Genomic DNA, 144,179 nt, shown 5'->3' with positions numbered 1-144,179 from the left:
TCCTCCTCACCAACTCAAATATCAAAATACTCACCCACATTCTGCATATGCTCCTCAAGTGACTCTTGCTTGATCACAACATCCTACATCTGCACATACTAGGAGTGTCTGAACCTGCTGGCTTACTACCTCACCCTCTGGTGCAGCAGTTGAAGAGCAGTGAATCTCTGCATGTTCACCAATGGCACCCCCCTCTAATAAAAGGACATGTTACTTACGGTTCTATGGATTCAATGTATGAAACACAATTGGGAAAGACAAAGGGATTGTCTCCAGATTCACATAATCTGATAGTATTCTCATAACACACAAACAGTTGGGAAGGTGACTGAGCATAGCATAGGAATGCTTTACACAAAAATGATTCTCTAAAAACACATGAAAGTAATACAGCCTCATTACATGGACGGCGGTAAGGGTTAATGGTCACCGTTAATGGCAACGGTGACCGTTAACCCTTACCGCCGTACTACGAGGTCCCTTTGCGGGTTGGAGGAATTAACGCCTGCTTCTTGCAGGCGTTAAAAACCAACCCGCTAAGGGACCTCGGAGCTAATTACGGCACCGCAAAATTGCGGTGCCGTAATTAGCGCCTTCCCCATTCCCATAGAGCCCTATGGGGCAGAAATGGGAATGGGGAAGGGCAATGGCGGAAGGGGGATTTACCGCCCCTCCAACCTTGGAATGGGGCGGTAAATCCCCTTTCCGCCAAGGCGGTACCGGTAATTTACCGGCATGGTCCAGGGTGCTAATAGCACCCTGGATTACCGCCTTCCGTGTAATGAGGCCCATAGTGTTTGCAAACTTGATTTGTTTGTAACATTTGGTTTGACAAATAAGGGACAGGGCGTTATTTAACAAAATATAATGAAGAATAAGGGTATCTCATAAAGCTTACAGGGAGTGCCTGAAGCCACACACACAAACAGACCAAAGGGCAAAATACAGTGATAAAAAAAAAACATGAACAACTAACACACATCTTCAAAGTACTCCACAACTCTTGGAAACTTTCATAAAACATTGAAATGTCTTACCTGAAAACAAGCTTCTTTGGAGTTGCAAAGATGGCTCCTGCTATTTTAGGGATGAATGTGCCCATCCTCTTCACCAGAACCCCAGCTGACTGACGGTGATATCAGCTTTGTGGGTGACAGCGAAATGTGAGGCGTGAGGTTTGGGTATTTTGTCTCTGGGATGTACCTTTCTGGAATGTTGGTATGTTGTTTTATGGTTACTGACATCTGGGGGCAAAATGGAGACGAATGTAACTTGCACAGCTTGAAGGGCCCTTGGCTACCCTCTTCTGAGTTCCCTCCATCTGCTGCTCTTAGTACATGCATTCTTCAGAGGATGGCCAAGGGAGCGTTGATCACATCAACTTCTGCCCTGACTAGCAATGACTGGAGCTATCCCTGGCAAGTGATTGTAGTAGTTAACCTTCACTCCACAAACCGCTGAATGAGGCACTGTACACAGGGGTTGAGCTTCAATCCTGGTTTCTTCTTGCTTGGGTTGAGTGTTCTCTAAAATGTCTTAAAAGCTACTATGTTCATAAAATGAGTCTATAATAGTTTCTCTGTTCTCTCCTCTTTATAGCTGAAAGGCAGAACTGTTTCTGGAACAAACTAATGCATCCGCTAGGAAAGTGTAAAACTAGGGTGGTGAGCATGATTTTGTACTCAAGTCCCAAAACTTTCCTCCTCTTGTAGTCATCTGTTTCTTTCCACAGCATGTGTGATGATTAGCCTCTGGAGCCACAGGAGAATATTTGTAGTTTTCTTGTGAACGGCTAAATCCTGTTTTTTAACAATCTAGTGTTCTTGACCAAGTGAGCTACTAAAATTTCTTTAATTCTCCTAAATGTACTCAGGAACGGTGAGGGGTGAAGAAGGAGAGTCATCCAGGTAAGCATCCAGGAATGTTTGACATGCGCTGCTAGCATGGGCTCACAGTTGAAATTGCTCAAAATAACAAAACCTTGCAATATTTCAATGAAATCTCATTGCAGGGTGGAACCTGCTCCTCTGGTCTTTCCTGTGTTAGCTTCTTCTTGGAATTGACTGAAAACCTTTTGTTGAGCCAATTGTGGACCCTGTCCTGAATGGGCTATTTGTGAGAGGTTGGTCCTAAGTTGAGGATTGTTCCTTTCGGGTCGGCCATAACAAGCATCTGCCACAACCAGAGATTTGTGAGCCTGCCTAATTCACACCTAACTGAACAACCAAACAAAACCCAGAAACGAAAGCAGGAAGCTAACAGGGAATTTTGAAGGTCCTCAGACCTGCTTTGGAATGGTTTGTGGCTTTTGATTGGTTGCCAAAATCCCATCTCTAGTTTCAGAACTTGCAATGGCACAGTAGGCCTCACATTGAGTCTTGATACCTGAAACAGGGATCGACCCTTGGGGAATTCTACAGGAATTCCATGAAGTGGGCCGAATATGTCTAGAAAAGCTCATTTTTCATGCATGGCACATTTTGGGACGTGCAAGCACCCCATATGCCATACAAGCACTTTGCCTAATTATGTGTATATATATATTCAAGGACAACATTTTAGTTGCAGGGACGTTAACGTGAGAGCTTAATGCAACAAAACCCCCTGAAATTCAGCTAAAGCCACCTTAACTTCACACCCATGTTGCACAGCCTACGACCACACTGATGAAATCACTAATTACATGGTGTATGAGAACACATGACATTACAAATCACATCACAGATGCCATCACTGGTGACAACACTAATTACATTGAATATAACTGATTACATCAATAATGGAATTAGACATAACATCATGTGCAAGTTAGCTCCTGAAATGTTTGATTATCTGAATAACATAGTAGCCCATGGACATGGCCGTGACAAAGGCTGGGGTCACTGGCCAGTACCAAAGATCATAGCTAGATGTCAGTTATTGTTCAAAGATACCAATGTGCATGGTGAAAAGCCATGCCTGGTCCATCACTGTTTTAAAATATACTGTGGGCAATGTTGAAAGCTGTAATCAGTGGCCATGGCTAAAGGCCATAGCTAGTACCCATCAATATGCTATAATATATAGTCGGTACAGCCAAAGGCAGTGGCCTCTGGCTAGTTTTGTGTTATATAGACCATGACTAGTGGCTGGCTAGTGCATATAATACACAGTGGGCATGGCCGAAGGCCATCACTTATTTCATTTCAATGTATTGTTCACCTTAGCATCACTGCAACTAAAGTTTTTCCTTGAATTTCAAGGGTTTTGTTATCCCATAGATTTTTATAATGCTTCCAGACCACTGACATGGTCTGTGGACATTGTCAGTGGGCATGTCCTTTGCCTGTGCCCACTGTCCATTTTAAGACGTTAACAGACCACTAGTCATGGCCTTCAGATTGCAGGCTTTGAGAACTCAAAATGTTTTAGGCAATGCGGAGTGAGACTAAATTATTTGTCATGGACCACACACTTTGGTTAATCAGCTTGCTCCAAACGGTACACACCTTTTCAGCGGCTTCATTTTGCGGATGCCTATTTGGCATGTCCAATCTACTGCAGCACCCATTTCGGTGCACCCTTTTTGATGAGAAAGCCATTCCAACACTGTTTATTTGGACCAAGGGATTTTTGGACATGGCTGATAATATCACAGGACTGCACTGCAACACACCTTGTCACATCCCAGTTGTGTTGCTTTTCTTTTAATTAAATTAAATTATTTAAGTAAAAAAATAGGATACATACAGCCTTGAGCCTTGGTCTGCCAGAGATCAAGGCCCCATATGTAACCACTAGGCAACAATGGTTTACTGATTTATGACATGTCGAGTTTGCGTTTTCAGTGTCAGTGTGTGTGTGTGTGTGTTTCTGTGTGCATGTCTCTATGTAATTCGGAAGATGCCAATCCAGTTCATGTTTTTTTTTGTTGCATTTTGTGACTTGTGCTTTTGTTTTGTCATGTACTACAAGTCCCAAAATACAAAGTAAAAAGGAAATCTGAATGGTCATCTCCCAAATAACAAGGGACATGTGGCATGTAACAATATATACAAGATATGTTACTTGGCTAGGCTGCAAGAATAACATATGCCCAGGTAATTTCTGCACCCATAGCGAAAATCAAAAGCTGGCTCACATGCATATATGAACAATATGGCTTAGCTTCAAAGTGAGTAAGTGGCCGGCATCCACAGGCCAATTTGCTCTAAGTGGTCTTCTAACTTTCCATCACTTATCTGGCACCATGTCATTATGGCATGAGGGGGCTGGCCATTTCCTCACTTTGAATGTAACCAGGGTCAGTCCTGGATACTGCATGGTTGGGAGCCCGGGTATCAACCCCAATGTCACTATAGCTGTAAAAATATCTATATTTTCATTATGTATAAACAATTGCAGGCTTTGAGAACTCCCAATGTTTTTAGTTAATGCCCTGTGCAATTAAATTATTTGCTGTGGATCACACACTTTGGTTATGGAGCTTGCTACAAGCCCCTTTATGGTTGGTCGATTGGTAACTGTTGTGATACATTGCACAACCCCAACTATCTGCATTTAAGCAGCACGTAAAAGGGAAGAAAATAACCAGCTGCAAGAATAACATATGCCCAGCTTTAAAGCAAGGAAGGATCCTGGCCCATAGGTCCATACTGCTCTAAGTGGTCTAAGTTGTCTGGTAAGGGGGGCTCATTTATTAGGCAACATGTCTTGAGGGGCTGGCCCCTTTCTCATTTTTAGCTAAGCAGGGTTGGTCCCAGTTACTGCATGGATAGCGAGCCTCCTGTAGCTGTAAACATGTCTATTTGTTGTATTATGAACAAAAGATTGCAGGCTTTGAGAACTCACAATGTTTTGAGTCAATGCACAGTGAGATTACATTATTTGCAGAGGATCACATACTTTGGTTAAGTAGCGTCCTACATGCCTCTTGTTTTAAGGCTGCTCCCTTGGTGACAGTTGTGATACATTGCACAAGCCCAACGAACCGCATTTAAGCTTCACGTAAAAGTGTCAAAAATGATCCGCTGCAAGAATAACATATGCCCAGCTTCAAAGCGAAGAAACTTCCAGCCTCATCAGGCCATCCTGCTCCAAGTGTCCTTGTAAGGTGGGCTTATTTATAAGGCAACATGGCCTCAGGGGCAGGCTCTTTCCTCTCTTTTAAAGTAAGCAGCGTCAGTCCTGGTGACTGCATGGATGAGAAACCCACTCTAGCTGTAATTATATCTATTTTTTCTTATGATGTAGAAAGGATGGCAGGCTTTGAGAACTCACAAAGTTTTAGTCAATGTGCAGTGATATTACATTATTTTCTGAGGATCACACAATTTGGTTAGGCAATGTGCTACAAGGCCCTTTTTAATGCTGGTTTCTTGGTGACTATTGTGATACATTGCACAATCCCAATTTACTACATTTAAGCAGCACCGAAGAGGGCAAAAATGATCAGCTGCAAGATTAACATATGCCGGGTACTTTTTCCCTCCAAGCGAAAATCAAAAGCTGGCATCCATGAATATATGCACAGTAACTGCTTATATATATTATAGTGACATATACAAATGTAGTTCAATTGACCTTCTCCTTACAAGAAAGTATGGAAGAAAAATTAGCATTGGACTTTTAAAAAAAGTAGTGAACACCAGAAAAATAACCTTAGAGAGGAAATATTCCAATGAAAATGCTGGCGAAGTATAAAAGCTGCTCACCTTTTAAATCCAGAAATATTTAGTGACATATTTATTGGAAAACAAAATCCCAATATGAAATAAGTGCTTGTGGTCTTGTGGGTAAGTGTCTGCACTGGGAACATGACAACCTGAGTACAATTCTGGTATCCAAATACTTGTGCAAGCTTGCCAACCTATTTGGCGTGTTACAGCACAGAGTACAGCACTACTGCACAGGTAGCAATTTTTTTTTGATGCAGCACCAAATGCCTATGGTGCATTGCTATATGTGTTACCAGATTAACAAGAAAAGACAGGCTATTCAGTCAAAAACGATTTTAACATATAAGATGCAAATCTATTTTTACAGTTAAAAGCACATGTGCACATTCAAAAATGCACACTATTTTTCACCTGAAATGCCTATGGTGCGAGAGACACATTTGAAAATAATAACTAACATTACTTATAACTAACCTGACTAATGAAACATAATCCACTAATAAAAATGTGTCTCCACTGCAGAATTAGGCCTATTCCGAAAGTGAACTTTTAAACGCACATCCATTTTTTTTTTCTTCTCTGCTGCCCTGTCCACATAATTACAGGAAGCAAAAGAGCTTGAAAGAACAGGAAATCAGTTGGTTACAAAGTATTACTATAAAAATGAGCCATTGTGTAGAGAGGGAGGAGATGGCATGATTGATTCTGATTGGAGCAGCGTCATAGCAAGTATCATGCTAGAGGGAGTGATCAGAGTTTTGCTGGGGGGAGTTGGAGGAGAGAGAAGGGCAGTCAAGATTTGGCAGAGCTGGGATAAAGACCTTTTCCTGGTTGGAGCCTTCCTATCTGCAAAAGCTGAGAATTCCAGGCAATGACCCCGGTTTGAGAAGGCAGGCGTTCCTTTTTACTGGGGTTAATCTTCAAGGGAGCCACATTCATAAAGAGAACAGCCAAAGAAAACTCTGAACAGATAAGGTAATTACATAAGTGTGGGAGATGAGTGTGTACGAGACGATAATGTTCAGTCAGAGTAGGAAAGGAGATTCCGGTGCCTTAATCACACGTTAATGTTGCAAATGGTGTTCTGTTCTCCGCCAAGTTTTTTTTTCAGAGTATTACAGACAATGCTGTTAATGTGCTGTTTTATTTATTTCTGTAAAGAGTGAGATCGTGTTTAAATGCAACTTTTATAATACAGAAAAATACTTGAAAGCAGACAGGTGGTGTGTCCTCTATTTACCAATACAGTGCTGATGATGAGTGAGAGATTTTTAAACAATACAATTGTCATTTTAAGACAGATGTGTGCATGACATATTCAGTATGGAGAGTTGAGAGTGATTGTTTGTAGCATAGCTCGTTTGAGGTACATGAGCCAATGGGAAGAGAAACTCTCTGAACATAGTTCCCTACCGTATATAAGGTAGTGGAAATTACCACAAAATTACCACATATAGCTCTCTGTCGTAAATAAGTCAGTGAGATCGCCCATGGTGGCACACTAACACTAACACTGAAAATGTGGTATTCCTAAAATGTATGTCTGAGGTCTCTCTAGTGATTACACGAAAAATCTAAGCAAAGATAAGGGATTCTGGACATTGGGGCCACAAATAAAACAAGAGAATTATGCTCACCAAAATACCACCAACCACGTATACCAAATAATGCATGTCTGAGTGCTGAAATAATGCATGTCCACTGTATTATTGTTGCACATGGCCAAATCTGAATACAAATAGTGATTATTGCTAAGTTACTTTTCGGCGATAATAAAATACCGTCAGGCCCCAAATCTCCACAAAATACCCTACATATTTATGGTGCGTTGCAGGCCGGGAAAGTGATCATAGACTACCTACTGGGCGTGGCAAGCGTGTCTCACACTGCCATTTGCACATTAAAGGGAACCCATTTTATAATAGCAGTGTGCCACTAAAAACGAATTTCAGAATGTCACAAAGGGAAACCACATTCTCAGATCTAGTGTAATATTTAGAGGCAAAGTTGGTTGCTTATGGGAATTGGTCATCGAATAGCACGTTGGAATGGAGTAACCGCATTCAGGGTGAGGTGCAGAAAGAAAAATTAGACAATATTTTTGCAGAAGGCAGCATAATTCAGGTCTGCCTTACAAGATTATTGAATGCAGCCGATAAAAGTGCAGAGAAAGACTGTTTAATACGGCTATGCGGCAAAATATGGTTTATTTTAAACAAGTCCCTGCGAATGCAAGAGAATGATACTCAGCTAATTAACAGGTTAAAGACTGAATTAGAGGGGGCAAGTAAAAATCAGGAAATGTTGAGAGCAGAATTGGATGTATGCCAAAAAGTCATGCAATTAAAATGCAGAGACTTTGATACTCAGTTATCCAAAAGCAAGAAACAATTTGAAGATAGTGAGCAAGAATTGGCACACTTAAAAGCCTTAGTGGATCACATTAGGCAGGATAAAGATGAGGTTGTTTCAGAAATGCAGATTTTACAAAAAGAACATTGTGAAAAAGAAGGTGATCTCCAGAGTGCAGAACAAGAAATGATTAAAATGATTCAAGAAAGAGACAAGAGAAATAAAGAGTTCAATGAATGCCAAATGCAAATGTGCGACATGCAGGAGGTGATTAATAAGATGAGTGATGAAAATAATTATTTGCAAAATGAAGCAACCAGACTCCTTAAAAAGTGTAAGGACTTAGAACAGCAAACGTGCATTCCCAGGTCCCAGGAGAGGCGGCAGGGTACCACATTCAATGGAGTGGAGGTGAAATCTAGCTCTGCCCAAAGAGCTAGTGCTCCAGTGACTGGGCCGGTGACTGAACTTGGTTGCAGCGCCCTTGGGGGATTTGATACTCCCATTGGGGGCAGCCACCAATCTCTTACACCTGAAAACAGGATTGAATCACAAAATAGTGCAATTCCATGCATTGCAACAAGTAGCCCCATAAAAATAATGAAATCCATTAAAGCCCTGATCAAACCATTTAAAAAGGGAGGTGAATGCTGCATTGAGGATTACTTAGAAGCGGTACATGACATTTTTAAAGCACTCCAGATACCTAAGGAACAGTACAGACAATGTTTTCATTTAACTTTAGATGCCCCGACGGCCAGCATCATAAGGGGATTAAATGAACAGCAGAATATGACCTGGTTGGAGTTTGAAAAAGAAATTAGGCGTCATTTTTCTCCTTTTCAATCATTGCAGGAGGCAAAGAAAGTCGCATACACAATTACTGCTGGACCTAATATATCCCCTCGCCAATTTTTACAAGACTTAAAAAGAGCATTTTCTCGCTTTGATGTATCTTTTGACTCAAATTCCAATGAGTTTAAAACTGCATACTTCTATGGGATACAGAAAGACATCATATCCCAATTGGTCCGTGAATTTGACCGTGACAAGTCCCTTGAATGGATTGTACATCAAAGCACAAAACTATATGAGGTACTCTATTGTCAGGGTAGAGAAAGTGATAAAATGAAAGATACTAGACCTAAATCTAAAGAACCCTCAGCCACAGTAATGGAAATCAGGTCAGCCAAAATGTCCCTTGAGTCTGCTGAAAGCCAAGGTAAAAATAATGTGACACCTGAACAAAGGGGTAATCAACAAAGATCGCCATTTCCTGTACCAATGTTCCAATCACATGATCCTAGTAATAGAGAGAGCTACATCAGCCCTAGGTATTTAGGGGACAGACCCCGGGTAGGATATCGGCCTGATATGGCAGGTATGAACAATAACCAGAGACAATATCAAGATCAAAGAAATGATGGTCCCTACCAGTCATTGCGGACACAGAGCAGATTTGATCCCAGCACCATGATATATGGTAATCAGGATAGGCCCCGATATGTGGATCGATTTACTGATAATGGAAATCAACATAGGGGCCAGTACCCACAATCTGAGAGACAGGACTTGAGGCAAAACGTGAACTACAGTCCACGCCAGTACAATGATTCCCCACCAGGGGACTATAATCAAAGGATGGGTGCAACCCGCTCCCCTCCACAAATGAATCAAGAGTTCAGAAACCATCCCAACCGACATCAATCACCTGAGAGGTATCAGAATAGATCCAATCAGGGGGAAAACAACCAATATCGACCTAGGCCACAGAAAGAGGATCCTAGAGAGATGGAAAGGTTCCAGTGCCTTGAGGCCCAAGTGAAAATGTTAGCTGAGCAAATAGGAAAGCTCTATACAGCGCAAAAACAACCTTCCAAAGAGGAGGCTGATGGCCATAGCAATGACCGGGGGGCTTCCGAAAAGTGACTAAGTACTCATGATAACTGCAGTCTCTGAGATGCCTAATGGATTAAAAATGAAAGTACCAGTAAATGAAATTGTGACAGAAAGTGCAAATACTTCTAAAAAAGAGGTACGGTTTAACTTAGATCTAAATAAAACAGTAAAGATTTGCACAAATGAAAAAGAAACATTAGGAATTCCAAAAGAACAAAGGAACAGATTTAAGAAAAATGACTCATGCATGGGGAACACCAGTGAACAGGGAGTAAGTGGGGATGCTATAGCTCCTTCCCTGTGCAAGCAAAACAATGACCAAACACAGACAGAAAAAGGAAATACTCACAAGGAGGGTACAAGTCAATCACCTGAAGAATTCTTTGAGCCACATATTTTTGAAGAGGCTGAAAGGGCTGGTATTACACTAAATGATCACAAATGCACAGAATTAAAAAATGACAAATTGCTGAATGATGTTGTTACACATGTTCAGTTGGAGGATTGTAATGTGGTCTCTGATGTTACCCAGATGGATGGGCGAACAGTGGCCACACTCCAAAAAACCTCTGAACATGGAGAAATGAATAAAATCTCTCGCACAGAAATGGGTAAAAAGGAGGGAAAAATGTCTTTTCATTTACCAATGTGCTTAGCCAAAAGTGAAAAAGACCTGAGAAAGGTGAGCCCTGAAATCAGTAAGAATTCACATTTCTTATGTGTATTAGAGGAAGTTGAGGACAGATATTATGCACCCATCACTGTAGAAGAAAAATGCCACACCTTTGCTATGATTGACACTGGCGCACAGGCCACAATTATGTCCAAGGAGCTGGTACAGAGTATCAATGAAGGGAGGCCTCCACAGAGTCAGATCACAGTGAAGGAAAATCAAGGCCCAGTGCATGACTTTAATGGGGAGGAGGTGCCCATCATAGGTGTAACTGAGGTTGACATAAAAATAGGAAAGCACAGAATGAAACAAGAGGTATTGATCACATCTATTTGTGAAATTCCATTTCTGATGGGGACAGATTGCCTGAAAAGATTGTCTCCTCTCATAGATGGGGTGAATGGAGTGCTGTGGTCCTTAACCAAAAAACCATTGAGGCCTAAGAAACTAAAATCACAAAACAGCAATATAAATGAATGTCACACCGTTGCCAAAACAAATGATGCTGTGGAGGTATATCTCCAGAATAGCTGCATACCTAGTGTCACTGTCATATTAATGTGTCAAGACAAAATACAGAGCGACAATGAAAAACTACCTGTACAAATATACTTGGACCCAAGGAAAGATTGGCAGACTGCCATAGATGAGCACACATTATGTTTTTATCTAAAAGAGAAAACGTGCAAACAGAATATTGCTCCTAAAACAGATTCAGAAAAACACATTACCACTCTGGCAGAAATACACATGGAAGATGAGCAACCATGGGTTCATGTTGGTATAAATGATTATCTTAAAACAATAAAAGCCACTTTAGCGCTTGAACATGAAAGGAGTTTCATTAATGAGAAATTGTTGCAAAAAATTATGGAGAGGGAAGAAATCCCGAAATTTAGGATTAAAAACCAATATGTTTCTGGGTTGGACAGTCCAGACTTTGAAAACCGAATTGCAGGCAGATGCATGCTTAAAATTAGCATTGGGCAGAAAACAATTTACCATAATGTATGGATAGTGAGTGGAGCACAAAATGAATTTTACATGGGAAATGACATCATGCACAGAATGTGTATGGTGTTAGATTTCCTTAATCAAAAAATATGGTCACGCCTAGGTGGTCCGGCACCTGAGTTTGAAGACAAAAGAAGGGCTTATCATTGTGCACAACTGGTTCCTTATGCAATCGAATTACAAATGAGGAAAAATACTATTATTCCTGCATTTACAAAACAGTTTGCAATAACACTGAAATGCAAAAATGGACAGCAGATGAAAGGCTCTGATGCATTTGTATGCCTGAATGAATCCATAAAACAGCAAGGCCTGGATTATGAATACATTCCATTGGTAGACATTGGTGAGGGATCTGTAAAAATCATGGTAAATAATAAAGATTGTCAGGATATTCATTTAGAGGAAAACTCCCCATTAGGAATGGCCATACAAAAATCACATTATACGGCAGATTTAAATAACATGATGATTGGGAATATTCCTGAAAAATATGTAGATGCCAAGGGCGAGTTGCCAGAACACCTGGACTCTCATCCCAAAGGAATATTTAAAATTCATTCTGTGTATCCTTATGATTCAAATGAGACGGTGTGCTGCCATCAAGAGGATTGCATAATATTTAATTTAAATGAAAATGAAACAGAAAATCAGCCCATTGAAGTGGAAGCTGATATGCCAAAATATTTAAAAGTGGCAGCTTTACAAAAAGACACAGCCACACAGTTAGAAGAAAGCGCCGAGATTCCCTTACCAGAAGATTTTCCAGAATTTTCCAAAATGGTAGAAGAGCAGATCTCCTTAGCGGATGCATATGAAAGCAATGAAGAGAGGGACAATCTGAGGGAGATATTTATGGAGTTTAAGGATGTATTTGCAAAAGATGCTTATGATTGTGGTTTAACTGATTTACATGTGGCCACACTACCAGAAGGGTGTAGCAGAAACCCAGTGTGTGTACGCCAGTATAGACTACCACTGGCATGTTTAGAATCATTGGCAGAGATTATTAAAAATTTGGAATCACGGGGAATCATCAGGCCCATTCATAGCACATCCAATACACCTATTTTAGGTGTATTGAAGCCAAATGGTCAATGGCGGCTATGTGCAGACTTGAGAGAGTTAAATAAAAGAGTACCAATATCTAGATGGCCACTGCCATTCATTGATCAGGGCCTAGCTCAGGTACATGGTTCAAATGTATTTACCACATTAGATCTCACCTCTGGATATTGGTGCGTGCCATTGGCAGAGGAGATACAGAATTTATTTTCCTTTACATTTGACAGGACTCAATACGCCTGGCTTAGAGCTCCGTTCGGGTACATCAATAGTGGGAGTGAATTTGGCATATTTTTGAGAAAGGCCATGCCGGATGCAGCGGAAAGAGGAACAATAGTTTATGTGGACGATTTCCTGATAAAAAATGAAAGTTTGAAAAGCCATTTTGATGAAATAAGACATGTACTTGGCCAATTGCAGAAAGCAGGCGCCAAAGTATCTTTGCAAAAAGCACAATGGTGCAAGAAAAAAGTGAACTTTCTAGGGCATGAACTGACTGAACATGGGCTAAATCCACAAAAGAAGAAAATAGAGGCCATACAAAGATTAAAAGATCCTAAAAATGTGAAAGGAGTAAAAAGTTTATTAGGGATGACAGGCTATAACAGAAAGTTCATTGAAAATTATGCAGAAATCACTCAACCATTGACTAAACTGCTTAAACTGAATACTCCCTGGAAATGGGAAAAAAGGCAGTCTGATGCAGTGGCTAAATTAAAGGAATGTCTTGTAAAGGCACCATGTTTAGCATACCCCATAAAGGACAGGGATTTCTTTATAGAAATAGGTTTTTCTGAACATTGTATGTCAACAGTGTTATCACAAAAACACGATTTGAATCACAAAACCATTGCATATGCAAGTAAGGCATTTTCCCAAGTTGAAATGAAATTTAATGAATGTGAAAAGGCCCTATTAACCACTGTGTGGGCGCTACAACATTTCCGCCCCATTGTTCAGGGAGAAAAGGTGATTATTGAAACAAATCATCAACCTTTGCAATTTTTAGAGAGTAAAAGAATTAGATCAGGCAATCTAGCACAATCCAGAATCACTTCATGGACGCTGGCATTACAAGGTTTTCCCGTAGAAGTGAGATATGGACAAAATAAAAAGAGCCCAATTGCTCAAGGGTTAGCTGACTTACATGACTGTGCAGCTGAACAAATACCAAATGAAATGGAAGTGGAAACTAGTTTGCAGGAATTTGAACAATCACCACACAAAGCTTTTGATGAAAAAACATGCAAGGATTTGCCAACTGTATATGTGGATGGTTGTGCTTTTCACATTGAAAATGACAGTAATAAGAAATTAGTGGCAGGAATAGGAAATGTCTGGTTGAAATGTGAAGGCGTTCCCAGTATAGGGATGAGGATTGGAGATAGGAGCAGTCAGGTGGCGGAATTGGCAGCCATTTATAAAGCAATTGCTACTGCAGTTGATAAAAAGTTCAGTGAAATTGTCCTGGTGACTGATTCTGACTATGCACGGAATAGCTTTGTGGCGTATTTGCCTGGTTGGAAAGCAAGAGGCATGGTTACATACAACAAAAAGCCACTTAAACATGGAAAAATGATACAAGCCATAGACAAATTGGTGTCAGAAAATAATTTAACAATATACTGGAGAAAAATTTGTGGGCATTTAAAAACACCAGGAGAGGATAAGGAGGGAAATGATAAGGCAGACCACCTGGCTAAGATTGGGGCTGTGATGGGAGAATTGCTACCTATTGATTATTTAATGGGTGAAATACAAATTGATGCAGTCACACGTTCTAAAGCACCAAAGGAGGTAGATCAACCGGTGGTGCAGTGGAGTCATGACACGCCAGACCAAGATTTGATTGAGGCACAAAAGAATGATCACATTTTGGGAATCTATTATAATCATTTGATAGACCCCGAACAAAATCCTTTAACAGAAAATGATTGTATGGGAAAAGAAGAGTTGAGGGTGTTATTAAAGAACAAAACACGAATTAGATTACAGGATGGACTCATGATTAGAGAGTCCATAACAGGGCAAATACAGTGGATAGTACCCCTTTCATTCAGAGGACTAATGCTACACCATGCACATGATGCCATAACTGCAGGCCATAGAGGTTCACAAAAAACATTAGAACTACTAAAAGATTATGCTTGCTGGCCACATATGTCCCAAGATGTGGAATTATATACTAGAGCATGTCTAGTATGCGCCCAATTTAAACCTGCTTCACCAATGCATAAAGCACCATTGATGAAAAGAGGCCTAACTCTCCCATGGTCAGCTTTGCAAATAGACTATGTAGGTCCTTTAAAAAGGTCGAGCAGGGGACACCGTTATATTTTGAGTGTGGTATGTTTGATGTCGAAGTGGATTGAATGCATTCCTGCACCAGATTGTAGTGCGCAAACAGCAGCCACATTGCTGGTGAACCATGTGTTCTCAAGGTTTGGGTTGCCACAAAGAATTGAGTCAGACAGAGGAAGTCATTTCACAAGTACTCTAATGAGTAAGGTATGGCAAATACTAGGTGTGAAAAGGAAACTACATATCGCATATCGGGCGGCGTCTTCAGGTACAGTTGAAAGAAGCAATAGGTCTGTTGTGGATATTTTAAAGAAATTTGTGGCAGAAGCAGGTTCGAGCTGGGAGATACGTTTACCGTTGGTTTTGATGGCAATCAGGTCGACTCCTGCCAAAGCAACAGGTGTTAGCCCCCATGAGGTCTTAACAGGTAGGAAAATGGTGTTACCACAACACCTACTATACAGAACACATGAGCAAACCCTTGTGAGTGCATCCACAGTTCATGAATATATTGATGAACTGAGGAGGCATTTGCAACATGCATTTGCTTTTGTGCAGAGAAATCTGGAAAGAGCTGCTGACAGTGCAAAATCGTATTATGATAAAAAAGACATCAATAAAGGAATACAGTGTAGGGGATCAGGTATACAAGTTTCATTTTGGAAAAAGTAAACAGAAAAATTCTAAATTTCTAGCAGCCTGGCAGGGGCCAATTCGAATTATAGATAAGGTCTCTCATGTAGTGTATAAAATTTTGAAAAATGAAGGTGAAACAGCAATAGAGCAGTTTGTCCATGTAAATCAAATCAAACCATGCCATCCCAGACATGAGATCAGGCAGCTTGAGCATGTAGAAACAGATAAAGTCCCTTGAACACAAAAAGAGAAAATAAATGGGTGTAATCAGGAGGCAGTGACAAAGAAGTTAAAAAAGTTGATTGTTATGATGGTACATCAACACTGTAATATATGTAAAAATATATAATATAAGTAAATAAATAAATAAATAAATGCACATGTAATGGAAGCTCATGGTTGGTGTGCAGAGAGAAAATGTGTTAAATATTGAATGCTGTTTTATATCTGCTTGTTTTCTTTTAACTTGTGTTTAATTTCAGAAAAAAAAAAAAAATGAAATATTTTTACCAAGCATGTTTTATTTTTGGCAAAAGGATGAAGTTAGTATTACGCTATGTACTTAATTTGTTTATTTTCTATATTGATTTAGACAATTAACATTATTTGGTCGGAGGTTCCGGTATCAGAGCCCACGGGAGAGAATATGGAGTCCTGGAGCCCACGAGGACGGATTCCGGGAAAGCCCCAAAGAGGGGTGAAGACCAAGGCTGCAAAGCGATTAGCATTGAAGATGATACCGATGATATGGTTAATGATGATGATATTTGGAGGGATCTTCGAGAATTCAGAAGCACAGGTTGTCATTGAACCTGGACCAGCATCTGGTATCGCGGTGGAAGAGGCACCAGGATTCATCATGAGGGATAGAAGGATGATTTTCCAAAATATATACATACCATTAAATCCTGAGATTTTGATTGAAAAACACTTGAACAATACCGGAATTAAGATTGAACAGACTAAAGAGTGCCTGGAAATAAGAAAAGAGGACGCTAAGCAGTCAATAAGAGATATATTAATGCAATTGGAAAAAACATTCGTGAATTCAGCAGACATTAAGAAGAAGAGAGGAAAGAGAGGTGCGGTGATGCTCGCAATATCAATGGTAATGTCTATAGTTGGAGCGATAATAGGTACCACAATATCAACAGCCAATTCTATTTCGGTAGGAACACTGAGTACTAAAGCACAACAACTGAGTATTGATCTAGAAATAATACAAAAAACATTAGATGGAATTAGAGGGGGACTGGATGAACAAGTGAGATTCATAAATGAAACTGCAATCATTCTAAATGAACAAGCGGATGTAATGCAACGGGCGACTAAAATAATACTTAAGCATGACAGAACTTTAAATGAAATATTGAACATAATGAGTCCTGTTGATAGACTATTAACGAATTATATGAGAGAAGTTCAAACTGCAGTTTCACAATTGATTCAAGGACATATTCCCTTGTATTTTGTTTCGCAGGATATCATTCGTCAAATGATAGAAAGATTGACCAGGAGGGAAATTGACATAATACAGGTAAAAATTGCATTCGAAATGGGGAATGCAATGCCGTTATATGTGGACTTGGAAAGACTAGAGATCGGATTTTTGCTATGCATCCCATATGTAGCCCCTGAACTTATTTATCAAACGAAGTGGGTACACAACGTGGGATTTTGGCAAGAGGACACATTCATTAAGATTAAGACTCCAGAAGTGGTGGCATTTCAGTCATGGGAACCTGAAGTTTATTTAATACCAAACCTGGAAACATGTGTAACATTTAAAGAACAAAATTATATGTGTCCAGGTAAACCGTTTGTTCCTGATGCCACAGATGCTATTTGTGGTTTGAAATCTGACCCAAGTATATCAGAGGGATGTGAAGTGATTATTAGTAATATGGGGAGTGAAGAAATGGCACAGGCTAAGATGGTCAGAGGTAAATGGTTGGTCAGCACCTGTTTAAAGAACATGACGGTAGTACATTTAAACGATGGAACATACGTGGTTAAACAGGTGAAATATAATGTTTTTTATTTACAGGTTCCAAAGGATGCAATTGTGTCAATTGGGGGATTAACATTGTTTCATGTAACAAATGATGTTTGGGAAAGCCAAGTGGAAAATATCGATTTTTTTCAAAGGGATACTTTTCCAATAGAACCGGATGTGGAATATTTATTGAATCACAAAGAAAGACATGTTATAAAAATAAATTTGAGAAAAAAACAATATTACAATTAGTAATCTGGGCATAATAGAAGTGGAAAGATTTAATTGGGGAACCTGGGGGGAACGCTCAATAGTGGGTTTGGCTATCCTGGTGCTAATCATGGGCGGATGGTTGATTGTGCTATCAGTAAAAATGAAGATGTTATTGATTTTACTAACTACGTCAGGAAGAGAAAGATATCCCAATACACATGCATTTTAAAAAAAAAAAAGAAAGAACAATTTGTTTTTAGGAATTGGCTTGGATCGTAGCCAAATTCTAAAAACAAAAGGAGGGTATGTAAGGATATTTGGCGTGTTACAGCACAGAGTACAGCACTACTGCACAGGTAGCAATTTTTTTTGATGCAGCACCAAATGCCTATGGTGCATTGCTATATGTGTTACCAGATTAACAAGAAAAGACAGGCTATTCAGTCAAAAACGATTTTAACATATAAGATGCAAATCTATTTTTACAGTTAAAAGCACACGTGCACATTCAAAAATGCACACTATTTTTCACCTGAAATGCCTATGGTGCGAGAGACACATTTGAAAATAATAACTAACATTACTTATAACTAACCTGACTAATGAAACATAATCCACTAATAAAAATGTGTCTCCACTGCAGAATTAGGCCTATTCCGAAAGTGAACTTTTAAACGCACATCCATTTTTTTTTTTCTTCTCTGCTGCCCTGTCCACATAATTACAGGAAGCAAAAGAGCTCGAAAGAACAGGAAATCAGTTGGTTACAAAGTATTACTATAGAAATGAGCCATTGTGTAGAGAGGGAGGAGATGGCATGATTGATTCTGATTGGAGCAGCGTCATAGCAAGTATCATGCTAGAGGGAGTGATCAGAGTTTTGCTGGGGGGAGTTGGAGGAGAGAGAAGGGCAGTCAAGATTTGGCAGAGCTGGGAGAAAGACCTTTTCCTGGTTGGAGCATTCCTATCTGCAAAAGCTGAGAATTCCAGGCAATGACCCCGGTTTGAGAAGGCAGGCGTTCCTTTTTAGTGGGGTTAATCTTCAAGGGAGCCACATTCAGAAAGAGAACAGCCAAAGAAAACTCTGAACAGATAAGGTAATTACATAAGTGTGGGAGATGAGTGTGTACGAGACGATAATGTTCAGTCAGAGTAGGAAAGGAGATTCCGGTGCCTTAATCACACGTTAATGTTGCAAATGGTGTTCTGTTCTCCGCCAAGTTTTTTTTTCAGAGTATTACAGACAATGCTGTTAATGTGCTGTTTTATTTATTTCTGTAAAGAGTGAGATCGTGTTTAAATGCAACTTTTATAATACAGAAAAATACTTGAAAGCAGACAGGTGGTGTGTCTTCTATTTACCAATACAGTGCTGATGATGAGGGGAGATTTTTAAACAATACAATTGTCATTTTAAGACAGATGTGTGCATGACATATTCAGTATGGAGAGTTGAGAGTGATTGTTTGTAGCATAGCTCGTTGGAGGTACATGAGCCAATGGGAAGAGAGACTCTCTGAACATAGTCCCCTACCGTATATAAGGTAGTGGAAATTACCACAAAATTACCACATATAGCTCTCTGTCGTAAATAAGTCAGTGAGATCGCCCATGGTGGCACACTAACACTAACACTGAAAATGTGGTATTCCTAAAATGTAGGTCTGAGCTCTCTCTAGAAAACACGAAAAATCTAAGCAAAGATAAGGGATTCTGGACATTGGGGCCACAAATAAAACAAGGGAATTATGCTCACCAAAATATCACCAACCACGTATACCAAATATGCATGTCTGGGTGCTGAAATAATGCATGTCCACTGTATTATTGTTGCACATGGCCAAATCTGAATACAAAGAGTGATTATTGCTAAGTTACTTTTCGGCGATAATAAAATACCGTCAGGCCCCAAATCTCCACAAAATACCCTACAGAACATGACAACCTGAGTACAATTCTGCTATCCAAATACTTGTGCAAGCTTGCCAACCTAAAAAAAAAACAAGGGGCTGAGTCCGCCCTCTGAGAAAAAACTACGCTGTCCACCCACATGTGCTCTTTACTGGTACCTTGAAAAATTCCAAACTCTCTTGCCACATTGTGGGCAAATACTCATGACATACTTGCCCTCTTATCATTTCCCTCCCCACCCTCATGTCTGGCTTTCAACAATACTCTGCTTTATAAAGCTAACTAGAAAAGTACAGATGCCATTGTGTCACCCAAATATATAAATCCTTATAGAACTATGTTAGGCAAAATTGTACAATTGTGGTAGCATTTCCCCCATCTTGACATGGAGATTTCAAATACAACAATGCAATTAAGCAACAGGAAACACAAGGACTGAGAGTAGCACAGTTTAAAATAAAATAATGCAGATGCTGTGTGTTATGAGATATTTAAAACTAAGAAAATGCAGAGCATTCAGGACTGTGGACTGCTTGCCATCCATGCAGTGACCGTGATGACCCTGGTTTGTTTCAAAGTGAGGAAATATCCAGCCCCCTTAGGCCATGTTTCTCTAAGTGTTCCTATAAGGTAGGCTCATATATTAGGCAACATGACCACACAGGGCTGAACGCTTTCTCGCGTTGAAGCTAAGCAGGGTTTGTCCCAGTTACTGTAGGGATGGGAAACCCACTGTTGCTGTAAATATATCTTTTCTGTGTATAATTATTGACTGGGAGACTACAAATACCAGAATGCAATTCAGCAAAAGGCAAAACATGGTCACTGACTGCAAAAATGTCAAGGACTGACATTAGCAGTTAAAAAAAAAGAGTAATGCAGATGCCCATTCAGTCACCCATCCATGCAGTAACTGGGATTGACCCCGCCTAGCCTCAATGCAGGGCTGATCCTGCTTAGCTTCAAAGCAAGGAAAGGGCCAGCCCATTCCTCTAAGTAGTTTTGTAAGTTTGGCTCATTTATTGGTCGACATGTCATGAGGAGTCTGGCCCCTTCCTCACTTTGAAGCTAAGCATGGTATTTCCTGGTTACTGCATGGGTGGGAGACATGGATGGCAATTGAGTCACTGGCCATGGCCATGGTCAGTGGTGTTTCACCCCCGACATCACTATAGCTGTAAGAAAAAAAAAACATGGGTACCATACTACACATACCCTTGCCCATTCGTAGTCCTTTGTAAATACAAATGTCAGCGAAATGGCTAAAAATAAATCAATCTTTCCTGCCCCCTAAGACTCTCATCTGTGCCAACTCCCACCTCTCCCCAAATGGCCTCACAACCTCCACTCTCCCTTTTCCCCCACAACGCATGTTGTTTCTAATATGCAGTTTGCTTGCAGATGTCACCTATATTTGAGGATACAGGAAGCTTTGTGTTGCAAACTCAGTCCCTAGACGTCTCCAACTCCCACATTTCACTTGGTGCCCTCTAGCCACCGCCCCCACATCTAGCCTTATAGCAATTGCATATTTTTTGACCTGCAAATAACTTTTTTCCGGTCAGATGCCAAAGGTTGGTCTCACATCACATACCTAGATTTTTGCTCAAGTGGTTCTACTTTACCAAAAATTATCAATCGTTCTTGATGTATGTATTGTGTTTGTTTCCATAGACAGGCATGTTATTTTGATCATAAATAACATAGATAGGAAGTGATAGAGATAAAAGAGGCAGTCCTTGGGCATACTCGCTGATAGCAGGCTTGGTGTAAACAGGGAGATAACACGTAGTGTGGAGGGAAATGGAACTGGGGCACGAATAAATAGAATAAAGCAAAGGGGCTTAGTGCCATTACAGGTTTCTGCCTACACCCGCATTCTGTTCTCCTTGATCCTATGATTTGTGGCATGTGGGTAATGTACACCTTATTTCTTCTACCCTCCATGTGCTCAGGGGCTGCCATATGGTATAATTCAGCACTATGTCAAATTTATAATAATTAAATGGATAAGTACATGGTATTTGCCAAGATTAACCGACATATATGTGATAGACATGCTGCATATTTATGAACAAAATGTAACTTAAAGCTATGCAGATCAGAAGTTGCCGCTTTCAGTAAATTAGGAAAAAATGTATTCAGTGGCGCTCTCCGCATGTTAGCAAATGAAACATTAGGTTTTCTATAACATGTTTTATCCATATGCAAGGTTTAAATGCGCCCCACAAGGATATTAAATTATTTAATTTCAATCTGAGTAGTTTTATTTCTCACGCAAAGGGATGTCACCATCTGGCTGCTCATTCCTGAGTAGTTCTAAAACAACGAATCTAATACACTGTGATGAGGGAGACAGTTATGCCTCATTGAGATTCCAGTTTCCATCTCTTTTCACGAGATGTCCCTTATGCATTGCTATATAACCAAGGCAACACACGTTTTTTGCCAGATGACTGGCATCTCTTAACACGAGGGACATCCACAACCCTCTTGAAGATTTTTGTTTAAAATACACCAAGCAGTCACATTTTGAATATTCCCTAAAAGGTAATGGTTACATATGTATGAACAGCGCCACACGATTTTATATTATTGTTTTTTATTTTTACTTAACATAACTAATTATTTAGATTCATGATAATAATACACACTGAAGAAAATGGTAATGGTATGTTTAAGAATTTGGAAGTGAATTTGAAACTGTGTTATATTCTGATCATAAAATAGATGTGACATGGAAAGTTACAAGCACGACTAACATACAAGAAATTCAGATGATTTGTTAACACGCTTAGCATAGCTGCATCCTATTGCTTTGCAATACATTTTTTCAATGACACATAGAAAGGAAATAGGGCCATGCAATCTATGACAAGAGTCTGTACACTAGTAGAAAACAGTGTTATATAAATGTAGGTTCTAAAAACAAGAACCGTATAAGATTGTTTGCTTGATGCGCAGGCATGTACCACCACAACTTAATTTGAAATGGGCAGGTTTAGTGATGCCATTATAAAAATGGTCTAATGTATGTGACAGAGTCAGGGTGTATTCCAGTGCTTGTCTTTCGCCAGTGTTGGGGTGAGCGAGTTGGGAGGACCCTACTCTCTGATACCCCCATCTGTGCCTGTTTGCAAGAAGAAAATACCACCTTTTATCATCCCATGTCTGCCATAGAACATGCTGGCCAGTGTTCCCTCTGCTTATTTCAGATTTCCTCTACTGCAATACTTTAGCAATAAGAACCACAAGATAAATGCTATGAGAACTCCAGGAATTCTGGCAGTAAACCAAAGAAACTTCAACCTACCTGATGGAGAAATGAGAATAGAAAAGGATGTGCCCCACTAGGACAGCATTTTGTCATGGCCTGGCTCGGACAGTGAGACCAGCAACTCTTACACCGGGCCAACAGGATAGAATATCAGCAGCTCCACATACGAAAAGGAGGTGGGGCAGGGAGGACATTTTAAGCCAAAGAAATGGCAGTCGTTGGTTAATTCGAAAACGGAAGGTCATAGTGGTTGGCAATGGAGGGAGGATGAAGGGGCTAAAGCAGGAAGGAAGTACTATAAAATGAGACGTTGGAAAGAGTGCATGAGCATGTAAGAGGCCGTGTGGGTGGACTCTGCAGAATCGAGAAGATTCCCCATAAGTGAGGCTGAGTGAGAAAGGTGATTGAGAGAGTGAAAGGCGAGAGGGTGTCTCTGAGAGAAGGAGGGGTAGAGTCTAGAATAATGGGGGTGGAGAGTAGGGGGAGTGCAGAGTATTGGGAGTGGGGAGTAGAGGGAAGGGGAGAGAAGAGTAGTAAAGAGGAGAGATAGAGAGAGAAGGCGTAGTCATGGTATGGAATACCATTATAAGAACATAGAGAGAGTAAGAGAAAAGAGAGACTGGTTTGAAGAGAAAGAAGGAGAGTTTAAAGGTAGAAAAAAGAAAGGAACATTAGGGTGATGATTATGGGGCTAAAGAAGAAAAGGTTGAGAGAGAGCTGGTCCATTGGAAGGCACCACTTCCTGTTATCATTCTTTTTGTGGAACACCACATTAGGATCAACCTAGAAGAACCCAGAGAAAGTAAGAAATATAGAGCAGTAGCCTTAGGGGTTGCACCCCTTGTCATGCAGTGGTGCTCAAAAGACAATAAGATCTTCAAAAATATGTAAATGATAAACCAGATGTGCCAGAGCATCACCGGGTCAGGTAATGCTCTGGGGCCGAGTTACTTAACGTTAGCCCTGGAGAATTACTGGACCTAGTAATGTCCCTGCCCAGATGTGTTTATTGCTGTTAGCCCAGGATCTCCGACCAGTAGATTGTCAGCCACTGGTGGTTCACCAGAGGCTTCCCAGTAGCTCCTGGCATCAGGCATGAAAGTAAACAGTGTGTGTTTATTTTGGTGTTTGAAGTCCATGGGCCTTTCCCCCTGCCCCCTCTCTCTTCTCTTCCTGCAAAGCAAACAGTCAAAAGCATTGTGGCCAGTGAGAGGAGGTACTGCACCTGGGCATAAAGGGCTCGGGGCAGTGTCCCAACAAGGGGTTAACTATATTTAACAAAGGTAAATGTGAAATGTGTGTTCTGACCATTGTCACCAAGTGGTGCAAAATATGGCTGATTAGAAAGGGAAGGGGGGCATTCATATGCAAACCTTGTGCAACAAAGCTAGGGCTTTGATCCTTTCAGTTTCACCGTGTTTATTCAGATATATTTCAGTTAGCATTATTTTGCATGCTGATAATTGTAGGCTTTCAATCAGAATGAAGGAAATACAATTACAACTCTAATTGTTTTTTTCTCAGCATGTTTATGTAGAAAAAGAGTCTGTCTGAGAGAATCCCAACTTGCAAGAAAAAAGGTTCATTGGGTGGTTCATGTTTTTTATGGTAAAGCTGTGAATTTACTTAAGTAAATGTGAAAAACGACTAGCTGCAATGAATTCTGGTTCACTTACCTGTATAATAAATAGAGACATAAAATGAGCTGCTGTAAATGTCAGGACTTAAAGTTGTAATGTATCTTGAGTGCGTAATAGTTAATGCTTTCATGGAATGATACTGAGTTCAGTGTTCCTTGGGCTCAGAGCATTCTTGTTTATCTTTGGACATTCGGAAAAGTGTCAGTTGAACTTGTTGTGGCTGTCAAGGCACTCTGGTCTTCCGCTGGGGGTCTTATTATCATATAACTCAATAAACCTATAAAATAAACTTTCCAGAGTGACATCCATCCTTTACAATATTATTGGCGACGAGGATGGGATGTTGAAAGCAGACCCCCAGCAGCAAGTTGGATCAATGCCACTCCACTGTGTGTGTGTGCAGAAGTGGCCATCGCGGGATACGTGCCCCAGAGTCTCCCTGATTTGAAGTAAGTGCTCCTGGTGCATCCGCGGCTCCTCTGTAACCCTGCGCATCGCTCGCACAGCCCAGATTTCGTTGACTGTCATCTGTGTGTGCGGCCCAACCCCGGGCTTTACCACGCGTGTCTGAATAGAGGTGCACTTTCAAAAGCCTTTGCTCGCTCTCCTGCGCCAAAGCGTGTCGTCTGTTTGGAGGCTGTCAGTATATTATGTGAAGGATGGAGGAGTGATGCTGGAGCAAACAGCAGGCGCCGCCCACAGAAGTCAGTTTCCGGGCCGCCATAGATAACTGTGATGCCAGGAGCAGACACATTGACACTCTGAAAGCGTTTTAAAGTCGCACTTGAGAATAATTGAATAAACTACGTGATATTGGCTGCACCTACTGGTCACGTCGTACATTGAAGAAGTCAAATTCGTACTGCCCGGTCATCTTGTAGAGCTAAAGTGGCAGTTTTGCCAGCATTGTGAATTACCAAAAGCGAGTGTAATTTTGGCGAATGTAGCGCAGTCCCAATGAATAAATATGCATGTGAAGACTTACAAATAAGCAGTGAGGAAGTTGTACAAGAGTGGCAGGTCAAACCTGATTTATTACCAGTCAATTGATGCTTCAATATATCCAAACTCAACTTATGTGAACATCAGTAGTGTTATATATTGAAAGAGTTCATTTCTCCAAGAAAGTCTCGCCAAGTGACAACCAGGGTCTCATGTGAAAGGTCACAGCAGTCAAGATCTGCAATTAAGATTTCTAGTCAGTTGGATTAGTAATAGGCATTTACTGGGAACTTTATGAAACAGTAGTGAATATTCATTTTACTGGCCTTGATATCAGAAGACGTGTAGATCAACCTGGCTTTACCTGGCATAGCTGGTCCTCCGATATGTATGCCCACACCGGGACCTGTGAAAATCTTGTGGGCCCAATGGCACAAGGGTTTCATGCATTACCTCAAAGCTGCAGGTGGGAATTCATATTCAAATGATAGAAAGCTTGCACTGTTGTTGCACTTCTTGGGTTATAAGGGGCAAAGGATCTATGAGACACTGCCCCAGCCTTCATCAGATGGGAGTGGTGATGCAGTAAACGAATTTGAAAATGCCTTGCTCAAGCTAGATTTGCATTTCAATCCAAAAACAAGCACAGTTTTGGAAAGAGTCAATTTTCGCACCCGAGTACAAGAGCAAGGAGAATCTGTGGAGGAGTATGTAACTGCTTTATGACATTTGACTGTCATGCAAGTTTCAAGAATCATTTGATGAGCCCATTCGAGAACAGTTTATGACTCACTGCAAGGCCAATAAAATTCGTGAAGAGCTATGGCTGAGGGATGAGCCCAGCCTTGATGAGGTGTTGGACATAGCTAGACCCGTAGAGCATTCTCTAGCTTCTGTGGCAAAGTTATCCAAAGCTGACTCTAATGAACTGAAGGAGAGTAAAGCAGAGATTTTAAATGTAGTGAAAACAAAGAGCAAAACAAGAGGAAAGGACAAGCAGATGATTAGAGGAGCTCTAGAGGACAAAAGAAGAATGAACAATCCTCAAAAGGGCAAAAGGGAGAGAAGAAAGATGAAAGGTTATGTTTTCGTTGTGCTAGTAATTCACATTTTGCTTCTTCAATGATGTGTCCTGGAAGAAGAACCATATGTGCAAAGTGCAAGAGAAAAGGGCATTTCGCCAATTGTTGTAAGAATTACCAGCCTGGACAGTTAAAAAAAAAAGGGTTTTGTATGTCAATGAGGAAAATGAAGCAAGGTCATCGGAGGAAAAAATTACACTTCTGTCACCTAATATTATTGTGAACACTGTGAATATTGTATCCAATGGAGAGAATGAAGATGAATGTGAACGCCCAATTGCTACTGTGTGTGTCAATGGACACATGATACGCATTATGGCTGATTCCGGATTGAAAGTTACCCTAGTTTTGAGATATGGGAAAATTCGATTTCAAAGGTTGCTCTTGTAACGGAAAGATATATGTTACGAAAAAAGGCCAAACTTTGTTGGGTTCGAGAGAGCAAAAGAACTTAAAGATTAAACTGGATCCCAACAAGGTCGGGCAGGTCCTACAGGTGTCATGTGCACCTATCTCGAGTCATGCCAAGGTTTTTAGAAAAAACATTGGGAAAAATAAGAGGAGTGCAGCACCAGATATTATTAAAAAAGGGAAGCACGCCTGTTGTTGCCAAGTTGAGGCCAGTTCCTCTAGCTTTGCGGGATGGAGTCAAAAAGGAATTACAGAAATTGTTAAAGATGGGTGTAATAGAGAAGGCCAGAGGTGTGGAATGGGTATCGCCTGCAGTTGTTGTTAAGAAAGGGTCTGGTGATTTGAGGCTGTGTATTGATATGTGTGAATTAAACAAATGTGTGTTGGTGGACAGACACCCGCTGCTAAACATGTGAGAGATGCTGACAAGTGTTGGGGGTCAAAAAGTGTTCTCCAAACTCGACATGGCTTCAGCCTATCATAAGATTGAACTAGAGGAGAGCAGTAGAAAGCTTACAGCTTTTATCACCCACGAGGGAGTTTTTCAGTTTAAGAGAATGCCGTTCGGGCTGGCATCAGCTTCGTCAGTCTTCCAAAAGGTGATGGACCGTGTGATGAGAGGTGTGAGAGGTGTTTTCTGTTTCCAGGATGACGTGTTTACATGTAGTGAGTCTGTGGAGGAACATGATAACATTACTGACTCTGTGCTAAAAATCTTTGAGGAAAAGGGAATCAAATTGAGGGAAGAGAAATGCAAATTCACAATGTCCAAAGTGGAATATTTGGGACATGAAGTGTCTGGTGAGGGTGTGAGACCAAAGGAGAGTCTTATTAATTCGATAAAGGAAGTAAAGAGGCCAGTGAATAAGGTTGAATTGAGATCTTTTCGCGGCATGACCAAATTTTATCAAATATTTCTTGAGAATTATTTAATGAAAGCAGAGAATATGAGAGAATTGTTGAGGACAGGCACAGAATTTGTGTGAAAGCGGGTTTGTAAAATGGAATTTCAAAGAATAAAGGAGGAAATAGACTTGGCTCGCCCATTGAGTTGCTTTGATACCAAGAAAACAAGTATAATTACTGTGGATGCTAGTGAGAGCGGATTAGGTGCTGTAGTTTCGCAGAAAGGTGACAATGGGATGGAGCTCGTAATTGCTCATGTGTCATGTGGTTTGAAAGGGGCAGAGTTCCGTTATTCTGTTTTAGAGAAGGAAGCATAAGATTGCTATTGGGCGGTGGAACGCTTCAAGAGTTTTGTATGGAGAACTAACTTTGTCATTAGGATGGACCACAAACCTTTGAAAGTGATATTTGAAAGTAAGGGCTTAGATAAAGTTAATCAGAGGGTGGCTTGATGCGTCACCAGACTGCAATGCCACAGATTTGAGATGCAAGTGATCCCAGGTAAGGAGAATATTTTGGCGGACAGTTTATCAAGAGTGAAAGTGGACAATTGTGACTCATTGGAGAGTGTCGAGATGGAGATGGTGTTTGTAAACTCTGATGGTATTGTGTCTAAGGAGGAGTGGCAGGAAGAATTGAGGAGAGACAATGGCCCTCATTACAACCTTGGCGGAGGACCATGGTGCTATTAGCACCATGATTCATGCCGCTAAGGTTGCAATTCCGCCATGGTGGATGGCTGAAAGGAGCTGTGCGAGTTATGGGCGGCCAAGTTTGGAATAAGGACAGAATTGCGGTGGTAAAAAGGAAAGGGCTGTGATGGAATGTTCATGTGATCTTATTTGTTGCATTATGTAAAAAAGGGGAAGATGTGTTGTACTGTATCTTGAGTGCATAATAGTTAATGCTTTCATGGAATGATACTGAGCTCAGTGTTCCTTGGGCTCAGAGCATTCTTGTTTATCTTTGGGCATTCTGAAAAGTGTCAGTTGAACTTGTTGTGGCTGTACAAGACACTCTGGTCTTCCGCTGGGGATCTTATTATCATATAACTCAATAAAGCTATAAAATAAGCTTACCAGAGTGACATCCATCCTTTACAATACTTAAAAAACATGGTTTGATAGTTCTGTTTCATCCCATGTTTTATGAATCAAGAGTACAAATGAATTAGGTGAGAAAAGTGACCAGTGGTTTGTATGTATATATTTTGATATGTATAGGATTATTATAGCTTAAAGCTAGTTGCAAGTTAACAGAACACTAAACAGAGTAGGGTGGTGCATATAGGGAGATAACATTGAAGAGAACTATCAGAGAACAATTAATAGGTTTGGCTATGTGCACATACTGGGAGACCTCCATAGATCTATAGGGAACCTGAATGTATATGTTGAAATTCTGAGAGGGGATGTTCTGCCTTTCAATATTGGGTAGAAATGGAGTAATTCATAAGCACCATAGTATTTACAATTCTCTAACACATGGAAAATTCCAAAAAATGCCTGGCCACCAACAGTACGGGAGACATGCTGGCACTGTGCCAACACTGCCACTATAATACACATGTTGATGCCATCGCAAACACTATCTCATAATTGTCATTTTAAAAGGTTTTTGTGATGCTGGAGCACTCAATATTTCTGAGAGAGCGGTATGTGTATTTAGGCCAGGCCCCTTTGGATATGCAGCAAAATGACCCACATGATTCCTGCTGGAGGAAGAAGTAATCATGTGAGCTATTCTCTGTGATACTGCCTCCTTCAGAATGGTTAGATAGGGGCAGGTTGCCACCCATTATGAATAAGTTGCTTCTCGCTACAACCATACTCTACTTGCTAAAATGTGTTAATATAACAAATAATATATTGTTTGGTTAGATTGTTATATGATTTGTGCACATTTCAAGTCATTGCAATAAAACTGAGCTAATTTGTTTTGTGTCAATTATTTTGACATTTACGGGGTAATTCATGGACTAATTGTGTGCTGAAATTTGTGGCGCAAGCTGGCGCAAGTGTGAAAAAGCTAACGCACGTGTGCGATTCATGGAAGTCCCTGCACGTGTTTTTCCTGGGATGTGCACCAAATCCGTGCTTACGGTACACGTCACTGTGACTTTCCAAACGCGTGCATGACAGGAACAGGGAAAGCGCACAACTTCTTGTGCACACACCTAAAAAGGGGGCGGAACACGAGGAATGGGAACAATGAGTGAAAATGTAGGCGTAACGTGGGAAGTACCTCTGGGAAACACACGCAACGCCCACACGCTAGGGAACAACATGTCAAAACACATGCACACGCACAAATACATCCGCCACACGAAAGCAGGCAGAGGCGCCCCAGAGCAGCATAAAAGTGCACGCAAACAACAAACAAGCATATACAGCTATGATGAATGTCCCATTCCTCGCAGCAGTGATCGTGGGACACCGCAGGAGGAGGAGAATAGTCAGGCCCTTTTTTTTTGCCCAGGACTAGCCTTTTTGGGATGCCTAATGACAAAGTCTATGGCAGATATAGGTTTCCACCTCATATCATCCTAGAACCTGTCACTGAGTGGGAGGATGACCTCACATCACCCACCCTGTGCTCCCAAACATTGAGCCCCTTGGAGAAGGTGCTCAATGTACTGCATTTTTAGGCCACTAGGTCATTTCAGCGGACAACTGCCATAGTGGGGGGCGTCTCCAGCCCATGCAGTCATGTTGCCTACACCAGGTGTTGGCAAACAACACTGCGCTCCCCTCAGTCTACAGGCACATGTACATGCCTAGAACACCCCCAGAAAGGCAGGCTTCTACAGGGTGCCACACTTCCCCAAAGTGCTTGGTGCCATAGATTGCGCCCATGTGACCCTACATCCACCTAGGGCCACTGAAAACATCTACCACAACTGCAAGCACTGGCATTCCAACAAGATACAGGTTGTATGCGATGCCAAGGGAATCATCACATCTGTCTATGAAAATTATCCAGGGTCCACCCATGACAGTTTCATATACAGAATGTCCCCACTGGGCCGGGCCCTGCAAGCTGGTAAGCATGGCGACACATGGCTCATAGGTGAGTACAAATGCCTGTGCACATGCATGCATGTCACACACAGACAAATACACAAGCCCAACTCATGACAACCATTATCACCTTACCAGGGGACAGTGCCTACCCTCTGAGCACCCACATGATGGTGCAATTACGGAACCCCACCACACCACCCCAGATAAGATATAACGCAGCCCATATTGCAACCAGGGCCATAGTGGAGCACACATTCAGAGTGCTCAAGTCACGCTTCCGCTCCCTTGACCGCTCTTGTGGACAGCTACTATATGCACCCCCAGTAGTGTGCAGGATCATTGTGGCAGCATGTGTCCTGCACAATGTTGCAACATGGCAGGGCGTAAAGGTGGACCTGGTGGTGCCCCCACATCCCCAACCACATGCACGGCTGCTGCGCATGGGAGGGGAAAGGGCACGTGGCGAGGCAGCCCATACCCAGCTTGTGGCCACATTTTTCATCTAAACTCCAACCCCTGCGGAGTGTACACAGCCTTGGCACATACCAGGTCACAATCGATGATGAGAAGGGGACATTTAACTGTCACAACCTTGCCACCTTATGAATGTGTCCATGGAAGTACCACATTGTGTGCATCCCTAGCTACTTACACACACCCAAAACCCTCCCAACCCCCATGACCCCCGTCTGTCACACCATGCCATGGCATGCAATGGCAAAACATCAAACCAAATGCACTACACATGACACAATTGTCATGAAGTGCCACGTGACGAGTGCAAATAGGCACCAGACAATTACATCTGACATGGAATCTGAAGAAATGACTGACCAAAATCTCACACCCTGAAAACTGGCACAAATGCATGCCACCAGTGGGGCAAGCAACACAATTCAGACTACCTGTTACCATGCACATTGGACAAAAGGAAATTTGCATTACAAACAGAGTGTGCTGTGTGTGTGCTCCCACACCTCTCGCCAGATAGCACAGTGAGTGTGCATTGCGTTGGGGAAACCCCTTGAGCATCATGAAAAATAAGTACAATCAACCAAATAGTACCCTGTCATGCATGTACACGATCAATGAATTGGAACTGAACATGGATTGTAGGGACACAGCATTCCTGAGAAGGCAATCTGCGTGCACGCATGTGCATGGTGTCGCTGTAGTTGGTTTGAGGGTGTGTTGGCTAAGTGTTTGTCGAATATATGCATGTGAAATGAAGTGAGCCTCAGTGTCCTGTACACAGCAGATGGGAACATTGCACTCAAGGACCCCCCTGTGTGTTGAACCACACCAATCCCCTGACACCTCAAAATCAAACCCAACATAGGATCAGCCATTGACCAGCAGAACATATCATGTACAGAGTACACCACATGGACAATGGCAGACAGTGAGTTATCACTTATTCGTAGAAAATCTGTATAGGGCCTACACACAAAGTGCATCAAAGTGCCTCAAGGAGGGAGGGAACAAAGGACAATAACAGTCCTTCCTACAAGTCCTTCAAACAGTCCAGAATGTTAAAAATAACAATTAAATTAAAGTAGAAAGTACAAGTACTTGTAACAATAAGAGAGAGTCTAGGGAGGGAATGTGAGAAAACAAAACTAGCATCAACATTGCTATACCTGACGGCAATAGTTGCAAACAATAGAAGGTCGATGAATAATCAAGATAGTGCTGGGGAAGGGGAGAAGAAACACAGAAGGGAAAGGGGGAACAGGCAAGCAGTAATCAGTGGTCGAGGGACTGATGATAAAAGTAAGTGCCAAAATAACACTCAAAAAGGTGAAGGTGGTGGGTGGATGGTCAGAGTATCTGCAAAGAACAAGTGGCTACATATCACCTTGCCAGATGGCAATTTGGGTAGTGCCGGAAAAAGAAAGACAGAGGACAAGGAGGAGGGGAAAGGGTGGTGGAGAGGAAGAGGGAGGAAAGAAGGGAGCAGGGGACCAAGGTATAAAGGCAGGAAGGGGGAGAAGGGGAAGAAAGCACACACAGGGGGCAGAGGGAAAGAAGAGCGTGCAGAAGGGGAGGGGGTGTGATGGTGAAAGGGGGAGACAGAGGGTGACTGGCAGGGGCAGGTGGAGACTGGCGGGGGCATGGTAGACACGGGGGGAATGGCAGGGGGCATGTTGAGACTGACGGGGGCATGGGAGACAGGGGAAGATTGGTAGGGGGCAGGTGGAGACTAGCGGGGGCAAGGAAGACAGGAGGAGACTGGCAGGGGGCCGTTGGAGACTGGTGGGGGGTAAGGGAGGCAGGGGGAGACTGGCAGGGGGCAGGTAGAGACTGGCGGGGGCCAGGGAGACAGGGGGACAATCAAGGGAGCCAGAAGTCTGGTGGACATGGGTGGACAGGGGTAGACAGGGCCTCCATAGTGGGCCTTTGGTAGTGGTGGCTGGCTCCAGCCTCCTGGTTGCCTGGATTGTCACAAGGGTCAAGTGCACCCAACGGATGGGGAAAGCAGGGCCAGACCACAAACAGGACAGTCATGTCAAAAGCAATGCAGCCATATTTCAAATGGCACAAGAAAACACCAGGCAGGGCTGCAAGATGGGCAAAGCAGGGGAAGCAAGGAATTGGGGATAGATGAAACACGTGGTCACAAGGATAACTCAGCGTGCAGCGGTCATGTGGCATATCAAAATCACTGTAGGCCAAGTGTCCCAATGCAACATTGTCAGAACACTGACCCTTCCCACCATCAGTGTGTGTTACACAGCGAAAGGTTGCATGGTACCATGCAGCAGGAAGTGCATGAACATAGACAGTCAAGCCATAAAAGAATCATAAGCAACATGATGAAATGCACAGTCAACAGAATACTCACCAAAATGAAGTGCACACATGCATTGGAGAAGTCCTCCGGAATACCCACTAGGGGTGTACACACAAGTAGGACTGCAGACTGGCCACAGATATGACAGAAGCCCAATTCCCCTGTGTAAGATGCTGTCACACTGAGCCATCCTTGCAAGCCCATGGAAAGGGGAAGCAGGAGTAGCATATGTCTCAGGTCCCCAAGGAAAAGACATACATGAGATAAGCCTGAATGGGGCCTGCTGGAACATACAGTGGATGCCTTCAAATGACACAAAATACCACACTGTCACATGAATGCACAATAGACAAAAATAAAATATTATTTGCAGGAAAAAAACAAAAAAAAATCCAAAATGCGCACATACGACCTGGCGGATCAGGGGGGAACCGAGGAGGGGGAAGTACAGGGTGCACCTCAACACAAAAAAAACCCTCAATGGGCTCAGCGCCTGGACAGCCCGACTTATGTTAGGTTGTCGGCGTTGCCCTCTGGATGGAAATCCGAAGGTGGACATGGCACAGTTGCCTGACCACGCCTATCCGCAGCTTGTCCCTCAGAGGCAGCAAGCATGTGGGTCTGGTAAGCCAGGTCATGTATGGCAATGACACGTAGGTCAGCATGCATTACCTCACGTGTCACACGTGCTTCCTACTGCAAGGGTTGACGTGTAAAACGGTGTTCTGCCTGCATGGCCTCACATGACAAATGGAACACCTCACGGCTTGCATGGAGCTCAGCTGAGATGGTTCTTTCAAGCCACTCCATCCTGTCTTCTGCCCGCCTACTCTCGCCCATCATGAGCGCACACAGAGTTGATCGGAGGGATTGCTGTTCCTCCCTCCTGGCCTCACGGTGTGCCTCTGCCTGAGCAGCAAGTGCTTGGTGCAGAGCCACCATTTCAGCCCGATGTGCCCTGTCAGAGGCTGCCATGCCCTGCCTGAGTGAGTGGCACGTGGACCGCATAGCCTGCTGCTGGAGCTCTACCTGCCTTTCAGGGGTGAGGATGGAACGGGCCACACTTTCCATACCTTGAGCCTTCATCTCAACTGCTCCACCTGTTGCAGTGCGATGGAATACATGGCATGCTCCCACTCAGTTGACCCCGGTGGCACACGGCCACTGCGTTGCCGGACACTCCACCTGCCGGCCGATGGAGCTGTGGTACTTGCTGGATTGGTGCCGCCCACGGCTGCAGGATTGCATCCCTCCATCAACCTAATGCCCCAGGAATATGGCCAACTGGTGTGGAGTGTGACCCTGCACCCGTAACCACCACAGGCAGACATTCCAACCCTGCCTGACCCCCTACTGCAGGTGTCTTGGACAGAAGAAGATCCAACACAGGATCACTTACCGGAGACGACATGTCATGATGCAGATCCGGCTTAACATAATGGTCAGAGGATCCATCAGAGCCTGACTCAGAGTCCGCTCTGGACACAATGGCCTGGAGCACCAGTGGGTTCTCATGGGTTGCCACCCCACAACCACCACTGGTGCCTGGTTGTTGATGTGAACTGACCACCGTGTCTGGGATGACATATTCATTCTCTGCCTCCAGTGCATCATCACCTGCAACATAAACAAAAGAAACATGAACATGCATGTCAGTGGCACTTACCACACACATAAAGATCACAACATTGACAGCCAACACATGAAGCAGACATGTCACACACAACTCAAACCCCAACATGCATACAGTGGCATTGCAATGCAAGGGTATCCCGAAAGCAGAAAAGGATTTGTGAAAAATGTGAAGCCAACATTGTATTGCATGTTGCCCATAACCTGCATCACACACAACCTCTAGCAGGCACATATCCAAGGCAGAAATGAGAGATGGCAACAAAGAGATGGCACATAGCATAAGCATGTGGAAACAAACAAATAGCCACAGCTGGCAATCACACCAAACACACCATGGCACATGTAACATGCATGTTCACGTGCAACACTCCATAAACATTGACTATGCAGAGTACATGTGTCACAGGATGCACCTACGCCGGAGCATTTCTATACAGTGAAAGGCGGGACATGGGTACATACATTTCAGGTAACTATCAAACAGCAGCATTGTGTGGCAAGTTGAAGGGCTGAACTTGGCATAGGAGTGGGTGTGTCCAGTGCAGTGCATGTGTACCCCCTCAACTTCCAACATCAACATGTAAGTAGTGATGTCAATCTACAAACATTATGGCAGGGTAAGGGCAATTGCAGCCATCGTGTGCAAATGGCATGCACTATGTAGCATGGATACCATGAAACACCCACCCTCTGGGCAATAGCAGGGAGGCACTGCATGGCAATGAAAGGTTCACCAAAGAACTGTGCATTGGCAGACAGCACGGGCATGTGTCTATTGCATGTCGCCAGTCAAATGTCACTACAGCCAATGAGAGGTGGACATGATGCAGGACAGATGAGGAAGCATCAGTAGTACACCCATGCATGCAGAAGACACACACCAGTTGAACAGAGGCAGGGGGCCTGTAACATGAGGGAGCCATGTGCACGACACAGATGTTGATACCCTAAAGTTGTGCGTGATGACACACAGACCCACAGTGAGCAGGAAATGGCTGTCCAAATAACATGAAACTTGGATCTTCCTAGTGATATATTACAATGATCAGGCGGTCAAGGGCACCTAGGGGCATACATGGAATGCACATGGAGCATGATTGTGCACACATGTGCACAGGGAGCCACTGCCATCAGCACAGTCAGAGTGAGACACACTGCACCAAGGACAAAGGATGTATATGACATGATATGACTTCTCATCAAGATTGTCCTCGTACACAAGTGGCTCAGAGCGCAACCAAGCAAAAGGAGGGGAACAAGAGTGAAAATAAAATGAAAACAACTATCTTACTGGGCACAATGACATTGAGAAGACGCATGTGCACGGAGAAGGGAAAAAGGGGTAAAGTCCCTGGAAGGGGGAGAAGTGGAAAGTGCCAAACAGAGGAAACCAAAGAATGAAAATGAAGTCCAATGATAGAATAAGCATTCAAAGGTGGTAGTGCAGCCAGCAAGTGGCAAGTGCAAGATCATTTGGATAGGGCAAATCTGATGAGTGCAGAACAAAAGTGGGAGACTGTATGGGTACACATACAGGACTCATTGCAATGGGAGGCCTGGAGGCAGTGCAGCAGGGAGGCAGGGTGAGCAGGTACCTGGGCCCAAAGGACAGAGGGTGTCCAGGTGCACAGTGCCACGAGAGGAAACAGTTCAGCTAGGGAGAAGAGGGGCTAATGCAGGAGCTAATTGGAATATCTTGAGGTGCTTCCGATGTTTCTCCTCAAGTTTTAACGTGGCAGGTAGGCTGTTTCAAAGGGTGGTTCCATCCGTACACACAGATCTGCCCCCCAGCTTGTTTCTTTGATAAACGACTGACCCGGAGGGAGTGTGAGGTAGAGGAGCAAAGGACTCACAAGGGGAGGTATTGACAGAGGGATAGTTGAAGGTATTTTGGACCCAGGCTCCAGAAATCCTTATGTACAATGCAGTGGGTCTAACATGATATCCTTGCATCCACTGGTACCAATGAAGGGATTTCAGAGCTGGAGAGATAGGCTCCCAGGTCTTGAGGCCAAGGACAAGTCTTGCAGTCCTGTCCTGGATTAGTGGTAGAGGGCATAGTGAGTAGGCGGGTATAATTTTGAAAGAGCATGTCACAGTAGTCCAACCTTGAGACAACCAGAGCTTGAGAGAAAGTGAGCTTGTAGGTGAACAAGAGGAAAGGCAGAGTACCCCTGAGGAGGTTAAGCAAGAAGTTAAATTCTCAAGGAACATCAAAAATGTGTGCAGAGAAGGAATGTGTGGAGTCAAAGGTGACCCAGAGGTTGTTGGCCTTGCAGGTGGGGGTAGGAGGTGGGCCAAGGGAGGCTGGACAGAGAGTGAGGGCAAAGGATGGTGAAGGTGTACTGATGAGGAGGATGTCAGTCTCTCTGGAATTTAGACAGAGATTGTTGGTTGTACACCAATTTCAAATGGCAATTAGGCAATCAGAAACGCGGGAGGGAGAAGAAGTGGCCGAGCGCAGCCTGAAAATGAGCTAAGTGTCATCCGCATAGCACTGGAAGCTGTAGCATAAAATGGAAATGCAGTAGGCAAGAGCTGCCAGGTGCTGTTTCAAAAGCCAGGCCAAGAGTTCAGACCCCTGGTGAACAGGGAGAGAGGGAGATTGATGAAAGGAAGGACCCAAGTTGTAGCTGGGAGGGTCACCCACACCAAAAACACATGTCATTGAGTAACATGCATCAATACTCACCGGACAATGCATCATAATCCATCCTCTCTCCCACTTCATGGATTTGTTCTGCCGTGATGAACTCTGAAGTGATCTCCTCATGCTGAGTGAGTGCTGAGTGAGTTCATCCTCCTCTGGTGCGGGCCCACCACCAGTCACCTGAAACATGGCATAATTGGAGGCACGCTTTTCTTTTGCACAGTACCGAAGGTCATTCCAATGCTTGTAGCAGCCCTGAGCTGTGCGCACCTGGAATCCCATGGCTGTCACACCATCCGTAACATGCTGCCAGTGGACCCAACCCTGGGGAGGTGTGTATGGCACTGTGGGCCCAGAAGCACATTGTGTCGGTGTGCCGACAAGTAGTCCACAATTAAGTCCAGTTCCTACATGCCGAAAGGCTTCTTCCTTGATGTGCCGGAGGCCAGAGCCGTGTCTGGGATCTCAGCCTCTTGGGCAGGAGCATGCTTCCTCCTTTTGGGCAGTAGTACTGACCCTGAGTGACCAATGTGGCCCTGATCAGTGGGGACAGTGGCGATGGTGGACTGGACCAAGGGAGTGGGTGTTGGAATGAGGACGGAAGGTCTGGCTTTGGTCTGACTCACTGCCGGGGTGGTGTTGGCCGCATCTGCCCATGCAGTTACCACCACCCAGCTGCTTGGGGCAGCAGAAGTCATAACTGCCTCAGATACGTGTGCCCCGGTCACAGTTACACAGGACACATGTGACCCGCACCTCCTGACAAGATGGACATCATCCTGGGAGGCCTCATCATGCAACACAACATGCGCTGGCCAATCCCCAAGCCCAGGTAGTGGTCCCCACAGCTGCACCTACAGCTACCTCAACCGGTGGGCCCATGACAGCAGATGAAAGTTTCTGTTGGGTCATATGGGCGCCAGGTTGTGAGGCAACAGCTGCATCTCCGGGAGTCACAGGGGGTGGTGGCATGTCTGCAATGGGCACATGGCTGGGCATCCTGCCCCAGAGGGGCACCCCTGCCTCTTCCCCCTGTGTAGCCACCCTGGCCCCCCTGGACTCCCTGTCCCCCCTGGGCTCCACGCCCACAAGCACGGCAAAGTACTCCCCTGGGAGGACGCCCAGCTTTGGCCCCTTACTCTTTGATGGCCTCCCAACCATCGCACAGATGGTAAATAGCCGATGGGAGGTGCACTCAAAAATTGTCCTGGACAATTGGGTTGAAGGGGGCAGGGTATTGGATGGAATAGGTACCCCTGTGCTACTGCAAGGCTGTCTGTGACCCCTGGGGAAAAATGACAGGTCACGCAACATTAAAAAAAAATAATAATTAAAGATAAAAATAAATAAATACATTTCAAATTTTAAAGAAAAACGTGCACGTGACCCCGGTAACCCACGTGCACGGAATTAACCTTCCGCAGTATGTTGTGACACCCAGGGACACAAAAAACACGTACGCATGGAACACGCAGGCTACTATGACCTCAAAAACGGTACACAATGCACAGGGGGTACCACAGTGGAAAAAATAGCATATGCGACTGACCGTCTGCCTTGCGTGGAAAAGAAAAAGAAAAACACACACGTCTTCGTGCATAGGCAACACCCCACCAAAAGAAAAGATACGAACTTCAAATGCTGTGAAGGAATCGCGCGTGAATCTCAAAGAGTAAACAGACGCGGTGGTCTCCACGAAAAGCATGTACAGGGAACTGCTTCCCCTCTGGACCTTTAACCTATGCTGAAGGCAATGCCTGCACATGTAACGTCACTGGCGCGCTTACGCACTAAGGGCCTTTCCTCGAATTACATGCTGACGTGCTGTTTTTGCACGTGCGGATTCACTATGCACCGGTGCCGAGGGAAATGCCTGCGCACGTCACGTCACTTATGAGCTTACGCGCTAAGGGCCTTACCTCAAATTACATGCTGACTTGCTTTTTTTCAAGCTGGCCATGCGACAGCACTTGGAAGACCACGCTAATGCCCAGAGGCCATTCTCTTTCCCCCCAGAGACCCGAGCAGCCTCCCACCAGACATCTGCTGCTGCCTGCCTGCCTGCTGGCAATGTGCCCTTCTATTTGGTGACTGCACATCAGCAATCTGCAGGGGTCCAGTTGCTGTGACCACCCCTGCTGGAACATAAGACTCCCGACTGGTGTCCCATCGCTCCACAGCCCAGTCCCAGGACCCAGTTGCCCACCCACACCTGCCTCGAGGGATGCCATGTCGGGGCAAGCACCATCAGAGACCACTGGCAACCCCCAGCCCGAGAGGCAGAGGGCTGTCAGCTTCTCAGCCAGAGAAGTTGGCATCCTGGTGGAGCAAGTACTGGGGCATTATGATTCCCTCTTCAGAGGTCCATGGGCCGACAAGGAAGGACGGTAGAGGACCTGGTCGGACATTGTGGTTTCCAGAGGGGGGGTAACCCGCGACTTAAAACACGTCCAGAAGCGCTGGGAGGACTTCAGATCCAGGACACTCAGGAAGGGTCCAACTTTTCATCAACCAGATGAGGGTCCTGGAACGCATCGACCCAGTGCTTCACCACCAGATCCTGGAGAGGCAGACCCATCTGGAGTCGAGCGGTGAGTGTATGGCCTATCCCATTCCACACAGTGCAATTTGAGGTGTGGCAGGAGTGTGCAGCTTGGGCATATGTCTGAAAAGGCCCATGTATGGATGTGTGTGTGTGCAGGGACATGCCCGTGCTGCATGTGAGTGCAGTCACGTGTGATGTCCATCAATGATGTATGTGTTCCAATGCATGATGCCCAACTGCATGTGGAGATGCACACATGTTTGCATTTCTGTGTATGTGCTATGCAGTGTATTTAAAAATAGGGCAAACTTTGCCCTAGTGCTAATACTGTGCTTCTTTGCACTTTTACCCGTGCAAAGTTTCTGTAATCTGAACACTGATCTCTAGCCTTCAACTAGCCTTCAACTAATCTCAATAAGTTGTGAACTGTTGATATTCTTCTGGAGAAGTAGTTGTTAATTTTGAATTGACTTTCTCTTTATAGTGTTTTTGATACTTGTAATTTAGTGGAATGTTAGTACTAAATTATCTACATTGTTGAACAAATAATATAATTTCCTGAAATGCGAAGGGCTACAACCATATTTAATAGGTCGATTTTAAGAAACTTGGAGTCTAGAGATGTTTTGTGATTACTGTTTCTTATATGGGTGTGAATTCCTATTAAAATATTGAACTTTTACTGTCTCTGTATCACCAGGATACAGGTGTGCAAGGGCTGGGGTAGTCAACTCTTTGGATACAGTTTTTCGCACAACAATGGGAAAACCAGAGCTAGATTTACAGAAGACTGAGCTGGTAATCCTTCAGTCACCACAGACCACAAGCAGTAAACTAGCTGCAATGGGATCACATGATGTGATGTGCTATTGCACAAGCATTTTACAGTGTTTCCGTGTGAATACTATTTAAGCAATAGAACCCAAAAATCGGAAGCCCCCGGGGCATTACCAGAGTCGGTAATGCCCCCAACGCGAGGGTTCTATTGCTATTAGTACCCCAGCCTGCAAAAATTGCGTGACAGGGGCACTAAAAGCTTTTTTTTGTCCTGAAATGCTACGTTTCGGGGAAAAAAAGAAAAGAAAATGGCCACCGCCATAGAAAGGGAAAACGGAGTCTGTTTAGATTATTTTATACCGGAATATAATAACAATAGCGTGGCGTTAAAGCCCAGTTAAGTTGTACTTGTTCGTTCAATGTGGCATAGTGTTTTCCTCCGCGCACTATCACCGCCGAATTGGTCCCCTGTCGCTTAGAGGGCTCTGAAAAAGGCAGAGGACAGAGGGTGGGTTAATTGGAATAAGTTAACATACTCTGTTGCACTATTCTCGCTAGCAAATAGTTTCACGCCCTAATAAATAAAATGAATATTTTTAATGAAGATCGGCTGGTGGGACTAATTTATGTTTTTTAAAACAGGTACGTCCTTCCCTACTGTCAATGCCACGATTTTCAGACCCCGGCCGACAGATTTTTTAACTGCCAGGTGCAGCTACTTCTAAACAACTTCATGATCCTCACCATTTTATGGGACAATCGCCAAGGACCAATATGCCCTTACGCAGTACTAGCGGCTAGAAGCAACATACCAACCATTATGGTGGTCTAATGCCTCGTTGTTGGAACAGCCTTCCGATTATCAGTGTGACCATAGTGCTTCTTTTATCATAAACCAACACCCTGTGTACGGCAAAGGAACAGCGCGTGACTCAAGATGAACTGTTGCGGATCGACAGCAAAGACAAATGCAAATCGCTGAATATTCTCTAAACATTTGATGTCAAATAAAAATACTTTACGAAATGTACAATCTTGCTGTTTGCTTTTAAATCACAGTTTCATATTCCGAATTGTGGTGCGCTGTGTTGTGAGATGATCTGTGTTGTTTTCCAGGTTCTGTGTAAAGTCGCGTAGGAATGGAGACGACTGGGCGCGTTTGGCTACGCACCCTGTAACGTCAGGGAGAGAGACGGGTTATATGAATGCTTTGATAATGTCAGGCTTAGGGGCGGGAGATATGATTTAGTGTCGCAAAAGCAGGTCAGCCAGGTCGATGGGGCAAGTGATAGGATTATCACATAATGTCGGCGCACAGCAGCCTGATTCATCGTTTGTTTAGTGGACAAAAAGTCGGGTAAAGCCCATAGGAAATTGTAATGTCAACGGACATAAGGAGGGTTCTTAGAACACTTTCAACCTGACAACGAACAATACAAACAGCGTTCTCAGAACACCCCCATTTTGTTTAATTGCAAACAGTACCTCCATGTCCACTCTTCCTCGTCCCAGTACTTACTTCATGAGGCCCCTACCTCGGACACAGGACCTTCTTCTATTTCTTTAAATTCCTATAAGTCCTCCCCCACATCCACATCACTCAGTTTCATATTACCAAGCCGGAGCATGGGACCTTCCCCGCAGGGAGGGTGAGGAGGGTCGTTAAAATTGTGACAAGGAAGAGTAGGACTAGGAGTAATGAAGATTACTGGTAAGTAATCAGAGCATTTCAGGACACCGCAAGTGTTCTTAGAACACATTCAACTTGCCAGAGTACAATACGGACAGCGTCCTCAGGACACCCCCATTTTGTTTATGTACGAACATTTAAGGACACCGCGAGTGTTCTTAGCTCAATTTTAGCTTGCTTGCGAACAAAACAGACACATACTCTGTCCTCAGAACACCCCACCATTTAGTTTATATAGAACATTTCAGAACAGCCGTGTTGTCCGCAGACAAATCGAACACAACAAAAGTGTCTAGCATATAAAAAAAACAGAACATTGAACCTATCTCATACTCCCCCACCCTCCCCAAACACTCTTACACACCAACACACTCCACTAAATACAATTATTAATCCAAGTTTCACCGTGCTGCCCGCGGTCATCGGCGAATGCAAGATGGCTGGCGCCACAGAAAATCTGACGCGCTTCACGCACCACGCCGTCCAATCAGCGAACATGTCGTATGTCCGCGGACATCACGCAAGCCGCTCGGCCAATCAGGGCAGTGTCCGCGGAGCGGACCGGGAAGTCCGTCCAAGGAGCGAACGGAGATATCACTAATTTTTTTGCCTTACATTTTGGTAATTTTTAAAAAATCTACTGGATGGATTTACACCAAATTTGCAAAAGCACGCTTTCGGGACCAAGCCCCCGCTCCTGCCTCAAATTTGGTGTAAATCCGTCCAGCGGTTTGGACTGTAGGCATGCGCAAAGGTTTTTCCCATTATGTCTATGGGAAAAAACAAAAGTTTTGGGACCCCCCTATAACTTTGCCCCCCCTGGACCAAACCTCTCCAAACTTTGCCTCAGAGTGGGCCATATACTTTTTTTGCAAAGTTTGGTGAGGATTCGTCCAGAGGGAGCGAAGTTATAAACCACCCAAAAAATGCTCTTCCTATGGAAACACCAACTTAACCATAACTACATGGACGCTACCGCGTCCATGTAATTCAGTGAAAAAAATGTGTTTAAGGGACGTTATGGTTAAGTTGTGCTACTAAAAACCTATGAAATTCAGTGAAAAAACTTTGTTAAAGGGACGTTATGGTTCAGTTGTGCTACTTAAAAACCTATGAAATTCAGTGAAAAAAACCTTGTTAAAGGGACGTTATGGTTACAAGTAAAACCGAAAACCCCCTGAAATGTGCATGTTATGGTAAGCTAAGCAACAATATCTCGCACCACCACCGTGCACTACTAAGAAAAACACCCATGACATAAAAGATGACATCACAAATATCATTGATGGCATCACATGTGCATTTACTTTTCATAGGAAGTCCCTACAAGGGATTGTGAATGTAATGTTGGCAAAAAAAAGTGTCAGGGGTTATCGGGAGATGTGTGATATGATATGATAAGATATGATAGTTTATTTATATAGCGCCTACACACAATGTGTTTCAAAGCGCTTCAAGGCAAGGGAGGGAACAAGGGAAAATACAACCACATTCTTACAGGCCATGAAGAGTAAGGATGTGAAATTAACTATCGTACTCGGCCTGACAACATTTCAGATAGTGCAAGAGCTAAGACATAGATAAGGAAGGGAGGGGGAGAGTGAGAAGGAAATGGAAACAGACAGGCGACTACCGTACTAGGCCTGACGATATTTCTGGTAGAGACGGAGAAAAACAAAAGGTGAGGGAGAGGGGTGAAGAAAGGGAGGGGAGGAACAAAACAAGTGACTATCGTATTAGGCCTGACAGTGTTTCAGATAGTGCTGGAGAGAGGTGGGGGGACAGTAAGGGAATGGTGGAGCGACACACAAGTTTGCTATCATACTTGGTCCAGGGACAATTCTGATAGAGTAAGTGTATAGAAGAAAGTAAGGGGATGAGTGGAGGAGATAGGAAAAAGGGAGAGGGTAGGGAAGGACAGAACAGAGAGTTAGCAGTCAAAAAGAGTGGTAAGGAAGAGGGGAGAGCGAATACAATTGTGGAAGTCAGTAGTAACACATAATGTTGCAAGCCAGGATACAAGATGAAGATGGGAACAGCATGATTCAGGACCACCATGAGTACAAGATGCAAAGGGAGTCCAGTATGAGTTGAGATAGGTTGACAAACCGTGAATCAATGAAGTCCATAAAAGTATAATCCATCATTGGCCACAAGACGGTGATGGTGAAACCAGAATGTATCAGGACAGACTCCTGTGTGCGGGAAGGGGGGTACAAGGGAACAACACGGGGGCACCAGAGATGAACTACATGATTCATTATGCAATGTACTGCTCCAAAGAACATTTAATCGCAGTGTTATTTCTAGTACAGGAACCTACTCATTCAGAAACAAAGGCATTGGCTACAGCATACACCATAGAGGTGCAATTTTTGTAATTTTCCAGTGTTGGATAGTTAAATGGTAAATGCTTCTGTATCAGACTTTTCCATACTGTGAAACATGTAGCTAATAATACATCACTTACTACATGCTTGTACTACTACACACAAAACATGAAGAGAGCACAATGCATACAAATATGGGGCTTATACAGGGAGAGTAAAGTAAAGTAAGCAAACAAGAGGCAGTATCATTAGCAACTGTGTATAACCAACATGATTATCTTCATGCACAAAAATGATTGATGTGTTTCAGGCCTGCTTCTACCCCTATGCATGTGCATAATAAGATGTGATTGAACTCTAAGGAAAGTAGTCTAAGAACGTTTGAGAATGGCAACGTCTACAAATGTAATACCTTTTTGAATTTTAAGTTTCTGACTGTCAGTGAATAAACCCACCTGGCCTAGATATGTCAGTGAACAAAAAAGAAGGGGCTAGACATTTGATGTCATCACGGATGTCATCAATGATATTTGTGATGTCATCTTTGGTGTCATGGGAGTTATTCTTAGCAGTGCACGGTGGTGGCGCGAGTTATGGTTGCTGAGCTTACCATAACAGGAGAATTTCAGGGGTTTTTCTTCTAACCATAATGATATTACATGGCCACCTTAGTGGCCATGTAGTTATGGTTAAGTTGCTGTTTCCATAGGAAGAGCACTTTTTGGGTGGCTTATGACTTCGCTCTCCCTGGACGTATCCTCACCAAACTTTGCAAAAAAAGTATTTGGGTCATTCTGAATTTTTTTGCAAAGTTTGGTGAGGATTCATCCAGGGGGGCAAAGTTATAGGGGGGGTCCCAAAACTTTTTTTTTTTCCCATAGACTGATTGGGAAAAATGTTTTGCTCGCGTCTACAGCCCAAACCGCTGGACAGATTTTCACCAAATTTGGACCAGGAGCAGCAGCCTGGTCCCGAAAGCGTGCTTTTGCAAATTTGGTGAAAATCCGTCCAGTAGTTTTGTTTAAAATGACCAAAAAGTAGGTAAAAAAAAATTAGTGATATCTGTGTTCGGTCCGCGGACACACTTCCCTGTTCACTGCGCGGACAGTGTCCTGATTGGCCAATCGGCTTGCGTGATGTTTGCGGACATGCAACATGTTTGCTGATTGGACGGCGTGGAGCGTGAAGCGCGTCAGATTTTCGGTAGCGCCCGCCATCTTGAATTTGCGGTCGTCCGCGGACAACGCGGTGAAACTTTGTTCAAAATTTGTATTTAGTAGAGTGTGTTGGTGTGTAGGAGTGTTTGGGGAGGGTGGGAGTGTATGAGATAGGATGAAAGTTGTGTTTTTTATGTGTTAGACATTCTTTTTGTGTTCGATTTGTCTGCGGACATCACGGGTGTTCTGAAATGTTCTAAATAAACTGAATGGGGGGTGTTCTGAGGACTCAACATGTGTCCGTTTTGTTCGCAAAGCAAACGGAAACTGTTCTAAGAACACTCGCAGTGTCCTGAAATGTTCGCAAACAAACAAAATGGGGGTCTCCTGAGGACGCTGTCCGTATTGTTCATTGTCAAGTTGAATATGTTCTAGGAACACTCGCAGTGTCCTGAAATGTTCGCAAATACACAAAATGCGGGTGTTCTGAAGACGTTGTCGAACACTCGCTGTGTCCTGAAATGTTCGCAAATATGAATGGGGGTTGTGGCTGACAAGTTGAATGTGTTCTAAGAACACGTGCGGTGTCCTGAAATGTTCGCAAATAAACAAAATGGTGGTGTTCTGAAGACGCTTCTAAGAATACTCGCGGTGTCCGGGGAATGTTAGTAGGGGTTGTCCTGAGGACGCTATCCGTATTGTTCTGTCAAGTTGAATGTGTTCTAAGAACACTTGCGGTGTCCTGAAATGTTCGCAAATAAACAAAATGGGGGTGTTCGGAAGACGTTTCTAAGAACACTTGCGGTGTCCTGGAATGTTCGTAGGGGGTGTCCTAAAAGCGTAGTCCGTATTTTTCGCTGGCAAGTTGAATGTGTTCTAAGAACACTCGCAGTGTCCTGAAATGTTCACAAATAAACAAAATAGGGGGGTCCTGAGGACACTGTCCATATTGTTCGTTGTCAAGTTGAAAGTGTTCTAAGAACTATCGCGTTGTTCTGAAATGTTCGTAGGGGGTGTCCTGAAAACACTGTCCGTATTGTTCGCTGGCAAGTTGAAAGTGTTCTAAGAACACTCATAATGTCTGCGGACATTAAAAGTTTCCATAGACAATAGTTGAAATGTTTGACTCTATGGATGTGATATGCTGCGGTGGTTGTTGCCAGGGGATAGAGTCTTGGGTGCATGGCCGTTTGGCCATGCACCCAAGACTCTATCCCCTGGCAACAACCACCGCAGCATATCACATTCATATTTGCTTATAACTTTGGGTGAAAAACAAATGTATAAGGAACAAGGGTATTAGATACTATGGATGTGATATGCTGCTATGGTTCTCATTATTATTGTATACTTACTGTTTGGTCTAGTAACCGGAGTACGTGTATTTCTTGTTAATTTCTGTGATAAAAGAAAATAGCATGTTAGTATTAGTATTTTGTAATGACTTATTACATTGTATAATCAACATACTTTTTTTTGGACCCTCATTTTTAGTAGATTACGAATCAGAGTACTGTGCAATTTGCTCAGTTTCTGTATTTGTTGCTAAAATCATTGGGTCTGTGGGAGAAAATAAATCCATGTTGGATTAAAAAAAAAAAACTTTTTGTGTTATGCTACAGTTTATTTGTTTGTTTGTTTTCAGTGTTTACTTGTTGTTTCTGGCTAATGCTTTATACATTGGATTGTTCCAGTTTTTGGGAGCAATAAGATATTAGGTATTTGTTTGGATATTGTAAAATTTTGGAGCAGTTAGATACCAGTAGGCGTATTCTAACTGTTTATTTTTTTTATATAATTTCATGGTATTGATTTATCTGTTTCGATATTTCTAAATTTTGGGACAGTTAGATACCAATTGGCGTATTCTAACTGTCTGTTTTTTTTCTCTATTTGAGTGGTATTAATTTATCTGATTAGTTGTTGTAGCATCTTTGGGCAGTTAGATAGCTTTTGGAATATTGTGAAAGTTTATATTTGTTTACTACAGGTGTACTTAAGGTTTAAGTACAGTTTAGTTATCAAATTTGGTTTTAAGAACATTAAATACGCGTTTGTAAGATTTGCTGGTTATCTCTGCTTTAGAGTAATGGTTCTATCATTACATTCAAACCATCCACATTTCTTTTTTATATATGCAGTGTAGTGCCCTGAATTGGTTGTGGCTCCTGCGTGGTAGACTTAACATTATTTCATTGAATTTGAAACAGCTTGCAAGAGTTGACATTAAGGCTATACAATTGACATTTGTGTGGGCTAATTGTTCCATAACATCTGTAGCACATGCATTATCACCATAAAGTGCATGAATGTGCCGGGTTTTCAATATTGCTTCTGCTTCTTTAGAAAGTATACCAACTCTGATACTTTTTAAGATGCTGGCATAAGTGAGATCTGCAGATTGGCGCATGTTTTCTGTGAATTCTCTGTTTTGGAATTGTTGCCAAAGGTTGACATTTCCAATGCTGCCAACAGTTTTACGGCAGAGTTTGTGTCCTAATGTTTTAAAAATAGGCTCACCTTTTACTGGTGTCAATTGAAGAAGATCTCCGAAAACAATAATGTATTTTCCTGCAAAGAGCTCTTCATAGTTTGTTTTGAGTACTTCTTGTAATCTGAGGTGAATCAAAGCCAACATTAGGTTGGACACCATGCTCACTTCCTCTATTAGTAGCATTTTCATTTGTTTCAATACTCTGCGTAGTTCCATTGCAGCTTCTGCAGAAAGTGTGTAATAATATAATTTGTTTTGGTGTTTTACTGGCAGGAGTAGTAATCAGTGTAAAGTGATACCACCTATGTTGTAAGCAGCTAAACCTGTTGGGGCAGTGACAGCAGCTGACAGCTTGTTGTTTGTCAATTTTTGAAGGAACTTACTGATGATTTTGATTAGGAATGTTTTGCCAGAACCAGCTTCACCACTGACATACAATAGTATAGGTTTGTAATTTTGACAGGTGCATTCTTTGTTTTCATGTTGTACACCATGTGCAATTTCTTTTGTTACTTCTTGAAAAATGCTACGTTGCTCATTGTTTAGCTTTGATTGTAGTATAGTTAAGTCTTCTTTATCTTCATACTGACACATGGTGTTTTCTACTTCTATCATAGCTAATTCTGCCTCATTTGTTATTAGTGGGTCTCCCAGTGGTTCTTGGCTTCCTGTGACAGAAGGTTGACTACTGTCAGGAGTGTCCTTATCTAGTTGGGCCTGGAGTTCTTCCCCATGTTGCTGTTCATTGTGCAACATCGTTTTGTACTGTGCAAAGTTTACATCAGTTATACTGCTTTCATTTGCTTTGAAAGCGTCTTCACATGAGTCATAGTTATCTAGTATTTCTTCTTCTTTTCTCCATGGTTTAAAGAGTTGTAGCAGGGACATGTAATATACTTCTTTATGTTGAGGAGTCTTTAATGACAATTTGATATGATTAATTAAATTTGGTTTCGTGAGTTTTACTAAGCTGCCTTCACAGTTTGTCACTTTGTATTTACGGTTTTGTTCATCAGGTTATATATTATTTGTGTATGTGTAGTTTTGGGCTATGTGGTATAGACACATGGTTTCCAAAGTGGTACTCCTGTTTGGGTAGTACGTGTCCAATAAATTGTTTTTTAAAATGTCTTGGATGTTGGGATCATGTTTGGCTATTGTTTCTATATCTTCAAATGATTTTAGAACTCGTTTTCTAGATTTAGCTGTACCAAGACTTAGCCATACCATAGTTGCAGATTTACCATGCAATGCAGTACCAGTTAATCAATCAGCTGCTTCATAGGATCCACATTCTCTATGGGACAGCATTTTTCTGCCCAAGCTGTATAATTTCTGAGACACTGTTTGATCTGATGAGGGGTCATTCCAGAGGTCTTGGAGCTGTGTCTTTTCTGATTTGGTTAAGTATGCTGTGATATATCGTGCAACTGAATTGTCTGCAATGTACTGCACATCTATGTTTGCCTTCCATAAGTTGACAATGATTGCATTGTAATCATTGATATATTTTTCTTCTTCTTTTCTTTTTATGCAATATGTATTTTTAGGTGACTTACCTTTAACACTATGGGCCTCATTACGAGTCATGCCGGTAAGGGAAAAATGATACCAGTATGTAAATACCGGCATCATTTAATGTCCCGTAGCATTCTGACCCGCAAACCCCGCATTAACGGCACCGTTATCTATGGTGCCGTTAATAGTGGCATAGGCGCGTACACGCGCCTCTTCGGGTAGTAAATACCGGGATGCCGGTAATAGGGGGCAATCACAACCCACACAAACATGCAAATACCGGCATCGCGAACACGGAAATAACGGGCTGCATGATGCCGGAAAAACAGGCATCGCCGACCACCTGCAAACAGCAGCCAAGATACAAGGCAGCTACCACAGGTGCACACAATCCCCACAGGTGGAGTCAAAGGAGGCTGTGCCAGTATGAACTGAGCACACCCACACCCCCCCTCCACAGGTGTAGGCAATGCAGAGTGGCCCAGTACAAAAGGAGCACACCCACACACCACACCCCCCGCAGGTGTAGGCAATGCAGAGTGGCCCAGTACAAAAGGAGCACACCCACACACCACACCCCTTCCTACACCAAAATGCTACCACTAGCATTTGCAATCATGGCGCTGGAGGACATGCCTATACTGCTACAACTACAGCAACAACTACAACAACAACAACAACTACAGCTGCAAGAACAGGCAGCACAGAGGAGACGCAGGAGGAGAGGAGGGTGAGACAGGCCCAGCAATTACCACCAGCCCAGCCACCAGTGCCTCGTAGGCAGCCACCAATCCCTCGCACCAGACCCAGCCCATTCAACCTAACCCCTGAGCAGATCCACACCCTGTACCGGTTGGACCGTGACACCATCACCACCATAGTGGACATGATACACAACGACATTGCCAGCCACATACAAATACGCACTGCCATCCCCCCATTACTGAAGGTGGTGTCTGTGCTAGACTTCCTGGGCACCTACCAACACACAGTGGGCCAGCTGCATAGGCATTTCACAACCACTATTCTCACGAATGCTGAACCAAGCGCTGGATGTCCTCCTGAAGCACGCAAGCACCCATATATCCCTACCACGGACTGCCCAGGAGATAGCCAAAACCAAAGTAGGCTTCCATGCACTGGCAGGCATGCCCAATTGTGTCGGTGCCATCGACTGCACCCATGTTGAATTGGTAGTCCCCCATGCCATAGAGGTGGTGTACCGCAATCGCAAGCAATACCACTCCATCAATGTGTAAATGGTATGTGACTCCAGCAAGATCATCACCCATTGCTGCGCCTGATTTCCTGGATCGACACATGATGCCATGGTACTGCGCAACTCCACGCTACCCCGTCACATGGAGCGACATGCTGGACCACGTGCCTGGCTGCTCGGTGAGTTGCACAACAGGCCCATGGCCATGCTGTGGGGTACTCATGTGTGCGGATGCAGAAGGGGGGGATAGTACACCTGGGTGGGAAAGGGGGGGGATAGTTTACCTGGGTGGCAATAGCCAGTGAGTGGAGAATGAATGCAGAGCTAAACACTCCTCACCTGACACAGCCAAATGGAAAATGACACATCACTGGGCCACATATCACAAATAATGCAAATGGTAGACAATAAGTAAGAGGCACAACCGGGGCACCATGGTGATGGCAAGAAATGCATGACTGAATAGGATGCAACTGTGCCAATGCGGCCTGTGTGACCATGCATAGTAAAGAGTATACAGCATGAATTGGAGGCTAAACATTGTCGCACTGCCACAGCACATCTGCCTCAGCATGCATGATTACCCCCTTCATCATCTATTCAACCCCATCCAGTGTTCCACACCTCTTTACAGTATACATTCCATATTGGTGACTATTTGGTACACGTACAGGGACATGTGCATGCTCACACCTAATAGCTGCTGCCATGACCGTGCTCCCTGAAGGTGTCAGTTCAGAGTGACACACACCTATATGTACCTGCTTGCAGGTGATGGAGGATATCCCTTGAGGCCATGGCTACTTACCCCTGTGCGGATCCCGCAGAACAGCCATGAAGAGGAGTACAATCGTGTGCACACTCGTACCCGTGTTGTGATTGAGCAGGCCTTTGGCCTGCTGATGGCACGGTTCCGCTGCCTAAGCAGGTCTGGTGGGGCACTCCTATATAGGCCTGAGAAGGTGACAAAGATCACCATGGCCTGTGTCATGCTGCACAACATGTGTGTCCGAAGGAATGTACCACTGCCACCTGACATTGACATGCATGGCCCGGGTGAGGATGAAGGGGATGGAGACGGAGGTGAAGGAGCCCCCCTGCCAGTACGTGATGCACGGGGCGGCCATGCTGTACGCCAAGCACTAATTAACGAATACTTTTAAGATACAGGGACCATGAATGACTTTTGTCAGTCAGACACTAGGCCAATGTGAACATGCACAAAGGGAATGTTGTAATTTGGACATTGAACACCGTAACACATTAAATGGATGCACACCAAAAATAACAATGTCCAGCCATGGATTGTTCTCCAGAAAACTTGTGTATTATATGAAAGTGCAAAACTGTGCCCACTCCCCCCTCCCACAATCCCCCAACAAACTCCCTCTCCCACCACACAAACCCTCAAAACACCCCTGTTAACTCCCTCTCCCACCCCACAAACCCTCGAAACACCCCTGTTAACTCCCTCTCCCACCCCACAGATGCAAAGTGTCCCCATGTGTGCAACGGACAGTGCTCCCTTCCACAATGTGTTTTGCCACAATGTCATTGTCCGTGCATTCATTTCTTTTGGACTTTAGTGTCGGGTGGTGCCATGGCCGACTGTCGTGCGCTCCTCCTTATGTGACGCACCGGACTGGATTGCGCCGAGGTGGTAGGGCTAGTAGTTGCGGAGGAGTCTATTGTCAATTGACTGTCTGTGTGAAGGTGTGGCCGCTGCATCGGAGCGTTACCTGCAAGGATGGCCTCTGTGAGTGTCCCCATGCACTCCCGGAAGGCACGCGTGGATGCCTCCACTGCTGCAGTATTGGCTGCTATTGCCCTTTCGATGGCACTCATTGCCTCATTGCCTGCTTCTACCTGCTGGCGCATGATCTGGAGCATGTACTCCTGCTGGGCCTCGACCCTTGTCAGGCGGGCATCAAATGAGGTGTCGTCTGCAGGTCTGCAGGTTGCTGGCAGGGTGGAGGAAGGCAGAGTGGAGGAAGGCAGAGTGGAGGAAGGCAGAGTGGAGGAAGGTAGAATGGAGGAAGGGGCCTGTGCGGAGCCATCCTCCGGGGCACTGTCCTCAAACAGCGCATTGTCTGATTCCCTGAGGTCGGAATCATGTCGACACGGATCATCGAGGCACTCAGACTCTGCTAGAGGTTGGGGGCTGGCAATGTGGCTTGGGGTGGGTGTGCCAGGCATCATGTCTGATTCTTCTTCCACCTCTGTGGACACAATGTCCCTGTTGGCTGGCGGCAGGGCTACCACTGTTGTGGTTCTTTGTTGTTGGGCAGTGGGTGCAGGTGTCCCCTGCAGGGTTGGTGCCTTGCGTGGCACACTGGCTTTGGCAGGTGTCTTTTCCATGGCCGGTTGTGTTGGGGTGTCCCTGGTCCCCTTGCGTGCACTGGACGTGCTCGTACCCCTGTCCAGTGGTCCACCTTCATCATCGGTGCCTGGGGGATAGAAGAGATGCAGTCATCAGTGATGTTGTCAAATGGCAGCTATGTTGAATTGCGGTGGGATATGTTCATGCATTTAGCCATCATTTCATTTCTGGTTTGTTTCTTTAGGTGTACTGAGGGGGTATGTGGGGAATCAATGCATGGCTGGTGGGGTAGCATTAGTTTGGTCTCTGTGTGGTGGGTGCATGGGCATGGTTGGGTCATGTGGAACCTCTGTTGGGATTGGGGTCGTCACTCAGCGTCCATGTGGTGCAGGGAGTGACAATGATTATTCTATGGATATGTTGATGCATCACCTTGCCCACTCTAACTTCCCCAGTTGGGCCACGTCATGTGTCGTGATACGTGGTTGTGATGATACACTCACCTTTCTCTGTGGTGATTGCTGCGCCGACCTCCTGATCTCCAATCCCCTCAATGGTTTCGGGGTCAATGAATCCACTTGCCGTCTCCTTCCATGGCATCAATTGGACTGGGGAGTGTGGGCCACCGCCTGTCGCCATTGCGGCTCTCCGGTTCTCAGACTTGATCCTCCGGACACGGAGGCGGAGGTCGTCCCACCGCTTCCGGCAGTCTCGCTCACTCCTTGGGGCGCACCCCACTGCTGTCACCCTCTGAGCTACCTAAAGCCAGACCTCTTTTTTGAGGGTTTGGGCCGCATGCTTTAGGTCTGTGCTGCGTATTACATACGCATGCTCTTCCAGGGTGTTGGCGAGCATGGTGAGCTCAGCGTCCGAGAAACGCTGATTCCTCTTCCTCTGTGTGGATTTCCTGCTGGCCTTGGACATGATGATGCTCCTCTGACACACTACGACACGGGAGGAGTGTTGTTTGTGGAGGATTGCAATGGATTGTGTTTTTAAAGATGGCCGCCGGCCCATTTCCCGTTCCAGCGTGATGACGAAATTTCCGGGTCCGGTTTTGCGAACACGGTTATTCCGTGCCGGAGTTACCGTGCCGGTGTTTAGGGGTTCATTGAAGGCGGTTACGGAGTGGGCGCAAGCCACAATGCCGGTATAGGGGGGTTGGGTGGACGTTACCGGGATGGCGGTTTTTCCACTACCGGCATGGGGGGATGCGCGTGCTCATGCACTCGTGATCGGCCGCTGGTAGCAGGTTCTCGAGGGCACAGACACGCACTTCCCGCCATGCCGGTAATTGTGCCGGATTTTCCGGCTGACTCGTAATGAGGCCCTATGTCTAACTGAAGACATGAAGTTGTTCACTTGACCTGTATTTGTAACTGGTCTAGGGAAACCAAATCGGCATTTGGTGTAGTATTTCCCTTTGTTTTTGTATTTGCGATGACAATATTTGCCACATTTGTGTCTTTGGAATTGTAAAATTTTTGCATGAAGATCACTATTTGTGGATTCTGATGGAATTTCACAAGTGACATATTTTTCAATAAACTGTAAAACAGTGGCATCACTGTCTTGACCAAATTTAGGAGCATGTGGAGATGTGGTGCTCCTCTGGCTTGGTTTGGTTGGTAAGGGTTGGACTTCTTCAAGGGGAGGAACAGTTTTATTACAAATAAAATGTAGCATAGCAATGAATTGATGGTGAAAATATCTTGAAACATTAACAGGATCCTGAGAACAAAGTTCTCCAGGTGTTAGTATATCTATGTTTTTTTTTTTTTCATTTGATATGCGTGTAAATCTTCCCATGCATGTTCTGCACAACTTAATGTAACAAACCAAGTGGGCGGGCCAAGGTTTCTGATCATACAACGTACATCTCCATGACGTTGCAACCAGTACTCTTTAGTACCACGCATATTTGCTAATAGATTTGTAAGATTTGCTTGTAAAACCTCATCTTTTTGTTGAAATTTTTGTAATAATTGTGAAGCTGTCATATTTTGAAAGTGTGATCCTAATTTTAATATGTGTGCAACTCTGTAACATAAAGTTGCTAGTTCACTTTCAAAGAGTAGGTGGAATATGTATTCCACATTTTGTCGAAATCTGGGATCTTCAGAATACATTCGTAATGAGCGATATTCTGATGCTGATATTTGAATAGGTCTATCATCGTATCTTCTTCCTTTGCCAGTCGGAAAGAGTAGAGGAAAAGCACATGCTTCTATACTTTTTTCCCATATGCTGATTGGTGATCCTTTTGTTTGACGCATTTGGTACGTTTCCAGTGCATCTTCTATGGTGTCATTAGAGTGCAATGGAATGAATTGTATAATGGTCTAAAGTGTTTGATATTGTAGCAGGATTAGGAGCTCAAATTGACCAGCTTCTTGTGTCTCTTGAATTATTTCAGTTGTATCTTTCAAGTTTTCTTCAATATTAATTTCTTTGTAATATTCATTATTCTCTTTAAGATATTGCAGGGTTTCTCTAACTTTATGAAAATCTACCAGTTGTTGGCACATTTTTTTGTCTTTTGTAGGTACTCCATTTACCAAGATAATTAAAGAGTGTTGCATTGGACGTTGCACTCCTAGAGTGTGCACATTTTCTTTTAGATCTAATGGAAAATGCACTACTTTTCCACGAATCCCTTTCACTAATTCAGAGGGAGGTAATTTTGCAGTTTTTGGTTGAAGGCGTATTATTGCTTGAAATGGGTGCACTGTTTGAAATATGGTGCTCTCATATAAATTAAGTTGTTGAACGGGTTTTGGTAGTGGATATAATTCCAAGTTATTTGTGATAGCACGTGAAGGAGTTTGGTTGATGTCAAGTTTTGTAGTGCAGTAACTGCAAAGTATTATGGGGTCAGTTATTTCGTATTTGTTTTCTGCTATAAGGTAGAGAGCTAATTCAAACCATTTAGATTCTTCATTGTCTTCTATTTTGTATGATAGGTCTACAGTTTTTGTGTTACTTTTATAAAAAGTTCTGCGGCAACATACACACACGTGGTTTGGTACTTCAACTGAAGTACTTTCAAATTTTAGTATTTCTTTTTTTGTATGTGTGTAGTGAAAGGTTGCCATGTGCACAATTGTCACGAAGTTGGTTTACAGCTAATTCATCTTGTAAGTGGGTTTCACTTACAAACTATTTTGTCTGAATATAGTCGATTTCTTTTAGTAGGTCTTTTGCTGTACCATGTAGAAGAATTTTATTTAAATTGGCTAGTGCTAAAGCAGGACTTTTAGCATAGTTCAGTTTATAAACTAGATGTCTTATACTTGCATGATGTGTTGATATCCTTTTGATATCATGGAAGATTGTTTTGCAAGTAGGTCCTGTAATGCAGGCCAATGAATGTCCTTGTAGTCCTGTGTACTTCCGTACTAGACAAGCATCCATATTTTGCAGTAGTTTAATTTTGATTTTGTCTTTTCTTTTCACATATTGATTGAGGAATTGGCGTAAAGACTGGAACATTTTTTTGGGAATGTTACACATTGACCTGCATGGCCATTTGTACACTACATGTTCTGATTCAGTTGAATGGAGGGGTAAATCTACGTTTTCAGGGCATATTTTTGTAAGGAGTACTTCTTGTTCCATTATGGTATTGTTAACTTTTTCATAACCTCGACCACTGCTATGTATGGCAATTGTATTTGTTTGATTTTGTTTGTACGCTTCTTCATTAAAGTATGGTTCTGTGCTTGTAGTGTGACTCCATTCACCTCCACAGATATTTAAGAAGTTATTTCTGTTGACATTTCGTTTAGTGAGAAGTCTTTTTTGTAATTTAGTTATTAGTTTTGTTAGTGGTTTTATTCTGTTTAACACTAAAATAAATAACTTTCTTTTGAGAAGAATTGCACTGTCTATCAACGCTTCTAAGATTATTTTTCTACAATAGGTTTGAAGTGTTGAACCTGGTTTCTCTCCTGTTTTCATAAGATTTTGAAGGACTTTGTGATTTATAGAAGAAGTTTTATTTGTAGTGATAATTGATTTTCTGTTAATTGTTTTTTGGTTTGTTTTACTTTTTGATAGAGGAGGCAAAGTTTTTGTACTAGAAACTTCTTCTGTTTCACTACATGACTGTATTAGCTGTTGTGTTTCAACTTTTTTTTACAAATTCTGCTATAGATGGATGTTTATGTTGGAGAGTTTTCTTTTCATTTGCTCTACTTCTGCGTTCCTTTCTACGGAGTTGCTTTTTGGTAGACATTCTTTAGGGTCTGTTGAAAAAAATACAGAATGTATGGGTTGGGTGTTCTGCAATGCATGTGTGTTTTGTGCATGAGTGTTTGAGTAAGAGAATAAAGATGTATGTAATGGTGTGTGATTGTGCTTTGGGAAGTACAACTACTAGGGATGGGTATTCTTGAATTAATGTGTTACTAAACTGGGGTTCAGATGACAGAAAAAAGTAAGCCAGTGGTTTGGAGGAATATAAATAGTATATCTAAAGCTATACAATTAAAACAGTTGTTTGTTCTACAACATCTAAATTCTAGCGGCTGAGGTGGGTAATTTGTGTGTCGAAAAATAGGAAGTTGTGGGCCATTCTGCCAGTAAATCACTGTTTAAGATGGGGGATTTTTGGTCAGAATGGTGCAGAATCTCTATTTTAAGGCACAGAAATATCATGAATTAACCTTACAGTGTGTTTGAGTAATAATTAAAATATTATGGTAATATTTTACTTACTTTTTTTCAAAAATGAGCAGTTTGCTTCTTAGTTGTTCTTTGTACTTCAAATTCGGCTGCTTCTTTTCTGGAAAATGGTCTTCACTGAAATTGTAAAAGAAAGAAATTAGTAATTTGGTTTGTATATAGCACTGTTTTTAATTTAGACATAGATTATTTTAAATTGAAATGCTCAGCGCCTTCCTCAAAACCATTAAAACTATTTTATGGCTAACTGTAGGAAAGAAAATATCTTTAATATGGCTTGTGAAATTCATAATGTACCACTGTATACCACTATTCCTGTAACTAGGCTTTTCCACGTAATAATGAGTCAATGTCATAGCCTGCTTTTCCACGTAATAGTGACTCAATGTCATAGCCTGCTTGTCCTATATAAATGTAAGTAATTATATACATTGAAAAAATTAAAACCAATTATGTGTTTGTACAAATATTATTGTTTGAGATTTGATCATAGAGTGTGCATGTAATTTTGTTTGATTATATGTAGTCTATATATTTTATTTAAAAAATGTTGGTTTAACATTATTTGCGTGTGTGTGTGTGTGTATGAAGAAATTAAACGGTATAAAGGTTTGTAAGTCACAGTTCATTTTAGGACAATGAAAAAATGATCGTAGATTCATTTCACAGATTATACAAGGTAAAAGTCGGTTAGAAAATGTGTTCATGTACTGTATAGAATATATGCATACCTGTAGTTTGTGTTCATGCATATGGATATGGACGAAGCTGCAAGTAGAAATCTTGGAGACTTGTATAGAATTTCTCGTAGATCGTGCTAGCCAATTGTATGAGACTTGTACTCCGAGAGATTCACTGTACATTTGCAGTGCTGATCTATGATGATGCAGTTACATGTAGAGGTCTTGGATTTGATTGATGGATGGTCATGTGATTTCTTAGCTACATCCAATGAGGGAATGGCACAGAGAGTGAAGTGGAAATGGTAGAAGGGCTGTCCATGTTACGATATGTTCGCGGACATGGCGGTAGTTCTAGGACACCGCGTATTACATCTGGGGAATTTGGGCTGGGGAGGCATGCAAATGAGATTGAATGTATCAAGGGATTGGTCAGTAAAGTTTAGTGAGTGTGTTGTGCTAGGAGAGGTTTTCTCAAATATTCTTTTTGCTGAGAGAAGAACAGATTGCTATGGCTGAGTGTTTCAAAAACAGATTTTGTGGATTTTGGGAGACTCGTGGATACATTGCTTGAAGGTGCATGCAGAAAGCTGTGGAGTATCTATAGATCTTGGATTCCCACATGTGGAAGTGCACTGGCATGGAGTGCGTGGAATGAAGTGGTTGGACTTGCTACCTCTCTCTGCAACTTTGAAGATAGAGGAACATCCAGACATAATTGTAATTCATTGTGGAGGGAACAGTTTAGGACATGTGTCTGGAATTTCTTTGCAATTTGCAATGAAAGAAGGACTTCAGAAGATCATGGACATGTTTCCAAACTCCAACGTAATTTTTTCACGGATTGTGCAGAGATAAATGTGGATTTGTTCTTTCTCATGTGGTCCACAAATGGAGAAAGCAAGGCATAATGTCAATGAGGCTGTTTGTGCCTTCCTGAGCGATTTTGGCATGTCCTCTTTTCACAATGAAAATATTATGTTTCGTAGTACATACATTTTTCGCAGAGATGGAGTCCATCTTACTTATGCTGGCAATCAGATTTTTCTGAGAAATGTACAAAATGCATTGCAACCTTTTTTAGAAATACAGCATCCATTTTGAAGTAGGTGTTAAGTATTTATAATTTTTGACATACAAACACCTCCCAAAGGCTTGCTCCCAGAGAAAAATGCAATGGTTACAATAGGGTAGCACCCCATTTTTTTTTATGTTCGCCTTTGGCCATGCATCCAAGACTCTAGTCCCTCCCCAGAAACACCTGATCAATAAGTGAGTGTAGGTATAACTGCGATATGCTGCGGTGGTTGTGGCCAGGGCTTAGCGTCTTGGGAGTATGGCCTACGGCCATGCACCCAAGACTCTAGGCCCTGGCTACAACCACCGCAGCATATTACACCCATGGCGGTGTATAAATTAGTAGCACACCCATAAAAACAAAAATAGGAACTACAGCATGTACTCAATTGTAGTGTTCGCTAACACCACACGTGTCCTTAGAAGAGTTTGAAGTTGCCTGCGCACAGCATGGACTGAAGTACTATCCTTATGCGACCCCTCATTTTCAGTACTTACAAACATCCCGGACAAGGCGGGCATGGCAAATACATCATTAACATCTGCCGCCTAAACAAGTACAGTATTTCACCCATCTCTTACTCTCTGGACCTCCTCAAACACTGTAGCAGACCAAAACAGTTTCCGAAACAGCATTTCACCTCTGGTTGCAATCGCGTTGTTGTCGGATCCAAGATGTCGGGCGCATCCACACATTCTGATGCACATCAAGGCTCGCTGCAGCCAATCGGCGGAGACGTCGCGTGTCCACGGTCATGACACCACCCCCTAGCCAATCGGTATCTTGTCCGCGTAGCGAACAGGGAAGAGTGACCGCGGAGTGAACATAGATACCACTCATTTGTTTAGACATATTTTTGGGTTGTTTTAAAGGAAACTACTGGACGTATTGTCACCAAATTTCTTTTAATCTGGAAACATTTTAGAAATGTGCATGTCACCCTATTCTCAAAAAGGTGACATGCATTTTTGGAGCGCAAAAAAAGCACTGCCCAGCTACTGCCATATATCAGAGTCAATGAAAGGGTGTTGTGTGCACTTTACATAGTGACTGACACTTAAAACGTCTGTATTTGAGAAATATAAATAACAGATAACATCCCTTTGGGATAGAAATGCAAGTGTGAGAGTAACGGTTGAAATCGCTGCTGTCCCAATAAAAGAAGAACATTAAAGGCATGGTAAGCAATGACCCTGTCATTGGTGCTCCTCTCCCTGTACTTGTTTTGAGAATGTGTTTGTATTCAATGCATTTAAATGTGCATCCAGTTTGTGAATTTGGAGAACTCTCCCCTTATTTGCCCAAATTGGAAAAGGGGCTGAAAAAGGGCACATATTCAAAAGGCTTTTGTGAATGGGGCATATATTTTAGCTCATGTGACAAGATGTTCTAGTGGTTTGAGAATCTAGCCTTCATTGTGCAGGGGAAGCAGAGCAAGAATGACTTGGCATGACAGTCAGCTATAGGCCTACAAAGTGCTTTAAGTGGTTTGAGAAATTAAGGGTGACCCGGTCCTTCCACTCAGTTGCTCCGCCCAACACCCATTTATTCAGTCCTCCTTAGATGTCTGCATCACCGCCGTCTTCAGGAAAGGACAGGCAAAGACAAGTACCTCACCTATCTGTGCCTGTTTCAGAGGGCCTCACCCGCTACACTTCATTTAACCTACAAACTAATTGCTACCACTGCTAATCATCAAAATAAATCACCAAGTGTCCCTCTCACCACAGCCAATCCCCATTCTCACTAGGGTTCGAATGGCCAAGTGCCCTGGGCATACCCGGCAAGCTAATTTTGCAAACCTCATCAATATTCCCCTTTCCTTCATACAACACCCATGGACCACATGTGCACGCCCTCTCATCCTGGTCAATGCTCGCTCAGCAGTCACTCACCTTGCAGAGATCACTGAATGTATCTCATACAACAACCTTGATAACCTGTTCATTAATGAAAAATGGTTTACCCATCCTCCCCACATGTTTTTGACGTGCTCCTAAGCTAAGGCTACTGCATCCAACATGCTGACTGGCCAGGAAGGACAGTAGGTGGAGTGGCAATCAATCACAGGAGCAATTGACAATGCTCCATCATATCCTCTCCCAGTACAAACTCATTTGAATCACTCACCATCCGGTTCTCTCTGTTGCCCGGAGCAATGCCAGAGGTTCATATTTATTCTAAACCTTCCAGTCATCATCTCTTTTCTTTTGCTATTGTCACCCTGAGTGGGATGGGTATGCCCAGACGTGGGTCCGTTCCTGCTGGCCCTAGAGACCCAAGTTACTCCTCACTGATGATGCCCAACAAGGCTGAAACATGTCTGGGGATGCTTGTGGTCTTGTGTAGAAGGGATGTGACCTAGCAGATCTGGCTGGACATCCCCTTTGGCGGTGGGACCAAGCCTGATTTACATAGGGTCTTTCCCCCTTTGTAATGGCTTAGCAGGTGAAGAACAATGGTCTGGCCGGTTGCCCAGAGCAATGCCAGAGGTTAAGATTTATTCTAAACCTTCCAGTCATCACCTCTTTTGTTTTGCTATTGTCACCCCGAGTGGGACGGGTATGCCCAGACGTGGGTCCCGTGCCTGCTGAGCCTAGAAACCCAATTTACTCCTCACTGATGATGCCTAACAAGGCCGAAACATGTCTGGGGATGCTTGTGGTCTCGTGCAGAAGGGATGTGATTTAGCAGTTTGAAGAACGATGGTCTGGAGGGTTGCCCAGAGCAATGCCAGAGGTTAAGATTTATTCTAAACCTTCCACTCATCATCTCTTTTGTTTTGCTATTGGCACAAGGAATCCATCACTTTCCACCTCATCTACAGACCACTTCACAGGAGTGACTCTTTCATTACAGACATCTCCAACTTACTCTTGTCTGCCAAATTAGCACATTCTAGTAATGTCTGTCTTAGTGATTTTAACATCCCAGAGTCACAGGCTGATAACCACACTTGAAGAACGCTTTTCGCATTGACCGCTTCCATGCACCATAAGCAAACAAAGGCAACACCCTAGACTTAGTCTTCACATCACCCCCTTGCATCACCTGTGCAGACTCTATCCCACTTCACTAGTCTGACCATGCCACCATCCCATTATTAGTCACCCACTCGACTACGGCTCACAGAGGTCAGTCAAAACGCCCCCTCACTCAGTGCTTGAAGCAAACTTTTCTCCACCATAGGGAAAGCCTCAGGCCTACTGGAACTATTCAGCATATCTGCTATGAAACTGGTGGACACATATGCCCCCCTAAAATCCAACTGGCCAAATATTAAACCATCCGCCCCATGGTACACCTCTGAGCTAGCCTTCAACAAATGCTCAATCAGAGCTCTAGAGAAACAGAGGCAAAACATTACTCAGGAGACCTCACTAACCTCAATTCATTCTGCGCAAACCGTAGAACTCTTATTACGGAGGCCGAAGCTGATTACTACTCTGCCACCATTGTGGCAGCCGCCAACTGGAGCAAAGCCCCCTTTGAAGTAATAAATCATTATACAAAACCTTCACCCGAAACTGAAGTACCAGCAACTCAGGAAAAATGCGATGGAATCACCACATTTTGTATTGAAAAAATTGATGCACTTCCAGAGACAATCAAATCAACCTCCCAAAGAATTAGCATCTCCTGCACCCCAGCACACACATTGCCCCTCTGTACTGAATTTTCTCCTCTCTTACCACAGATCTCCTAAAAATGATTGCCTCCCTCAAACCTATTTCTTACTCTGACGATAAAACCCAGGTCTCTATCATGAAACAATGGACAGGTCCGGAGATCAATGCGCTCCTCAGCATCATCAATGCCTCTTTCACCGAAGGATCATTTCTGGATACTGTCAAAACTGGTCTCATATGATCTCTTTTGCACAAAAAAAACCTAGATCTAGATGACCTAGTCAACTACTAGCCTATTACGAACCTACCGTTTATTTTGCAAAATCTTGGAAAAAATGATTACTACAAAACTACTCACTAGAATGAACAACTCCACCTCCTAAATGACTATCAGTAAGGGTTCCGCCCCAAATGTAACATTGAGACATCCACCATACAGGTGATGGATGATGCCCTCCAAATCATAGATAAGGGCTACTCATGCCTCCTCGTCCTCCTTGACGTCTCAGCTGCATTTGACACTGCTGAACACGAAATTCTTCTCTCCCTCCTTCTGACAGGATGGAATTCTCTGGCACTATTCTGAATTGGTTTACCTCCTACCTCTCAGGCAGACACCAGGCTGTTACAATAAATGTGTGGCATTTTAACCGACTTCAGGTCTCCTGCCAAGTTCCTTAAGGCTCCATTCTCTCACCAATCATTTTTAACCTGTACATGGAGCCTTTGGGCCCTCTCCTCAAAGATCCCAATATAGCCAGCCACAAAAATGGAGCTGATACTCAGTTATACATGAGAGTAAATAGTGCGCAGGACATCATTCGTCTATGTAATTACCTAGCCATAATACAGTCCTTGATGTCGATTGTGTATCTCAAACTAAACCCATCCAAGTCTGAATTCGTCCTCATCTGTCAGCCTGCTAAAATACAACTTGTCCAAGTATGGCTCAATGATATGCGTCTAGGAGCATTTGATCCACAAATCGTAGAGTCAGCAAAATCCTTAGGCTTCACCATTGACAGCAACCTGTCCTTCCAGACACTCTACCCTTCGCAAAATCAAACCCTTTATCCCGCCGCGGGACTTCCAGACCATAGTGCAGGCCCTTATGCTCTCACACTTCAGTGGAGCAGATCCTCTCCTGACAGGGCTCCCAGAGGCTCACTTGGCTCCTCTAAAAATAGTCCACCATGCTGCAGCATGTTTTATTACTGGACCATGGAAATCTAACCATATTTCCCCCATTCTATGCAAACTACATTGCCTTTCACTTCAAGCCAGGATACTTTCCGAGACTGCATTTATCATCACAAGGAGTCAAGAGTAGCACACCAGCATACCTAGTGGCTAAGATCCACATATCTGTTGGCAAATACTCCTTGCACAGAAAATCGACCAACCTTCTTGAATCACAACTCACCCGCAAAGAGAGGACCCGCAAACAATCCTTCTCTTGTCATGCTTCCACACTCTGGAACTCGATTCTGGTGTTGGCTCATAATGCCCCCACAATTCTCCAATTTCGCAAATCTCTCAAAGGTGGCTCTTTCTAAATCATCTGACCAAAGACTAATTGTAAAGGATGCACATACCGATGCACAGACCTCACAGTACTGCGCAACTGTTAAATGATGGCAGCCCAAATGATGGCTACGCACACTCTGTACAATGTTATGCTTCCCTTGAGCTAGGTCTGCGCTTTAAACAATATAAATAAAATAAAAAAGGGTGGGCTGTAACAAGGTTGTGTGGCTTAAATGATGGGCGTGGCCTGAAGTGTCGTCATCACTGCACAATAATAAGGTGACTTTCCTTGCTGTCGGGATGTTTAAAAAAAATAATTGTCTCATGCTGGGAATTCGAACCCGAGTGTTGCCACTGACAAGCCAGTGTTGCATGGCATTGTGCTTTTGCAGGCTTTATGTGTCAAGCAGTCTATTGAGTAAAACAAAAGAAATCCAGCATTTCCAACACAACACAGTGCAATGTCACACAGACATGTCCCGGGGACAATACAAAAAAAGTGGCTTTCCTCACTGTCAGGTTGCTTGTGGGGTGGTGAGAGTTGAGGGAGCCCCAGCTCGATCAAGGTTTTAGGAGTCTAATAGGGCTCATCCCCATCTACCCCCTAACCACTTTAATCCCTGGCCCTACATAATGAAATATTTCATTTAATGATTCTTATCAGAACTCCCTTAAGCACACAAGAAGCAACATCGCACAGGCTACAACTGAGCAGAAGATGGGAATATTCCTTCATGAACATGATGGTTGCATGCTGCTCAGAATCTGACCCCAAGTCAGAGTGGGCGTCCAGCAACGCATGCTCTAGCTGAAATGATATCTTTGAGCCTACCCATATATCTGCCTCCATGACGCTGCTCATGAGCAGCTTACACTGCATGAACCGTGATTGTGTATGCATACCCCACTAACCTGCATTTTCAAATGTACAACATTCCGAAGATGATGCATAAGCCTGCACCATATGTGTACTACTAGAAAATAGTATATACCGGCCACATGGCAGTATTAGTATATGGGAATGCATTGATTCAAGTGGGTGGGGTGAGTAGTAGGCAAATGTGTAATTTAAAATAATATTTCATATGTATCACACTAAAATGGATTTTGGTCCTCTTTAGAACTGTTTAACTCCATGGAACTGGATTGTACAGCTGTGTGCCCGATGCAAGAACATGTGTTATGTTTTCAAACGGAGACAAATAGTGCCCTATCCCTTTTTAGAGAGACTCTCAGGAAACACAAAGACTTAGGCCCTTATTTGTAGTTGCAAGGGGCAATCACACAAAAAGGAACAGCCAAGGGGAGATTCCATCTTCACAACTTATTACGATTAAAAGTGTACCGTGTTTCCAATCATGCACGGAAAAGTAGCATAGAAACAACACCTTTCACGTGTCACATATCGTGCACATATAGAAAATCCCTGCAGAGACACATTCAAATACAGAAAAACTACTGAGTGTGTGTGTACTAGCTTCAGGGCTGCAGAGTGTAAAACTATGCTTTTGGACCAGATACATTAATTATGTTGGGCTCGCTGAGAGCCGCTTAGTTTTATGAGGGTCAGCAAAGACAGCAGCCTACGGGCCGGATAGGGCTAAAACACATTGGGCCTCATTACACGGTATGCGGTAACCAATGGCACTATTAGCACCATGGTTGCCGCCGGTATTTTACTGTGTCCGCCTTGGTGGATGGCGGAATTACCGGCCTACTCCAAGGTGAGTGGGGCGGTAATTCCCCCTTCCTCCATGGCACTTCCCCATTCCCATTTTTGCCCCCAAACGGATCAATGGGAATGGGGAAGGAGGTAATTACGGTACCGCAAATTGCGGTACCGTAATTAGCACCAAGGTCCCTTTGCGGGCCCGTTCCTTAACGGCTGGTAAAACCAGCCGTTGAGGTTGGGTCCGGCAAAGGGACCTCGTAGTAAGGCGGTAAGGGTTTACCAGTACGGGTGCCCTTACCGGTACCGGTAAACCCTTACCGCATACCGTGTAATGACTCCCATTCAATTGTGAAGAACTGCACGATTTTATAAAGGAGATTTTCAAGGATGACATGTTCATCTATTTGCCTAATGTCCAAAGTGCCAGGTACTGTGACTGAGGGTCGTTGACAAAGTAAATGCCAAGGGCATCCTCTCGCACACATTTGAGCATGTTTGGGGGCCCTGGCTACCAGCACAAAATGAACATATTCAAGATTGGAAGTGGGACACCACTCTGTCTCTTCATGGGCTGCTATGATGACAAGGATACATGTGCCCTGTATTACTATGACAACAGAGGGGCATGTGGCAATGAAATAAAGCAAAACAAAAAAGGTAATGGCTGGAACTTTTAGAATTAATCTTAACCTCTGGTGTAGCTCTGGACAACCATCCAGACCATCGTTATTCAGCCTGCCATGACATTATAGAAACAAAAAGGACCATATGCAAATCAGACTTGGTCTCACCTCAAAAGGGTCACTCCAGTCTGAATTTCTAGATCTCATCCCTTCTTCACAAGACCACAAGTATCCCCAGACATGTTTCAGCTTCAGTGGGCATCATCAGTGAGGAGTAGCTTGGGTCTCTAATCCCAGATGTCGAATGACCCACGTCTGGGCATACCTGTCTGACATCGCCATGGGGCGATGGCTGGAAGGTTTAGAATGAAAATTAATCTCTGGCATTACTCTGGGCAACCCTCTAGATCATCGTTCTTCATCTTCCAATTCATTACATAAAGGGGAAAGACCATTTGCAAATCAGGTTCAGTCCCATCCCCAAAATGGGAAGTCCAACCTGAATTACTAGGTCAAATCCCTTCTGAACGAGACCGCAAGCATCACCAGCGATGTTTTGGCCTCATTTGGCATCCTCAGTGAGGAAGAGCTTGGGCCTCTAGACCCTAGAGGCTCATTTGACTTGTCTGGGCATGCGCCCCATTTAGGGAAAGTGAAAGGAAAACAAAAGAGCTGATGGCCGGAAGGTTTACAAGTAATCTTACCTTCTAGCATAGCTCTGATCAATCCTCCAGACTGTAAATAATTACTAACCTCAATGTCCACAGCAGACCTGGTGAATGCTACTGAAGTGCGTCTGATGTTCATCAATAACAATACACACTGTCAAATGTACACATTTATATTCCAGATATGTATTCATGGAGATAACTGTGGAAAGATAAATACATTTTTGCACCCCACCTCATTGATTACGATCAATCCCGATTCACGTGTGCTAAACTAGTAATGTTCAAATGCATGCAGACATCCTCTCATCATTGTAATATTGCTATTAACACATTGTAAGAGATTCACCTTGACCATACTCTTGCAATTGCCTTCCATACTGGTGCTGCCAGGAAAACAGTGCAGGCATAGTAATACATGTGTAGGTGAATGACCAGCTGACGATCCAACACCAATCTTCGCAGACAACAGGATGCTAGCTGTTTCATCACATGCTGTAAACTTGCCACCAGCCAGGTTTCAAACAATATATAAGGGTACTGACATTCCAAGACATGTGTTACTGTGTCACTAACGTCAACACATGGCACATAAGTCATTAGCACACTTGATTACCCTGTCCATTTTGAGATGCACAACTACCCTTGGAGTAATACAACCAACAAGAACACCCTGTCACCAGAGGCATCTTTAAAATCAGAGAGGTGGATGAGAAAGTTCATTAGACCAATGAACATCCTTTATCATGAAAGAAGCGCTGAAACATAACTCATGTGGATTGATGTCTATGTGCCATTGAAATTTGGTGTTGGTCATCAAACAACACACATTCAACTCATATTGGTGACAGCAGATGTTGCCATCACCATCAGGCGGCTTATAATTCAAGAGACTCAAGAAATGGCCTGGCAACAAATGTCCCTGGGCAGATCCCTCAGATGTAGGATTGGATCACTTGTTAAACAAGTGTTGGCGCTCCGGTAAGAACGGCACCAGTAAAACAATACCGGCATCCATTACCGGGCCGGTGTATCATGACCCTAGATGCTGTTGTTACTGGCATCGCCAAGGACCCGCTGTGGCCGTGCACCACTGTACCGGCACGCGGGCACGCGCGCATATGGGGAGGCCTTAATACCGGCATGCCGCAAAGAAGGGGAGACCACGAGTCACACGTACAAGTACATACCGGCATCGAGATGCCTGTAAGAAGGGCCACCATGATGCCGGCAATACCGGCATCGCCGACCACCCGTAAACAGCAAAATGCTGTGTAACCAAGTGCCACAGGTGCACTCAATCAGCACAGGTGGAGGCAATGGAGTCAGGGTCAGCACAAAAGGAGCACACCCACACACCACACCCCCCTCCAAGGCAAAATGCTACCACTTGTACTTGCCATACTGGGCCTGGAGGACATGCCTGCACTGCTACTCCTTGAGTAGACAGTACAACAGGAAACACAGAGGAGACACCAGAGGAGAAGGAGGGTGAGACATGCCCAGCAAATACCACCAGTGCAGGCACTCGCTCCCCGCAGACAGCCAACAATCCAACGTATAAGGTCCAATCCATTTAACTTAACCCTCGCACAGATCCACACCCTGTACCGCCTGGACAGAGACACCATCACCAACATAGTGGAATTAATACAGGACGACTTGGTCAGCCTGATCAACATCCGCACAGCCATCCCCCCTTTGCTGAAGGTGGCATCTGTGCTCCACTTCCTGGCCACAGGCACTTATCAACACACAGTGGGCCAAATGCATGGCATGTCCCAATCATGCCTCTCCGTTGTGTTAAACCAAGTGCTGGATGCACTACTGAAGCACGCAAATGCCTACATATCCTTACCATGGACACCACAGGAGGCAGATGCCACCAAAATAGCATTCCATGCACTGGCAGGCATGCCCAATGTAATTGGTGCCCTCGACTGTACCCATGTAGAGTTGGTAGTCCCACATGCCGGGGAGGCGGTCTACCGCAATCGGAAGCTATACCATTCCATTAATGTGCAGATGGTGTGTGATGCCAGCCACATAATAACACACTGCTGTGCCAGATACCCAGGATCCACGCATGATGCCATGGTGCTGCGGAACTCCTCACTACCTGGAAGGAGACGTTGTACGAAGCGGCTGGCTGTTGGGTGAGTCTGCCCTCTGGGCCATGGGGACAGATGGATTGGGGGGGGAGGTACATGCATATGCTAGGGGAATGCCCTCTGGGCCATGGGGCAGATGGATTGGGGAGGAGGTACATGCATATGCTAGTGGAATGCCCTCTGGGCCATGGGGGCAGATGGATTGGGGGAATGGTAGTTTCTTAAGTCATCCGCAGACACACAGCCCTCACATATGCATGTAAAATGCCCCTAGCCAAGACATACATTCCCTGGTGCTTTAAAATCCTAGGACCCTAGGTCGTGTATGTCACACAAGGCTCCCTCTATGGATTGGCATGCACTGTACAGGGCTGACAGTCATGTGGGTGTGGCTGCCAATGACGAGATAGTGCATATGACCTTGAATGATGTACAGGCTGAGCACACCTGTCAACTGAGCCTCATCCTCACACATACCTCCTTCTGCTCCCATGTAGGTGATGCTGGATATCCCCTGAAGCCGTGTCTACTCGCCCCTGTCAGGAACCCGCAGAACGGGCATGAGGAGGACTTCAATCGTGCACATACACGTACACGTGTGGTCATTGAGCAGACGTTTGGCCTTTTGAAGGCACGGTTTCGCTGCATCAGCAGGTCGGGAGGGGCACTCATATACGGGCCTGAGAAGGTGGCCAAGATCATCACGACATGTGTAATGCTACATAACATGTGCATCCGGCGGAACATACCCCTGCCACCTGCCGTGGAGCTGCCACCACCTGGTGAAGTAGAAGGAGAGGAAGGAGTAGAAGTAGGACATAGGCCAGGATGTGAAACTCGTGAGGGTCGCGTAGTGCGCCAAATGGTCATAGACCAATCATTCTGATGTACTTTGATGCAGAGGGTGCCATGTGTTGTGAACTGTGGGCACTGGGTGTGTGGGCACATGTGCGCGAATCATCATGAAGCAATAAATTGACATGCAATAAATCATCAATGTCCACTCATGTGATGTTTGTTACACAACTGGTGTATTCGTGAGGAATTAAGTACAACATGATACAACAATCTACGCCCCCACCACGTCTCCAGCCACCCCCAACCTACTCCCATTCCCCCAAACACCCCAGTACTACACACTACACCCACCACCACCCCTCCACCCACCCCCAACCTACTCCCATTCCCCCAAACACCCCAGTACTACACACTATACCCACCACCACCCCTCCACCCACCCCTAACACCCAAAGTCAACTATGGCACGACATGTGTCTGCATGTATGCCCAAAGGGATTATGCAGGGTGGCCCTGCTACTGTTGAGCCCCCTTGGGAGTTGGGGGTTGGATCTCTGTGCGGCGCGAACTCCGCAGGGACATGCGCACAGGGCTGGTCTGCCTCAAGCCCGATAATTGTGGTGCTACAGTAGAGCAACATCTGTCACCCCTGCCAATGCAGGCCATCCTTGGATTTGAGACTCTATATATTTTTTTCTGGCTGTGTTACTTATAATCATACAGATGTCCTCCTGAGTATTCTTCCTTATCAGGTTTTACATGCCATCTTTCCCAATGATATCATATGATATTATATGGCATTTATAACGCGCCTATACACAAGTGTTTCAAGGCATGAAGAGGCAAGAAAGGGGAAACAGAGGGAAGACAGAAACAACAATTCTACTAGGCCAGGTGACATTGAGATCACGCAACTGCAGGGGAGGGGGAAGGGGAAAAGTGCAGGGGAAAAGGGGATAAATGCAGTAAAAAGGATAACACTAAAAAAAAAGACAATTAATAAAACTGCAGCAAGCTGGTGGCAAGTGCATATATAAGTTGCGACATCAGGTGCCAAGTGCTAGTAGGGGCTGTAGGGATACAGAAACAGTCCAGGAGGGCAGTGCAGGTGTGCAACTGGCTAGGGGTCAGATAAAGCAGTGCAGTTTCAGATTCAGCCACGAGATCAGCAGGGGAGAGGAGGCGATGAAAAGCAGAAGCAAAGAGGAAGGTCTTGAGGTGCTTACAGAACCAAAGATGGTTCTCCTCAAGTTTTAGAGAGGCAGGGAGGCTGTTCCAGAGGGAGGCGCCAGCAGACGAAAGAAATCTACCACCAACTCGCTGCTTGGAGAAGCGACTAACCCTGAGGGAGTTGGAGGCGGATGAGCAAAGAGCTCGAGAAGAAAGATATTTAGGAAGAGAGAGTTGAAGATATTGAGGCTCCAGAACCCAGATGGGCTGTGGACAATGCAGAGGGCTTTGAACTTAATCCTCAGCACCACTGGGAGCCAGTGCAGAGATGTCAGTCCTAGAGCGATACGATCCTTGGGCTTGAAGCCAAGGACAAGTCTTGTAGTCCTGTTTTGGATGAGTTGCAGAGGGCGGAGAATAGAGGCAGGCAGATTTAGAAAGAGGCATAGAGAGAACCAGAGCTCTGGAGACAGTGAGCTTCTGGGGTAAGGAGTGGAAAGGAAGAATAATTCTGAGGAGCTGCAGCTGGTAGTGTGACTTCTTAGAGACGTCAGAGATGTGAGGAGAGAAGGAGAGTGTGGAGTCGAAGATGAGACCTAGGTTTTTAGCCTCACAGGTGGGAGCAGGAAGAGGGCCAAGAGAGGCCGGCCAGAGAGTGACAGGAAAGAAGGGAGCAGGTGTGCCGATGAGTAGAATCTTGGTCTTACTGGGATTAAGGCTGAGATCATTCGTGGAACACACACCTGGATGGCGGACAGACCGTCAAAGATGAGAGAATGGAGTTGTGCCCCCACGCATTGCCCACTTCAGCCTACACACAGTCTTCTAATGGGGTTTTCTGGTTTTATACGCTGTTAAGCTGCTCACATTTGTTTTCCCACATGATGCCAAAACCAAAATGAGGAACTATTTTAGGGTTTAATGTTTGACCTCATTTCAGCGCAGTCAGAAACATTAGAATCGTGTACAAATACATTTGAGATTTACCCTTATTTAATGTCTCACAATAACATTGTATTATTGTCATTAATATTATTAACCCTTTAAATACTTTTGATAGTAGCTCATACATACTACTCGTACATTGTCATGACGTGTTTCGTTAGTTTAAAAAATATATTGAAAAACGTGCATTTTGCTTTAATTTTTTTGTAAGAAACCATCTAATTCTAAAACAAAACATGTTCTAACCAATGTGAACAGCCTAGCATTTTTTAAGCTGTTGCTTGTATCATTTATTTATATTTGTTAGAAACATACTGTTGTCAAAAGTTAAACAGGATTATTGTAACTAACATGCAACTTCAATTGTGCATGTACATTTGCTATAACATGATATCCACCATTAAGAGATCATTTGATGTTTGTAAAATTGCTATGTATTCATAAACGTACAGTACTAACCGTTCACTAGGTACACTTTTACTCAAAATTATGTTTTGATTGCTCAAATTGTGTTTAAAAGGTGGCATAAATTATTCTGTTTTGAACGAGTACACAGCTTCCCAATCATGCATAATGGCAAACCCTTGGGTGTACACCCTGGTGGATTGGGAAGACGTGGTCTGCGAATGTTCATAGTCTTCAAAGCAGCCTTGCCAAGGAGCTTTGTAGCTATTACATTTGCATGCATCTGGCATTGTACTTTCTGTTATGTTGGCATTCCTTAATTTGCATGTTTGCCTTCAAATGAAATCGTGAGACGTGTGTTTGTTCGTAATGGAATCTGCAATGCTTTCAAATTCTAATTACTGAAAAGTTATACTTATCAAAATCAAACAATAAAAAAAAAAACTAATTTCAAGAAGTGTTATAATTTTAAAAGTACATATTCAAAATGAAAATGTAGTTTTCAACCATATGGTTCTTGTCCATTATAAACTGGACAGAGAATGTTGACGACTAGTATTAAACCATTATAAAACTCCTCTTTTGGTGATCATAGTAAAGGTTGTTTTGAAGTAGTAAGACGTGTATCAGAATACGTCAGTTTCATCAAGCAGGAGGGCTTGCACACAGTGATGTGATAGTGTTATACGTTCTTTATTTTCAAATGTGCCTCAGTTCCCCCAGGTTGACTATGCAAGGAGTCCTGGGGTCATGAGGGAGTGAGCATCACTCAAGTTCCCGAATGTCTTAAAAGCCTCTGGCCTAGGCAATGCAAAGAGCACACTAAAACGAACATGTGCAATACAGCTTGGTGGAAGATGTAGTTGTCTATGTAAGGTATCCCACTATCACCAGACAACTTCCATGACCCCTCACAAAAGCCTTCCGTAGAAAAGTTAAACTTTAAGACCAATCCAGGCTCCCAGAAGGCAGAGCATTTGCCAATGACCGTTAATGGGAGTGAAGCCTGCATTGCGGGAAGATGAGTTGCCTTACTTTCTGGCATGTCGCCCATGGTGGCCTGCAATTTACTTCTTGAGTGTGTAGAATGTATCTTGTACATTCACCATCATCAAAGGTGAAAGGGGACACAGAGTGTATGTTATTTGCTTGAGAATCAGCCAATGCAAATACAGTAAGTTATTTTGTTCATTGGTTTACCTGGATGTTCGTCTGAAAATACATAGTGCAGTAGGGGAGGTAGGAAAAGCATATTCACAAATTGACTTAGAGGAATTCGGAAAGCAGAAGCTGTGTACTCAGACTCCAGCAGAGGAATGTCATTTAGATCAAATAAATAGCTACATTACATACTGTACAGAACTTGGAACACATGTTTATTGTCATTGCAGGTAAATAATAGCGATTATTCATAATTAGGAATATCATTATTCATCTACTAGCTAACTGACATTGAGCTTAGTAGGACATGTAGATCGTGGATTCCTAGCTGCGAGACACATCTTTTCAGGTCACTGTATCCTGAATGTGCTGAAGTCCCACTGCTCAACACTTTGGGTTCTCCTGGTCCTTGCCACTGCTCTGGCCTTGCTCTCACTTCATCCCTATTAACCGCTTCCATTTTTTCTTTACATGTTTTGTTTACATTTTGTGACGCACCTACCTTTCACATGTAGGAATTATCACTGTTCCAGCCGAGGCAGGTGGAATGCTGTACTCATTGATCCAACTGCTTCCCTGCTCCTTCCATAGGGACATCGCATGGGCCTTGATTTTTTTCTTCAATTGAGATAACCCGGTAATCCCTCTTTTTTCTTGATTCTACTCACACTCTTTCCCCTATTTCTGACCTCGCCTCCTGTTAGTTCCAGCTTGCTATTAATCCAGTAAGAGGTAATTGACAATATACCCTCCCCCGTACATTTAATTGGCATAATCGTGGAGCAATTACCTACTAAACAGTAAATGAAAACATCCTTTTATTCCCATGGGTTTGAAGAAATAAAATATGTCCTCCCACATATAAGCATATAGCCGACTACGAGACACATGTGTGCTGCTTTGATTTGGTGAAACATATTACTGATAGGAGGGTGCACCTAGAATCACGGCATGCATGTTCCATGTTCAGATAATACATGCATGACACGGGCTGCTGATGTATCAAAGGAGTGCGCATTTTCCAAGTTTCCTCATACTTTCTCTATATCTGTACAAATGAATTGGTGAAAAACAACACTTTTGTCAAGCATGCAAAACAAACTATGTATTCTCTTTATGTAGCTTGACCGGATTGATGCTTGTATACTGATGCTCTTGTGAAAAATGTGCAACTGATGAAGGAAAACCTGGTGAGAGACTCAGCCACACAAAAAGCATACATTAAAGAAAGGAAGATTAAATAACTCCTCCAGTTATCCCACTTACCAAAGGGAGCTTTTGAAACTGTGTGATGGCATTAGAAAGCAGGGTCAGACTGGGACAAGAAATAGGTCGGTGCCTTAAATCAAAAGTGGCCCGCCCCCCACCAAAAAAAGTGGCCCTCACCTGTGAATCGCGACAATTGACAACTTTACAAAAAATGCCACTTACAGAGGGTTAATGGTGTTTGGTGCATGTAATGTTTTGTGTAAACGCTTCAGAAAACAAGTGATTACCTTCCTTTTGTTCTTTACAAAAAAGCAACAACGGTATCACATAGCTAAATAAAACATCTGTACGTACAATTATTCCCAAATGAGTATGGTTCTCATTTATCAACCTGAGATTAATGAAAGGTTGAGCTGACCTTGTCAGGATATGAACCTGCTTCCTGCAGATTGCACATAGATTGCAACAGCGCCTGTGAGCGCTCAACCTGCTGGTCTTTATTTATTTATTTATTTATTTATTTATTTATTTCAATCTTATAAATAAATAAACAAACAAACAAACAAACTCGCCAGATCTCTCGAAGGCCTCATGGCGCACAAATATGACCAACAGTAGACCAAGAGCAGAACAGTAGAACAGAGTCACTGAGAGTGCAAACTAGATAGAACGAGCCCCAAAGAGAACATTTTTTCAACTTCTTTTTGAAGTCAGCATGAGACGTGGACATGTTCAGATCCAAGGGGGTGGAGTTCCAAGTGGCAGGATCCAGGACATCAAACAATGTCTTCCCAAATTTGGCAAGATGAAATCTGGGTTGGCTGAGTTTGGCCTGGTCAAGTGGCCTAAGAGATTGTGATGGCACATAACGCTTGATGCGCTCAGATAGATAAACTGACGCTGCGGGGGTCAGGCTTTTGAAGGTGAGTGTCAGGATCTTAAAGGAGACACAGTGCTTGACTGGCAGCCAGTGCAGGTTTCAGCTGGCTTGGGTGATAGTCTGCTGTCTGGGAATTCCGAGCACTGCTTTAACCGCATCATTTTGTGTGACCCTAAGGGCAGTAAGATTGGACTGAGCAGTGCCAGCCAGAAGACTATTACATCAGTTAATCCTCGAATTAACCAAGGCAGAGGCTAAGATGAACATGTTTTTCACATAGAGGAACGGACACAGATAACCCAGCTGTTTATTGATTCAGCCACAAAAGGCACGGGTCTTGGCTACATGCTGCCTCATGGTGAGCTCGGAGTTGAGCGTAACACCAAGTGTTTTAATGCTTTTAGCCACAGGGCTGGTGACATTGGCAATGGAAAAATTGGCCTACTCAGGGGAGAGGTTTTTCAGTATGTGATCAGAGGCAGTGACTGGAGCAAGATAGGAGGAGCAAGTCCTTCCTTCCTTCCTTCCTTCCTTCCTTCCTTCCTTCCTTCCTTCCTTCCTTCCTTCCTTCCTTCCTTCCTTCCTTCCTTCCTTCCTTCCTTCCTTCCTTCCTTCCTTCCTTCCTTCCTTCCTTCCTTCCTTCCTTCCTTCCTTCCTTCCTTCCTTCCTTCCTTCCTTCCTTCCTTCCTCCCTCTTTTGATTTTCTTCTTTCTTTTCTTGTTCGTTCCTTCCTGTTTTCTTTCTTCCCCATCCATTCTATCCCCTTTCTTTCATGGGCATCTTTCCTCTCCTCATTTCCTTCCATTCTCACACACTGCATCCTTCCTGTCTGTCTACCATCTTTCTTCTCAACTTGTTTCTCCCATGCATCTACCCTCATTCGTTTTGTCTCTCCCATTCCTCTTTATTCTTTACCTTCCTCGCTCTCTGTAAATCCACCCCATTGATATGTTTGAAAACAGCTGTTAAAGATACATAATTGTGCATGGCAAGCGGGAGGTTAAGGGAAAATGTGAGGCTGTTTTGACCAATAAAACTGCAGGAAATGCCCTACAAGATCCAGTTGGCATCCAAGACTGTTGACCTTAGCAGAGACAACCTGCTACTTCCAGCAACAGTACACCTAACCTTTCTGCTGTGTACACCATGACTTATTCCAGACAACAAGTTTATATCTTGCCAACCTAGGGCGGGCGGGTGGCACCCACCACACCATCACTCAAACTGCTACACCACAATGCAAACAGCAGGAACCATATTGTGCGTGCCCCAGAATCGAAAGAGGGTGTTTAGAAGGCAGTCAGGTGAGTCTGAGGCAATGAAGGCCGTGCGTTCGTGCTTCCATGCCATGGTCGCACGTGGTGGCACCCACAACGCTGTCACTTAAATGGCTACAACAATGCAAACATCAAGGAACATGCTGTATGCCCCAGAAATGAAAGAGGACACTTACAATTGTAAAGTCGCAGGGCCTCCCTGAGCACAAACCAACTCCCTCCTTGGTGGTCACTCAGGCTGAACTGCCAAACTGTCAGGTACTCTCTGCATAAGTTATGATTGTAAATAATAAAAGCCTACGGCCATAGTATTGCCACTTTCTGTCTGTGTTATAATTTTAGGTATTTGCCAACTAATCCATATACCTACTCATCCTATTCGCTCATAGTCAGCACTTACAGCGCAACTAAAAGAGCAAAACTAAAAAGCACCATTCCTATTGGCTTTGTGGTGGATTGGTAACGTTGTCTTTGATTCAACCAACACTAAACTCAAATATAAGGATTCATACCTGTTTTAATAACATGTCAGGGGCAGGGTCCAAGGCATGCCAAGAATGGTGTTGATTAAATTCAGATTAGAATACACAATGAAATGCCAAGTCGTATTTTATGGCTTCAGCTAAACGGATAAACCAAAATGGCCCCTACAAAATGGATAGCCCAAAATAGCCCCTCCTGTTCAGCCAGATTACGATTTGCGTGACTATGCCGTAACCATGAGACATACAAAAGGGCCCTCGGCACCTGCCCCTGCAGACAAGAAAGAGCCTGCCTCGTAGAGGCAGATAACGGGGCGAGGGGGAATGGAAAAGGGTCTCCATTCCTCACAGGCACCTCGTTTTCCTAGGCAGAGAAAATCACAGCGCACCAGAGCGTCTGCTATTGTCCTGCCAAATCTGTTCAGGTCAGGCTGCTGAATCTGCCAGGGCGAGCCCTGCTTCCACCTGAGGGAAACATACACAACTCTCAAAAAGCAGTATTCAACCACAATCAGGTGAAATACTACATAAAAGCTCCCAGAATTATTCTACCCAACTATATGTTATGTAAAATTAGCAGAGAATTCAAGATCTCCACTGTAAAGTGCGAGGGAACTGCCAATCCAGTTTATACTATCTACAACAAACTTAAGCAAGTAGAAGCACGAAAGCACTGTAGTGGAGTAACTTCTTGCATCTAACACTGGCATCGAAAATTGAGATGTGTAAAAAGACCACCGTGACCAGACAGATCAGTGTGCAGTAGTACAGGTATCATATATTTCCCTACAACATTAAGAGTCATTGTTTGTTCCCTTCATTTGCCATGAATGAATAGCTATAGTGACAGGACAATATCTGATTGATGGATGCAACAAGATTAAAAAGTGTGCGTCTTTAATTGTTGAAAAGTGTACAGGTGCAGAAACCAGAATGTTGCTTCAAGGAAATGAAGGGTGTGAGCAGGCCCATTGTAAACTAAGCTAGGTTTCTCGACGTGTACAGAGTCACCAGTGAGTCGTTCAACCATTCCTGATTGTTGTTACATGCTGGCACATGGACTGCTGCATGGCTAAAGGTCAAAGATAAACTACAAGTCCCAGAATGCAAAGACTGAAACCAAGAATAGATGAACCACACTTAATTTGGGAGAACTATGCAATTGCCATGTTAAGTACAAGGTGTATATGAAACACAGCTACTGTGAGGTTCCAGTTCTGGACCTTACTTTGTGCATGCTTTGAGGCATGTTCAGTGCTCCCTCGCTTCTTTTGCCAACACTTCCTCTGACCTCCTTCCTTGAATCTGCTCTCAAAATGTGCCGGGGTGTCATGTCCGTCGATCACACCATTGTGCATAACGGGACGTGGGTGGCTGGCCCTGCCTTGAGGCAGGACTACTGCAAAGTACAAAAGCAAACTCGCTCAGCCAGCAAACAAGTCGACCCGACCCCCCACAATTTGTTGTTCTTAATGAGGGGAAGGGGCTGCCTGCTTGGCCTGCTGGCATCCGATGTTGTGTTCTGGCAGGCAGCGCCATGCCGGCGAATAAGGGCATGCACTGCCTCATACTTTACTAGGTACTGGTGCATTCATCAACTCAAAGTGAGCACATGTAACTAAGTGTTAACTTTCTTTGATGAGCACATGACTAAGTGTTAACTTTCTTGAATGAATGTGCCTGTGCTGTGCACATGAATCTGGCTCAGTGGCAGGCAATTTAACGTTACTTGATATTTAAGTCAAAAATCTGGATGGAAGATGTGTTGTCGGCACTTTTAAAACCGTGCCCAGGGTGACTTACACTATTGTCTCAAGACCATTCCCACCCCATTCTTGTTCAGCCCTTGGCTGAACATCTGATAGGCCAGTTCGTCCCTGTTAGAAAGCTAAGCACTGGATGGGAATGAAAAAGCTGGGCAAGATCCTTTTGGTCTAATTTAAAGTGGAGACCAGAAGGCCTACACGTCCCTCCATCACCAAAATAGATGTTAAGTGTACTATGACTAGAGATGGAACAATTGCCTCCATCAGTTCTTTTCTGGACTTTAAACTGCACTCATTCACCTTGCACGCATCTTACAAAATTACATATCAAATACATTCTCAGAATAATCACTCTTCCTAACCTATCCCCAACTGACAAATAAACCATTTACAAGCATATTTGATGCCATGAGATATTTCCCACTAACAACAGTATGCAGCTGGCAGCACAGATGCTGAAATCCTATTCTGGCCTAAAAAAGTACAAGGAAATGCAAATACCTATTTTTGTGATGTGCACAATCTTGTAGAACAACCGAGCCCAGACGTCAATCATAACGTTAAACTGACAAAAGAAGATAATATACCTCCGCCTTAAGCTTTGGAAGTGTGGGCCAGTATCATACTATATTTGCCATATAGATCAATAGAGAAATCATCATCACTGTAAGGTAATTTGAAAATAAAAGGAATGTCTAAGTAAGTCTACATAAACATATCACATTTACCCAAAACACATCTATAAGCTATATGCCTGAAACAAATACATGTGAAAGGAGAAACACAGCTGATAGTAGCCAATTACCTTCCATAGTGAAGGTGGTTAACTGGGAAAGATACTAAAGGAGCGGTGAACCATTTGGGCAATTTTCAAAGAAGAATAACACAAACGTAGCATTTTAAAATATCTTTAGACAAGGTAAGCAATGGGAAACTAAGCAATTTCTATCTAGGGCAGCGTTAAGGGCAGTCAGTCACGTTAGATAGGAGGACATGGAATAGAACCTAGTTCAAGTTCATACTCTTGTGGTGTGGTGGATCAACAGCTTCAAACCAGCCGTTCACATGCTTTTCATCTCTGGTTCATTGCTTTACATTGACTTGATGGTACTCAGTTAATACAGTATGCATTTTTACTTCTTCTGGGCACTGCTTCCGTGACTCTAATGTGAAAATAAAATGTATGGTCTGGATGTGGGACGTGATTACTCAATGTGTTGGTTCGGTCTGGGGGCTCAAACATAGGGAGGTTGCTTGTGGGGGTTCTGTTGAGGCCATTATGTCTTTGAAGCGACTGGGATCAGCTTTGTTAATTGAGAGAAGTGACAGCTTGGGATTTGATTGATCAGGCATCATTCTCCAGCCTCCCGTAAACTGACACCATTGTTTTTTACGCTAAAACTAGAAGCAGCAATAGTAATCTTGCGGGTGACAGTCGTGCAACCCCTACTTTTAGGAGAGGACGGTATATAAGTAATATATGTTATATCTGGACCCCAGAGCAGATTGCCATCGTATGGAGATATATTATTTTTCTTGTTACGGATCATAAGCGATTATGATCCAATATGCCTTGGTATTAGCCTAGAAGTGGGAGCTCCTTTTAGCGGGAAAAATGATTTGCCAAACTCAGATATTGTTCTTAAAAATAATGCATGATATTTTGGAAGATGCTCTACTGAAGCAAGTGAGCAGCTTCTATTACCTTGGGGTCCACTTTTAAAATTCCATGTGGTGGATGTTTCAAACTGGCAAAAGTGAACAGACACTCAGAAGGCGGATTGGGGTTTTGCGCTCACTTAGCCATCAACTGAGGAATCATTTACCTATGCCCTCTTTGAAAAAGTACAATTCTCAAGCTGTCTCTGCCACTATTTTTGGCAGTGAAATTTGGGGTTACCAAAATGTGTGTACTCTTTCATCAATTGAAAGTACATTTCTGAAAATCCATCATTTTCATTATACTTAATAATAGATATTATTTCTATAAAATGAGATTGCTTTTATACCTGTTTTGTACTCACTGCAAATTCATTCAACAATTAAGCCTGTACAAAGAGGTCATGTGAGACATTGTTAATTCTCAAGATGGTAGAAGACAAATATCCTAAAATCTATTGGTATGAATTATCTGTTACAGAATCAGTTATGTATGGATTTGAGGGAAGTAAAAGAAATCTTCTCCTTGAACGACAATTTTAAAAATGGTTCATCACAGAAAGGTTTGAGGGGTATATTTCACATAAGAACCTATTTTTCAGAAGAGAAATATCAGAATGAGATCCTCCCCTCACGGAAGAGGGTATTATATCTAAATGTCAGACTAAATGTTATTTCTGTGGTTGAGTTGACATGTAGGTGGTCTAATTAGGACTAACTGGTTCCCTTTTTGCCTCACCACAGACGGAACAGAGATTGACTTTCTGCTATTTTGTCCTCAATACAGTGGAATATGAGCTGGGTGTTTGATGTCAATAGTATTAGCACAAGTTCTGCCATTATTGGCTGCTTTATTTTCAAATCCGCCTTACATGAGTACATTGTTTTCGCTGTACCAAATTATATAATTCATGCTTTGCATTTAAGAAGGGAAAATCTTGAAATGTGGTATTTATACAATGTAATTTTAGAGTATTTTTTCAATATTCATTAGGCAATGATGATTATTTTCATTCATACCAACACCCAATATTGACCATATCTGTGAAAAAATGTTTGGGTACAGTTCCATCAGATTATAAATGACAAAGAAATGTGCTTAGGCTGCACCGAAGTGCTCTCAGTTTTATACGACAGACACAGCTCAGAAAAGTGCGAATGCAAAATTAGAATGAAAGCCCTCTAGTGGAAATCACCTCACAAACCAGGGGCTTAGTGTGGCAATTGCTCTATTGGTTTATCTAATTACATGTGGGGAGTTTTCATACTCACATTGAAATATTCTTTAAGACACTGAGTCAGAATGGGCCCTCATGAGCTTTCAAACACATTCACAGTAAAACCTCTGCCCCCCTACCCCCATGGAATGCAAGTCTACAGGTAATAGTCTCCTGTTATATATGGCCTAGCTCTGCAGTTAATATCCAGATTCAGCATTTATCCATTTGGAAGATGTGGTATCCCTTTTGTGTAGCTTTTGCGTCCAGAGTTGTCTCCCTATTCTCTGTATGTTCTTGGTTTTTACATTCACTCATATTCTCATGGTTTGTTATGATTACTTCACAGTTTTGGATAGGACATGTTCTTCCAACACTCTCAGCTTAACACACCCCTTAATTTCCATTGAATGATCATATGTCTGAATATTTTAAATGCAATGTGATTGCTCCCTGTGCTTTTTAATGCATAAATCATTTGCATTCTATGTTTTCTCATAGAAACATGCCACAATGATGACAATTGATTTCTGGAGTATCAAGCATACAAAGATGCGTGGGTAGGTGGCATACATTTTAGAATTGTTTTTCAGAAAATGGTTAATATGTATAATTGTATTCTTTTCTCATAATCCTACAAACATTGTTTTTGGATACATTTAATAGAGGGCAATGACATGGTCACAACACATTTTTCCATTTTAATATAAGCAATTTGGTTGTGGATTTCTCTCAAAAACATGTTTACATTAAATTGTAATTTTATGTTCAATGTTCCTTTATTTCATATGCAGACCTTCCAGTCATAGATTTTTGTTTTCATTGTGATAATGAAACACTCATGTTAGCATGACTTTTAGTTAATAATTAGCCTGGACCTACGGACGCAGGCCTCTAGTTTCCATTAAAGTCCACCAACCGGTTGGGGTTTATGAGGAGTGACACACTAAATCCAATAAGATGTGTTTTAAGTCATCCTTAGGTGAACAGGCCTAAATGTTATCAGCCTGCACACCATGCATGTTGGCTTGGAAGAATATTAAGCTGTATTTATAATAATGCCTTCTGCCTGGATGACTTCACAATGTTGTAGATGCTCATTGAATTGGAGGAAATGTTCCAGATTGCTTTTTTGTTCTTAATATTTAATGGATTCTTATGATAAATGTAAACAAAAGTAATGCATTCAGATGGTTATGGAAAGACTCATTGAAGTCTTTATCTCCTCACATGGGAACACGTATGCCAGTCTGAAGTGAAAAGGTGGGTTTGCCAGTGAATTTTCTGGAAAATAAACCAGCATTGGCCATGCCATCTCAGTGCATCATTTGATTCTGTATGCATATTCACTTCTATTGAAAAAGTGACAAAGTGTAAGCCAATAACACCATATTTTTCCCTGTAAATTTGACAATAATGAATGTGTAATTTGAACAGATTCTCCATTAAGAGTTTAACTATCATTTCAATTGTTAAACATATCGTGGTTTGTAACCACAAACAAGGTAAAGTGTAGAGGCTTCCCTATACCAACTGGCACTGCAAGGGCAAAACAAAAATTGCATGCAATCAATGCAAATCCAAAACACTCAACGAGCTGGTTGTTGGAAAAATAAACATTTTAATATTGTTAAGCCATTTAAACAGGAGAAATCAGTGAATTTTCGTTTTTAACCACAGCTTAATTTAGAGTCTATATTTGGATCATTTCAGTGTGTACCATAGAAAGGTGCTTGTTTTGATAACATGGTGGAATTCTATAAAATCATATGATAATTCACTTGACCTTCATGACTTTAGTATGACTATTTCAGTAACACAGGCTGTGTTTGCTTGCTTGCTTAAAACGTATTTCAGACTCATTATGACAATTTTGTCTTTTTGGATATGCAGTTACCTGATTTGTAATGTCAGTGTTTTCTGCATTTCCTGATGTTAATTTAAAAATATTTCAAACTTGTGGCAGTTGACATGAGTGATTCTGCTGGTATGTTCAAAATGTTATGCCATTTGTGGGGTGCTCTCTCTTAAGGGAGCAGATACGCACTTGCATACCTTAAGCACCACTTTGTAATGGCAGCCTAGTGAACAGTGTAACCCATAAATTAAGTGATGTATTATTTGGGTGCCTCTTCACTTTTGAATTGAGGCATTCGTGATTTGTCTTTGGTTTACCACAACACTAATATGAATACCGGTTTGATGAGCACAACAGACATTCACAAATTCATGCATTCCTATGAATGACATGCAAGTGACAGAATAGTCAATATCTTCCTATTAGAAATAACATGTTTCATGAAACACACAGACGTTGTTGGCATGTACTCAAACAATGTCACAGTCTGGATGCAATGGTTTAACTTTCTGAATCCTTACAAAAAAGGACATTCTTCTCATTTAGCCATGCTGGCCCACCATACCACCAAAATGAATATGGAATGGACTGACAAAGTATAAAGGAAGATCTCTGATGGGGATTAAACACCCTGCACAATGATACATTGGAATATCTGGAGCAAGTAAAACTAATGGAATTCAAGGGTCCTCCATTAGATGTACAGGTTCAAAGACGATATACGAGTTGGGAAGAACCTCTTTGCTGTCTACATCTGGCCGGTTAAGCATTCATAATCAGCCAGCAATGGAAGAAGAATGAGGCATAGCATTAGTAATGCTGAAGTAGAATCTTCAATCGTGGAAATGATTTGAACATTGCAGACATCTTAAAGGGATGTCAGCCACATTCTGCTTTAGTGATGCAGATCGAAAGATATGACTACAGTTCCATTCCCTAAAACTACTACACTGGTCCAAACAACACTGGAAAATGTAAATGAAAAATATGTCCTGAACATGAATACACTTAATGATCTCAGAGATTACCTTTCTCAGTAGAGGGGCTCTAGCACTCCTTTGTATTTTTGTAACCCAGGGTAATACAGGCATGGACAACTTGCTCACTGTGCCTTGGAGAGGCTCAGATTCACCTCACTGAGGAGGCCCAGCAAGGCTGAAACATGTGTCTGGGGTTGCTGATGGTACTCTTGTTCATAGCAAAATTGCCTAGCATTTCAGTGCTGGTCCACCCTTGTGGGTGGGACAAAGACTGATATGCAAATAGATATTTTTCCTATGTGAAAGATGCAGTGAGCTGTCATGTGGTTGTAGACCATACTGAATGGAAGCCATTTCAAAGAACAGGGTATTTGACCCATGTTTGTTCTCAATAATGGGGCTCCCTCAGTCCTTTGTAATTTTGTAAATCTTGGGGTTTAACTCTAAGTAAGCCAGGGAAATTTAGAAATGGACCCTTTTCCCACTGTGCATTAGAGGGGCTCATATTCACCTCACTTTGGACCCCCCGCCATGGCTAAAACATGTGTCTGAGGTTGCTGGTGGTACTCTTGTTCAGAGAAGAATTGCCTTGCATTTCAGTGCTGGTCTGCCCTTGTGTGTGGGACAAAGACTGATATGCAAATAGTTATTTCTCCTATGTAAATGTGCAGTGAGCTAAAACGTATTTGTAGACCATCCTGAGTGGATGACATTCCATAGAACAGGGTTTTTGACCCATGTCTGTTCTCAGTAGAGGGTATCCCACACTCCTTTGTTCATTGTTAAGAATACCTACGTTTTTACATGCATCAGATACGTCTTGGAATTCCATGTCTAGAGTCTCTGCAGATGAGCAAATTCATTGTATCCTTAGATATTGAAAGTATGGGAATCTTTAAATGACGCTAAATAGAATTTACCTGCATGCCATTATAATTCTGGTATCATCTGTGAGTTATGGAAACAAATACGTTCTCATATTAACATCCTAGAAAGATGGAGTGTCCATGTTCAAATTGATTACATAGGTATCATGCAAGTTCTTCAAAGACATACCTCGAAATTACAAAGCAAATCTAGGACACATTCAAAATACTTATATTATTTATGAATATCTCCCCCACATTCTGATGTTATCTTCCAATCTTGTGTTGCCCAGGAGCTAGGGTACCAAATTGGCAATGTTTGCTGTCTAAGATCAAGAAAGAAGCAATGCAGTCTGTATTATCCAGAGTTTACATGGATGCAATGATATCTCTTTCAGAAGTAAGACTTTTGAATCATCTGTACAGTTGTTTCTGGTGATTTCTTAAAACCAAGAGAACATTCAATTGGAGATTATGCTTTGCAAAAGGTCCCAAACCCATTTGAACATATTGTATTGATATATTAAGGGAAATGTTAAGTGAACATTACTGTCTGAGTAGGTTTCTGCAGAAAGTGGCTGATTTGCTACACACACCTGTTCATTATTCTAAATAAGTTATGCTACTGGCCTTCACCCATATTCTGAAAATTGCCCGAGCACCTCTGACTGTAGGAGAATGTATGCAAGGAATTAAGTCTACAGTTTCCCTTTTATCTACAGGACAAACATGTAGGATTAAAAACAGACATTGCACATTCTATTGTGTGACAACAAGCCAATGAAGAATTCTATCGGACATTGAAAGCACCTTACCATCTCACCATAATATTGTCAGTTAGACAAAAAAATGTATCAACACTTTGACTTTGTTTGATTTAGAGCTCAGCTAACACTGTATCGAATCTGTTCTCAAACCTGAGGACGAGTCTTTGTCATTGAACCTTGAGAAGAGGAGCTTCTGGATGAATGGCTTTCAAAACTCTGATATCAGAAAGGTTGCACCTCTTGGCAGATGTCATGCAAACATTAGCCTCTGAGATTTATGACATGTATTTGTAAATGCCCAATGCCATTTCAGTATCTGAAACAGATGCCCAGTGACTCTGGTAAACAACTGTAATGGCTTCCAGCTCAAAGCTGCCAAATACGAAATATATTCATAATTACAGGGAATGTGCATGGGCCCATCTGACATGATCACTTTTAAAATCTAAAAGCAAATTTCCCAAAACATGAGGCAATGGTGGCTTCATGTAAACAGGTCATGCGAGTTCCTGCTTCACGTAGAGGGCCATGTGGTCCCCAAAGCTAATCAGAAAACCACAAATGTTGCTGTCCCATTACACAATGTCAGGGACACTAACATACAGCGGGTGCAGGATTGATTGCTAGACGAATGCTTGTACTACGCTGACAGAAGATGTAAACGTAACTGATGACTATTATGATTGGTATGGACAATGCCACATGCGATATCCACTTCACGTGGTGAGTACTACCTGAACTTCATTTTGTGTACTGAAAAGCTATACAATGGGTGATGGCAAATCTGTAAAAACCTTGGTTTGGACCGGCATGCCTTCCATTGAAGGGGACCAGAATCCATGGCGTTTAGCCAGAAAACACTGGTCCGAAAAATCTGATCCTAGACGATGTGCCTAGTAAGTGTCTCATGCTTTAACTGGAAAGGCCAAATAGCATTGTCTTCATCAATCTTGCAAACCAAACAATGGGGCACTATTCAGAGATGTCTTCAAACAATGGACAACAACTAAAAAGCTACAATTGCAGAGATATGCATGCTCAAATGCTGGGATGTCATCTTGGACAAGGCACACTGAAGCATTATGGACTCAGCAATCCAAAGACCCTCCTGAGTTGGGGGCGTCTAGGATATTGAAATGATGCACCTGTGTAAAGTATGATTGTGGAAGTAGCACGGCAAATGTGTATCCTTGCCACTACGCAATTGTAACACTACAGCAAGGTCTTTATAATGTGCTGCTACCCAATGTTTTAATTACATCATCAACGGTTCTGGCAGAATTCAAAATGTCCCCGTGTCTTACCTCATATACTTGCACAATGCCTAATGCTGGCAGAATAGTAGGAATTATAAAAAAAAAAAAGCAACAATATCTGTAAAGCAGAGGATGAACACATGCCATGCCCCTGGACGGACCATATTAGAGGTGCAATAGGGAGAGCAAAGGACTAACTTTCTCTTGTTCACTAAATTGCCATTCACATTCAGGGCCCTGATAATACAATGCTTGCACTCAACCAAGTAGTGTCTTAATCTGCATGGGGGAAGCTCTGTGCAAAAAAGGGAACTCCCACTCTAGGATACATGCCAGCTAAGGTAGCAGGTGCTTATTCACTATTACATATGGGGACTACAATAACAAAGAAGGCCCACACAGTAGAAACTCTAAAATATATATATGTTTGTTTGCCATGGAGTCGCATTTTCCGTCATGAAGCTCATTGTTTGAGAACATAGCAGAACATTGTCGGAAGTTGCAATATCTGTGTTGTGCAACACTATGCATTTACTGAGAAAGCATTGTTCATCTGCTAACTAGTATATTTCTTAAAGAGGAAGACATCTTAAACACTCTTGCAATTTTGGTTGGATGTAATTTTCTGTTGTACTGATTATGCCTCATATTGGGCAGATAATAGATCATTTAAAACAGTACTGCAGCTGAGAGACACTGGTGTAGCCAGGTTCCCCTCAGCCCATGCAATGCAGGGGCACCGGGACAAGGGAGTACCCCTGAAGTTGGCTAGTCACACTGCAGTGACTATGCAGCCCTGCTAGGTCAGCATTCTTACCAATTGAATGAATGCATTACAGTGATGTTATTTGTCGATATTGTGTTAGTTATATTTCTAATGGAAATTGGGCATGCCTCATTGAAGGAGGAACCACGCCCAAATTCCCTTAGAAATAGACCCATAATATCTGTAAATCCACAATAATGGTGAATGTATTACCATAGAATATCCATGACGAGGAGAAGTCTACCAGAGTAGTCAGCAGAATGTGACATAAAAGTAAGTAAAACAAAAAAGGGTTTGTATGCAAGCATGTCTCACTGTATTTCATTTCGTGGGCAAGATTTTGAATGTGTATATGTTTGCGTCAGTGTGTGAGTGTTTGTGAGTCTTTGTTTTGGGTGTGTGTATGTGTGTGTGTGTCTTTGTGAGAGTGAGTTCCTTGTGTGAGAGATATGTGTTTGTGGGACAGATGTGTCTATGAGTGTGGGGGACCTGTGTATGTGTGTTGGAAATGTGTGTGTGTGTCTGTGTGTGTGTGTGTGTGTGTGTGTGTGTGTGTGTCTGTGATCTCTCTGTGTAAGGGGGGGGGTTGTTGTATCTGTGTACGAATTCTATGTGTGTGTGGGGGCGATCTGTGTGTGAGGGATATCTGTGTGTGTGTAGTAGGTATGTTTGTGGGTGTGTATGTGATTTGTGTGCAGGATCACTGGGTATGTGGGAAAGATCTATGTTTGTGTGGTGATAGAGAAATGCGTGTGCATGCATGTGTGGAAGCTATTTGTTTTTGTCTGTTTTGGGTTTGTGTTTATGTGCATTAGAGATCTGTGGTGGAGGGATTGTGTGTGGGAGAGAATGTGTTACAATATATCATATTTATGGAGATAATGTAGGCTTATATTGTTTGTTATTACAGTGATATATTGTATATTGGGAATTCAGGTATAGATTGCAGTCAGAGCTCCATGAAAGGTATTTGTAGTGATCATCCCTGTCATAGATTATGACTGTAGTTTCATGGAAGGGGTCAACAGTAAACATGCTTGCATTGATTGTGGGAGCTGCTTATTGAAAATTGATTTACATTTAACACTGGCCCCGGATTTATGAAAGTGCTTGACACTGACATTACTGGCAGGGATAGTGGGTGCACATCATTGTGAGTTACAGTGGATTCTGATCCTTAACAGTGACTTGCAATGTCAATGCAGGCATTTGTTTCGGATATAGACATTATAAATATGTTGCACATGTATATGTCCACTATTTGTGACATGGCTTTTACCATGTGTTACCCTAGGGTGGCAATTGCACATTGCATTTTACCCCATTTTCTTACAGAATTGTGCTGTAAAATGCAATATTTATAGGCATTATTCTAAAAATGAGCCCAAAACCATACATTACTTTGAGCTTTCTCTCGGTAGTTTGCACCAATTGATGGGATATGTGAATGCCTCTTCACTAAAAAGGTTCTCTGGCTGCTATTGACCTTCAATTGTTTACAACTTTAGAATCCCTTCAGAAGCAGGGCACTCCCCTCCAGGTCCAAAAGCTGCTTCTGCCACTTGCACACATATAGCATTAAATGTCTACATACAGTGATGGCTGATCCATTTGGGAAACAGGCACCACCGTTCTTGAGAGCATACTAGGTACAGGATGTACGGTTTGATTTAAAAAAAAAAGATTTGGAAACATGTTCGCATGATCTTTGCGCATACGTGTTGGGCAGCTTGGGATTCTTGCCCCGTCTGCTCATTTTCAGGAAACTTCTGAAATAGCCCCCTCGACAAGTCAGTATGCCCTCACATTTTGTATTATGGAATTGCTGTGAGCGCTGCAGAAGAGGCAAAAGGCAGAAGAAGCAATCTGGTTTACATCAAAAGATGTTTTTATATTAAAATATATGTTTTAGATAAAACTTCCTTTATTAAAAATAAATAACAATGTGAATATTTTTCGACTATAAATTACGAAAATAATCTACATATGCATATATTCATCATAAAGCTAGTGAAAATGGCATTGAAATGATATACCCTTTGTGTTCACAATACGGAAGTAAACAAACATTTTTTCTAAACGTTTTAAAAATTAATTAAAACGTAATTGATGTTGTTTATACCACGAACAATGATATCACATTCAGTCGTTCCCTCTGGGTGATTCATTCTCTCTTATCTTCTCGTTATAGTTGATAGCAAACATTGGGTATAATTGGGCTCTGATTCTGTGTAAACTCGTTAAGATGTAGCCTGAGGTTAGGCAGTCACAGTACTTTTAACTTTCTGCAATGCTTTCAATTGCGGAATATATATATATATATATATATATATATATATATATATATATATATATATATATATATATATATATATATATTTCTGCTTTGGAAGAAAGGAAACATTATGTAGGTCATTCACTGGAGCAGAGGCAAGAACATAGAAATATCGTGGGTTTAGAACTGTAAGTACTTGATTTATTTTAGAGAGATTTTTTAAATACAACTATTTGTTTATGCATAGTTAAATAGCATACCATAGAATGGTTTACATTGCAATTATTCTGATTGGTGTGACGTGTGGTGTTCCCTCTCTTTGCATGTCTCTGTGGTAACTTTGTATGGTCACCTATTGTTTCTCAATGATATGTTCATTATTGATGCATTGTTTTCAAAGTGAATGAACGTGGTCAATATTGACAGAATAACGTACTTCCAAGACCACCAGTCTCCATCAATTAATACTATAGTGTTAAAAAAATATGAACGAGCGGCCATTTCATTTTATATTTTGGGGGCTAATGTCTGAAGGAGCTACTACGTTATTCCTGCAGTTTAATTGAATAAAAAGACCGACCAAACTTGGTGCAGTTCACAATTCTTATGACAGATTTTGCACTCTGCATCCTGCGTAGAAAAAACCGAGTGACAAAATATGAGCACAATTACAACACACAACTGTCCTGCAAAGACTATAGACCACACACACGCCTGTATGGGGAAAAAAAGACTATTTTGTGACACGTATATTGTTAGTTGTCTGGAGGAAGTTCCATCCAGGTAAGAACAGGTATATATAGCATTTTCTTGAACTTTGCATTCAAGTTGCTCAAGGAGTAATAGGACCAATATAAAAGAAAATGTTTAGCCCTTAAAACATTTGACGGTCAGCGATAGTGACGGATAGTTATGGTTAAATTGTCTTTTCCATTGTCAAAGCTGATTTTGTGTGGAATATAACCTTTGCACCATCATACAGATCTTAACAGAACTTTGCAAAAGAAATGTAGACTTGACTCTGAATGAGTTTGCAAAGTTTGGCGCAGTTCTGTCAAGGGGACGAGGCAACATTTCCAAAATCCAGATATACTTGAATGGGAAAATTATGTTGCTTGCGGCAATTATGTTGAAAGAAAAGGAAAATAAAATGAGTAATATCTCGGTCCGGTTCAAGGACTCACTCCATGATTCAGTGCGCACAGATACCTCTGGGCCAATCAGGACGTGATGACTGTGGACAGCATACGATGGCACTGATTGTTCAAAGAAGGAATGTGAGATACATCAAATATTTTGAACTAGGTGCCATGTTGGGTTTGCTATCCATGCTCTTCGTCTGTGAAACATTGTCATAGAAAAATGTATAATTTACACTTTTACTGCTCATTAAACAGTTCTTGGAGAGTTGGGGGGGTAGGGAGGCGCATTGTTTTTTGTACATTGTTTTCAGTTTCAATTTGTGGACATCGAAATGCAGTTGAGGACTACTTTTCCGTCAGCTTCAACTGTGGTGGTAGCTTGAGGCAACAACTGTGGTCATTTATTTAACATACATTGATTTTTATATATGTTGGAGTGGGTTTCCTTAGAGATAAATAAAAACAGGCAAAAGTGAGGGCAAGGCCCAATTGTGTTAAGGTGGTGCAAAGGTGGCCCGTGACCATGGTCATTTGCTAGATTGCATGCCCCAATCTGATCACTGGCCATGTCCATGAAGCACTGTCTATGGGGTTAAAGTTAGCACTGGGTTTAGCCTCCAGCAAGAGGCAATATATTCAATGAAATGCTTAGTGGGGTATGCAACATGGCTGAAGGCTATGCATCAGGGATTGTAGACACTGGACATGGCCACAAGATGAAGACGCTGGTGAACAGTCCCTGTGGCCATAGATGGAACTGGGACTAGCATGCTGCAAATGCCGATGTGTACTCTGAGATGCTTAGTAGGGTCTGCAACCTTGCCAAAGGCCATTCCACAGGGATTGTGCACACTGGCCATGGATGCATTCCCTGGGCAATGGTGAATAGTCCTTGTAGCAATGATCAGTGGCCAGATTGTTTGGGCTTTGGAAAGGGGATACAAAGGCTTGAAGTGTGGGGAAAACCTTGCATACCATTTTATATATTGTTGGTGTGTGTTTTGCCATAATTAGGGTTAGGGAAAGGTGAGTGAGAAGTCTGCAAAATATTGGCTTGGCCATGGCCAGTGGACCAGCCATGCCCAAGACAATATGACCACTGGCCCTGTCCTCTAAGAACTGGCTATGGGATAACATTTGACATTGAACTTGGCATGGTGCATTGGCCAGTGTCAGTTCTTATATGCTTGTTGTGGCCTGCAACATAATTGAAGGCCATGCCCTCAGGAATGGGCAATGGGCATGCTCGCAAGCAATGGAGAGTGGTGAATGGTCAAATCATGGGGGTATAGTAGACAGTAAAGCAAAGTGCAGGCAAGGTCAAATGGATATTTAGGATGGTTTTGTTCTTTTTGAAACTGATCATGTTTACTGCAGTTCTGTGTTGATATAATGAGGCCCATGAATAGTGGGTTTGTTGTGTAGATTGAGGGCAGCTTCTGGGACCTCCTTTAACTGTTCCTGTTTTTAGTGTGGGTTTAGTGCAATTGTGAAGTTATTGGTCAGAAGGTTCACCAATTAGGACATTGGTGATGTGATTGCTGGTGTAGTGTCACAGTGTTCCTTTGGACTGAAAGGCAATATCATTATTTGGAATATGTAAAGAAAGGAAACATTTAATTAGTAGAAGAGCATGATATGGAAGTGATAACAAACATTCACTTGTTTCTCCCTCATAGTACATTGTAAATACCATGTTTTTACAACATTTGTGTATGGTACACTGCTGTTGTATTAGATATTTCAAATAATTGGGTCATGGGAAAAAAATATGAGGTGAATTGAGCGTTTTTATTTTTTATTTTAGTGGGAATACACGTTTTTTTGATAACGTCAGCTATATGTTTTTTAGTAGATTTGAAGACATAAGATACCTGATGTCATATTCTAACTGTAATTTGTGTACAAAATATATTGTGTAAATGGAAGTGAATATTTTTATTTAAAGTATAATTTTGTTACTTTTTGTGAATTATTTTGTGTTTTAAAGTAGTTATATACTCATTTTCATTTTCTAACTGTAACATTATACAAATATATATTAACTAATTGGGATATCTTTTAATAGGCTATAGGAAATACTGGATACAGAGAAAGCATTATATATTTCTTGTATCAATTAAAAGACTATATGCTTCAGTGGTAAGTGACACACCCTCCTTTTCATGTCCACAAAGTGCATTCATTCCAAAGGAACAACCCTTCTTTGCTGTACCCTGCTTCATTGGTGTACTGCGTATGTTGCATACCACAGTGCCTTCCTACTGCCTCAATGCCTTCAACTCCTTCAACCAAAAGTGCTCACAGGCCCTTGTAAACCTGGGCATTGTCCGTTCCTGGGATGTCCGTTGTACCACCTGATACTTAACAAGGAATGCCTGTGACCACCTTGACGCTTCACCAAGACAGAAATAATGGGTGCAGATGTCTCCTCCAATTTTTAGTCTTTGACTCCTCCTGCATCACAACATGCACGCTCTCCTCATCTGGATTTGCACAACCTAAAATATTTGAGTCACTGTATTCCTGTGTTATCAACTCATCTCCAATACTAAAGTTGGCTAATGCATTGTACAGCAATAAAGCTATTGGATTTGCAACTAAAATGTGATCCCCTTATTATGTTATGTATTGCCACCCCGGGCAGAGAAACAAGCACTCCTTAATTTACGAAATAATAAGGACATTATTATTAAGCCAGCGGATAAAGGCGGAGGGATAGTAATCATGACCTACATGCAATATAAGAAAATTGTACTAGCTATCCTAGGAGACCGTGAATGCTATTCAATTCTCCGCAAAGATCCTACCAAAGACCGTGAGCTTGAAATATCACAAGCTGTCAATTATGCATTGGAACGAAATTGGATTACATCTAGAGAAGCAGATTTCCTGACGACACCAGGGGGAAGAACGCCATGCTTTTACACCCTACCCAAGATACACAAGGACTCAATTGACCCGCCAGGAAGACCAATAGTCTCAGGTTGCGGGTCAATTCTAGAGCCCTTGTGCAAGTTTGTGGATACATTTCTGTAACCACTAAGCATGCAAACTAACACATACTTGAGAGATACCGCACATACCATCAACGTATTTAAGAACTTACCCTTTGACCCAGATACCCAATATCTGGTCACTATGGACATAAAAGCGCTTTATTCAAACATCCCTCAAGAAGCTGCTATCAAATGCACCAGAGAGTGGCTCACCAGCAACCCTACACAAGATAGGGTCCCGACAAATTTCATAATTGCATTCATGTCCTTAGCCCTCCAGAGGAATTTCTTCACCTTCGATAAGCAGATGTATTTTCAAAACAAAGGAACTGCATTCGCCCCCAGTTTGGCCATCTTGTATATGGCCAAATACGAAGAGCAATATGTGTTGTCAGGACTGAACCAATGGAGAGACCAGATACACCATTGGTTCAGATACATAGACAATGTTATCTTCATCTGGGCAGGAGAATTGGATCAACTTCTTCATTTTTGGGAATGGCTCAACTCATGCAACAGCGACATACAGTTTACCATAGAACACAACAAATCCAAGATTACATTTCTGGATCTGACAATTCAACACCTCAACGGTAAACTGATCTGCAATCTCCATCAGAAAAGCACAGACAGGAATACCCTGCTCCACTACACAAGCAACCACCCCACGCACACCAAACACAATTTGCCCTTTGGTCAATTTTTAAGGATACGCAGAAATTGCACACAGAAAACAGACTTTCACACTCATGCAGAGAATCTGGCTCGGAGACTAAAGGAAAGGGGGTACCCCAAAAGACTTCTTAATCAATCCATGAAGAGAGCCCTCAATATGAACAACATGAACACAATATGAGACCAACTCCTGCAAACAGGAGAAGAAGAAATCATCATGGGAGAAGATCGGCTCACCAGAAATATTGGCACATTGCTAAACTGAACCTTCCAGAGGACGCACCTCCCAGATTTGCCTACAAGAGGGCAAAAAACTGAAAGAACACCTAATACACTAACTATTCCAAACTGAACCTTCCAGCACAGGCCAGAGAACGATGAAAACAAAATCCTTCAAAATTGGACAAAGAGACTGGATTTTGAAGGACTTCACGAACTGCAAGAGCGCTCAAGTTGTCTATTGCATTGAGTGCCCATGCGGGCTGAAATATGTCGGACAGACTATGAGATCCGTTCACCTAAGGATTTCTGAGCATAGACCCAAGATTAGGTGCAAGACTTTGCAAGCACCACTAGTACCACACTTCCTGGAGGCAAGACATACCCGCAATGATATCAAATGGTGGGTCTTAGAAAAAGTAAAAGGAGGTCCTAACCTCCAGAACAGTCTATTGCACAAGGAATCACGATGGATACATCATTTAGATACGTACCATCAGGGACTCAATGAAGCCTTCCATCCGGTCACACATTAAACACCATGCATGTGACTAGAAGAGACAGAGCCCCTGATCATACCACTCTTTGCATACAGTTTAACTCCACATACACCTCTGCGAACACTATCTGTGTCACAGGCAGGAGCAAAGGTGTCCATTTCAGCTACCAGATCGTAGTTTTGGGACAACATGGAGGTTACATCACCCATGCCCCCACAAACAGGATGAACACACCCTGTTGCTGCAACTTTTTGGCCGTATTTCAGACATTACAGCAAGCGGTGTAAAGGGTAGGCTTTAGCATCACCTACCACCATCACAATCAATCTAACACCCAGCACCCTTGCATCTCTCTAGTCCTCACTCATAGGATGAATATTCTCTGTTGCTGTAACGTTCTGGCCCGTTTTCAGCCATTACAGCAAGCTGCATCCATGGTAGGTTTATGCATGACTTACCATCACCAAAATCCCCTTCCTTACACCCAGCACCCTTCCAGGGAATAGGGCACTGTTGGCCCTTACGACACCAATCATTATGGCATATGTCCGGAATTTGGACTACATTTCCCAGCAGTGCAAGTAGTCCTTCTGTGATCCGGGCCTTTCTGCCCACAGGCCCCAATCGGGAGCAAGGCTTTCATTGCCATAGCAACGAATGCCGCGCTTCATTGTGCGACCTCGGGATCCAGAGAAAGCAACGAGTTTGCCGGTCCTGCTCGTCTTCTTTGTGCAGATTAGAAGCCCACAAGTAAGTGCCTGCAAGCGGCCCATACGATGTGAGCCCCGATCCACATACTGAAGATATGGGATATGTCTACGGGGCCCGCGCACATAGATTGGATCAATAGACTCGCGCTCACGGCGAGTCCATTAACAGCTGGCCGCGTTGATCCCCTCTGTACGCAGGCTTCGTATCATGCCACTGCATCACTCTCATTTTGAGCCACAATAAACATTGGCTTATTATGTTTCCCTACAGGCCGATGTACATGTGAAATTTCACCACAGCTCCTAGTCAGACCTTTAAGGACAAGATTTGGACAACTCGACTCCCAGCCCAAGAGGGTTCTGCCACAGCTTCACCCCCCAAGTCCTTCCAGCCTACCTTTCTACTCAGGCTCCACTCCTGACCATGTTTCAGGTAGGACAGGATATTTGCCTCCACTGGTGGCCTCCAACCACTAGCTCACCAGCGAACCACAAGGCACTTATACACATCCCTCTTTTCTTCTTTTTTCTCTTTCCTTCTTTCTCTTCTATTTCATGTTCCCGTCCTGGTACTACGCAGGATTCCTAACACAGACCAGGACCCAAGAAGAGAACCTGGACAACTTTGTCCAGCCGTTAAGTGCCAGTACCTGGCACAGTAGCAGTCCCACAGCAAGAGAAGGGGTGTCTCTACCTTCCGAACCACACTCGACCTTGGGATCAACGCCACGGCAGGCAACACCCCAGCCATTGCAGCAGAGGTACATGAGTTATATTACGACGTCAGAAAATGTTTTCTGACTGGCTAAGTGAGGGATAATTACAACCTCTCTTTTCTTAAAAAAGCCTTTCTTTTCTTTTTCTTTTGTGTTCCTTATACACTCACAGGGTCTCAAACTAGCATGCCCTGATGAAGGCGGATGTAGGCGCATGCTGAAAAGACCGCCGAAACGTGAACTGCTTGAGAATTTTGCCAAGCATCATGTTGGCAAAGAATTCTTTTACTATACAAAGACCCGTAGATTGGGCAACACTGAAGCCCTGAATTTAGATCAAGACAAAATGAACTGTCCCAAAGGGAATTAACTTGATAAAAAGAGAAAATCACTTCCCTCAAACATAGGGGCAACAACTTTTTTAGTTTCCCCTCTTTTCTAGAAGGTTTGTCTTTATCATATGTAGAAGAACTTTTGCTCTGACATTTTGTTTCAGTTTGTCATGTTGTTTAATATGTTTCAAAAATGTCTATGATTTCCCCACTCATCTTCTTGTAGCTAATGAATCATGAAGTCGAATGATTGTGTCTGCTTTTGAATTTATGTTATGCACAGAATTTATGTTACATACATTGCAAATATCAATACAATTTTGTAAGAAAATGCACAAATGATTTGGACTAAATTATTTTTTCAAAAGGAATCGTTGATTTACCGTCTCCAACCTGCTAACGATTAGTAGCAAATACATGATTGTTTGTTTTTTCTCCCTCCAACCAGATCATCCTCACTAGAAAGTGGACAAATATCAGCACTCGTGGTTTGATAATACTTGCAGCACTCTCGCAAAGAAATAGTCGAGTACTTGCTCCCACAGTTACCATTTAAACTTAGATTTAGTCCAACAAAGGGTAGGATACACGTATTGTTTATGTACCCTATAATCCCCAATCATATGAAATGCCTCTGGCACAGTGTTTCCCAGCGCTTGCCCTGCCTTCTCAACCGCACTCTTCTCTATCCCTTCCTGTTGCAGAGGAAAACATGTCACTGTTGCCAGCCCTGCCTCATTCAATTCCCTCTCTGGCACTGGCAAACCCTCTGCCACGACCCGTCCCCCCCAGCTCTTAACCTTGTTGGAATGTTAGTGCCTCACACTCCCTGTCTCCTGTAATCTTCCCTACCCATTCCCTAATAACGCTCCCATCTGAATCATTAAGGAATGTCTGCTGTCGTTCTACCACCCACATTACCATAAAACACGAATGACACACACTTCTCCTAAAATGGCTCCATCTCGTAGTCAATATCCTGATAGCATGAGAAGTCAAAATCCATTTCTGCCTCCAAATCAATGCCTTGATTCATAATTGCAGTTATCTTTTTCTTAGAATGCACTAACAGGCTAGTCAAAAAATTACAAGCTTCATGAGTAGAGCAAACAACACCATTTACACCGGTTCTCAAATACGCAAAGGAAGGTGACTGAAAGAGAAGTAGTCTCTCGCTAACATGCACATGGGAAGGGTAAGTCTTGCAAGTGAGATGGATTACAAACTTTGTTTTACTGTTGTTTTACTTTTTGGGGGGGAAAATCAAAGTCAGATAACATGTCACACAGGAGGATCTTGTAGAAAACACTCACAGCCAAATGTTCAGTTCCCTTTGGCAGCCAAATGTAACTTGCCAGGCGAAAGGACATTTTCGTTGTGTTTTGAAACTCTCTCAGGTGGCACACAGGATAAAGGGATGAGAGGAAGAAAAGTTTAACCTTTTGGAGTTATGAAACTTAAGGGTAAAAACAAAAGACGCAAAAGCGGGACTAACAAAACATGCATAACGAAGCCAGCAGAAAGCAAAATGTGCTTAAAGCTTAAATTGATTGGAGAAACAATCACCAAACTCAAACAAAATCGACTAAAATTCCTCAAAAACATAGGTTGTGGGCTTTCGCTATGGAACCTACAGCCAAAAAAACTACACAAAGTGAAATTGAAAGTGATCTGATCCTCTCAAAAGGCTCCTGAACCCCCAGAACATACTGAATCTCACTTGATGAATCACGAATGCATCAGCATCCCGACATATTATGGGTGAGAGGAAGGGGCAAATACGCCCTTTCACAGCTCCCTCACTACTATATATTTGAATGTGCGTATGCACGTAGCACAAAACTCCTTGACATAATAAATCAGAAAGCGGCCTGAACTAGCCACCGAGCGCTCAAAAGAATTCTTTTTTTGTCATTTGGAAACCGGATTGATATTTTGGAAATGGCTGCTGTGTTATCTGTGTTCCAGTAATAGGCATCTTTAAAATAACCCTCGTACGCGTTGACTGGCTGCAGCTCAGCATTTTGCCCAATCGCAACGACGGGCAGGTGAAAGCCGGCCCCACATCCTAAGGCCCTCACTGTAAGGCCAGGCACTGTCTGGTGCCTGTCCGGGGCCTCCTGCGCCGTAGAGCCTGATACGCTGCTCTTGTGCTACTCTACATAGTCCTTAGTGGCCTCATCCCAAGAACTTTTACACCGGCTCACCTACTGCTTAGAACCTTTAGCAGCAACGGTAAGCTGCCATCGCTACAAGAATACATATCCACTCACCTTACTGCCACTCTCGAAAATTGCCGTCCGCTACTCCATAACGCGCAACTACTAAGACCTTACGTTGTGCTCACCTCTTGAAACTGCTATTAATTGCCACACGCCATCCTAAAGTTATGCCAGCTACTGTCATCTCTGTCCACGTAACTGCTGTAAGGTAAATCCCCTCATGTCTAAGTGTTGCTCCTAATTGAGAGTACATTGCAAATGTAATATGCATGCGCTTCCATGTCTGCCTAGCATATTTGCTTAATGTTATTTGTTTTACTTGTTTAGCATTTTGTTAAGAATTACTAATTCAACTGGTTTACACTGTGCCTATACATCACTCCTGCCTTATGCCACTGCCATGCCTGCCAGCCATCACAAGAACTGCCGAAGCAATGGACTCGCCTCACCCGACCTGCTCAGCATAATCACCTCAATGTTGTCCACGTAATTGATAATTTATTGTGGATGCCATACTTCATTTGCTCAGCTTACTTGCCACATTATTATCTGTGCTAATACTTTTATGCTGCATGTGCATTATCATGTCAGTAGTACTTGTGCCACATGGTAAGGGCTTCCTTGCTAGCCTGTGCCCATTATTGTGAACACCCTATGCACGCCATTTCTGACTTGCGTAGATTATTGGCCTAACGTTGAACCACCACTTATTCTAGCCACTGCTGCTAATCGCCAAATCCACTATACACGCCATACCTGCCACTTTGCTAACTGCCACTACACTTACTAGGCACAGCTATAAGTGACCTTACCGGCCCCTCAACGCCTCAGTACCAAGCTAACCAAGTCCAGCAATGCTTGTGACCTAGGCATAGCTCTAAAACCGCCCAACTCAAAGGGCATTCCCCCTAATCCTTTCTTACCCTCCTTCTTCAGCCACCAGCGTAAACCTGATGACCAGAAACCATACACCATTACTCACACCATGGACTATGTTGCACCCAGATGTTCCATGCTGAAGTACCATACTGAGCCTGCTCAGCACCACACATGTTCCAGGACAACTTCTCTCAGGAACCAACTAATAGGCCTGTGCACATCTCATCTTGCAGCCGTCAATAAACATAATTCTGTCGCACGCCCATGCAACACCAACCACATCCTCCACTCACTGCGCACCACCAACAGAGAGCAACCAATCCTATTGCCTAAAATACATAGCAACAATCCAAATACCCCTCCCATCCCACTCCAATGTGCCCTTATAAACGCACGCTTGCTCCCAGCCCACGCCACAGAGATCCGTGACCTACTCACTAACCTTGATCTTGATGCTCTCGCCATTGCAGAATCTTGGCTGCACGAAGCAGCGGGTCCAGCCATTTCTGTAGCCCTCCCACCAGGCTACACCCTACTTTTGCAGGACAGACTTCTCACTAAAGCAGGGGGATTAGCACTCATAGTAAAGGACTCCCTGTCTTTCAGACAAATATATTCTCCATTAGGGGTAACGCTTATGCCCTGACTGTAAAACGTTCCCTCTTGCCAAATTGAACAATTGCCATCCACATAATCTACCGACCTCCAGGCCCATTACTCGACTTTCAGGAAAACCTACTCTAACCTAATCTACTAGACGAGAACCTGAAAAAACCCACTAACTCCTTATTACTGGGTGACCTAAACCTTGGCTTCAATGATCCAAAAGACAAACAAGACAAGTCTCTTGCCAAAGGTCTTCAGGACCTGCGATACATGCGAAGAATCTCTAACACCACTCGTTCTAAAGGATGTATTCTAGACTGGGTAGCGGACCATAACTGCAAAGCCGACATCAGCTCCAACATTCCATGCCCTTGTACGGACCACCACCTCATTCATTTCTCCACCCCCACCGTCACTAAAACCGCTACACCTAAAACTCCTTCACCACCTGCTCTAGTTAGAAGCATGAGCAACCAAACAAAAATCAATATCCTATCGCTTCTAGAGGTTCCAGGCCTCCATTCTCCAATGATCCCCTTGCTCTGGTAGAACTATATAATCTTACAATCAAAAAAGCAGTTGATTCTGTTGACCCTCTAGAAAAAAAGAAAGCAAATGGAAAAATCCATGTCAACTCCTGGTACACAACAGAACTCAAGGAACTACGCACCCTCAAGCGCCTGGCGCTCACCAAATGGCAATCCGATCCTCAGGATGTCACCCTATATGCCTACAAGAAACTCGCCATCCAATACAAAAAAGCCATCACTTTAGCCAAATACACATCCTATAACACCAGAAGTGTCAATGCCAAATCTCAATCTAAGGAAATGTTTGCCACATTCAAGAAACTGGCCACCCCAGCCACCAGCACCCAAGACCTTGTGAAAGACGAATCCTGGTGCTTGAGCATCCAAACAGCCATGCTCAAATAAATAGATCTTCTGCAGAGAAAAATCAACTCTCACTACAATGCCCTGCCTAAATCTGACCTGCCAAGCTTACCAACTAAAAACCCCCACATTAAAGATAAGACGCTCTTCTCTTTCTGAGATGTGTCAGAAACTGAAGCATTAGCTATCATTAAACACACAAAACCATCCAAATGCAAGGTTGACATCTGGCCAGCAAATCTCATGAAAGATTGCGCAGACACCATAGCACCATTCCTGGCAGCATTCATAAATGCCTCATTCGCCTCTAGCATTGTCCCACCATGTCTGACAGAGGCTTGGGTTTGCCCACTCTTGAAAAATCCATCCTTAGACCCGGCTTCCCCTAACAACAACAGACCCATCACCGCTGTTCCTTTCCTGCTAAAAATCCTAGACAAAACTGCATACAATGAAATCCAATAATAATAATAATAATGATTTGGCATTTATTTAGCGCTACGAACCCTCAGGTATCTGAGCACTGCTTATTATTACCCACGGTGTGTGGTGCTCATTTATCGACCTCGGAAGGATGAAAGGCTGAGTTTGGCCCTGCTGAGATTCGAACCTGCTTTAGCTGGCTCTGCACGCGTGTCAAAGCGAGTGCTCTACTCGCTGTGCCACTTGACCGGCTTCCAACAATTCCTGGAACCGAACAGCATCCTAGGAAAGAGGTGATCAGACACTTATTCAAACTACTAGAAGCCATTATGTCATTTGCTGACTTAAATCAGCTGTAACATCATCTCAGGCTGAGTTGACTGCCGATATGAACCTGTTGAACCCTGTGAACTGCATAAGCTCAAGTATTCTCTCAAAACACAAGGAACACCACACCAAAGTTGAGTTCATACTGAATGGATGCAACTTGTCATATCTCAAACCCAGTTCAACCACATACCACCTAAGACCTAGAATGAGGCCCTGTCAAGGGGCCCTGGACGCTGGTACCCTTTTGATGCCATAGTGATTTATAAGCCCCCTTTACAATTTCTTGATAGACTGCTGCATGATCACTGTGCTCAAGTACCCAGAGTTGCCACATCCTGCCTTTCCAGAGGAGCATGTGCACACTCTGATGGTTCTGATTACAAGACAAATGCCCTGAGCCTACAGCATCCAGGACTATAATGTGTACATGTATATTACAGGGCAGCGATAGGCACCCAATAGTTAAAGTGAGTCAGAGACACATAGGAACCCATAAAACTTCTATTGTTAATATTTTTTATTTGGGTAAGGGATTCGGCTGCAATATCGAAAGTGATTCAATGTCTGCATGCTCGTCCAGACTGCAGAGTTTTGTAAAGATTTGTTAAAAAATCAAAAAGTAGTTAAGCGTCAAAAATTTTTTTCCAAAAGTGCAGCCTAGTTCCTTCATTTTCCAATAGACATAAAAGGTCAATTTTTTCGTCAAAGCGCACAACCCAAACAGCTGGACGGATTTGGACCAGGCCGGAAACAACTTGAGCACAAAGCGTCGTCTCGCGATCCATGCTTGATTTTTTTCTTTTATTCGTGCTGTGGTTAATTTAAAATTTGACCGAGAAGGGGGTGCCACCTCCTCCAACAATTATAGTTATATCTCCCATGGTGCATTGCAGGATCATGCTTTTCAGAAATGAAATTACCGCATCTTGTTTTTCTCTCGATGCAAGAGATAACAGCGGCTGTAGCAGAGGTTATAGGAACATGAAACTCAGTAAATGGCTATTTGCAGGTAAAGAAAACAGAAATGCCATCATGGTAGATGTGGGGGGATGGCTAGAAAGCACTCAGTGAAATGTGGCAGTTGAAGGGGGTCCACGGACCGAGTTTGCAATTCAAAGCTTTATGTAGCCTCGGCCATACCCACGAGTAGCTGACATCTGAAAAGCAAACTGTGTCACAGAAGCAGCAAGTGCTCTCGGGTGAAAGGGAAAGGGGAGGGGATGTGAGGAGGCTATCCAGGGAGTGGGGAGCTGGCACAGATGAGGGGGCACATAGTGAGGTCTAGGAGGGCGCAAAGCATTTTCTTTCCTGCCATTTTGCCTATATTCACGCCTGTGTCCGAGGCTACAAAAGACTATAGATAGCAGAGGGCATTTGTAGTACAGTAGTCATGGCTGTATAGTTTGGGGTGCCAGTGTTTTATATTTTTTTTAAAGTACTTTGTTTAGATATATTGACGTTGCAGGCGAAAAATAAATGCCCATGGTGAAAGGCCATGGTCAGTGACCTAGTAGATATTATAGAGTCTTTTTTTTTTCCTTTGGATGTGTGTTTTCAGACTTTTAGTATGTGAGACTTTGGAGAAAGATAGAAGAAAATCTTTTAATAAAATTAATATGAAAAGGAGAAATGGTAGTCTAGTTTTAGATGTGCCATACAATGTATTTCAAGCATTGTATTTTCACTTATGGTATTATGTTGTGTGGGTGTGTAATGTTTGCCTATCTAGTTTACTGTTATGTATTTTTTCATGATTCTTATTTGCAGTTACTTGGCATAAGTACATCAGTAGTGTTGTTCTGTATTTATCATTTAAGTTATATTGTACTATGAAACTTGAAGGCAGGCCCCTCCTTTAACTGACTTTTTGTAGCCACGGCTACAGTAAATGTAAATGAACAGTAGTCACGGGTATAATAGCATATGTTTTTGGGTTATTATTTTTTGTATTTATGTATGATGAGTAGTCCTTAAACTGACTGTTTTGGGGTACACTGAGTGTAGAACTTTAGCACATCACTGTACTGTTTTGATGTTATCAAGGAACGATGCATTTCTTTCATCGGTTAGATGTATTCCGTCATGTCTATAGAAAATGGCCATGTAGAACTGTATGTTGTTGTTCGCAATCAGTAATTGGTTGTGGTCTGTCATGAATGCTATAACTGCTTTATTAATATTTCGCTGGGATTTCTCAATTTTACCCACGACGTGGGTGTCCCAGCTGTGATTTCAAAGACAAAACATCACATATGTCCTCAACATCAACATGAACCCCATTCCCAAAATTTAGAAAATCTCTACAGTCTTCTGAACAATGAAATTCCTCTCCTTCTGAAATTGACTCCATGTTTCAAATATTCATAGAAACAATAAATAAACCAAAAGGAATGCACAATCTCCTAAAACTACACCTCCCGCTCAAGCAACACAAATTTACTATATAGAAAAATTCTTAATATAGTGTTGTTCTGTATCTATCATTTAAGTTATATTGTACTATGAAACTTGAAGTCAGGCCCCTCCTTTAACTGACTTTTTGTAGCCATGGCTACAGTAAAAGTAAATGAACAGTAGTCGCGGGTATAATAGCATATGTTTTTGGGTTATTATTTTTTGTATTTATGTATGATGAGTAGTCCTTAAACTGACTGTTTTGGGGTACACTGAATGTAGAACTTTAGCACATCAGGAGTACTGTTTTGATGTTATCAAGGAACGATGCATTTCCTTCATCGGTTAGATGTACTCAGTCATGTCTATAGAAATTTGCCATGTAGAACTGTATGTTGTTGTTCGCAATCAGTAATTGGTTGTGGTCTGTCATGAATGCTGAAACTGCTTTATTAATATTTCGCTGGGATTTCTCAATTTTACCCACGATGTGGGTGTCCCAGGTGTGATTTCAATGACAAAACATCACATATGTCCTCAACATCAACATGAACCCCATTCCCAAAATTCAGAAAATCTCTACAGTCTTCTGAACAATGAAATTCCTCTCCTTCTGAAATTGACTCCATGTTTCAAGTATTCATAGAAACAATAAATAAACCAAAAGGAATGCGCAATCTCCTAAAACTACACCTCACACTCAAGCAACACAAATGTACTATATAGAAAAACTCTTAATATAATGATACAATATAATCTACAGTTTTATTGGCACATATAAACATCACTCAAAAATAGTACAATCTCTGATGGATTGAACAGTTCAACAGCATCTGAGGTACTTGATATCCTATTGGCAGCTACTCACTACACAAAAAATAAACAAATAATTGGAAACTAAATACAATAAATCCCACCTTCTCTCAACCTATCTAAAGGCCTCTAATGTTCCTCCATTTCTAATTCTAATATGTGAGGTGACTAGCAGTTATTTTCTACTATCACCGTATATTGAAAAGCTACATGGAATGGCTGGAGGCGAAATGTAATGTACATGATAATAAAGAGAGCACCCCAAATGTGTCAAAATACTACACTCAGTGTACTCCAAAACAATCTTGTGAAGACTACTTATCACGTTTAAATATACACATATAATGAAATAACACCCATCAAACATAAATACACAGATCTAATGAAATAACATCCAAAAGCTTTTTCTAAGATAACTCATCACTTAAGACATTTTTGTTGTGGTGGTTCCAATATGAAACTTTGGGGGGTAAATTACATCAATTTTCTATACATATATACATATAACATAATTCTTAGAAAGGACTTTTCAGGTTCAAACAGCATACATTTTTGTACATCGAGGACTACAGCCGGGGGTATGGTACACAAACCCATGGATGCACACCCCCAATCGTTGCTGCGGTTAACCACGCCTCTGTAATTCAAAACATCATTGGGCGATACCATAGCCACGGATCATATATGTTTAAACAAATAATAATATCCTGATATCGGAACAAAAAATGAAAATATACGTAGTTAAAGAACAGACACTTTAAGAAAGTAAGTCAATGAGCCTCATTCCGAGTACGGCGCTAACCAATGGCGCTATTAACGCCTTGGTTGACCCCGTACCCGGACCGGCAGCGCCTTGGTGGATGGCGGAATTACCGCCCCATTCCAAGGTTGGCGGGGCGGTAATTCCCAATTCACCAAGGCTCTTCCCCATTCCCAAATGAGCCCCCATAGGGCTCAATGGGAATGGGGAAGATGCAAATAACGGTGACCGTTCATTACGGTCACCGTTATTGGCTTGGAGGCCCCTTTGCGCCCTCGACTTTAACACCTGCTCAAAGCAGGCGTTAAGGGCGAGTGCGCATAGGGAACTCGGAGTATGGCGGTAAGGGATCACCGCCACCGGTCTCGTTACCGGCGGCCGCTATCCCTTAACGCCATACTCGGAATGAGGCCCAATGTAATACACTTGTTGTTTTTATGACCCTCAAATCTTGTATATAGTGCAGCACATGCACAATATAAGATACAACATTTGTGCATGCAACACTGTTGTTTTCTTTGCACATACTAATAATTGGGGAAAAAAATCCAGCTTGTTTTAAAAACAAACAACAGCATAAAAAAGTATTAAAACTACCACTACAATAAACATACCCGGGTTATATAAACTGGGTGAGAATAAACAATTGACGTTATACTGAGTAGTTGCAGGACAGAGGATGGGTTAGCTTAAGTAAATTTAGAGGAGTACAAGAGAGAATAGGGTGAGACAAGTAAACTTGGAGTACATGGGATAGAAAACAATCAAACAGGTAGAAACACTAGCATGTTAAAAAAACGTGTTTCATATGTTGTGGCATAAAAATTGAAAAAGTCCAAGGCACATTGTGCAAAAAGACACTAATATGTGTGTCTTCAAATGGTTCTAGATGGTCTGCCCCATATTAGGCTGCAGCATTTTTTTTGCTTACATGTGGTCTTCTCTATTCACTGCAACTGTGAGCATTGGTTGTGCAGAATGTGCAGAATCAACCTACACATATTAAAGGTGTAACACCTGCAGCACTGGGGCACTCCATTTGACGAATCAACAGACATTGCTAAAAAGGTTCACAAACAAGGTTTTTCATGAACTGTCTACAGATGTGCTGCTCTTATCTCCAGCAGTACGGATCTATGTGATCTTACCAAATGAAATGTCAGAGAATACTTTTTTACTGAACCTTAAATACCAAAAAATATAATTTTTGATTTCTTTTAAATATAGGGGTTGGTCCGTACAGCCCCCTTTTCCCTGTTCTCCTAAACTCTCTCCAAACCCCTCCACCCCCTTTCTACCTCTTTACCCCACCCTCCATATGCATTTAAATAAAACATTCCATTTTTTTTGTTATTTGTGTTTCATTAAAAAAAAGTTATTCTCTATTTTCTATTAGGTAACATCACTGGATACCCAGCAGTACCACTATGTTTTGAATATGGGTTGGCCTTTCACAGGAGGTAACTGTACAACATCTGGTGCTAGTTCACTGAGATGATGAGAACAATGCACTTACAACAAAATACAGAAAAAGAAAATGACTAAAATGATTTTGCAGGACACCATCAATTGTTGCACACCACAGAAAACTCAAAACAGCTGAGTACTGTATAGCTGAAAGTGCATTAAAATTACAGGAAATGCAATCAAATAAACCTACACCATCACTAACATGAATACAAAAACAAAATGCCTGCATACACATGCCATTGATTGACACATCTCATTTTGTAGGTCTATAGTTAAAACATGCATTAAAAATACTTTCCACACAATCAGAGCAGATTAAACAAATTATATTGAACACCATCTGATAGAAGTAGTTGATATAACTAATACACACACCAATGGAAATAAATATTCAAATATATAAATATGTATTAACACTTACTTTCACATCATCCACACTCCTACAGGTGCACAGTGAGAGTTGTTTAATCAAAACCACAAAAATGCAAAACAATTGTGTCTTTTACACTTTCTAAAATGAATACCAAAAAAAGAGCACAATATGCCAATAAAACTACTAAAATGGATAACACATTTTTGCTACAAACTATCACACACAGCTACACAAATAGAACATTTACAACAACCAATAACTAACAATCAAACACACAAAAATCTTTGTTTTCCCCACCCAGCATCGTTTAGAGCTGCATCTAATCGGCATGTTTATAGATGTTTCTTCTTAGATGTAGCTACATTCATTGTTTTACAAACTCAAAAACAAAGTAGACCAATCGTCAAAACTTCAAATAAAACAAGGCAACAGCTAACCACATAAAATAACACACACAAATGAAATTCTGTGCTATATCATCCACATAACAATGTCATTATTGCACAGAAAATGCAAAGTTTAGTAGAGGTGGCTTTAAACATAGCCGCACCTACAGTTACAACTAATAAAATAACGAAAAGTGCTGATGCACCTACACACATGCTTTTTATAGATGGGTTATTCAAAAGACCCTCCATGACCGTTTGCTGTTAGTCGCAGGTACACAGAAAAATGTATTTATACTCCCAAAAATTCCAAACAAGAGTCCCTAACACACCTACCAGCCCCCCTCCACCACTCCCCATGGATCACATCCACTCCCCTGGTCCCTCCCAATTCCCCAAAACACTCAATGCATCCATGATGCTACTCGACCCAAAATGTTGGATAGCAAGGGCTACCACACGCCACAAACACACAATGTGCCATTTGCCGGAATATAGTTGGATGTTATACTGGGTGATTGCATGACAGACAATAGGGCAGGTTAAGTAAACTTGGAGAACAAAAGAAAATAGGTTGGGATAAGTAAACTTGGAAAAACAAGGGATATCAAAAAATCACACAGGTAGAAAAACTAGAACTATCATTTTATTAGCAGTCTTTTTCACTCCACAAAAAAACAACCTCCAAGACAACCCCTGCAGATACTGCAAAATATTTCAAGATAAAAGAACACCTTTTTAAACATTTTTTTTTAACAAAAAATAGAATGTATGCACCTTGTGTCAAAACTTGGAAACATCCAGTCTTAGTAGGACACTGCACTCTCAACTTCTGCAGCATTTTCAATCCCACCTGTTCCAATTTTACTGTTCCTAATGTTTCAGATTTGAGACTAATGTGTTGCCTATGCCACAATTTAGTTCTCCCGGAAGATCCCCCACTAGCCCATTGAGAAATCACTCTCTTCAAACATCCGACTACTAAACTCATCCTACTGGAGAATGGAGCTCAGAGCCAATGGCATCAACCTCAGCACTTTGAATTTCAGACCAGGGCTGATCGAATCAGCCTGTGGCACTACCTGTGTTAAAAAACAAAACCAGGAATTGGTGCATTGCTTACAGGATAGCAATACAGGTCAAACATTGGCAGCTCATAAATTCCATAGTGATCCATCGATAGCACATCAATTTATGATATGAAGAAGAACACCAAATTAGCAACATTAATCACCTGTGAGGTAGCATAGGCGATCAGAGGACACAGTACTAGAGCAAGACTCAAAATTAGTATTGGCTAAGCAGGAGGTAAAAACAGCTCCTGGGTATACATCATTAACCAGTGACCAGGAGTTCCAACTGTGGAACGAATTGCTAGTTTATATACGCAAATCAAACTTCCACATAAGATAGAAACAAACATGAAGCAGTTTGCTATTTTCCTTGTTTCACCATCTGGCCCTTCTCTATGAGCATCCTGGTTGGTAGCCAGTACGCTATGCCACCATTTTTTTTCGTACTCTTATAGGCGTAGCCAGGATAGTTTAACAAATGGGGCCTGAAGCTAATGTAGTTGGGCCCACTCAAAGGAAAACACTCAAAAGGAAGGAGGTTTGTTCTCCCTGGCTGAATACACAGGTGCAATCATGCAAAGTGAGGGAGCCCTAACCGTTAAAATGGTGCATTTTACAACAAAGTATCTGTGAAAAATTAGTTAAGAAACCAAACAATTTGCAGTTGGTTTTGTAGGTTAGTTAATGAAAAAAATCCATTATATGTTATGTTATCTTATTTTGCATTTATATAGCGCCTTATGTACCATTGGTATGATCTCAAGGCGCTGGTAGGGTGAACGCCCTCGGGAACCGAAGTTCAAGTCAGTAGAGAGAGAGAGAGAGAGAGAGTCATAAGGTGCGTGTACGCACCGGATATGTGTGCAGCAGATGTGGCATTCATGTGATAGCTGCTTATTAGCTGTAGGTGTGGTATCTGGGAGATCAAGAATATGTGTTAGTTCTGGCAGGTTGTTATCTAGACCGATTCTGGCTGCGTTAGGCCTGAGGAGAACGCCTAGGCTGGAGGGTGCGCAACCAGTTGTGTTTAGTTAGGATGATGGGCAGATTGAGGCAAGTGTTGGTATGAGAACAGCTATACCGAATGGTGTCATAGTATCGCTGTGTTCTAGTTGAGTGGTGGTGTAAGGAAAAGAGTACGCGTGGATATGTGATATGGTGGTATACCTTTACCTCCAAACCATTCCATGCACTCCAGCCATTTTATGCACTCCAGCCATTCCATGCATCATATGCCAAGTCAACAATGATGCACAGTTGCATTTTCAGATGATTTTGCAAACTCTATACCAGTATTCTGACATTATAGAAAACATTGTTATGCTGATTGTACCCATACATCATGTCCAGGTTAGTGCATCTATATATGCAATTATTCTCCCATAAGAACATACTCATATTTGCGTGGACCATATAACCAGTAATCATACTATAAGACAAATGTTCATGTGACTCTGCCAATGTATGCCAGTGTTCCCACATAAAGCTATACCACAGTAAGAAAACATGTCTGTGCAGGCTACACAAATAAAAACCTCCGCAATTAGAACACCCATCATGTTGTATTTGGTCCCTAACACCGGTGAAAAATGCAATGCCACCATAAAATAGTATGCTTGAGGACGTTAACGAAAGAGCTGTTCCTTTCTAAGTTCATTGTGTCTCCTAAGTCAGTTTGGAAACAAAATGTATCATAGATACGTTTCCAGGGTTATGTGCATAACACTATTGATAGTCAGACACATGCCCAATCCAAGTTTCTGATTTTTTAAAGGGTGAAATTGAGGGGTGAAGGATCTCAAAAAGTGTGATTGCTTCTCTGTGTCCAATAATCATCAACATACCAAGTCATGATAGTGAGTGAAAGCACAACATGCACACACCTGCTTTGATTGCACATTGTTCAGTGAAGGCTCTTTTTGTTCACAGATGGGCCAGGCTTCCCCAAGCACATGGATGGACAGTGCTTTATTTATCACAAAGGTGGTACATTTTGGGGATAGTTTGAGTACCAGAGCCAGGTATACTTGATTTGCCATTAGTCAAAGCTACTATCCTTGCAGGATGTATACTAACAACATGTAGCCACGCATAAACCAAGCAGGAGAGGAGACAGAAACCCTGCCAAAACCACTGATGAGAGGGGTAAGGAATAACCTCACACATTTTCCAGCTTGAGATCATGTCATCTCACTGGGAGAGCCTGTCTTCTTTTAATAATGCTTTCCGATGCGGCCTTGTTGTGGGTGTCAGGAGGTGGCATCCAAGTTGGGCATGAGCAGAGAAGGTGGAATTATTTGAATGGCAGACAATAGAGAAGAATGAAGGAGTGAAAGAGGAGATGGGAGAAAATGAAGTGGAAGGAGAGGACAAAGGGGATAGGAGGAGAAACAGACGAAGGAGGCACATATGGAAGCACCTGTCTGCCCCTCAACCACACAAATATAGACAAACTCACATTTCAAACTGTCCTATGCAAATGATCACACACTGCATTTAAGACAAGAAAGCACAATAGTAGAACGTGTACACGTTTTTGGCACTGACTACTAACCTTGCACAGTGATGGGGTGTCCTTGTTCATTAAAATCTGCAACCCTATCAGGCGTACTCTCAAGCATCAATATGAGATACCTATAATATGCCCACACTGCTCCTTCAAATACTTAGACACCCCTCTCAAGAACAACCGGCATTCACACAATTTATCGGACACCTGCAGACATCCATACACCACATCAGACAACTCCAAACAAAAAATCCAATCAGTTCCCCGCTTAACACCTGCACACCTATCAGATACCCCTTACAAACTCAATGACTCAATGACCCCCTCCTGTGGCATTTCTTCTGCTGCCTGGCCAGCGTTCATACACACCCCACACAGAATGTTGAGGCGTCCATAGGAGTCATAGTCCCAAATTATAAACAATCTGGCTGGGTAAGGACTGAGACTCAAGCGAACAGGAAATGAGTGGGTGTCTGATACCCTCTCCAGAGCACAGATACACACTCTTCACTGCACCCGCAGAAAGATGATGACCTAGCCCAACAGCAATGTCTGTCACAGACCAGTAACTGAAGAACCAGCCCCACGACCGCCAATACTGTTATTGTGTTCTCCCAGGAAACGGGGACGTCAGATTGTGCAATGCCCAAATGTGAATTTAAATGAGCGCTCATTTTAAACAAATAACCTGGGCAATTGGAACACTTGGGAATGCTTGGACAAGGGATACTAATTCTAAACTGGCTCCAGGCTCGAGGAAAAATGGGAATCATTATTAAAAGGCCACACTAATGAGTACATATCACATCTATTCTTTGACACTTTGGGACCCTTATTCCCACGATGTGTATCCCTTTGAAAGGGCAGTATAAGATATGAACATATGAGAGCATGATAGCAAGCCAGGCGTACGTTTTTGTAGGGTTTTTGTAGGAGTCGCTGCAAGTCCCACCTGGCAGGTATGGGCAGAATACTTGCAGCTGTAAAACCATGCTCTTGATTGTGCATCATCCTGCAGAGATAAGAGCTCAAACTCATGCAATTTGCAAAGTTCCTGCCTCCCTGACAAAAACACTTACAGAAGTAGGCTTGAATATGTAGGTCTGTGACAAGGCCTGACAAAATGTAGAGCTAGGTAACTGCACTTAGAAAAATGGCATTGTTACTTAACTTAACATGCACCAGTAATTTACGGGAACACTATACTGGTGCATGAACGAAAAAGTAGTTCAGTCGAATAATGATGTGCATGCACTGATTTGCATTTCGACATGTTGTGTCCCTGCATAGCGCAAAAAAGATATCTCCGGGTGCTTTGCTTTAAATTTTACTAACAAGTGTCTTTACGAGATGCAGAAGTCCCTTGCCAGTAAAATATAGAGCCCATTGCACTGAGGCCTTGACTCAAAAGATTCCAAAACCAAGTTGATTGTAAGCACACCATTATTCACCTCAACATATTTTAAAGTGCAACCAGTCACAGCAACAGAAGGAGTTATACTGCAGCCTTTGGCAGCATGTAAGTAAACACTTAGGGCCTTATCACGAGTTTGGCGGTAATGCGGCGGTTTTCCTGTCGAGTGTAAATAGTGCTAACGCCAAGCCCCCCGGAGGATAATCCGCCAGATCACGAGTTTTCGTGCACGCGCACAGGGACATGGCGGTAGCGCAAATAACGCGCGACGGGTAGAACCCGTAAATCTGGCACACTGTGCACTACCGCCATACTGCGCTATTAGCGCGCGGGAACCGCGTCACCACCGCAACGGGAAACAAAGTGGCGGCCTTCTTGGAATTCACAATCCGTCGGATATCACAGCCCCTGGAAGCCATCCACCACTGTGAACACCGAATCATGTCACAGGAGCGCACTAGGGGCAAGTCTGCCCTGGACAGGGTAAGGAAGCCCAAATTTAGCAACCAGGAGCTGGCCGTAATGGTGGAGGAGGCTGAGATCAATCATGAAGAGCTGCAGCAGCGCAAAACTACTGGCCAGCGCAGAGCACAGATTTGGAGCAACATCAGCCAAAGGGTAACTGCAGTGGGGCGCGTGCCCCGGGATTGCAAGGATTGCCGTAAGCGCCTCAACGACCTGCGTGTGAGAGTCTGCGGCATCCTCTCACAGCACAGGAGTGCAAGCAGGGGCACTGGAGGAGGGCCACCATCATCCCCACCCAAACTCACACACTGGGAGGAGAAGATGAGTGCCCTGATTGACATTGGCACCATCGAGGGAATGGTGGAGCGGAGGCAGGCACTGACATTGATCCGACTGCAGGTGAGTCCCAGCCCAAATGCATGCAACTGAAAGTACCACACATGCAGACCCTGACTGAATGAATGTGAAGAAATGCATGTGAGGCACTGCAGACACCCATAACTGACCCCTTGATCCATTGAACCGTAGTACTGCCTAGACTACGCTGCACATGCAGTGCATCAATAGAAGGGGCAGGAGACAGACATCCATAGCCATGGGACAGCTATGTAGAGTGTGAGTGTGCAAGAATACACCCCCAGGACCCTGAGCGCAGTGCACCCCAACCCTGCATGTCATCTTGTCACACAACCATCCCCATGCAGTGTACCTCCACACTCACACCAAGCACCACATGGTGACTGAACAAAATGCAAGTTGAATGTATGATTGATACTGTCTACAATCCCACTTGATGGCATGAACTGCTTGATCCACACCCTATGTACCCCACAGGCACACAGCAAACCCCACGGGATGAAGATGATGGGGAGGAGGCCACACCATCACGGCGCCTGAGGCAGCATGCCTCCACCAGCACCACCACACCACAAAGGGGCCGCACGGAAGGGAACTGATGCAGGCCACCTCCCACTTCACCACAACACAGCCCAACCAGACCGCTGCAACACCCACATGTCCGCAGGGAGTCCACGGCCAGCTCGTCCCAAGCCACCAGGCATAGCCCCGATGCAGAGGGAGTCACCTACCTGCACTGTTGTGGGGAGTGCACTGGGGGGGAGGAGGGATTGTGTGCTGGGTGTTCACTGGGGGAGGGGGATTGTGTGCTGGGTGTTCACTGGGGGGCGGGGGGTTGTGTGCTGGGTGTTCACTGGGGGGAGGGGGGATTGGGTGCTGGGTGTTCAATAGGGGGAGGGGGATTGTGTGCTGGGTGTTCACTGGGGGGGTTGTTATACTGAGAATAAATCACGTTTCAAAAATCACAAAGCATGGACAGTAGTGATTGTGAAAAAGTGCTATTTAATGTCGAAGTGAGATTTGTTAAATGTAGCCGTCACCCGTTTAAAAAAAAAACATCAATCAATCCCTGTCTGGCCAACCTCCCCTCCCTCAGCCCAACCCTTTGTGCACGTGCAACACCTTCAGGCACATCATCACCTTCACTCCCATCATCAGGTGGCTGCACATCAGCCTCAGGGGGCAGTGGCACATTCCTGCGACAGCAGATGTTGTGCAGCATAGCACATGTCAATACGATTTTTCCAACTTTTTCAGGTGCATACATCAATGCCCCTCCCGTACGGTCTTGGCACCGGAGGCGTGCCTTCAGCAGTCCAAATGCCCTCTACACGCAGATCCATGTACGAGCATGGGCAAGGTTGTATGCCCGCTCTGCTGCAGTGTGTGGATGACACACAGGGGTCATGCGCCATGTGTACTGGGGATATCCAGAATCACCTGCAGGGGAGAGAAAGCAGGTTTGGGGACAAAGAAAATTCAGTGGGTGTACAGGGCTCAGTCATCAGTGTCATTTTGCCATACTTGTCATTTGGTCACTAACAGTGTGGAGTGTGCTGTACTGCGAGCACCATTGATTCAATGAGGTACTCACAACTTGGTACGCCTCCGTTTCAGTATGTAACAGTACTCAATCACTTGTCACTGGGGGCCCTTCCATCTGCTTGTGCATGCGAGAAGTGGCTATCTCATGTGTCATTGCCATTCCTTTTGGCTGCAGTTGCATTTGCTGGTTGTCACTATTCTGTACTGTTCTCCAGGTATTTCATTGGCCATTCAGGGGACAGGGTTTGTGGGAAATACATTGGCATTAATCAGACTACTTATGTGTGGTGCACTTGTGGATGTGGCGACTTTTGTGTTACATGTGCATGACTGTCGGGTGGGCAGGGTGGGATGTCTGTACTGTGTCAGTGTTGGAAGCCATATTGCTACTCACACAGGAGGCTTTGTGGTGGTAGGCCTTCCATATGTCAATGTGCTGCCACAGGTCTTTTACATCCTGAATGGGTGTCTTCTGCTGTGTTGGACATGTCCAAGGTTTCTCGTGCAAGGTGCTTGATTGGAAATGCTGCACTAATGGTGCTGCCTATTGACATTCAGGGATTTCATTGTGTGTGACCAGCCCCATCAGTTGTGGATTAACATGCATTATGGTATACATTTGTACTCACCCAGCAGCCATGTGTTTTGCCCTCGATGCCTTTCCATGTACGCTGGCAGGGTACTGTTGCGCAGGACCATGGAGTCGTGGGTGGATCCTGGGTAGCGGGCACAGCAGAGGCTGAAGGTGAGGTCAGGGTCACATGTCATCTGCACATTCAGGAAATGGTAATGTTTCCGGTTTATGTAGGCTGCCTCATGTGCCTGGGGTGTACCAGTGCTACATGTGTGCAGTCCAGGGCTATTACATTCGGGACTTGGGCAATGGCATGGAATTGACCCTTCAGCTGGTTCACCTGTGCCTGTGTGGCTGGCAATGCGATGTGCTCATTCACATGATTCAACAGTGCATCCAGCACCTGTCCCAGCATGGCGCTGAATGTGGACTGGGCCATGCCATGCATCATGGCAACAGTGTGTTGGTAGCTGCCAGTCCCGAGGAATTGTAGCACAGACACAAGCTTCACTAGCGGAGGTACTGCTCTGCTGATGGCTATACGGCTGCCGATGTCAGCCTGGATTGTGTCCAGCAACTGGGTGATGGTTGCCCTGTCCAGCCGATATTCATTCACCAACTGGCCATCAGTCAGGACCCAGGGTGTTGGCCTGACCCTGGGGATGGCTGGCCGCCTTGCTGGTGCTACTCCCCTCCACCTTCTCCTCATCCCCACCAACCCCTGCACTCCCAGGGCCCTGGCCTGGTTGGCTGGCCTCTGCAGCTCCAGGCGCAGCAGGTAGAAGTCCACATCAAGGGTCCAAATGGCAGCATGGTGTTTGGAAGTGTGTGTTGTGCATGGGTTGGTCCTTTGTAGGCCTCTGATTTGCATTGGTTTCACCTGGGCCCTTATTGCTGTCTCCTCCCTGCTCCTACTGGTGGAATGGTGTTGGCGAGGGTGTGTTGTGCATGGGTGGGTCCTTTGTAGGCCTCTGATTTGCATTGGTTTCACCTGGGTCCTTATTGCTGTAGCCTGTGTTCTTCTTCCTCCAGCTTTTTTGCTTGGGGTATTTTCGGCAGATTGTCTGCTGCTTTTCTGGCACTAATTGCGCCTACGCTGGACTCGTGATTGCAATGTTTTAGCGCAAATGGTTACTGGCGCTTTTACAACCGACGCTTGTACAGCCGGCTGTACTTGCGCCGGCTGTAATGGCGGCGGCGGTATTTGGACTTGTGATCCGACGAACCCTTAAAATTGGCGCTGATAGCGTTACCGCAGATTTTAAGGGTTACCGCCAAACTCGTGATGAGGCCCTTAGAGCCTAATTCACAGTGTGTTTTCCAATGGGGTTTTGCTGTTATAAAATGCTTCTGTGGATTAGGAATATTTTCAGAGCGTTTTGCAGAAGAAAATGTATGTGCAGCGGTCAAATGTGTGTGTTCTGCAAGGCTGTTCATTGAGCAGAAAGCTAAAACCAAAATAGCATTTCTGAATGTTACAGATTGTAGGAAAGGAAACATTAGTAGTGGTTTAGCTGAAAGGGTATTACCAAACGAATAATTGCATTCTTTGCAGTGAGGGGACGAGAGGTAAAGAGGGCTTGTGCACAGTATCTTGAGCTCTTGAAGACCCTGCATCATGGTCGTTCTTTTTGGTAGGGTAAGTTTACACGGACATGAAACAGGAACATTCTACTACCAAATTGCAAGAACATACGAGTTCTGCAAAACAGCAGGACAGGAACCTGGACTTCTGCAGTGAATTGTGCATGCGCAGACGCTCTGCACGTTCACATCCCTTACTCTCGAACATGTATGTGCAGTGGTCGTTAGCATATATGAAAACACAGTTCAAAACATACATTTTGTGCGTTTTGCAAGGCTCTACATGGAGCAGAAAAGGTAAAACCAAAGAAACATCTGTGAACGTTACAGCTTGCAGGAAAGTAAAAATTAATAAAGGTGGTTGAGCTGAATGAGTATTACCGAACACATAATTGCAGTCCTTGCAGTGAGGGGACAGGGAGGTAAAGAGGAATTGTGCATAGCCTGATCTCTTGAAGTCGCTGAATCTTGATGGATGCTTTTGCTAGGATATGTTTCCAATTTCAAGACAAGACGTCGGAAAATACGAGTTCTGGAAACCAGTAGAATACGAAACAAGTCTTTCTGCCATGGGTTGTGCACGTGCAGACGATCTGCACTGGTGCAGCGATTACTGTTGAAACTCATAGGCAATACCAATTGAGGGACAAAGGCGGGGGTGAAGGAAGGAATGTAATGAAAGTTCTGCGACCACATAACACATTACCCACACCCCAGCTGCTTGTGTCCATGTAAAAGTGGTCACTGCTGTATCAATAATTAGAACCAGCATTCCAGAGATAACCTACATTTAATAGATCATCCAAAAAGTAAATGGATGATTCTAGGATGGGAATATTGGGTGGAGTAAGGAGGAGGAGTCTGGAGTCGATTTCCAAAGAAAACAATGGGCTTTGTTGGAGGAATTCTATGCAAATCTTCTCCTACTGTAGGGTGGAGCTCAGAGCCAATAGCAACCTAAGCACTTTTGTTTCCAGTCCGAGGCGATCTAATCAACATGTAGCACTTCTAGGGTTAAAGAGTCAGTGAATAATTTTTCTCTGTGAGTTTCCCCCCAAAAAAACAGCTACACTGTGGGTCTCAGCAGTGCAATGTAAACCACATTTAACAGTTGCATGATAGGTTTATTTTTCTTGGTTATGGAATGTATGATGTGCACTGTGGTTCAAGATGTTCACTAACATTAGTGGGGAAAGGAAACCTTCTCTTAATATAGTCTTTTTCAGTATAAACTGTAGAAATGGAAGCACTCTCATTGAAGAAATTACATTTGCCCTTACAATTAAAATAGTCTGTCAAGTGGGAAAAGGGCTTTGCTGCCTGTAGTTGTGTAATGTACCTGTCTATCTATTCATTTTATAGAAACATGAGTGATACACATGGACACATTCATGATTTAGAATAGTTACTGTAAGCACCTCAGCTGTGTGCAATACATATAATGTATTTTGTAATTCTAGAAGTTAATTGTGCACACATGAACATCATTAGAATGCTCTTAGGAGACACATCTCTGATCATGTATACGACTCACTTAATACTTTTTCCATGTGAATGTTCCCAAAGAAATAGCTAGACTATGGATTTCTGCAGTGCAAACAACCCACATTTACAGTAGCAGAATGGGTTGATGTTTCTTGGTTTTGTCTAGTTGGATGTGCACTGTGTTTTAAGATGTTTCCTGACATTGAAAAAATAGCTTTGTGAGGTACAGTGTTGAATGGAACCCTAAAGAACTTCATCCACCTATACTTCTCTCATAATTAAGGTATCTAGGAATATGCCTAGTAGTTAAATGTGCACACATAAACAGCATAATGCTCTCAGTAGTGAGCTCACTGATAATGTTAAAGAGTCAGTGAATCATTTTTCTCTGTCAATTTTCCAAAACAAGCTGGTTCAGTGTGTGTCTCAGCAGTGCCATGTAGTCCACATTTAACAGTTGCAGTATAGGTTTAATTTTCTTTGCTACGTCATGCAGAATGTGCACTGTGTTTTAAGTCATTCCCTAAAATTAAAAAGACCCTTGTGAGGTATTGTGGTGAAAGGAACTCTTCTCTTAATATAGTTTGTTTCAGTACAAGCTGTAGAAATGGAAGCTCTCTCATTGTAGAATCATTGTTTTCATTACTATTACAATATTGTGTGACAGGGAAAATAGCTTTGTTGTGTATATTTAATGTTACTGTCCATCTATTCAGTGTGTAGAAGTATGAGCGATAGGCATGGACGCATTCATCATTTAGAATGGTTGCAGTAAGCACCTCAGCTGTGGACAGTTCTCTCACATATAATGTATATTGCAATTGGTTTAGCAGTTAAATGTGGACACATGAACACAATTAGAATGCTCTAAGTAGTGACATCTCCTATTACATAGAAGAGTTGCTGAATCATTTTTCTCAAAAGAACAGGAAGACTATGGCTTTCAGCAATGCAATGTAGCCCGCATTTTCAGTAGAAGAATAGGTTAATTTTTCTTGGTCATGTCATGCAGAATGTGAACTGTGTTTTAAGATGTTTCCTGAAATTGAAAAGAGCTTTGTGAGATACAGTGGTGAAGGTAATGTTTAAGCACTTCAGCAATGCATCCTTCTCACATTTTATATATGTATATAGTAATTATAATGCTTTATTCACAGCATTCCTTTACCATGCCTACAAGAAAGTGTGTACAACATGCTAGAAGATAGGCTTGATTGCAGGGAAGTAAAGATTTACAATATAATATTTTAAAAAGCAGTGTTTCCAAATCTGTACATATAAATAGTGCAGATAATACATCTACACCTGTTATTGTTCATATTTTTGAAAATGTGCAGTTTCATGTAGGAGATGTGCCAGCTGAACACATTAATGGAACCCAGAATATTTTAAGTGAAAGTGATAAAAGAAAAAAAATGATCAAATCCATTAGTAATAAAAAAAAACAAAGAAACTGTGAAGAAAAGAAAGCAAATGTGCAATAAATTTGAAACAGAGGAATACAGATATATCACATGGCCTGCGGTAGCGGCCATGTAGGTATGGTTAAATTGCTAAACCCATAGAAAGAGCACTTTTTGTGCCGCTTATAACTTGGCTTTCCATGGACAAATCCTCACCAAACTTTGCAAAAACAGTGTATGGCCCACTCTGAATTGTTCTGAAAAGTGAGGTTTGGTCCGGGGGGGGGGGGCAGGTCCCAAAATGTATCATTTCCCATAGACTGAATGGAGAAAAAAATGTCTGTCGCGCCTACAGCCCAAACCGCTAGACGGATTTTCACCAATTTGCAGCAGGAGCAGCGGCTTGGTCCCAAAAGCGTGCTTTTGTACACTTGGTGAATATCTGTCCAGTACTTTTTTATTAAACGCCCAAAAAGTAGGTCTAAAAGAAGTTGTGATAGCTATGTCCGCTCTGCAGACACACTTCCCTGATCGCTCCGCTGACAGGACACTGATTGGCTAATCGGCTTGCGTCATGTCTGTGGACACGCAACGTGTTCTCTGATTGGCTGGGATTAGGCTTGAGTGGCGTCACATTGTTTCAATTCCCCACGCCATATTGGATCCCCAGGCATCCGTGGACAGCGCGGCATGGAAGTGAGCATAAATCCAATTTTGGGGAGTGTGTTGGTGTGTAGGAGTGCTTGGAGAGGGCGGGGGAGTAAGAGATGGGTCAAATGCTGTATTTTGTTTAGGTGGGAGAAGGTTGTTATGTGTTTGTGGTGTCCGCGGCCACCGCAAAATACTAAACACTGGGCATGCTACTGGTTATTCTAGTTTAGTATGATGTGGGTTTTGGGTCATTAGAAGAGCATTGTGTACGTTGTTTGCAATGACTTTTTAGAGTGATAATTGAAGTGAATAGGTTTTGAGGTGGATGGATTATGTTTTTGGGTTGTGGTCATTTGGTAGGTGTTTGTTTCTATGGGTGTGTTATGCTGTGGTGGTTTGACTTTTTGAGGTTGTATGCAGTGTTGTCATGACATGGGTAGTTGGAGCAGACATTTTTTTTCAATCACTGTGATAAAGAAAAAAATCACATGTTAGTGTAGGTAGTTTATAATGAGTATTGCATTGCATAGTAGCCATTTCTGTATTTTGTCGACCCTCATAGTTATTACTTTAGAAGTACTATAGTTCAAACCAGTGTATTGTGCAATTTGCTCAGTTCCTGTGTTGTTGATTAAATCATTGGGTCTGTGGGAAAAATTCCATGCTGGATTAAAAACACCTTTCCACATTGTGGTACAATATATTTCTTTCATTGAGTTTGTGTGGAAGTGGCGGGCCATTCGGGCCCCCCTCACCCATTCAGTTCAAAATGCATCACTTCGCTCCTGTGTGCATAACCAGCCCTCATGCTGTCGACGACATAGCTGGGGCTCTTGCAGAGACACTTGGCATCCATTTTGTGCACCCTTGACTCCATCTTTGGACTAGGTCCAACTGCGATAATACGAAAAGGCTTCACTCCCCTCTGCACCGGCACGCACAGCACGCTCAAAGGCCCCCACCTTTTTTCCCTGTGTCTGAAAGCCTTGCAGCTCCATTCTCACACCTGAGCCAGAGGCAATTGCAACAATATAAAGGTAACGCCTCACCCTTCCTCTGAGATCACTGTCCTGTGTGTGAACCGGGTTGAACCAGGCGTTGCAGCCCATCCATCTCCACAAATCTGCCTGTGCCCTCTTATCCCCGCTGTTGGAAAATTACTGCCAGTATAACCCCATGGCTCTGCTAGGTATTTTCTTGATGTGCCAGATGTGTAACCTTGGTGTGATGCCCACCCCAGTGTGCCCCAACTAACAAAAGCCAACCTCTGCCACAGTATAGCACCTTAGAACTAACAAATGTCAGCATGCCCCCTAGTTCTTCTGATGTGCCCAGACTCACCCCATGATCAATGATCCCACCTAAGCCAAGACCCTGAGTCCTGATAAACCCCACAAGCCCCCAGTGAATAATGGTGTTATCATAAACCTAGAATGTATAGAGTACAATGATTTGCTCAAAGGAGCCTTAGTGATTGTTATGTAGTGCATGTTCAAAACAATATGTTAGATTAGTTAGTGCCTGCTCTGCTTCATTGTGAACTGACCCTCAACCCACTCGGACACAGGTAACTGGACCTCAGCGCACGCGCCCTCCCACCAACTGAACAACCAATCCAGAGGGAGCAACGTCATCAAAGACATATGTAGCCGAATGTTTCACCCAATCCTGTGTCTATGTAGTCCCCTATATGTTGATGTCAGTTGTGTCGATTTTCACCTTCTTAAGCTGCTACACTTGTAATGTTTGCCAGAGCGCATTCGGGCAGCAGAGTTCTCTGGATGCCAATTTCACATAAATGACTAAACTCTTGCAGCCTGTTCTCCTGGTCTCATTCCCTGCTGTGGTGTGCCTCATTCCTTTGTATTTTGGACGTGTAAGTCGGGGAGTGGGCCTACATTTGGATGACTCCCGCAACATGATCAGGACAGGTGCCCTGAGGCCCTGTGCCTTGTGGCGAGATCTGGGACACCCCCCATTAAAACCATCGCCTCCCCGGTTGACCAGTTTGTGCGCACTAAAGAGCGGGTGCAATGGTTCCCATTTACCAAATACCCAACTAAAAACTGCTCGCCAAGGTGGACCACGGCTTGGTTGGGGTTCGGACCAGATTGTGGATAGACCATGAACGGTGGCTCTTGGACCACCGAGCTGATCATGTGAGTACCGGCTGCGAGACTTTTTAAGGGAAGGAAAAGGGTCAGGGAAAGGGGGAGCAAGATAACGGTGTGGGTAAAAATATAGAAGAGTGGGGACAAGGTATAGGGTCTGTGTGAATGTTACTGAGGCTTTTTCTTATCTATCCTTTATATGGCCATTGGGCTTTTGTGGTAAAAAGAAGTAAAAGAGAAATAAGGAAGCCTAGCCAGAACGGGGTCGAAGGCGGCGCCGCATAGCATGGTCTCGTCCAGTGCAGGGAATAAGTGAAGATAAAGAGAAAAAAGTAGGAGTCTTATATATATATTGTGAAGACTCGGAGTAGTAATTTAGATTATTCTTTTTCCGTGTGAGCAGAAGTCTTGACAAGGTAGCCAGGGGGGGCTTAGAGGTGGGGAGTGCACGAGACAGCAAGAGTGAGGGGCGATAAGGTAAAACTAGCAAAAAGGGGGACAACGAGAAGGTAGTTTATGTTACATGTTCTATGTGTGTGTGTTACATGTTGGTCTGTCAGTAAGTACCATTTTATCTGTGATTTGAGAAATACAACTAGTAACAGGAGGAGGTGCTGACAAAACTGTGATTTTTGACCAAAAGTGTTTTGAATAATCAGCAATTAATGGTAATTGTCAATGCAATTGAATTCCAGAGTAAGAGGTGTCATTGAAAGGGGATTGGTTAAATTGTTCTCAGGGAGGAGGTAAAGAAAATTGTGAATGTACATTCCTTTTTAGAAAAAGAAAAAAGAGGAGCTAAACATAAGCCTGAGCAATAAATGTAGCACAATGGGAAGTAACACACCGTTAGCGCACATCTGTCAACATCTCCCTCTATATGGTGAAAAAATCCCCAAATATTATGATCAGTGGGTGACAGAGATAAAAGGAGGGAGTGTACAACCAATATGGCCAGAGGGAGGGTCATTTGATAAGAGGGTACTGGATCTGGTGTCAATGCACCTGCTGGCAAAATACTGAGGTAAGCAGTTACAGAATAGAAGGGAGGTACTAGATTTGTGGCAAATGTTTGAAGAGGTAGCACCTAGTAGTGATATGAGTAAGAATGAAACTATAAAAAAGGAAGCAGTACAGGAGGGCGGAGAATGGTGTGCCGGGGCAGGATGTGCGACACCGCCAAAAGAGAACGAGTGCACAAAAATGTACCCACTATTGACAAAGCCTGCGGTAGGTTATAGCGAGCCCCTGTATGTTCCAGCGAACACTACCTCCACACCCAGATCAGAAACATCACCCACTGGCCCGCCTCCTTATGAAACAGGATGGCTCTATGGACCATCAGTGCCCCTCCAGTGGATATTGCACGATTAACAGGAAACTTAGATAGACAGCTTGCGCATGCACAGATGGAGATTACACGATTGAGAGTATTGTTTGATCAGGGCCAAATGCTGCCGGGGGTAGGGGAAACACCACCATTGACAACAGGTGAACTTACACCTCCGCCGAGTGTTGCCGGGACAAACATTGCAGCGGCAAGTGTTGCAGGGGGGTCTACACGCCCCCACCACCATCGGCGCAAATTCCAAGGGGACAAGAACAAGAGTGGCAGTCTGGAGAGTTCTTGTTTCACCTAAACGGCAAACCTGTTAGCATAACACGACCTACAACCCCAGACAGCCAGCAAGGGGAGGAACAAGGAGAAAGGGAGTCAGAAGAGGAGGTAGAGGAAGTATGGTGTGACTTAGATGAATATGAAGAGGGAGCGGCAGCAGCGGGACTACCGCTGCCATTCCACTTCGATGAGGTGGATGATAGGTCACCACCCAGGTGGCAAGGGAGGTTGAGACAGAGAGTAGGAAACATGCTGGTAAGTAAAACTAAGAAGGGACCGGTAAGTAAGAGAGGGGGGAAACAAAGCTACAGATGCCTCTGATACACAAGGGGATAAGGAGGCTCCACTACATACCATGGGCACAGATGGATAAGAACAATTTGTTGAAACTCCTCCCCCCACTTTCGGGTGGGGCGGGGAAGTGGATACACACATTTGAAAAACACACGGCAGGGGTCCCTCTGGCTATAGGGGATGTGAAGAGCTTGTTGGTGTCAGCTGTTGGTGATCAATCAGACGCAGTGTGGGTAAAGGTGGGGTTTCCAGGAGTGACTATGAACTGTGAACGCTGTGACGGTTAGCATTTAACAAAATTAGGGCCCATGTATGGGATGCATTGCGAAGGACATTTCCAGATTTACACTTAATGATGCAATGCACTATGTGAGAGGAGGAGGAGCCTACACAATTCATCCTCTGGGTGCAAGACCTGTGGAGAAGTGAAACTGGTATGCCGTGGGACCAATCAATCGCCTTGTTCTATTTTATAATAAAAAAGGGCTCCCGAAGGATGTACAGAAGGCCTTAGATAAAATAGCTGGGATAGAAGCCAAAGGCTGGCCAGAGATTCAAAGTATAATTGCAAACCATTGTAGGAGGATCAAAGAAAGAGAGAAGGAGATAGCGCAGCAAAGGTTGCAGATGAAGCTAAATTGGTGCAGAATAAAATAGTGAAGGTCGCAGCTATGAATGCTACAACATCAACAGCCAGACAGAAGGAAGGAGAAGAACGGGGAGGAAGCAGCCTAGTAAGGATGGTGGCAACATGGACAGGAAATGGGCAGGAGCAGTGGGACAGAGAGGAGAAGTACAGATGACCACAATGGCAGGGGAGGCCTACGAGAGGACAAGGTGGGTACAGAGGACCAAGAGGTGGGTGTCACCCACACCCAGGCAGTCCCTATGGGTTACCTATGGGAGGGAATGGACTACAGGACCAATACTATAACAAACCAAAAATGCAGCGGAGACAGCCGCCACAACAACATGCACAACAGAGAGACATGACGCAGCATACGGCAAGACAAAACACTATGGCAAACGCAAGCACCAACATTTTTGCAACATCTGCAAACGGTGCACCAGCACCGTTCCGTGGTGTAGTAGTAGTGGGGGACAATGTATTCTCTGTTCCTGGAACAGAGACATATGCAGACTTGGACAGCCCACAGAAAACGCTTGCGTGTCCAGTCCTATCCACCACCCTACATGCAGAAAAGGAACCACTAGTGGGGACGGAGATAGGCAACAAACAATTCATGTTTATGGTGGTCTCGGGAGCTGAGAAATCGTGCCTCATGGAAGGCTGGTTCCCACTCTCGGGAAACGCAGGGGTTCTCTGGGTCAATTTTAAAAGTTCCTTACACAAAAGATCTCGACATAACTGTAGGGGGGGGAAACAGTGTGAGCGCCCCTATTGTATCATGAAGACTCGCCGATAAGTTTGTTAGGAAGAGACCTTCTGAGCAAGTTGAACATGACCATATCCTTTACCGAGAGGGGAATAATTTGTTCCACCCAGGAGTTTGCCCCGTGCAGGCAATGTTGATGATTAGCACAATGACAAATGAAGTTGTAGTAAGAGGGGTACCTATCGATATGGACATGTTTATTTATGGCATCAGAGTACTGGCAAGGGTGGTGCCAGAGATAACAAGAAAATAATGGAAGGTGCCTTCAGATTTTGTTTTCTGCCCAATTATAAACACAGATATCGTCCCGGGAACGATTTTGTCTGTTGATTTGGAAGGTGTACAAGTGTCAAGCAAGTGTATTGAGGTGATAGGACTGAACACACATGGATGTAAATGAAGAACAGTGTTGTGCATTGATCCGAACATAATGTTGCACAATGTAACTGATGAAGACCTATTTACTGATAATGAGTGTGAAGGGGAGATAATAATGGAAATTAGTGTGCCATGTGACATCATGAATCAACACAGAGAAATACACAACCCACTCATGGCCAGTGTTAACATACCACCGACGATATTCGAGAAGGGCATGGAAAAAATATTGCCAGAAATATAGACAGCAGGACCACATGATGTGGGGTTGTTGCAAGAGGTCACACCAATCAGGATCAAATTAAAACCAGGTACCCTGCCACCTACAGTAAAACAGTACCCACTATCAAGGGAGGCAGAAGAGGGTATAAGAGAAACAATAAATGCATTACTAGAACAAGGGATAATAGTGCCATCTAACTCACTATGTAATACAGCAATTTTTCCAATCAAAAAAGCGAAAGGAGGGGCTTGGAGAATGATCCTACGCCCACTCAATGACGTAATAGAGAAAGAGTTCCCATTAGTTTCCAATTAGCATCAATATTGTGCAGCATACCAAAAAATACTTCGTGTTTCACAGTGCTAGACTTGAAAAATGTTTTTTTCTCGATACCACTTTCAGCTCCCGGTAACTTACGGCGTTCACACTGGGGGAAAAAAGATATGAGCATTGCAGATTACCCCAAGGATATTGTGAGAGCCCCAGCATTTTCATCAGAATCTTCCATGAAGATCTTGGCAACATTGATGTAACGTGCACAATAATACAATACGTAGACGATTTACTCGTCTGCAGTGACAGTGAGGAGAAGTGCATGGCCGATTCGATAGCACTGCTAAACTTATTGGCCACAAAAGGATAAAAGGTGGACAAAGGGAAGCTCCAATATTGCTTAGCAGAGGTGATTTACCTAGGGCAGTTGATTTCAAAAGATAGTAAGAGAATCTTACCAGACAGAGTAGCAGCAATACGTCACATGATCATACGAAAAACAGTAAAAGACATGCATGTAATTACTGCCGTGCATGGATACTGGACTACGCAGCTTACACGCGCCCACTGTTACAGGCTCTAAAGGAAGCGCAAAAGAATAATATCCCAATAAAATGGTCGGATGAAATATTGACACAATTCTTTAACCTCTTAAGTGCCAAGGACGAGGTATTCTATTTGTTTATTTGTTATTCCATTTTAGTGGTATTCGTCTATCTGTTGGCTTGTTGCAGATTTTTGGAGCAGTTAGATACACATTGGCGTTTTCAATTTGGTCATAGTTGTGAAATTCAAGTTTTGTTTATGTTCATACACAGATTAGTTATACAATTTTGGTTTTAAGAATATTAAGTAAGCATTTACAAGATTTGATGGTAATCTCTGTTTTAGAGTAATGCTAGTATCATTACATTTCAACCATCCACAATTCTTTTTTTATATATGCAGTGTAGTGACCTGCATTGGTTGTGGCTCCTGCGTGGTAGATTATACCTATTGTTGTGAAGGTTTTCTTACCAAGTCATACTTGACCATGTGTGAATCGAGTTAGCTTGCAGTTGTTTTTGGTACCATATGCATTATAACGTAAAAGCATTGCTATTACGTATTTACTATGTGTCTGTATTTGTAAGGTGTAATCGGTACAAGTTCTGCCATGGATTGTATTTTGTACTAGTTGCTGAAATGGAATGGATTCACAGTTAGGTATGGATACATACACAAAGCGTTAATTAGGAACTTCTTCTTGTACTACATGCCTGCAAAGAGTGCATGTGTGTTCCCACATGTATGAAATCTGTAAGATTTCATTTATAGGTATGTTTTTGTTTTCTAGTACTTGTAGTAAGTACATTCAAAATTATTGTAGATCTTCTTGTGAGTATATAGTGAATTTGACCATTCCAGCACAGTAGTCCAATTCCTGCCTTATTATTTTAATTTCTTTAGAATAATTGCTGTGAGATCCTGCATAGTTTGAGTCTGAAGTAGTTTTCTTTTACAACGTTTTGCCTTTTGCGGAACAGGATAGGTTTTTAGATGGGGGTGTAGAGTGAACGCAGGCTATTGTATTCTAGAATGCAAGAAATATCAGCCTTTACTTTACTTGCATCAAAGTTGATTAGAAATGGTCCATCAAGTGCACGTAAGCGTGATAGTGTGTGATAGTGCTACATAGCTCAAGCCTTCTTTAAAGACTGTGCTACCAAAATCTATCAATGCTTTATCTAGGGTAAGACCTTGTAATTTGTGAATGGTGACTGCATATGCTAGAGTTAGAGAACATTTTTCTCTGCGTACATACATGTCTTTGAAAAGAAGGAAGCCGGCTGTTGAGCGTCCTATCCTTTTAACTTCGGATAGTTTGTCAAAGAGAATATTGACAAATTTAATGTTTTTGTCACGTGGGTATGTTTGAAAGCCAACAACCGTACCAAGTGCTGCATTAATTAGTCCTTGGTCCACATCAAGGTTACGTTTAAGCATTACTCGACAGTTTAAAAATAATTGTAATATTTTCTCCAAACCAGCTGTGTTAGAGATAGAGTTTTCCAAGGTGTTTATCCTTGTTGTGGCTTGTTGACACATGGGTAGTGTCATACCATGTACATCCAGTTTGTTTTGTGGAGCCAATTTGAACTATTGGTTGCATTTCTTTTTTTTAACATTGTTTCATTACATTTTGAACAGCTTGCAAGTGTTGGCATCAAGGACATACAATTGACATTTTTATGTGCTAGTTGTTCCTTGACATCAGTAGCACATGAGGTATGGCCTTAGAGTGCATGGATGTGCCTGGTTTTTAATATAGATTATGCTTCTTGAGATAGTACACCAACTCCAATACTTTTTAAAATGTTGGCTTATGTGTGGTCTGCAGACTGACGCATATTTACAGTTAATTCTCTGTATTGGAAATGTTGCTAAATGTGGACATTTCCTCTGCTGCCAAGAGTTTTACGGCACAGTTTGTGCCCTAAGGTTTTACAAATAATTTCACCTTTCACTGGTGTTCATTGAAGAAGATCTCTGAAAACAATAATGTGTTTTCCTCCAAAGAGCTCTTTGTAGTCTGTTTTGAGGACCTCTTGTAATCTGAGGATAATCAAAGCTAACATTAGGTTTGAGACCATGCTCATCTCATCTATTAGCAGCATTTTCATTTTTTGAAAAACTCTGCGTAGTTCCATTGCAGCTTCTGTAGAACGTGTGCAATAGTCTCATTTGTTTTGGTGGTCTACTGGAAGGAGTAGTAATCACTGTAAAGTGACACTGCGTATGTTGTAGGCAGGTAAACCTGTGAGGGCAGTTACACCAGCTGACAGTTTGTTGTTTGTCAATTGTTAAAGGAATTTGCTGATGATTTTGATGAAGGATGTTTTGCCTGAACCAGCTTGACAACTCACATATAGCCGTATAGGTTTGTAGTCTTGGCAGGTACAGTTTTTATTTTCATGTTGCACCCATGTTCAATTTGTTGTGTTACTTTTTGGAAAATGCTACGCTGCTCATTGTTTAGTTATGATTTCAGTACAGCAAATTCTTCTGTAGATTGCTCATACTGACACATGGTGTTTTCTACTTCTGTCATGGCTAATTCTGCCTCATTTGCTATTAGTGGCAAGGGATTGGTCAATAGGGTTTACTGAGTGTGTTGTGTGAGCAGAGACTTTGTCAGAAAGTCTTTTTACTGAGAGGAGAACAGACAGATATGTCTGTGTGTTTCAGAAAGCAGATTGTCTGGATTTTGGGAGATGTGTGGATACATTGGTTGGAGGTGCATGCAGATCGCTGTGGAGTGGCTGTAGATCTTGGATTCACTCATGTGGAAGTGCTTATGATGGTGCGTATGCATGAACCTTGAGCAACAGTTTGCCTTCACAATCCAAGAAACGAGTAAGTGTACTCTAGTTGTGATGTCACTTAGGCCACTACCATTTCATGGTTGACTCCTATGTTGTCGTAACTTTGATCTATCAATGCCAAAACAAATGTAGTTTTGCAATTCTATACATCACTCGCAATTTGGGGAAATCATAGTGGTCTCCTTATGTTTATTTCATGTACAGCCATGAAGCAATATTTCTTTGTGTCCCAAATGTAATTGAATGCAGAGTCGTTAAATATTGTACAGTATCTAAGTAACATGTGCACTGGCAAGAATGCCATTGGATACTAGATTTGTCATTGCCAACTAAGGTTTAATACACTGATCTTGTTCATTTAAAAACAGTTTGCATCTTTCTCTTTCACAGGTTTTACAGGCTGGTGGCCTATCCATGTTGTTTTTTCTGTGGTCCCATTGTTTCACGTCTGTGTTCATCCTTAGTTTTAACACGGGGCCAAATTAATGGGTAAAATGATCAATTGTAATAAAGATTTGCAACTGATACATATTTCTGTCCTTTTTTTCAAACAGCTACATCCTGCCGTTCTGCGATTGTCATCGATTCCAGATACCAACTGACAGGGTTTTTAACCAGCAGCTGCAGGTACAATTGAATGGCTGGATCACAATGGCACTTTTTTGGGACGATCGCCACAGGTCGATATGCCCTTACATGGTACCAGTGATAAGGAGCAACCTGACTTCGTTTAAGGTGGCCTAGCGCCAAGCTGATGCCAAAGCGTTGCAATTGACGTTGCGTCCAATGCACTTCTTATAACCAAAAGTAACACCGCATGACTCACGATAAACATTTGTGGATCGAGAACAAAGACGAAAATTACCCATTTGGTTGAATTGCTGGATTTTCTCGGAGCGTATATTGTGAAATAAAAGTACTTTACAAATTGTACAGTTTTCCTATTTCCTTTAAAAGTATAGTTTTATATTCAAAATTGGGACGCGCTGTGTTGTGAGATGATGTGTGTTGATATTCCGGGTTGTTCGTTAAGTAGCGTTAACACGTAAGTGATGACTGGGCGCATTTGGCTACGCTGCCCAGTAACGTCCTGGAGAAAGGTGGAGAATATCACTAGGTTTGGTAATGTCAGCCTCAGGGGAGGGGAATATGAATTAGTGCCGCAAGGGCAGTCCACCTTGGGCGATACGGCAACAGATTATCACAAGATGGCTGCGCCCTGCTGCCTGATTTCACAAGTGTAAAAAAGAGGAAAACTATGGTATGGTGCATAGAAGATGTTTGTATGATCGATCAACGTATGCTTAAAAACACATGCCAGAAACCTCAGGACAATAATATTTCTGAGCGCCCTATTCCTTTAATAGATCAATTTTTTTCTCCATATGTTGCAGATGAATTTCTAAAGTCTCTGTTTCGGTATTACTTTTAATGTCTGTACGGTCTGTTAAAAAAATATGTTAAGTACACATAAATAATGGCTATTAATTGGTTTATATAGAGAAGTGTAGTGTCTACCATTAGTATCATTGTTTTAACCATTTCATTTAGAGGAACAGTTTCTTCCAGCCATTCCAAAGTACTAGACATTTCTGTGTAAAAAATATATATATATTACTTTTAGTGTACCTAATACAGAAAGTTTATAAATATATACAATAAATGTAGTGTACTCACTAGTTTCTTGCTTTGGTGTTACTTCTGCGTAGGTGTGCTGTTGATTTTTGCTCTGCAGTTTCTATGAGGTAATACTGTTGGGGGCATATTTATTTTGTTTTCGTATATTCCATTATGTGCATATGCTATGTAATAGGACAGTCGGTGTAACAACGTTTTTTCATTGAATTTCATAGGTTTTTATTAGTCCAACTTAACCATAACGCCCCTTTAACAAAGTTTTTTCAGTGAATTTCATAGGTTTTTGCCAGTTTGTGCTATTTTCCTACACCTTACTAATATCATACTTATCCAATATAGCAATGTTTGTGTACAATGTGCAAAGTGTCACCTTAAAATTCTGCCATTTCCCACATTCTGGAATCATTTTTAACACTTCCATACACTTTCTGCAACTATTTCAACTAGTTTTGCATCCGTAGACGTCTACTAACATCTGACTTCATAGCGGACCTTCCGGACAGTGCCAAATGACCATACACAGACGCGCGGCATGATGACGTGTCTGAGAACCCATCCGCACTTCACGATAAGATCTCTGCTTCGTGGACAGTTCAGAACTGCATTTGCTACTGATCTAGGAACTTTCAACTTCAAAATTTCCCTTGCACAGCTCCAACACCTATTCCTAATTGTTATCCATTAACACTCTAGTACACAGTACATACTTTTAGCAAAACTGCTATTTATCTTAAAATGGTATCAACTAATTCCATCCCTCCTCCCCAGAGCCACCACCACTGCTGTAGTCAAGGAGCATGAGAAACACTGCCCCCTACCTTAGAAATAACACATGAGCAACATTTTCCCTTGTCCACCTACCCCTCCATATTATTTATTATATTATTTATTTATTAACCCACGAGTTTCAGGGCGCAGAGACATGGACACAAAGACAAACAAGAATGTGATGAGACAGTTCCTAATGAAATGAAAGGGTTAGTGGGTCAAGTGTTTGGTTCCTCATCCCTCATTTCCCTCCCCACCTTTCGTTCTCAGCTCTCCTGCCAAAGAAAATACATCCAAACACAACAAAAGACATATTCCTTTAGGAACCACCTTTCACAGTTAAAAAATAGAACTAAAAAAACATGTATAGCCTCCATCTACTTTATATTTCACAGTACAGTACATAGACTCAATAAGATTTTGCAACATTTCCATTTGCATTTTGTGTTATGCTAATAGGAATATTGTGGCGTTCATCCTCCGTTCCAGGGACTGGAACAGTGGATACTGGCCCTGCAGCCCAAGTTATCAGACCAAGCAAAGCGAGGGTGGACAACAAGGTCTCTGGACCATTATACCCCCATTCCAGCCCCTGAAATGGGGGATCAAGGCCATTAGCACCTTAGGTTCCCAAAGTGGGATCCCGGGGTGCTAAAAAAGAGGCGTTTTCTTCCTACACCGGGATGCCTACGGCCAGGGGGAGTGAAGTTATAAGCTGCCCAAAAAGTGTTCTTCCTATGTGATTACCAACTTAACCATAACTAGACAGCCACTAACGTGGCTGTCTAGTTATGGTTAAGTTGCAAATCCCATAGGAAAAGCAATTTTTGGATGGCTTATAACTTCGCTCTCCCTGGACGAATCCAGACCAAACTTTGCAAAAACAGTATATGGCCCAGTCTGATTTTTGATCTGTGCAAGGTTTGGTGAGGTTTGGTCCCGGGAGGGGGAAGTTATAGGGGGGTGCCAAAATTTCTTTTTTTCCCATAGACTGAATGGGGAAACATTTGGTGCACGCCTACAGCATAAACCGCTGGACGGATTTTCACCAAATTTACAGCAGGAGCAGCAGCTTGATCCCAAAAGCGTGCTTTTGTAAATTTGGTGAAAATCCGTCCAGTAGTTTTCTTTAAAACAATCAAAAAGTAGGTCTCAAAAAATGTGTGATATCTATGTCCGCTCCGCGGAGACACTTCCCTGATCGCTCCGCAGGCAGGACAGCGATTAGCTAAAAGGCTCTCATCATGTCAGCAGACACGCAACGTGTCCGCTGATTGGCTGTAGTGAGGCATGATGTGCATCAGATTGTTCCGACGTCCCGCCATCTTGGATCAGCGGTGAACAGAGGCTAAATGCAGTTTTGGGGAGTGTTTTGGTGTGCAAGAGTGGTTGGGGAGGTTTGGGGAGTAAGAGATGGGTGAAATACTGTTTTTGGTGGCAGATGCTACTGATGTATCCGCCAATCCCGCGCTGTCCGGGATGTTCGTATTTAGTGAAAATGAGGGGCAAAGACCATTCCCCCAGACTGAAGTTATATGTTTTCTGTTAATTCTCTGTATTGGAAATGTTGCCAAAGGTTGACATTTCCTATGCTGCCAACAATTTTACGGCAGAGTTTGTATCCTAAGGTTTTAAAAATAGGTTCACCTTTCACTGGTGTCAATTGAAGAAGATCTCTGAAAACAATAATGTGTTTTCCTCCAAAGAGCTCTTCGTATTTTTTTTAAGTACTTCTTGCAATCTGAGGTGAATCAAAGCTAACATTAGGTTGGAGACCATGCTCACTTCATCTATTAGTGGCATTTTCATTTGTTTTAACACTCTGTGTAGTTCCATTGCAGCTTCTGTAGAAAGTTTGTAATATTCTAATATGTTTTGGTGTTCTACTGGAAGGAGTAGTAATCGGTGTAAAGTGACACCGCCTATTTTGTAGGCAGCTAAACCTGTGGGGGAAGTTACAACAGCTGACAGTTTGTTGTTTGTCAATTGTTGAAGGAACTTGCTTATGATTTTGATTAAGAATGTTTTGCCTGAACCAGCTTCACCACTGACGTATAGCAGTATAGGTTTGTAATTTATGGCAGGTACATTCTTTATTTTCATATTGTACACCATGTGCAATTTCTTTTGTTACTTCTTCAAAAATGGTGTGCTGCTCTTTGTTTAGTTTTGATTGTAGTATAGTTAAGTCTTCTGTATCTTCTTCATAGTGACACATGTCACTATGTCACCCTCTTTAGATCTAACTGCATCAACTGGATCAAAGAAAATGACCGATAGTCCCGCCCTACACCAATATAACTACTGTCCTACAGTCGTACTATGTACATAATTAAATACTCTCTATCTTCCTACTGCATATTTCCTGTATATATTATGCTATATGTCTATATTATGCACAATGTATATTCTCCCTATTGTCCTGCATTATGTAATTTCTACTATGTATAACTACCATCTGTAAGCATGCGTAACCTGTAAAGTTTAAAGTATCCTTGAACAACGCGCCCGGTTACCTTCGGGTTTGGTGCGCGCTATAAATAATAAACAAATAAACAAAACAAATAAACAAACATGGTGATTTCTACTTCTCTCATAGCTAATTCTGCCTCATTTGCTATTAGTGGCTATCACAGTGGTTCTTGGCTTCCTGTTACAGACGGTTGACTACTGTCGGGAGTGTCCTTATCTATTTGGGCCTGGGGTTCATCTTCGTGTTGCCGTTCATTGTGCAACATTGATTTGTACTGCGTAAAGTTTACATCGGTGATAGCGATTTCATTTGCTTTGAAAGCGTCTTCATAGTAGTCATAGTTATCTAGTATGTCTTCTTCTTTTCTCCATGGTTTAAAAAGTTGTAGGTTCTTTCTGTTGAGGTATTTTTAATGACAATTTGATATGATTAATTAAGCTGTGTTTGGTAAGTTTCACTAAGCTGCCTTCACAATCTCTCACTCTATATCTACCTTTTTGTTCATCAGGTTTTATATTATTTTAGTATACAAAGTTTTGGGCTATGTGGTATAGACACATGGTTTCCAAAGTGGTACTCCTGTTTTTCAAAATGTCTTGGCTGTTGGGATCATTTCTGGCTATTGTTTCTATGTACTCATATGATTTGAGAACTCTTTTTCTAGATTTAGCAGGATCAAGACCTAGCCATACTATATTTTCAGACTTTCCATACAAAGCAGTACCGGTTAAACGATCTGCAGCTTCATAGGAGCCACATTCTCTATAAGAGAGCATCGTTATGCCTAAGCTGTACAATTTCTGAGATAGTGTTTTGTCTGATGATAGGTCATTCCAGAGGTCTTAAAGCTCTGTTTTTTCTGCTTTTGTTAAGTATGCTGTAACATATTGTGCAACTGCAGTGGAATTGTCTGCAATGTACTGCACATCTATGTTTGCATTCCATAAGAGGGCACTGATTGCATTGTAATCATTGATATATTTTGATTCTTCTGTTCTTTATATGTACTATGGGCCTCATTACGACCCGGGCGGTAAGTTACCGCCTGGGCCGTGACTTTACCACCATGGCGTAAACTATGTTTACGCCATGGTGGTTGGCGGATTTACCGCCCCATTCCTACCTTGGCGGGGCGGTAAGTCCCCAATCCCCATTTACCCTTCCCCATTCCCATTTTTGCCCCATAGGGTATAATGGGAGTGGGGAAGGCGTTAATTACGCCACCGTAAATTACGATGGCGTAATTAACTCCATGGTCCCTTAGCGCCATGGATTTTAACACCTGCTAAAAGCAGGTGTTAAGTCCGCCATGGCGCTAAGGGACCTCGTACTCAGGCGGTAAGGGTCGGCGCTGTTAACGCCGCCGTAAAACCCTTACCGCCTGAGTCGTAATGAGGCCCTATGTGTTCTTATGTGATTTACCTTTAACACTATTGTCTAACTGAAGGCATGATGTTGTTCAATTCACCTGTTTCTGTAACTGGTCTAGGGAAACCAAAGCTGCATTTGGTGTAGTATTTCCCTTTGTTTTTGTATTTGCGCCAACAATATTTGCCACATTTGTGTCTTTGAAATTGTACAATTTGTGCATGAAGGTCACTCACCATCATTACGACCCAGGCGCTGGACCATGGTGCTATTAGCACCAAGGTCCATGCCGGTCTCCGGCATGGTGGATGGCGGAATTACCGCCCCCATCACAAGGTTGGCCAGGCGGTAATTCCCCATTCACCATTTGCACTTGCCCATTCCCATTTAGCCCCATAGGGCATAATGGGGATGGCAAAGGCGCTAATTACGGCACCGGCGCTAATAACGGCATGCTGTTTCAAACTAAGACAAATAACTTACTTTTGAGAAGGATTGTCTACGAGAGCTTCTAGGATTAATTTTCTATGGTAGGTTTTAAGGGTTGTTCATGATTTCTCTCCTGTTTTCATAAGATTCTGAAGGACTCTTTGGCAGAAAATGTTTGCTAAAATATTTTTTTGGTATGGTTACTTGCTAGTATATCAAGATTTATAGGAGCAGTTTTAGCAGTAGTGGTAGACGAATTCTTGTTAAGCATTTTTTGTTTCGTTTTACATTTTGATAGAAGAGGCAAAGTTTCTGTACTAGAAGCTTGTTTTGTTTCACTAAATGACTGTATTAGCTGTTTTGTTTGAACCTTTTGTACGAACTCTGGTAGAGATGGATGCTTATTTGGACACTTTTATTTTCATTTGCTCTATTTCTGTGTTGCTTTCTACAGACTTGCTTTTTGGTAGGCATTCTTTGGGGTCTGTTGAAAAAAAAAGAAGGTATGGGTTGGCCCGTTTTGCAATGTATATTTGCTGTGTGCATGAGTGTCTGAGTATGATGGGAAAGATGTATGTGGTGTGTGTGATTGTGCATTGGGCAGTTAGAATAAGTTGGGAAGGCTATTCTTCTATTTATGTGTTACTAAACTGCGGTTCAGATGCGAGTAGAAAGTGAGCTAGTGGTGAGGAGAACCATTAATAGTAAACGTAATGGTATAAAAATAAAACAGTTCTTTGTTTTGTAGCACTAACATTCCAAGGGTTGAGTATGTTATTTGTGTTCCAAAAAAAATGGGGATTTGTGTGCCATTCTGCCTGCTAATCTCTGTTTAATAAATGGGGATTTGTGGGCAGAATGGTTCAGAAATCACTGTTTTTTTTTGGTGTGTGTAGAAATCAGGACAGAAGCCGATGTGGAGTTTTGTAGACCTTTATTACACACTGGTTAAATGTAATGTCTTAACCACGGTAGTTGAACTCCAGGATTGACCCCACAGTTACTTCACTGTGAGTAAAAGGCACCAGGAGTTCCTCTTCTCTGGTAGTGTCTCCTATTTTCCCGGACCCGGATAGGCCCACCAGTTGCTCTCACTCTCCTCTCCTTCTCCCTGCAAAAAGCAACCAAAATGCCATTAGGCCAGTCCCTTTTATACCTGGTGCTTGGAGGGAAAAAGGGCCAATCAGGGACAACTGCCCTCCCCCCCTTTCCGATTGGTGGGGACTCTAGGCACCCACCCTCTATAAATAGAGCTGCCTCCTCCTCTCCTCCTCCTCCCTTACTCTGGCTGCCTGGTTCCGGCTCCCCCTCCCCTTTGTCAGCCACGCCCTCTCCTTTGGCCCCGCCCCCTCCCCATGGCGTCTCCCCTGAGGCGTGCCTCCCGGAGGCCCGTAGGGTCTGCCCTGCTTGAGGTAAGGAGGGGGCTCTATTCTGTTCCCCTTGTTGTGCTCCTGTCCAGCTGTCTGGCGCACCTCCGACGCCGAGCGGTCGGCACACGCCGGGCTCTCCAATTCCCGAGCCTCGCCGCCGCTCGCCGCCGGAGGCCGCCGAGTCCTGTCGGGTTCGCGGGTCTCCCAGCCGCAGCGCCAGTGTACCAGGTCCTCGTGGACACACGCAGCGCTGCGGCTGCGGGGACCCGCGGCGCCGCGGCCGCCACGCCGGCACTGTCGCGGGCCGCCCACAAGGCTCTCCCTTCAACAGGGACGCCTCCCCGGCGGCCGCCCCCAGCGTCGCACACGCCCGCGGCATAGCGGGCTCCCTCAGCCGTGCGTTCCGCTCCTCCCCGTCCACCCTCACCTCCTCACATACCCCCACCACGGATCCAGGCCGGTCGGGCCGGATCGAACTCCTGGATAAGTAATCCGCCACCAGCTGGAAGCTGGCAGGTCTATGCAAGGTAACGAAGTCGAAGGGCTGGAGGGACAGGAACCATCGCAGAACTCGTTGGTTGGAGTCCTTGTGTCTCGCCAACCACTGCAGTGGTGCATGGTCGGTATACAACGTAAACTTCCTCCCCAGTAGGTAGTATCGCAAAGAGTCCACCGCCCATTTAATGGCGAGACATTCCTTCTCAATAGTGGAATACGCTAACTCATGTGGAAGGAGCTTCCGACTCACAAAACAGATCGGTCTTAGGAACCCGTCTACCTCCTGCGTCAGGACTGCCCCCAACCCCATGCCAGAGGCATCCGTCTGCAGGAAGAAGTGCTTCCGGAAGTCCGGGCATACCAACACCGGGTGGGACGATATACTGCGCTTCAACCCTTCGATGGCCAGTATGGCTGCGTGATTGGTTGACAGGTCCGGGGAACCCCCGATTTTCAACGCCTCGGTCAGTGGCGCAGCCAGGGAAGAAAAACCAGGAATAAAGCGCCTATAGTACCCTATAAACCCCAAGAAGGCCCTGATTTGTTTTCTGTTAGTTGGTACTGGGATCCCCTGAATAGCCTCGATTTTGGACACCTGTGGCCGAATCACGCCGCCACCGACTATATGTCCGAGGTACTTGGTTTCCTGGGTCCCTAGCACCGATTTCACTGGGTTGATGTGGAGTCCGGCCCGGGTCAGGGTGCCGACCACCTCGCGTAGATGGGTCAGGTGGTCATTCCATGATGCGCTGTATATCACGATGTCGTCCAGGTAGGCTGCAGCGTACTGGTCGTGGGGCTGTAGGAGGACGTCCATCAGCCTCTGAAAGGTGGCCGGAGCCCCATGCAACCCGAATGGTAGTACTTTATACTGAAAGAGCCCCTGGGGTGTAGCAAATGCGTTTTTTTCTTTGTCAGCTTCCCGTAGGGGGATCTGCCAGTATCCCTTGGTGAGGTCCAAGGTACTGAGGTACCGGGCAGCACCCAGCCTTTCCAGTAGTTCGTCCATCCTGGCCATGGGATAGGCTTCGTAGTGGGATATCATGTTGAGCTGCCTAAAGTCCATACAAAATCGTACAGCCCCGTCTGGCTTGGGTACGAGTACGATCGGAGAACACCACGCACTGGTTGATGGTTCAATAATATCCAACCTAATCATTTCTTCGATCTCCTTCTTAATGATCGACCTTCGGGCCTCTGGGATCCTGTAGGGTCTCAGCCGGACTGTCTGTCCGTTTAGGGTTTCGATACGATGCTCCATTAGGCCGGTCCTTCCAGGTAAATGGGAAAAGGTGTTGCTATGTGGTTTGAGGGTCTCCAGGATCTCGTTCTTCATGTGTTCAGTGAGCGTTTCACCCCATTGTACCGCATCCAATTGGCCGGTTGCGTGGATCAACCCCGTATCCTGGGTGGCTAGAATATCGACCGGGGCAGGCTCAGTCCATTTCTTCAGCAGGTTTATGTGGTAGACCTTATGTGATGGGCTCCGGTCAGGTTGGTGTATCCGGTAATTCACTGGCCCCACCACGTCCTTCA

This window comes from Ambystoma mexicanum, chromosome 5p (genome assembly GCF_040938575.1).
Source record: "Ambystoma mexicanum isolate Mex_15411 chromosome 5p, UKY_AmexF1_1, whole genome shotgun sequence".
Classification (NCBI taxonomy): domain Eukaryota; kingdom Metazoa; phylum Chordata; class Amphibia; order Caudata; family Ambystomatidae; genus Ambystoma; species Ambystoma mexicanum.
This window is presented reverse-complemented; position numbering follows the sequence as displayed.